The sequence below is a fragment of the Chiloscyllium punctatum genome, chromosome 6 (assembly GCF_047496795.1).
Source record: "Chiloscyllium punctatum isolate Juve2018m chromosome 6, sChiPun1.3, whole genome shotgun sequence".
Taxonomy (NCBI): Eukaryota; Metazoa; Chordata; class Chondrichthyes; order Orectolobiformes; family Hemiscylliidae; genus Chiloscyllium; species Chiloscyllium punctatum.
Genome location: NC_092744.1, coordinates 81991273 through 82113168, shown reverse-complemented (window position 1 = coordinate 82113168; position 121896 = coordinate 81991273). Strand labels below are relative to the sequence as shown.

At 40.8% G+C, this 121896-nt stretch overlaps 1 protein-coding gene across 1 annotated transcript; it reads right to left on the bottom strand.

Moving 5' to 3' along the window:
• Positions 1-1686: 1686 nt before the first annotated feature.
• Positions 1687-109291, bottom strand: wdr33 (WD repeat domain 33). Its single transcript, XM_072573089.1, has 21 exons — positions 109151-109291; positions 85457-85684; positions 67092-67160; positions 63922-64026; positions 62521-62616; positions 60522-60673; positions 57986-58083; positions 32054-32180; positions 29964-30118; positions 28438-28516; positions 27997-28107; positions 27400-27497; positions 26900-26986; positions 25944-26083; positions 25228-25380; positions 21037-21885; positions 15388-15475; positions 12321-12795; positions 4133-4302; positions 3345-3506; positions 1687-2237 (listed from the first exon to the last, which is right to left on the bottom strand). Exons 2-21 carry the CDS (start codon positions 85658-85660, stop codon positions 2014-2016), a joined length of 3642 nt encoding a protein of 1213 aa, XP_072429190.1. The 5' UTR covers positions 85661-85684; positions 109151-109291; the 3' UTR covers positions 1687-2013.
• Between the last annotated feature and the right edge of the window lie 12605 nt (positions 109292-121896).

Here is a 121896-nt window from a genome sequence, read left to right as displayed (position 1 = left end):
AATCACTGAGGGTTTCACCTTAAAGTTAAAAGGTACTTGTTTATAACTTGCTTTAGATCAGAAAACATGTAGATTGGAAAGGATTAGCAAGATGGAAGAGAAGCAATGGGGGGGGAACGGAAGGCGGGTTGACTTAGTTAGTGCTATTCTGTGTGAGGTTTGCCACAGTAGAAGGACTTGCACAGGCATCAGCTTTACTTTATTATGGAAAAGATCTTCCCTTGTGTCTCCTGTGTCAATAAAATTCAGGATTCCTGAGAGTAAAGGGTTATCAAAGAATGACTTGCCAAATTAACGAAGCAACAAATGTAATGTACACTGGATAGGTTCATGCAATGGTGTGGAGACGCTGGTCTTGGGTTGGGGTGGACAAAGTCAGAAGACGCATGACACCAGGTTATCGTCCAACAGATTTAGTTGAAACTGTAAGCTTTCGAAGGATTGCCCCTTTGTTAGGTGAAGACTGACGAAGGAGCAGTGCTCTGAAAGCTTCAAGTAAACCGGTGGAAAATAATCAAGCTCACGCAAAGCAGTCCATGATATCCAGTGCGACCTGTGTCAAGGTAGATTGAAAGGACAATTTTAATGGCTAGTTACTGGCTCAGAAACCACTACCATTCCATATAATTAACAAGCTGACACTAACGTGACCACTTCCTAAAACTCTCCTCGCACTACCAGTCAATACCTGCACTGTTCATACTGCTTGTATTTGTAAAGTTCAGCGAGCACCTAATTTGCAATGTTTCTACAAGACACATATGTTTTTTTTGTAATAACAAAAACTGCAGCTGCCTTTGCATCATCAATGAATTATATGCAGGTCAAATAATGTCTTTCTGCTACCATTGCATTGGCAGCTGCTATATATTACAAGCTGCTATATATTGCAGTCTCAAAATAAAACAAACAACTGCAAAGGCTGGAGATGTGAAGCAATGACAGAACTTGCTTGTGAAACTCAGCAGATCTGGCAGCATTTGTGGGTAGAAAGCAGATTAATGTTTTGAATCTGGTTACTCTTCATCAAAGTGCAGTTTCTGCTTTTGTTGGTACTATATTAGCACTATCCCACATCTGCATTTTTGCATTACTGGCATCCATCTCTCGCTGCATTTGTGACTTTGCAGCTCATACCTGGATGTGAGATGCCTTTACTTTTGCCTGTAACATATTTTGAATAATCTTTGCAATATTCCCAGTGTGTGTGGTAACGTGGCTCAGATGTTAGTACTCCAAGGATATGAGCACATAACCTAAGCTGACAATTCAATACAGAGGGAGTTCTGTATTGTCACAAATTTGTTCGATGACACTAAACCAAGGCTCTTTTGCCTGTTGAGGTGAGTGTGATCACAGCCATGGCACTCCCTGGAGGTTGCTACTCCAAAGTTCTCATCAATATTTGACCCTCAACCAATACCATAGAAACTCTGATCATTCATGCAGTGTTTCCAAGCTGCCTGTCAGTACTTGCTTTCTGTCTTTTAACATATTTATCCCCTTGGAGTCATCATCAAAACCCATTGACCACATGAGCTTGGCACTACTATGTTCAAACAGCATCTCGATCTGAATCTGTGGTTCAGACAGGGACCTCACAAGACAGTCAAGCAACGTGTGATGGTGGTGCCTGGGGTGGGTGAGAGGTGTAGCAAAATAAATAAATACAGGCCAGTTTCCATATTGTCTTTTGTCAAATTTTGCACAAATTATATTGTGTAGTCATACAAAATGACACTAGAGACAAACTGTACATGGAGTCAGAGCCGCTCTGTTCTGACACATATTCTCTGTGTGTGGCAAAGCTCCAGAGCCCACAACACTAAAACTGCTGGAGTTTAACAACAAACACTGCTGCTAACTGTACAAAAATGAAAAAAGGAACGACCGCTGCTTCTTCCGAGGCCAGACCTGCACACTGGCCGCACGCACAAGTTCCACTTGAGAGACTGTTTGGGTCATTGGGGGGTCTTCAGTCATACCGATTCTCTGCTGCTGCTGCTGCTTCACTCATCTCCCTCTGCTGCCTCTGGAGGAGCCTCGGCGTGGCCCAGGACCTGAGGCCTTGCCGCTCCTTCCCCAGTTGGGGCCACCCCTAGCTCCACCCCGAGGAGGGGGTCCTCCAGGGCCACTGAATCCGTCGTCTCGGTGAAAACCATCATGCCGGTCTCCCTCGTGCGAATTGCTACGGCCAGTCTTGGGCATGCGGGGCGATGAGGCTGGCCCACTCCGCCCTGTAAAACAATCCATTGCAAGGACATCCATTAAATGGCATCCTGTGCTTAGCATTTCATAACAAGCCCTTTCGCAAAGCCAACAGCAACAGTGTGGTGCTAACCTGATACTGGCAGCAGTGCACGGAACCCGCCTGAGAGGTTCCGATTCAAGTGAAACATGAGTGAACAAAGAATCCCTTGAAGAGGAAAAGCTTCAGTACTTTGTTCAAACACCAGTGACTTCCTCACATCATCAGCGAAGACCAAATCTTCCACTTTGCTTGCCTCAGCACCCCAATGACAACCTTGGCTGTGCTACTCTGTACACCTTTGTGTGGTAACAGGGAGGGTAACAATCCCTCACTGCTACTGGACTACTCCATTACTGGACAGCACAAATTAGCAGGAGCTTGGTTTCCACAGCATTCCCTTCTGCCGTAAACCCTAGAAGGGCAGAGGGTGCCCCAACACTGGCCTGCTGCTGGTGCAGTTTTGGATGGACACCCACCCAGACCGAAACTCACTATTCTCAACCAGGGGACCAGGTGCATCCTAATCCCTTTGATCAGGACTTCCTGCCCCATCATTTCACAGTCTCCTGCAGGGTGGAAGGGACACAACGTCTACGCTATGGAATGACGGGGGTCACTCCCTGTTGGCAGCCAGGAAGCGAGTGGTTCTGGTGAGGATCACTGGCACACTGTCACCTGGCCATGTGAAGGGCAACAAAATGAACTGAAGCTTCATAGTACAGGCCCTTTACATTAAATCACAAATTATATTCTGAGTAGGGACCTCTCAAATGTTAGATAACCAACGTGAAACAAATCTAAAAAAATTTGGCAATAACAATCAACATGTTTTAGTTCAAGGCAGCTTAAAATGCCACAACCAGGTTACTTGTTGCAAACTCAGTGAAAATTATAGCCCCACGAAATGAGAAACAGCTTTCAAACACAGTCACATGGACGTGTATATCTAGATATCCGTGTATACAATGGCTTAGACACAAAATGTGGAAGGTGCGCACACAACTGACCCTCTTGAGCCTACCACAGGGGCTCTGTTTAACTTTCCAAGGGCCAATGTTTAATTGTGGAAAGTTAAGGGTCCTCCAGAACAAACCTGGCTCTCTGTTGGCATCATGGATTTCCCCTCGATCTCCTCGCCCTCCCCAGCCGTCGCGGTGACCTCCTGGAGACAGCGGCCTTTTCTCCGATTTCCGGCCTCCCTCGAAGCGAGGGAATTCTTCATGGCCAGGTAGAGGAAGGAGGCCCCCCCGCCCACCTGGAACATCAACAATGAAACAAAGCATCAGCAGCAGAATCAATCCGGGGCGTCCTGTACCTCACTCTCATGCGGCAATCATGAGGTTAGAAAAGACAATTAAAGAGAAGATAGAAAGAAACGATTTCCTCTGGTAGGGCAAGTCTAGAACAAGAGGACGAAACCTTAGAACTAGAGCTTGGAGCTTTCAAACTGATACCTATAGATTAAGGTTGGGGGGGGTTTAAAATGAGGTGGGGCCTTGAGCGATAAAATGTATGAACTAAAAGAATCGCAGAGAAGGTATGAATGGGGACTCTTGTTCGTGTGTCCCAGTATACTTGTAGCAAATAGGGTCAGTGGGGAGTGGGCAGCCGAAAACAATAATCAATGAGTCAATGTTTTGAAAGCTTGTTCTGTAAATTTGTCAGCAATTGGATCTGTAATCCAACTTATTTTACTCACATCAGGAGTAGTCCTAAACCCCCAACAGCGTGAGATACAACACGGTTCACGTGTGACAGTTACGACTTTGTGCATTGGCAATGCTTTTTTAAATTGGCCACACTTTTATTATTTCTACAACAGCTCAACACAGGTCCAACGAACTGCTGAAGTGAGCAGATGAGACCCGTGCTCAGCTATACCTCGCATTGCTCCGCGGCCCCGTCCTCTTCCTCCGGGGTCACGGCCCCTTGCGCTCTCCTCCGCTTGCTCAAACTCCTCATCGCCCATGAACTCATCCATATTCATGAAAGCCTCTCTGCCTCGTGGAGCGCGACCGTCGTGACGAGATCCCCCTCGAACGGGCCGGAACCTGCACAGAGAAGATTTGGCGGTTCACCCACATCTCTAGCTGTCTCAGAGACCTGACCGACTGTAACATTCCAGCTCCCACCAAGAACGGTACCACAGCGAGTTCCAACGTTCTGCGCGGACAAGCTCTAAGCGTTAGCATATCAAATTAGCACCAATCCTACTCTCCCAGCATTACAACCCGTCGCTGAAATAGGCAGGATGAGTTCCTCCTCATGTCACTCTTCAGCTGAGGTACTGTGTCTCACCAGGTATGTTGGCCAACAAGGTCTAGATCAGAGCGGTGCTGGAAAAGCACAGCAGGTCAGGCAGCATCCGAGGAGCAGGAGAGTCGACGTTTTGGGCAAAAGCCCTTCATCAGGACTGAAGGCAGGGAGCCCATTTATCTCTCAGCCCTGGAGGCTCCCTGCCTTCAGTCCTGATGAAGGGCTTTTGCCCGAAACGTCGACTCTCCTGCTCCTCGGATGCTGCCTGACCTGCTGTGCTTTTCCAGCACCACTCTAGTCCAGACTCTGACTTCCAGTACCTGCAAGTCCTCACTTTTGCCCACAATGGCCAACAAAGTTGTTTTACTCTCCAAATCAATTGCTTCGATTGGTAAATACCCTTCATTTGATCATAACTACTGCGATAGTCTATTGATAAAGCAATCCTCTCCAAAGTGCAATGCCGGGTTGAATACCTATACCCATGATTCTCTGAGATAAAATTTACCAAGGTGCAATTTAAGATTGTCCTTAGGGGACCATTAATCAAAGCTTGCACAACAGCCTGAAGGTAATCTGAAATAACAGACCAGAAATAAAAGAAGTTGACACAGAAGTATAAGTTTGAATAGATCATATTCTGCACACAAGACAAGCGTTTTAGGTCACTGTTTCATGGCTGAGCATTGGCTGGTCTCCTTACTGATTGGTACTGTGGATCATTCAGGGGATCTCAAAAACAAGCTTAAAGAATGAATCCAGAATACAATGAGATGAGCGACCTTATGTCCTGGCAAATGCTGTCAAATCCTTCGAGATTAGTCAACAAATTAATTGTCCAGCTAATGAGGAAGGTGGTATGTAGGTTCACATACATAAGAAACAGACAAGCTAATTAATTTTAAACCTGCTGACAAGCCAAGGGTTTAACCCATTTACATGTCTTTGTTGCAGTTCCTCCATTTGGATGTAAGTCTATTGTATGAAGTCAAGGTTAAAAAGATACAGGAAAGCGTTTTATTTCAACCAGGTCGATTCCAGGTATGAAGGGTCTACCTTATGAGGAGAGGTTGAATAGATTGGGACTGCACTTGTTGGAAATTAGAAGGAGAGGTGACCTTACTGAGACATACAAGGTTCTTCGGGGGCTTGACAGGGGGGGTAGAGACAGAAAGGTTGTTTTCCCTTGAGGGAGACTCGAGGAGCAGAGGGCGTAAGACAAGGTTGTCCTTGTAAAATGATGAACAGGAATACATCTTCTCAGAGGATAGTAAATCTGTGGAATTCTTTACCACAGAAGGCTGTAGAGGCTGGATTGTTGAACATATTCAATGCTGAGAAAGACAGATTTTTTAATCAGTAAGGAAAGCTAGGGTTATGAGGCAAGACAGGAAAATGGAGTTGAGAATGATCAGATCAGCCATGAGCTCACTGAGTGGTGAAGCAGACTTAATGGGCTGAATGGCCTCCTTCTGCTCCTATGTCTTTTGGTCAGCATGTGTAAAAGATTTAACACTCATATGAAAATGAATTTAAAAGGCTAGCTTCTGCTTATTTTTGTTAACAAGTACCTGGCAAGGATAGCTGGCTAGTGAGCATTATATGGAAGACAGCTAACAACACTAACGACAAGTTAGAGAGAACACTGCTTGTTATGCACACATTTGTTCACTATACTGAGACACAGAACAGGAAATTAAAGTCATTGCTGTTCTCTCAACAACCCCTTCCAAACAGTGGTTGTGCAGTACAAACTCCCATAACAGAACAGAAGAGGTGAAGGTACCTATGCATAATTGTAAATGCAAACACTCTCATAGGATATCTACTGAACAAAGGCAATAGCACAATCTCACAAATGGCAAGAGCAGTACTGTGCACATCAGTGCTGGACACCAGCTACACAAAGATCATAGCACTGTATCTGCAGCGTTAGTCAATATGCCATGGAAATGTGAACAGGGAGTCTAGAAATGACATTACAGCTGTACAAAACTTTTGTACGGAGAGCAGTTCTGGATACCACACATTATGATGGATGTACTGGTTTTAAAGAGAGGGTAGGCTAAGTCTGAGATTGACAGATGCTTGCTAACTGAAGATATCAAGGGATATTGGGTGAAAGCAGGTATACGGAGTTAGATCACAGATCAACCAAGATCTGAATGAATGGCCGAGTATACTAGAGGGATTAGGTGTGTTAAAACTGCTCCAGTGTTTCTGACCTTCATCCACGCCTTGGTTACCTCTAGACTTGACTGCTCCAATACTCTCCTGGTCAGTCTCCCACCTTCCATTCCCCATAATCTTCTGCTCAGCTAAGCCTGGAGGATGCACGTTTTCCTCATGTTTACGTGGGTTTCTGCCGGATGTTCTGGTTTCTTTCCACAGTCCAAAGGTATGCAAGCTATGAATTGGTCATGATAAATTACCCATAGTGTTCAGGGATGTTTCAGTTCTGTCAATTAGCCATGGGAAATGCAGGGTTACAGGGATAGGGTAGGGGAAATGGATGTGGGTGGGATGATCTTTGGAGGGTCGGTAAGGACTTGTTGGGCTGAATGGTCTGTTTCCACACTAGAGGGATTCTTTGCCCATATCCTAACTCATAGTCCCATTCAACTCACATCAATGTACTTGCTGAACCACACTGACGTCCAAACCAGGAACAACTCAATTTAGAAAAATTCTCATCCATGTTTTGAAATCATTCCATGGACTTGCCTCTCACTAACGTGGTAATCTCCTCCAGCCTTTCGTCTCTCCAACACTGGTCTCCTGAACATCCCATGGAGTCATACAGCATGGAAACAAACTCTTCGGTCCAACCAGCCCACGCTGACCATGTTTCCAAACTAAACCAGTCCCCACCTGCCTGTGCTTGGCCCACATCCCTCCAAACCTTTCCTACTCATGTACTTATCCCAATGTCTTTTAAATGTTGTAACTGTACTGACATCCACCAATTCCTCTGGCAGTACATTCCACAAACTACTCTGTAAAATAAAAATTGCCTCTCCCATCCTTCTCCTCTCACCGTAAATCTATGCCCCCAATCTTGAAATCCTCCATCATTCAGAAACCACACCTGTCGATCACCTTGTCGATTCCTCTCATGATTTTAAAAATCTCTATATGGTCACCCCTCAACCTCCTATGCTCCAGTGATTAATTGATTAATTAATTAATTGACGTACTATAGCTGACTCTGTTTTCAGCTGCTTGGGCTGTAAATGCTGGTATTTCCTCTCTACACCTCTCTCTCTGTCTAATTTCTTTCTTCTTATTTTCCTTTTAAGACATTCCTTAAAAGCTTTTGTGCATCTGCCCTAATATCTAATGTGGCTTCGTGTCAAAGCATTTTTGAGTACAAGCTCTCTCTGTTTGGATACATTATAAGGCAATATTTTAAAAGGAGGATCAAATATTTAAAGATTCCTACTAAATAGCAAGGCAGCAACAACCAAAAAAAATTACTTGATATGAGAAAATAAATTCTTTACTGCAGAACATTTGTCTGCTTCTGTGGTCACTGTCTCTGAGATAAAAGAATGCTCCTTAGGGTCACAGCTGGTTAACTATTGATTTCCATTAGAAACAGCTTCCAGGAACTATTACTTTCCATTCTTGGATGTGCACTGTGTTATTAAGTGCCTCTGTGTTCACCCTTTAAACACAGACTCTCTCGCGCAGTTCAACGTCAGATATTAAATGACAAAGCTACAAGTTATTTCTTTAAGGTGGTGAATGGACAGATAGAAACCACTACTGGTTACTCTGTGCAGACAGATTTCTTAAGGTGCTCTGCATTTGGCTCATTGACATCATTGTGCATCAATTTCTGTACTGAATTCCTACAGTCTGACCCAGTTAACCAAAGCAGAGTTAACTGTTTAAGATTGAACAGCGTAACTTTAGAGTGGCTGAAATGTGGTACCGAGGTTTGTGTGTGGGTGGAACGACAGAGACTTGAACAGACAAAGGGGGATACCACCACAAACGCATCTTATCCCACAGCAAGAAACAAGTGCAGACAATCTCCAGGTAGTCCAACAATTCTTGCAGCTTTATGGCTCAACTAACAGCAATGTAGCAGTGGCCATTAGCAGACTGAACCCATAAGGTGAAACCAAATCCAAAAAGGTGGAAATATATTTATATAGCGGTACTTCTGCTGCATCCTGACTGTATCCAAGTGTTTGTAGTCCATAGGAGTTTATTAGACTTGGGTATTGGTGCTGATTGAGTCAGGTTAAGGAGTTTCGGTCAGATCATTTTGTCACTTACTCAAGTTATAAATCATATTGCCTTGGGAAATGGAATATTCAGCAAATGGACAGGATTGCTCATGGACCATCTGAGCAGTCCAAAACGTTGTGGCGTATTTCTACATGACAATTATGATACATATGGGAAAAACCCTTGGTCTTGGGATAAACAAGATCACGTCAACACCAATTTGTGGATAAAGTCTACATTAGAACACACAAAGATCTCATTGAAACGGATCTTCATGCTTTGGGGCAGAATTCATCCATCAATGAAGCAATGCATGTTTTCAAACCATCAAGCTCAGAAACCACAAGCAAGGTCAGTAAGTACAATACAACTGAGTTGCCTGGGTTTTGAGTGCTGGCCTTAGGAGCTGGCCTGTATGGTGTACATCCCACAGCTTTGGTAATCCTGACAAGCATCCTTAGTGTCAATATTCTGATGGTTAAACTGGTCGTGAACATATCAACAGAAATAATTACTGTCATTCAATCAGGTACATCTTGAGCTATAAAGGGTCAAGTGGAAACAGCTGAAATGTGGGGCTGTGCACATTAACCATCACAGGGCAGCATCACTTCATTTGTGTTTGTAGATTGAGATAGACAACATTACTCAAATAGACAATCCCCATCTCTCAGAGCAACTTCCAAAAACCAGGAATAATGGATGCTTATCCTGGAGGTGGGGAACAGAATGAAACATCACCGGTGACTCCTGAAATAGCAATTCAGTTTATTCCCTAAGGAATAGGTCTTCCAATTCTTTCTGAAAAGTGTTATGATCTCAAGAACTGGAAAGACGTTTTAAAAGTCTTTGGCTGATTTGTCTGCTTAACCTTTGTGAGTTGGCTCCACATTGTACACTTGAATTGATTCAAGGTGTTGCTCCTATTGCTGTTTCTGTGAATAAACCGGCTTACAGTTTACAATTGGCAGATGGTTTTCTTTCAAAGCAATCTAAGGCACAATGGAATCATTAATGCCATCCAGAGGCAACAAAGGAGCTCACTGTTCTCCTCAGAGAGGCCATCCCAAGAGCAGGGACAGATTTTATGTGTTGCATGAATGGAAAATGTCTGTATATAGAACGTGATTGCAACTCTGCATTTCTGAATTGGCTTGACTAAGTGGCTCCAGCTGTATGTGGACCTTTGCTTGGCTCTGTCCAGTTCACAGCAGTATGCGATGGATTATTGCCATTTCCAATTTTCAGGCAGAGTAGTTCCAGGGGTACTGGTTGATGCTTTAAGTCTAGACAATCAACACCTACAAATCTTCAACCCGATCACATGGATCAAAATCTAGTTCCTGTCAGCCTTGAGTTGGGCACTGCTGATCTCGACACCTCTGCTCAAATTCATTCCCACAATGGTCAACACTGTCCAAATCTACAGAAAGAATTTTTAAGACTTATTTGTTTATATGAAAGCTGCTCTGGATGACTGGAGACATTTGCTCAAATAAAGGATGAACAGACCATCTCTTGGCTCTTTTTATCTTTGGGCCTTCACATGGAAGCATTAAAGAAAGATACCATATTCACATAATCGTTCATGAGGCCATTACGTCACTCCACAATTATGATTCTCCAAATGTTCATTTCACTTAAATGCCATGTGCCTGCCTTCCAGATAAGTCAAATTCCCTTTTGAATGTCTCAAATAAACCTGCCTCCATCACATTCTCTTCAGCTCAATCCTGACCATAGCCACTGACTGTAAAAATGTTTGTCCTTGTTCTGCAAACTACTGAAAACCTGTGCACTGTCATTCTTGATATTTTCATGAGTGGGAAGTTTCTCCCTGTCTATTGTGTGTTATAGCAACAGCAGGCTGCAGGTTCAGACTCTCCAAAGCTCCAATAGTTGCGGTCGGAAGCATCTTTAACAGCATGTTTGCTGGGCCTAATGAAACTGTTGTTTTTTGCTCAATCCTAACTACACCCCTCAATTCCCAATATCCATCTTCTGTTGACAAGCCAATTCTTAATCCATGGAGAAAACCTAATCAATTTCTCAAGCTTCACAAGGACCATTGAAAACAAGTAAACTGCACGCTAACTATTCATTGAGTTATCCTAGGCCATGAATGCAACTGCCTCCTCAAGGAATTCTCAGAGATTTGGATGGCACATTCTGTCAGCTTTAACACCATACTGAACTACTCCACTTCATGATCCTGGTGCTACTTAGATATAATCCCTTCAATTTTTCTCAAAGTTGATTTCTAGGTTAGCGGGCCAGTGATTTGTACTGTATTCTTTTGTGAATATTTAGGCCAACACCAGACATCCTCCAGGCTTCATCAGCTGGAGTTATTTATGGAGATCTGAAAAAGGCTAAGCTATTGTTAATTGCTTTTTTTGATTCCTTGAGTCTTGTATTCCAGATGTGTGACATGAAGCCCAGGAACCTTCCAGTTTCTGATTAATACATGCTTTATTAACCTTATACATGCTACAAATTTTTGGCTTGCAGTTATGATGAATGGAATTGTTTACAATACTCTTTGGCTGTGGTAATGATGGCAAAAGTGTTGATTTCTGTCGTCATTCTCCATTGAAAATTGACAGCAGTTTGAGAGTTCCAACACGCACTGAATAACTCGACAGCTCAGAAGTCGCTATCTGAGATTCCAAGCTCTCCTGTTAGATGTAAAGAGATCTCTGCAAAGTGCAATCATGATGTGGTGAGAACTTTCATGAATTCTTTGCTGGAGTTGATGTGAAAACCCTTGAAGAACTAAAATCTGATAGATTGAGATGTTATTGGGGCTAACTGTATTAATTCTATTAACTCCCACATCCTTACTGGCCCTGGGAAGCTAATTTTGTGTGTTGAATATTACATTTCTCTGCAACAATAAAAACTTACATACTTTCTTAAAAGTAATTTTATTATTTTAAACTTTATCCATCTTTATTTTAGATTCTGTCTGAATATCATCAAACCTTTATTTCATTATCTGAAAATACGAATTAAAAGTGATAGATGTGTTTCACTTCTTGGTTTGCTGTGCGTGAACATTTCAATTTGATTGGTCGGCAACTGCTTGCACACATCATCGTTACTGGCCACCAAGAGATCTCCTTTACTCAGCAAGGGACTTAAAACAGCAATCTGGAAGGTCAAAGCAATGTCACATTGGCAGTTTCCTCTGAGGTCTGAGGTGAGCACTGCCGCCTCACCACTATCTACAAAAACTATGCCACTGTGTAGGAAAGATCTAAACTCCCATAACAGTTTGACTCAATTTTTCTTTTCCACAGATTCAATTGTTCTTTAACTCTCCTTCTGCTGGTGACATAATTGCCACACTCCTGCTAGCTGCTGGGTCTTGTTTGTTTGCACTATAAAGTCCAATAAATTGCACTTCCAGTTGAAAGAATGTTTCACCAATTGTAATCATTAGAGTGAGTCTAAAATCAGCTGACATCCAATTTCAAATCTAGTTCCATATATAGTAAGTCACAGTATTTTGGATAAATAAACCTGCATGTCAGGGATCCCTACTGAACGACCACTCCGAATTTATTCTCACCTGTCATCCCTCCGCCCACGAAATCGCATATCCTCAGGCTCCCTCATGAATCGTTCATCTACTGGTTTGCGTCCATCCCAACCTTGGGGTGGACCCCGGTTCGGGCCCCTGTGCTCAGGATCCCCAAAGTCCCTGTACTCCTGATCAGGAGGAAAATCCCGCTGAGGTCCAGGTCCCCGTCTCCAACCCTCATCAAGAGGTATCGGGCCCATACGGTTTTCAAACTCCCGCGGCCTGTGGCCATATCTCTCATCCTTCCGGTAATCATCGTGGTACTGATCTGGTCCTTCAAAGCGATCATGGTAGTCTTGGGGCGGGCCCCGCCTCTCGGCGGAGCCTCTGTTTTCTCGAGGATCACCCCAGTCGTGGGAACCCCTGAATGGAAGTCCACGTTCAGGTTCACGCTCTGAGCTCTGATCACGCCTCATTTCCTGTGGATGGCCCATGTGATGATTTGGAGGACCATGAGATTCACCTGACAAGACAAAATTAATTTGAAGCTGTTGTTAATGCAAACAGATGAACAACAAGGCACAAATTGGACAGCCATTCTCCTTGCGCATAGTGGTATTGATGTGAACAGATTGACTGTCCAGACAAATGTGCACAATCCATTAACTTGCCAACGCAAATATCTCTAGAAAAATAAAGAGGTCTGAAATCATACATCCAGAATGCTCAAAAAATTGGTGTTAACATTCTGGTGCTTTTTTTAAAACCTCTCATATACTTCATTTATTCACTGAAATATTTCATTTCCTAAAGATAGCTGCACACAAATAAGTCGTCATAGATGAAGAGGAACATAAGTCTGCTCTCTCATCAGACAGAGGGAGACTTGTGGTGAGTTTAACCTCACGGTCACCACACCTCAAGAGAAGGGCAAGGTTGAGAAGGCAAGACTTTCATGCTCAAGTATAGTCGTTGTTCCATCTAGACAGAACAGATCATTTATGCACAAGTAGTGACGTGTTTATGACTAGGTAACCTGTTTCGGTGATGTTGTTTAATGGAAAAATATTTGTCAGGAAAACAGAAAGATTCCTCCTGCTCTTCCTTGAAAGGCAATGGGATCTTTTACACCCATCTGAGTCGGCAAGTGCAGCCTCAGATTCAAGTCATCCTCCAACAGTGCAGCACTTTCTCAGTAATGTACTGAGTGTGCTGGTCTAGTTTGGTTTCCAGACTTTGGAGTGAGAACCTACTGAACCCAGAATGTACTGTCCCAGAGAAAAGACTGTTACCCACTGAACCATAGCTGACCTTGAAAAGAACAACTAGGCAATCCTCGAAATTAATCCACAAACCCATGATTCTGCATACTCTCAAACCTCGGAATGGATTAGTCTATGACCCCATAAATGGATCAATTTACATTCTGATGAAATAAATTACAAAAATACTTGTAGTGATGTGTACTGTATTAGGTTATTCTGATCACTGACTTGAGGTCTAGCATCAAAGGACAGTGGTATTTTACTGAGATCACCAATTACTGAAAGCTCTTTTTTGGCACTGTGTGAAAAGGGGGTCCCAGTCTATAGGCCACTTATAACAACATCAGATCTAGCTTCTGCCTCTGTCTGAGCTGTAATGACGACTTCAGGTATTTTCTTAAACTCACTCATTCTCTGAAATTAGGGACATCATAAATGGATTTTGTAGTTAATATTAGAGAACCCTACAAACTGAAAGCTAGAAAATACTTCAAGAACAAATGTCAGGCTAGCCTTTGAAGAAATGCTACTTAATGTGCAAAAGATGGACATGGCATCATTTTATATGATGCTTCATTCACTGTACAATATATTGCATTCTCTCTAGGCGAGGAACTTGAGTAAGTGCCCTACTGTCATTTTTTAAACCACATCGCTCCTTAGGTTTATAAATCTTTCATAAACAGGCCATTCAAATGCAAGAGTTCACTTAACTTTGCACCATGAGTGTTTATGGATCAATGAATGCCACTTCTCTATCTACTGCCAGAGGTGAAACTCCTGCTGGTTTGAGAAAGCCTCTTGCTGCAGTGAAGAAATTCACACACCTCGAGTAACAAACAGCCATCTGTCCAAAAACAGTTCACCAACTGAGTTTTGAGAGGATGACCCCAGGTATATTGAGCATTCAAATATCATCAGCTGTTTTGTGAATCAAACACTGACAAAAGCAGCTTAGGTGCTCACCAATCAATACTTTCTTAGAACTGGAACCACATACACTGATACAACGAGTAATAGATTGCACAAAGGTTACCAAGGCACAATGTATCAAGTTGTTGCAGGGTCAATAACATCTTATTTGCAATTGCAATTTGTTAACATGTCTTTCATTCTTCAAATTCTGGAGTATTCTGCATACAGAAATTGCTGTTGCTTCTTTCTTCTTGTCAGAAGTTTAAACACTATTGTACAAGGCAGTTCACATAATAATGAATCAGTGCACCTTCAACATAGAGTCATAGAGATGTACAACATGGAAATAGACACTTCGGTCTAACCCGTCCATGCCGACCAGATATCCCAACCCATTCTACTCTCACCTGCCAGCACCCGGCCCATATCCCTCTAAACCCTTCCTATTCATATACCCATCCAAATGTCTCTTAAATGTTGCAATTGTACCAGCCTCCACCACTTCCTCTGGCAGCTCATTCCATACACGTACCACCCTCTGTGTGAAAAAGTTGCCACGTAGGTCGCTTTTATATCTTTCCCCTCTCACCCTAAACCTATGCCCTCTAGCTCTGGACTCCTTGATGCCAGGGAAAAGACTTTACCTATTTATCCTATCCATGCCCCTCATAATTCTGTAAACCTCTATAAGGTCACCTCTCAGCCTCCGACTCTCCAGGGAAAACAGCCCCAGCCTGTTCAGCCTCTCCCTGTAGCTCAAATCCTCCAACCCTGGCAACGTCCTTATAAATCTTTACTGAACCCTTTCAAGTTTCACATGAGTGACCTTTATGCACAGGAAAAGTTCCGCAAGGCAGCATGTGAGGTTTGACTCTTTATGTCGCAGTTTGATTAAACCATTTATGTGCAGTTATGTGCAATGCTGCTCTTCTCACCTTTGCTTGGCCCAGGACCTGGAGGTCCCTGACTGGAAGCAGGTAATCGACCCGGACCCATCATCAATGGCGGCACTTGGTTTCCAGCCTTTCATAGGAAAAAAGTAACAAATGAGTCATCCATGAGATACAGACCAACTTAAAACAAAAAGAACACTTTGGTATTTCATAAAGCACATTGGACAGAAATCTGCCAGATGTTGCACAACCAGAAAAATACAGCCAACACCTCAGAATTTGATTTTAACATATCATTCTTTCCTCACTTTTAGTGTCCAATTTGGGCAGAACTGGGACATGCATCAAGGAGGCAAATTACTTAATATCAGTCCAATCGTTTTTTGAACATTTTCCTTGAAATGAGCCTTTTTATCATTTTCATCATATAATTCCTACAGTGTGGAAACAGGCCATTTGCCTAATGGGTCCACACCGACCCTCCAAAGAGGATCCCTTCCAGATCTATCCCCCTACCATACCCCTGCATTTCCCATGGCTTGCCTGCATATTCCTGAACACTATGGGCAATTTAGCATGGGCAATCCACCTAACTTTCACATCTTTGGACTATGGGAGGAAATTGGAGCACCTGGAGGAAACCCACACAGACACAGGGAGAACACGATGCCTCAGTGGTTGGCACTTCTGCCTCACAGTGCCAGGGAGCTGGGTTTGATTCCTGCCTCAGGCGACTGGCTGTGTACAGTTTGCACATTCTCCCCGCACCTGTATGGGTTTCCTCCGGATACTCTGGTTTCCTCCTACATTCCAAAGATGTGCAGGTCAGGTGAACTGGCCATGCTAAATTGTCCATAGCGTTAGGTGCATTAGTCAGGGATAAATATGGGGTAGGAGAATGGGTCTAGGTGGGTTACTCTTTGGAGGGTCAATGTGGATTTGTTGGGCCAAATGGCCTGTTTCCATACTGTAGGGAAGGTAATCTAAAAAAAAACGTGCAAACACCACACAGACGGTTGCCAAGGGTGGAATCAAATCCAGGTCTCTGGTGCTGAGAGGCAGTAGTGCTAACCACTGAGCCACCTTGCCACCCTACAGAACCGAAGGGCGAGTTCTGGAGCCTGGTAATGAGGAAGTATGAATATAAGTCATTAACAGCTTCATGGGACATGGGACCTTTGTCAGAACGTCAGAGCACTCCTAGACACTTAGTACTGAATGGCAATAGAGGAAGAAATTAGCAGGAACTGGATGATGAGTTATAGAACGTGGCTGAAGAGGTTAAGCGGGTTGGGCTGAAGAAGAGATTGTGGGTTTGTTCAGTGCACACATTATGGGTTGAATGGCCTCCTTTTGTGCAGTAACAATTCTATGATTCCCAAAAGGTAGATTTTGAAGCAGTGAATTTCAGACTGAAAGCTGGAACAGCAGAAGGGAGGGAAGGGGTCAAGAATGGAAATGGCGGAGGATTCACATTAATTCTTTAATGATTTCAATCCAATATATTCTAAGTAGTCAGAAAGGATAGGGAAATGGGTAACTTGTGTGAACATTAAAGAAGATTTTTTTTTCAAGTGGTGGGCTTACCATCTTGCATCCTCTCATTCCCCTCATGAATTATTAGATCTCATTGATATCAAAAAATTTCTTTCAAATTAAAAAATCATCACGTTTGTTTTGTAATAATTTCTTAAATAAGGGGAATAGGGTTTTATCCTATTCTTTGTTGAGATGTTACGATATCATATATTGCATAAATTCTGAAGTTTTGTAGTGATAGCAATCAACAAAATAAAAATAAATTAACTCGAAACTCCCTGAGACCTGTCAGATTCAGCAGTATTGTTCTGGATGTTTCTTTTGTTTGCATTACATAAAATGTAATCTTATCCAGAAAGAGACTGCTATCTCCCTGTGTGTAAGGGATCAGGCATTGGAAGGAACACAACTTTCAAACAAATCTGGACAAGTTATAAGTGTGATCAGCAAATGGATCCAATGTGAGTGAACAGAAGAAAAAAACACATTGATACAGTGAGACAAAACAGACAAATGTAGGTATATTCCCACAATGACAAATTGAATTTTTGTGCAATTATTAATAGATCATTCAGCATTTCTATGGTTCCACCACGCTTTATGAAACACCTTAGATATTTAGTCACTGTAACAATTTGAAAACATGGAGCCAATTTGATAGCGGTCAGACAATCTGCTTGTGATGTCTAACAAATGATAAATTGGTGAGGACACTCGGAATAGCTCCACTCCTACTCTATGAAATAGTACCATTGAATAGATGGGTGTCAGTTTAACATCTCTTCTGAAAGACAATATCTCAGACAATGCAACTCTCCATCAGCATTGTACTGGTGTACCAACATGAGGCAATTAAGAAAAAACCTCCTCTTGAATTAAGATGCATTTCAAAACTGAAGTCATTCACAAGAATAAGCTGAACCTTCCTAAAGGTTTGAGCACACAATAATGCGGAAGGTAAGAATGACTGACTACCAATACTCTGTGACTTGCATCACTTGCGGACAGAAACTAAATAGCCCTCATTTGAAGTGAGAGTCAGATATGGTTCAAGTCCTTAGAATGCTGGAAAGTGAATTAATGAAGAGCCAAACAGAATATTTCACTTTATCCACGACTGTCTTTTCAATGTGGAACAACATTAACTGATTTATTAGGCTACACAAAAAAAAATGAGGAATTGATCCTCTCAAGAGCATTTAGATTGGGCAATAAATGCTTGCCAGAGAAGTCCATGTCCCATGAATTATTTTTAAAATTTTCTATTAATCTTGAGGTCCACAGAGATAAAAACAGACATTGCCAATCAAAGTTTGATGCAGTTATACGGCTCTACTTTTATTCTTCTCCATTATGAAATAAATTTACATTTAAAAAGGAGTTTTATCCTATCTCCAACATATATCCCAAATAATCAATCTGAAGGGCAGTAGGCACCATTATAAAGTATCGTGACTGCTATTCTACATATAATCTGTCACAAACACCAATATTTTTAATTTTTTGGGTTCAGAAAGGAACATTGAATGTTGAGGAGCACAGAATGTTCTGCTCCTATGCAAATAGCAGCATGACATCCAGAAGATATACCTGAGCTAAGCAAAACAGACCTCTCGATTGATCTGAAAAGTAGGACCGCAGTTTTGCCGTGGACGATCAACTGAGATTATCTGCTCACATCCTGATAAAGGCCTTGAACACTTTAACTGTGACATCCAAAGGTAAAAATGCAATCAACTGAGCCAATGGTCATAACATCCACGTGTACTGTAAGAAACAGGAGTGTGTCCCTGTACGCAGCAACGTAAAGCTACACAATGGAAGATGGATGTAGTTGTAGGAGGTTAATCAGATCAGTCTCAGAACATACCCCAAGTGTAGATATTTTCTAATCAATCATTTCGGAGGCATTATTACACATCGCTGCAGCAACACTGCTATTCCATCACAAGAGCCTTCAGTTCCTCAGTGTAGTCTCAACCATCTTCACCTGCTTCATCAACAAACTCCCTCCATCATAAGATCAGAAGTGGGGATGTTTACTGAAGATTGCACATGTTCAGCACCATTTGCAACTCCTCAGGTATTAAAACAGCCAGTGCTGATATGCAGCATGACCTGGATAACATCCAGGCTTGGGCTGACGAATGGCAAGTAACACACACCGTGCAAATGCCAGTTAATGACAATCTCAAACAAGAGAAATTTAACTATTTCCCCTTGACATTCAATGGTATTGTTTTTTTTGGGAGGGTGAGCTTTGCTGGCTGGGTCAGTATTTATTACCAATTCCTAATTGTTCACGAGGTAATGGTGGTGAACCACCTTTTTGAATCACTGCAGTCTTACTTGGTGTAGATGTTTTTAGGGAGGGAGTAACAGGAATTTTGAGCCAGTGATTGTGAAGGGACGATGATATATTTCCATGTCAGGAAGGTTGACTGATTTGGAGAAGAACTTGTGGATGGTGGTGTGCCCATGTACCTGCTGGCTTTGCCCTCTAGACAGTAGCGATTGTAGGATTTGGAAGGCGCTATCTAAGGAGCCTTATAAATGTTCGCATTTTACGCATGATACATACTGCTGCGGCTGAGTATTGGTGGGAGTCTGCTTGTGGATGTAGTGCCAATCAATGGAGCGCTTTGACCTGGATAGTGTCAAGCTTCTTGAGTATTGTTGGAGTTGCACTCATCCAGGCAGGTGTGGAGAATTTAAAGTCACACTCCTAACTTTTTAAGATTAGATTCCCTACAGTATGGTAACAGGCCCTTCAGCCCAAAAGGTCACAACGACCCTCCAAAGAGTAACCCACTCAGACTCATTCCTCCATCCTATATTTACCCCGACTTGGCTATTTAACATGGCCCATTCACCTGCACATCTTTTGGATTGTGGGAGGAAACCCACACAGACACAGGAGAATGAGCTAACTCCACACAGATTCCCGAGGTGGGAATCGAATCCGGGTCCCTGGCACTGTGAGGCAGCAATGCTAACCACTGTGCTGCTTCATATGCCTTGTAGATGATAGACAGGCTTTGTAGAGTCAGGAGGGGAGTTATCCACTGCAGGATTCCCAATTCCAATCTGTTCTTCCAGCCATAGCATTTCTGAGCGTAGTTTAGTTTAGTTTCTGATTTTTTGTAACCCCCAGGATGTTGACAGTGGGGGATTCAGTGATGGCAATGGATATGTGGGGCAATGGATAGACTTTCTCTCGTTGAGAATGGCCAGTGTCTGGCACATGTGCAGCATTAATGTGAGTCGCCGCTTGTCAGCCCAACCCTAGATACTGTCCAGGTCTTGCTGCATTTGGCCATGGTACTATTGCATCTGAAGAATGATGAATGGTGCTAAAACATTGAGGATTGCTCAATGGCCATCCCCACTTCTGATCCGATGATAAAAGGAGAGTTATTGTGGGTGGATGGAGGGCGGTATCCTGAGGAACTTGTGCAGTAATGCTCTGGAGGCGAGAGGATTGACCTCAATTAACATTGATAGCAGTTTTCAATGCAAGTTCATGCAGGTGAAACACTTTGAGATGATTTTTGTTCAGGCATGTGCACTATAAATGTTTTATTCTTTAGATACAAAGTGACATTAGAACACTTCAAAATAATAACAAGCAAAACAACCTAGAATATTTCTTGGACCTAATGTCAGTATCCTAATTCTAAGGTGTTTAGCAGGCAGCCATATGGTAAACTCATTCTGTGTAGCGCAAATAAATACATGGGTGTAAAGCATTACGTGTGAACCATTTTAATTTTTACTATTGGTTTGATTGCCTCAATGACGCAGGTTCTTCTGTGTAGTAAGCACTCCAGCATTAGGTTGAACGTCCCTTTTCTCCCTTTGATTTTCCAACTTCAGGTGTTAACATGCCTAAATGTTACTAGTGGAAAACTTGTAAAACACACAAAATTGCTGGCTCAGAACATTAACAACTCCCAGTTGTCAGTAATACTCAGACCGATTTAAGTTTCAATGAAACCTGCATGAATATCTACTGAATCAGGACCAGTTTTCAAATATTCATTTGTATCCAAGAAGACTTGGCTTTCTTGTATTTTCAATTACATTGCTCTGTATGTTCATATAGTTTGTGTAATATTTGGTGTAGAATCTAATAAACACAGGGCGCCTCACCTGGTTGAATGGCATTCTGGGTCCATCACCCAACAGCGATGGCTTGGTTGGTTGCTGAAAGGAAGGGGCTTGATGAGGTGGTCCTTGTGCATTTGAAGTGCCCTGCTGAGGATGTGCAGGCCCTCCTGATGGACCCTGAGGCCCGCCTGATGCACCCTGGGGTCCCTGAGGTCCTGATGGTCCTTGCATGCCCTGGGGGGGTCCTTGTACTCCCTGGGGACCCTGCATTCCCTGGGGTTGTCCCTGCATTGGAGCTCCTTGCATCCCTCTTGGACCTGACGGCCCCTGCATTCCCTGTGATCCAGGATGGCCTTGGGATCCGGGATGTCCTTGGGAGCTTGGGTGCCCTTGCGAGCCTGAATGAACCTGGGGACCTAAACCTTGTTGCACATGAGGTCCTTGCTGTCCTTGTGGTCCAGGATGGTTCTGGGGGCCTGGAAACCCTTGTGCTGCATGTGGTCCTGGATGTCCTTGAGGTCCCTGAGGTCCAGGAGGACCTCCTGGACCATGAATTCCTTGTGGCCCTGCATGTCCTTGGGGACCCATTAATGCCTGTGATACTGCAGGACCCTGCATGAGTGGAGCGACCTGAAGACCCATTTGTCCTGGAGGAGCTGGTGGTCTGAAATTGCCTTGCGGTCCTGAATGTCCAAGGGGCATATTCATCTGCATCTGCTGAGATGCATGTGCCTGTTGAAATGCTTGTGCAGGTTGAGAGATAAATCCTTGTCCTTGGAAGGCCTGTTGTGTTAAAGAAGGACCTTGCTGCTGCTGTGGTTGTTGTTGTTGCTGCTGTTGCTGCTGTGCTTGTTCTGCCTGCTTCTGTGCCATCCTTTCAATCTTGAGTTGCTTTTTGGAAGAAAGAAAACACAGAAAACGTAAATAACCTTTTCTGTCCCAAACTGTAAACTTATTACAAATTATTGAAGAAATTGGGGTAGACATTAACACTGTCAAGGCTATCTGTAAAGGGAATATATAACTAATGCCCTTGAACACCAATACACAGAAACAGCAGAGTGTACCATCTACAAGATTCACTGCAGCAACTCATCAAGGGTCCTTCCAAACCTGTGACTTCAAATACCTAGAAGAAAAAAGGCAGCAAATACATGTGACAAATTTCCCTCTGTAAGGGGAAACAGACAGTATAGCAAATGTGAGGACCTGACAGGGGGAAAAATAAACAATTACGGGTTTTCTGTTATCACAAAGTACATATGCAACAGTTCAAGATATAAACGTGCAATTGGATGATTGGATAATATAATCTTGTGGATCTATTTGAACATGATTGGATGATACAATCACGTGCACAAACTTACAACGTGAACTATGATTGGGTAGAAATGGGGTGAGTAAAGCATAACCTTTTGATCGGAAATGATTATTTGTAGGAATAGTCAATTGGAAGCTTGTTATCAGTAAGATTAATACAAAGCCTTTCTTCTGGCAAATAAAAATTTGACTTGTACATTATTTTGAAAATGTATATCCCCCATGTATGAATGAATAAATGTTTAAACAAAGAAATCTCTTTAGGAGACATTATGGCATTGATAGAAGGTTTGATTCCAGCCTCGAGCAACTATCTGTGTGATGTTGGCACATTCTCACCGTGTCTGCGTGGGTTTCCTCTGAGTGCTCTGGTTTCGTCCATAATTCAAAGATGTGCAGGTTAGATAGATTGGCCATGCTAACTTGCCCATAAAGTTAAGGGATGTGCAGGCTAGGTGGATTAGCCTGGGGAAATGCTGGATTACAGGAATGGGGGTGTCTGGGTGGGCTACTCTTCGGAGGGTCGGTGTGAACTCGATGGGCCGAATGGTCCACACTGTAGGGATTCTGTGATTCTAAATGTTCCAGGTAATGCTAATTTTCTGTTCCTCATTCCCAACCATATTTTTATTCACTCATGGGATGTGGGCGTCACTGGCTGGGCCAACATTTATTGTCCATCCCTAGTTGTGCTTCAGGTGGTGGTGGTGAGCTCCCTCCCTTGATTGATTGGCATCACGTCCACAAGCATCCACATGTTGTTGGTTAACCTACAATGTCCTTAGGGAGGGAATTCTAGGATCTTGACCCAGTGATAGTGAAGGAACAGGGATATATTTCCAAGTCAGAATGATGAGTGGCTCATGGGGGAACTTGCAGGGTGTGGTGTTCCCAGGTTTCTGCTCCCTTGTCTTTTTAGATGAAGTGGTCATGTGTTTGGAAGGTGCTCATCTGAGAGTATTTGGTGACTTTCTGCAGCGCATCTTGTAAATACAACACATTGCTGCTGACTGTCAGTGTTGGAGGAAGTGGATGCTTGTGGACGTGGTGCCAATCAAGCTGACTGCTTTGTCCTGGATGATGTCAAGCTTCTTGAGTACTGTTGGAGCTGCACCCATCCAGGCAAATGCAGAGCATTCCTACCCTCTGGCCTGCACTTGTTGTTACTGTATTTGTATAGCTAGTCCAGTTGAGTTTCTGGTCAATGGTAAATCCAAGGATGTTGATTGTCAGGGATTCAGTAACACCATTGAATGTCAAGGGGCAGTGATCAAATTGTCTCTTTTTGGAGATGGTCATTGACTGACATTGGTGTGGTGTAAATACTTCCATTTCTCAGCCCAAGCCTGAATAATGTCCAAAACTTGTTGCATTTGAACATGAAATGCTTCAGTATCTGAGTCGTCATGAATGGTACTGAACATTGTGCAATTATCAGCAAATATCCCCACTTCTTAACTTACGATGGAGGGAAGGTCACTGATAAAGCAGCTGAAGATGGTTGGGCCATGGCCATTGCCTTGAGGACCTCTGGCACAGATATCCTGGAGCTATGATGACAGACCTTCAGCAAACACAAACATCTTCCTACGTGCCAGGTATGACTCTAACCAGTGGAGAGTTTGCCCCAATTCCCAATGATTCCAGTTTTGCTAGAGCTCTTTGATGCTACACTCATTCAAATGCAGCTTTGGTGTCAAGGGCTGTCACTCTCACCTCACCTCTGGAATTCAGCTCTTTTGTCCATGTTTGAAAGAAGGCTGTAACGAAGTCAGGAGCAGAGTGGCCCTGGCAGAAACCCAAACTGGGTATCACTGAGCAGGTGCTGTTAATAGCATTGTTGATGACGCCTTCCATCACTTTACTGAAGATCAAGAGTAGACTAATGGGGCATTAATTGGTCAGGTTGGATTTGTCCTGCTTTGTGTGTACAGGGCATACCTGGGCAATTAGCCACCTTGTTGGGTAGATGCCAGTATTGTAACTGTACTCGTATAACTTAGCTAAGGGAGCAGCATGTTCTGTAGCACAAGTCTTCAGTACTATTGCCATTATTACTATTGTACTATTATTACTATTAAGCACTATTTTGACCACTACAGGTGTTAAGGTGGATACAATGCAAGCATCAATGACATATGTAATCATGCGGCTCTATAACAGTACAGTGGGATTTGGTGAATGAGCTGAGAGATTTGGACAACCAAATCCTGTTCATTTGCTGCCTCCACTGAGTTGACTAATCTCAACAGAGGCAGTGAGATGAGAGAAACAACTGACCTCAAAACCACTATGATCACACTGCAGAAACTATCATGATAGCTATCCAATGATTCAGAAATGTTGATCTGTGTGAAGAGACTAGAGGTCTACTCTGATGACCCTACCTAATGGTCACATTGGTTGTCAATGTAGGAAATTCTTGCATTAAACATCCAATGGCTGAGGCCACATCTTCACAAATTTTCACTTGTAGCTCGGGACTAAAGAAAATTAGGTAGAGTTGAAGTCATGAGGCAGAGGAATCCCACTATGTACAAAAAGCAGTTTGTGCTACTGGGAACTACACAAGTTATCCAGTGCAATATTTCCTTTGACTTACAAATGCGGTGTCTGTATGTTTTGACTATCAACCGCATGGCATCAGTGTGCATCTTCATAATTCCACATCTGACCTGCATCTGAGGCCTTTTTCATGTGACACCTTCACGGGTCACCCATCACTTTTACTTTGTCCTTTGGGTCTGGGACCATCCATTGACTTCAAAGATTCAAAACAACCAACAATCACCAACAACTTAGTTTGCATTTCCCTTAATGGTTACAAAAATGTCTGAACACTCAAGTAAGGCTCTTTAGTCACTGAAAAAAATTGAAGTGTTCAGATTCGAAGAAATGAAGGTCTTCTCTAACCTCTAATAGCAGAGGATTAGTATACTGTAGAGCGGCCATCTCCTGTTCAATTTCTGCTTGAGATTTCTTCTTTTCATCCTGTTTTTTCTCTTCTGCTCTCTCAATCTTTGGCTCTTCAACAGGCACAGTGAGAACTTTATTCTGAGACCACGCCTGTAGACATAAAGGTAGAGATTATATAACATTCAAATCATTCTCTGCTTTCAAAACCATTCCATGTTTCTCTCATTTCAAATTCCTAACAGTTTACTGTTTGTTTCAGTCACTGAGATACGTTTACTGTAGCTGGTGAGGTTTTGTTTGCTGTTGTATATAACGGGGGTGGGGAGGGTTATTTTATTTTCTGTAAGGCAGGAATATGTTCTGTAGTTGATGCAAATTGGTTTATTTAATATTTGTACCCTGTATATTCACCATCCTACCTGGTTAACCTCTTTCTCTAGCTCTCAAAGGATAAGGCTCTGCAAGCAGTGGCAGCATCTTATTTATCCCCTTCAACAAGCCTTATGCAAGAATTTACACAATGTACAGTACTGGGCTACTCGTACAGAAGACCATACCATTGCTGATGAAAGATTGTCAAAATGAAATGTTATCGCTATTTCACAGAGCTTTCTGTTTCAAAGTGCATCATGTGTTAAGGATTTCCTGCATTCAAAACAGATCAATCTTATAATGGTGTCATACAGATGTGAATCATACAGAGTCTAACTGACCTGTTGAAACTGTACAGGAATTGGCTTTGCATAGGGGACTTTCTTCTGTATTACTTTTTTCTGATCCTTGAGCATCATCTCATCCATGCCCCAGTCCAATCCTGGGATCGCCATCTCCACCTCGTTCACCTCTTCTTTGTCTGTGAAAAATCACGCTTTAGAAGGCTATGAAACTAAGCAGCACATTTTTGACATACTTTTAGTTTGACTCATTTTTACATACCGTAGGAGCAGCCAAAGCCTTTTTAAATGAAAGAAGTGCTGGAATGCTAAGCCTTAGCAATACCAAATAAAGGATTTTGTTTTGGTGGTATCTTTAGCAAACTATATAAACATGTGCTATGGTGCTGTACTATTTAAACTGTGGAACTTCCCTGCTAAGTTTTAAGTTTTCAGTGCTTTAGTAATATCTTATTTTAAACATTTTTTTTTCTGGCTCACATGCCAATTCTTTTACCTTTCCTCTTCTTAAAGGACTAATCTCCTGTTCAGATACGGCTCAATCGGAACTGGCTTTTCAAATATTGATCCAAAAGACACTCTCTTTACGTGACAGTCGAGCCAGCGATTATTCAGCTTAGAAGGCTACCGTTACTGTCAAATTGCAACAGACTGGGCACATGTCGAGAGTGTGTTGCTGGAAAAGCACAGCAGGTCAGGCAGCATCCGAGCAGGAGAATCTACGCTTCGGGCCGGAGACCTTCAAAAGGAAATTTTCCTGATGAAGGGCTCCGGCCCAAAACACGATTATTCTGCTCCTTGGATGCTGCTTGACCTGCTGTGCTTTTCCTGCAACACACACACAACTCTGATCTCCAGCATTTGCAGACCTCACTTCCTCCTGACTGGGCACATGGCTGTCCAGATGACTCAATTGGTCAAAACACTCAAAAGATGCATGCAGTGCAAGTTCAGTTTACTTCGTGACAACTTTAAATTTCTTGTGATGTACTTACTGGCCTGTTCCAGCTCTAAGGCCTGCTTCAGTTGCTCAGGAATGCCCATCCCAGGAATACTCGATAAACTGTTTGGCTCAATGTCATCTGCAGAATTCCAAACGTAAATAGAAGTTCAGGGCGTGTACAGGGAGTTGCATCTTTATGAAATGCTGTGCTTAAATGTTCACTTCCCTTTCCAGGAAGTGTGAGAGGCAGTAAATAGTTCCTGTGCTGGTCAAATGCCAGGTCAATAAGTAAGTGGCTCACATTTACTCACATGGAACTATTTATTGTGAAAGATATCGCTGATAAATTATTGTAATTAAACTTTGCATTAACAAGACGTGCAATCTTATTGCAGGTCGTGGTCATTCATTGTATAATGCTTTTTGTTGGTGCACATCTTAGCCGAAAAGTATTTAACTAATGCAATGAACAGTATAGCTCAGCCTCTCTCGCTACTTACTGTACTGTGGATTAGTATATAATATATCCTGATATTCTTATTCTATCCTTACCATACTCTCCTACTGCTTCATCTGACATCCCTGGAAGCAGGTTGAGATTGTAGCGATCCCTCATTTTATCACCAGGCCTGTTTCTTGTCCAGAATTTGCTGCCAATGACAAGTTGTATGTAATTTAAGTTTTTAGTTAAATTCTCTTTAGAACATTAAGAACATGTACTGAGGAATGGTTATTCTTATTTTTCGAATATAGGTTGACCTCCACCTTCAAGAATTGGTCAAAGTAAGACATGACAATCCGAGAAACAGCTCTATTAACATTAGATGCTTACTTTACATCAGCTCCTACGCCAAACCCCCACCATAAACCTTTATCACTAATGATTTCCAAGATTGCAATCGGTTCATGTATGTGATGTTTGAATAAACAAATGAGAAATGGCTATAAAGAATTAAACATCTGGTAGGCATATGTGGCTGTACAGACCTACAGCAGCTGCTAAAGATTGTTTGATGATGACTTAAGGAAAGGAGTCAAATAGAAGCAGAACTCCAGATCTGAAGACAAGGTGCATTACTTGGTCACATGATCCATTTAGTTCCCTTAGTACTTCTAAAATTTCCTTTCATTTGTCAATTAAGGTCATACCTGGTGTGGTCATTGGATCCTGAACAAAGTATGTGCCCCAGGGGGTGCCAAGCCAAGCTCCAGATCATTCCTTCATGAGCCATTTCCATGCCTCCAACCTCCTTCTCCACACTGCAATCAGATAGGTACATAAAGACAATTTGCCCACATTTGTTTAAAATACAATATGAAAGTATGGATTACATCAGGACAACGTTACAAATAAAAACCGCGGTTTCATCAAATCTAGCGCACAATGTGGATGGAAGACATTTTGCTAATAAGTTGCCTTATTTTTGCTGACATGCAATTAGTTACAGTGTATGAAGACCAGTCTGGGAAAACTATACAGAGACTCTAGCTTTTAAGGCGTAAAGTCAAAAGAACAGGAAAACAATCAAAAGTACAATTGTTTGACATGATATTTGTTACATGTAGAACATATTTCCATATTTTACTTACCCCACGTGCCAGAACAGCAAAGAGCCATCTGATCCCCCACTAGCAAACAGCCCTTCATGGACTGGGTGCCAGGCCACCGCTGTAAACAGAGTGAAGTACGATTTGAAGTAAGGACACAAACTGAAATCATATCACACTGCAATGTAGCTGTTCTATGACACTTAACAATTTGGGGGATATTGTTTTGTTTACCACTTTAAATCATAAGGTTAAATGTGAAATAAAAATTGGCTCAGATGGTTCAATCTTTAAAGTGTTTCCCTGTCAGGCCCAAGAATAAAACTCAACAGATCCATCTCCACTTTGATGAGAGCCAGCTGGTGTCACAGCCAGTTTTCAAATTAATTGAGTCATATTTTTCTTGCTGGTTTCTCTTTGAAATGCTCATATATGGAGTCAAGAGATTGAGGTGAACAAATTCATCATTCCAAGTATTAGGAAGATTGGGGAGGCAATGGCTGAGTGGTGTTATAGATTGTTAAACCAAAGACCCGGGTAATATTTTTGGTTATAATTTTTTTCAGAAGTCCAAGGTAAATTCTCAATTGTCAAAAAACTTATCTGTTTCACTAATATCCTTTGAGGAAGGAAACCTGACTCCAGACCTAGCCAGCAACACCCTCACCCCATGAATGAATAAAAAAATTGAAAATAGGAGTAGGCCAATTGGCTCCTGAAGCTTGTTCCATCATTCAACAAGATTTATGAAAAGATCATGGCTGATTATCTACCTTAATCCAATTTTCCTGCATTACCCCCACCCCATTCCTTGAACACTTTAACATATAGAAATATACTGATTGTCGTTTTGAGTATACTCAATGACTGAGCTGCCACAGCATCTAAGGTAGAGAATTCCAAACATTCACCAAACTGCAGGTGATGAAATTGTTGCTCATTTCAGTCTTATAGTAAGTGACTTATGACCCCTGTTTCTAGACTCTGCAGCTAGATGGTCCTTCTTGTCCCCACTCTATTGCTCCTGGGAGGGTTTAAGCTTTATATATAGGGAGCAATAAGGTCTATATCTGGGGGTCAAGAATATGTATTTATGCAAGGGCAGAGAATGAAGCTTATAAAGCACTTATGGCGTAAGATTTATTAAAAGAATGAGAAAAACACATAGGGACAGGAATTAGGTTTACTTTGGGAGCTGAGGATCAGGCATTTGGGATTATGGTTTATAAATAAGGACAGAAAATAGGGATTATATATGGGGACATGAAATCAGTTTTATTTATGGGGTGGAGAATAAGAAAAAAGATGTAAATAATTTGGCTCTGGCCTTTCTGATAACAGCTTATTAACTCAAATGGGAAGGTGAACATAAGAATAATATATTTTACCACCTTACAATGCAGAGACTTAGTTTAAGTTGCTATATATTTGGGTCTTGTACAACTTCCATATATTTGTATGTTCTTTAATTCAGCTTAGCAGGATGGCAGAGCAAGTGAAAGTTCGGATTTCTGCTCAGCTGCAAGCTGTTCATTTACTGAAATGTTGGCAAAGGAAAGATTACTAACCCGTAGCCTCTTTTTTGTGGCCTCTGAAAACTTGAAGTTCCTCCTTCAAGTTACGGATGTCAAACATTTTGCAGAGGTGATCACGAGATGCTGTGAGAAGCCAGTTCCCATTCTGATTCCACTTGACCTCCATCACTGTGTTTTTGTGGGCATGACTGAGGAGAGGTGTCACAATCACCAAAGTATGAATTACTGGCACTTGAAAGAAGATTTAGCGCTGCAAAGTATACTGAATTTAAACATCTTTCCAAATTACTGGCTATCATGCTGGCATAGGGATATAAACTTAAAGATTTTTAATAGCTGTAACCACCTCTTTAATGAAGAGGGAAACATGTACAGCACAACAGGAGGCCAATTAACCATCTTATCTGTGCTAGCTTTGTACTGGAATCTTCTCAAGTGCCCTTGTTCTTCCAATGCTTCAAGTATTTATTTAAGTTCTTTGATAGATATATTGGTCTCAGCTTCAGGTCTTCCAATCTCCTGCAATCTGCATTATATAGAAATTTCTCCTGTGATCTCTCCTCATTACAAAAAATGTTAAATTGATATCCCCTTAACTACGATCCACGTTCTTGAATTCCTTTTGTAATTAAAAGAAAATCCACAAAACCTTCTTTTGGCCTTTGCTGCTCTTGCCAGATACAGCTGCAACATCTCAAACCTCTAACTGTGATGAAAGCTTCCCATCATTGGAAATCTGTTCATTGGATCTTCTTTATCTCATCATAATTAGAAGCAGTTTCAGAATCCAGCTTCGTCTCTCAGGGGAACTTATCTTCTTTGTGTAGTGCAGTATTCCCCATTCCGCCCTTTTTAAGGTATTTAATCCTAAGACCTTGCCTTCTATTATATTTTTCCCTCTCGGTAATAGAGATCTGTCAGATCTTCTTGTTGGCCCCACTAGCAGCACATGGTTTGCCAGATTCCTCAGATTCAATAACAGGCTTTATGTTTTCTATATTTCTGTTCTTTCCTTTCCCAGATCTAGTATTTTCTGTAAAGGGTTGCCCTTTCTCTCTGGCATCGTGCAGTCTACAAAATGCCTGTTCCTACAAAATGCGGCACGGTGGCACAGTGGTTAGCACTGTTGCCTCACAGCGCCGGAGACCCGGGTTCAATTCCCGCCTCAGGTGACTGACTGTGTGGAGTTTGCACATTCTCCCCGTGTCTGCGTGGGTTTCCTCCGGGTGCTCCGGTTTCCTCCCACAGTCCAAAGATGTGCAGGTCAGGTGAATTGGCCATCCTAAATTGTCCGAAGTGTAGGTAAGGGGTAGAAGTAGGGGTATGGGTGGGTTGTGCTTCGGCGGGGCAGTGTGGACTTGTTGGGCCGAAGGGCCTGTTTCCACACTGTAAGTAATCTAATCTAATCTAATCTAATCTAATCCACTGCTTCAGGGCCCTCGCCTCTGCTCTTGCATCAAGTGCTGTACCTCATCGCCTCCACAAAGCATGTTCCTCAGAGCTCTTTTACACACCCCAATCAATGAAGTCATCAGCACTACAGAGAAGGGATGTAAGAAAAGAGGAAGCTTGCTGTTTTGGAACATTTTTGAGGTTTCTCAAGGGGAAAAGCCAAGATCATATATATGAGAAAAATTATAACTCAGCAACAGTGTGAGTGGACAGATTTTCATGAGTTATTGAGTACTCCTCAGAGCCTAGCATACATGAATTAACTTTAAGTTATTTTTTCTTGGATTAAGATACAGCAAAACTTAATCAATAAAACTGACTCCAATGGTGTAGAGTTAAACAACATAAAACACAAGTAGAATGAACTAATTTTTCAAATAAAATTAAACAAAAAACTCTGGATGCTGGAGATCTGAAACAAATAAAAACAGATTTCTGCTTTTGTTTGTGATGATTTTATCAGTCTGGATCTCATTTTGCGGGCTATAACTGCAGAAAAATTAGATCTTGAAATTTCGGTTGAACCTTGATAAAAACCACTTCCTTCTTGCTTACATTTTAATGAAACTGATCCTATCTTCCGACTGGACCAGAAACCATTCTGACATTATAATTATTATCTAGACCATAAGACATAGGAGCGTATTAACATTAAAGCCATCATCACTTACAGTGTTGCAAGACTCTGACCCGTCTTAGGATCCCAGAATTTGATTGGTTGTTGGCTGTCTTTACTTCCTGACACAACCAATCCCTTGGTAGGATGCCAGTCTACACACTTCACATCAGCACCATGTCCTAGTGGAGGCACAAACACAACTGAACATTATTCAAAGCAAACTGCACTACGCTCTTGCTATCGTTAAATTGTGCTTTTCAACCCACATGTGCATTTTATCAGAAATCAGCTAACTGCTGGGTTACTTAGCAACCACCTTTACTAACATCAATTCAGCAATTGGTATCCCCTCTATGCAAGCAATGAATTGAGCAAAAAAACCCACAGCTCAGTATATCTTGTCCACCTACTTGGGTCAGCAAGTAATGCTATTTGTCAATGTAGCAATGCAGACAACTGCTCTACAAGCAGTGCACACATTCAGCTACAACCACACTCCCAGCAGATAACTCTACTCCAACACACACACACACACACTTTGGCAACGAACATCACCAGTCAACATTATACATCCCTCAAGCCGGCTCAGAAATTCATAATTCCAATTTACCATTCTGTAGCAAACACACATTTGATCACACAACACAGAGTTAACACTACTACTGCACAATCACAGAAGTTACAGTGCAGGCCATTTGGTCCATCATGCCTGTACCAGCTCTTCAAACAAGCATTATTACATTTACTCCACACCCTTGGAAACTATTTCAATCCAAATAATAATGTTATGCCCTCTATGAATGTCTCAAATGAACCTGTCTCCACAACATTTCCAGGCAATGTATTCCATGCCCTAACTACTACTATATGAAAATGTTTTTTTCTCATATCGCCCTTGCTTATTTATGCACATCATTTTAAACCTATGCCCTCTCATTGTTGTTCCTTTTATGAGTTGGAATAAGTTCTCCCTATGTACTCTATCCAGCTGCTTATAATTTTGAAAACCTTTATCAAAATCCCCTCTCAGCACTTTTCTCTCCAAGGAGTACCATCCCAACGTCTTCAATTTATCCTCATCACTGAAGTTTGTCATTCCTGGAACTATTCTTGTAAATTGTTTTTGGACTCTCTCCAATGCACTCACAATTTCCCTGTAATAAAGTGCCCAGCTGAGGTCTCAAGTGTCCTACACAATTTCAAAATTAGCTCTTATACTCTACATCCCTATTAATAAAGCCAAGGACACGCTTTGTTTTATTAACTGCTCATTCCAATTGTCCTGCATTCAAAGATCTGTGCACATATACACCCAGGTCCCTCTGCTTCTATGCCCCTTTAAAATTGTACCGCCTAATTTACATCATCTTCCAATGCTCTTCCTATCAAAGTGCATCATCTCACATTTCACTGCTACTTATACACCCATTCCACCAACGTGCCATTTGGAATGCTACACTGTCTTCCTCAGTTTAGAATCCTTCTATGTTATCTGCAAACTTTGAAATTGTCCTTCTCACATCAAGATCCAGATCATTAATACAAGTGAGGAAAATTAAGGCTTCCAATACAGACCCCGTGGGAGCTCCATTACAAACCAGACCAAAAAACATACATTGACCATTACTCTCCGTTTCCTATCACTCAGCCAATTTTGTACCTATATTGCGACTGATCCTTTTATACCATGACATATCATTTTCCTTGGACGTCTGTTGTGTAAAACTATATTAAACACTTTCTGGAAATCCGTGTGGACCAAATAGCTGCATAACCACATCAAAACGTTGTTACCCCTTCAAAACACTCCAACAAATTAGTTAAACACCGTTTCCCCTTTCAAAATTCATGCTGACCCTTTTCCACACAACTACCAATTCTACCCCAAATAACTGTTCCTAGAAGCGTTCCCACCACTAAGGTTAAACTGACAAGAAGGACAGAGGGCTTGCTCCTGTTGTTCTGGAAATGGCACTATTTTTTGCTTTCTATCCCCCTAATCCAAATGCACATAGATTAAATCTTTTACCACTCATCCAACACAGGCTCAGGATTTCTATACTCAGTGATGAATTTCACTGACAAATTAAGGTAATCCAAAGGCAGTCTTGACCCACCACCTGACACTTACTTAAAGCATGGAATATAACTAAGGAGAAATAATGCAAATCTTCTAACTTAATAGATCATGACTGAAGTCTGTAAGTGCATGATTGGTTGGCTACATGCTGGAATGGGAAATTGAGCTTGCTCCCTTGTCATCAGTAACTTGCAGACATCAAAGGGGATCACCACCTGGCGAAAGCCCAGCACCCACAGAGATTTGAAGCTGGACTCAGTCCTCCAGCCATTAAACCTTTATGCTCACACCATGATCCTTTGAATCTCACCTCTTCAACTTACTTAAGTTTTTATTTTTACATTTGCACCCTTTTCTCTTCCCCAACTAGACTACTGCTCATTCCTGGACTCTCCACATTTGACAACTGGTGATAGAGCCTTCAGCCATTAATCCTTGGCCCCATGTGGATCTCCCCAACTCCCCCCCAACATATACAAGCCACCTCTTCATTCTCCTTTTTTCGAACACATTCCCAGCCATCCTTCCAAACTATTCAATGAAAGAGAAATGAAAAATGAAGAAAGAATTACAATTTTATATTGCCCTTCCCAATCTCAGGCTACCCTCAAAGTACTGAATTTGTTTTGATGTGTAGTTACTTTTATAATGTAGGAAAGCCACCAAATTATTCAAGCAGAGCAAACTTCCTTGAATAACAGCTGATATTATGCTTTACTGGTGTTGACTGAGCATCAACTATCGTTCAGAACATTGGGGAGGACTCCCCATCTTCTTTGAATTGTGCTATGGAATTTCTTATATCCATCTCAGAGGGGAGATATGGCTTAAAATCTTCTCTGAAAGAGATCACTACCTCAGTAGTGCAATGGAATGACAGCTGAGATGTGTGCTCAAGTCCTGGAGTCAATCTTGATCACACCATTTGATTCAGAGGCAAGTAAGTCCCAGTGTGGATTTGTGAAGTGAGTTGCAATATTTTGTTGTGATAGCTGTCAGCTGCTCTTAGTATGTAAGACAAATCATGAAGCTTTCAATTTTCTTTGGCTTCTCATCCAGTTTCAGATCGGAACTTTCAGCTTGCATTGCTGTAACACTTCTTTATGAAATATAAAACTTGCTGAAAGTATAGCACACTCAGAAGTCACTGAAAGCAGGGAGGGAGATTTGTATGACAGATATTTAAGAGCACATTCTGCGAATCAGTGCATAACAATTAAAAACAGTTCTAGATGGCATCATGGAAGCAGGAACTAAATCATTAACTGAGGGATGGAAGACATGTCTAGCGATTTACAACTGAGAGCACAGTATCATATAAAAAGGCTATATGTTGACTTGTTCTCAGTTCCTCTTTCAATAAGGGTCTATTCTCTCTTCATCATTAAACCTACTAACTTCTCAATAACGGCACATGCTGGAATAATGAGGAAAGATAAAGGTGTAGTATGGGGTCAGTGAGTAGTAGATATCACTGTGGCTTTATCAAAGACATAATATTGCTGAAAGGGCTGGAGTCAGTGGATTTTGTGGAGAAGTGGCACAGTTCCAAGGTAATAGTTTGTTGAAATCATTCCCTCGCTCACAGACATAGGTCTAAGAAATTAAAACATGAACCTTTTCTAATAGTCAACACTTATTTTAAATTTCATTATTTGTGAGAAAATGTAAGTAGTCACCTTTCTTCACTGTCCTAATTTTTAAAAAAAGTTGGCAGTAACATTTACTTCAACAAAGCTTCTGAAATGGGTCTTCAACTTCTCCTGAAATAATTTTGAAAATGGGACCTGACCATAAACTGTTTGGATATGAAGAAATATATTCCATCAGTACTGCTGAAAGATACAATGACACAATCAGAGTATATGTATGACACACATTCCCAATTATGTTGGCGCCATGAAAATGGAAGGCATATTCTGTAATAAAGCAGTTACAGTTATCTTCCCTCACTGACTAATTGAGTTTGACTGGCACCCTATTTCCCACTACCACCACCAATGAACAGTGTTAGCAGAGTGTACCATCTACAAACTGCACTGCAGCATCAACCCTACCATCACAAAGGATGCATGGGAGCACCACAATTTGTAATTTTCCCTCTCAGTCACACATAATCCTGAATTGGAAGTATATTTCAATTCCTTCATCGTCACGGTGTCAAAACCTTGGAAGTCCTTTCCTAACTCCCATGGACGTCAGCAGTTCAAGGCAGCAGTTCACCACCTTCTCAAGATCAACTGTGCATGGGCAATAAATGCCAAGGCAGTAATGCCCACATCCCACAAATAAAATTTTAAATAAATGTTTATCCAATGAGGAACTGAGTATTGGATGAGTAAGATCCTCTGGTCAACTCTTGATGAGTACTTCTAGCCTCAAAGAATTGGTGATACTTTATAAAAGTGCAAGCTAGCAGCTTCTATATTAATTCATCTCACTCTTGACACATAAAAATGTGGACATGTTAATGTAGTACTTCTGATTTAGTAATACCCTAGAAGTCACAGCTTCAAATTAAACTGTGGCAAATTCAGAAATTTGTTCATTTGTCATAGTCAGTCCCAGAAATGCTTCAGGTATCATTACGGATATCCCACAAGTTCACCAATGTCTGTCACAACTATGTGAAATGCACCTTGTTGATTTTTAATGCCCTCTGAATTGGTGTAGCAAACCAGTCAAATATAATATGATCAATATGAGAAACAAATTAAGAGAAATTGAAGTGCATAAGGTGTTGCCAGATCACAGTATGCCATACCATGGCATAGAACCAACATAGTTAGAGTGGAAAATTGGCAAGTAAACAGAAATATGCTGTACAATAATTTCCAAGTGCTGAGATTTATAACAATACGCAACATTAACTGCTGGGCCTTCTATTGAGGATTTGAGAGCTGTAGATAAAGTGGGTTGCATAATATTTTTAGCTGAGCAACTAGCCATAGCTGATAATGACATAATCGTTTCTCAAACAAATGCTTGTGATAAAGCCATTAGAATTGAAGGAAACTGCATTAGAGAAACAGGAAATTGTTATTACCATGGTTTCGTCTGGGAATCCAAGATGATATGGGCCATTATTAGGACTTTATGCTATTTGCCTAATGGTGAATTCAAACTTTGGCCAGGGAACTACAACCTTAATGTACATGAGACACTCTCTGACAAGGCACTGATTTACAGCAAATGATTAGTCCACCTTTATGTTCAATGAAAGGGAATTCCAAGCTTTTCCCTCTTATTCCATTTGACATTAATGCATTAACACAGATAACCTGTCAAATGCAAATATGAATAGAGAGAATATTAAAGGTTAATACCCTTCTGTCAAATGGATATGCGACTGTCTCTTTAACCACGTGGCATCATAAATAACCATACTGACCTGGCTGCCTTGTTTTCTACTGTAACTAAATTTTTAATTCTCAGAAACCTTGATCATATCTTAAGCACACTGTTGTCCTTATCGAGAGCCTTTGGTTTCCCTTTCCCGATGTCTTCATCCCTCTGTTCAAATTCTTTTATGATATTACTCTCTTGACACATGCCCACATTTCAGCTCCTCCTCAACTTCTGTAATCTTATTCAACTTTACATACCAACAGGCAACCATTACTACTCTCCTAATTCTGGAGTCAATGGAATATATTGTTTCACAAAGGACATTATGGACAATATGGCCTGCAGCTTTATTCCTAAACAAAGCAAGCAATCATATTTTTCCTAAAAACTACTGTGGTGCTGCGACTACCAAAGCAAATGTTTCAATGGAAGAGGCATGCAAAGTCGGATATACAGTGCTACTTAATATTAGGAGAAATGAAATTCAAAGGCAACATTTACAGGTGTGATTATATTTATACTATTTATGTACAAAACAGGGTAAGACAATTAAGCAATCCCTGCAAAATGAAGTGCGAGAAGTGTGAAACAACAAGTGTAAATGGATCAAAATATACTGGTGCAGAGGTTAAGGGTGAACTAACATGTTTGTCTTCTAATATTCTAAGATTTTAAACATTCCACTGCTATCAGGGACTCAAAAAATGATACTTGCCAGATCCTCAGCAGGAAATGGGATATCAATTTGCACTCAGCAGACATTAATAAACTGGCCTAGTAACCTACGTGTCTACTTTAATAAGCCAGTTGAAATTCTAAAATGGCAAATGTAGATTTGAATTTAGTACATTAAATACACCTAGAATTTAAAAGCTAGTATTGGTAAAGGCTATCTGATTTTTATAAAAGCCCACTTGTTCACCAATGTCCTTTGGGGGAAAAAACCTGGGCCCTGACCTGGTCTGGCCAGAAAGCCGTAGGTCTGAAGTCAATTAAATTTACTCTCAATTGCCCTCAAACAGCCTAGCAAGTTACTCAGTTGTATCAGATTACCATTTTAAAAAAATGATTCAAAAAGGTGGCTCAACATCACATTCGCAGGGACAATTAGGGATGTGCACCAATTCTGGCTTCATTTGCAACAGTCATAAAGAATAAAGAATAGGGAAATATCTCACCAGTGTGATCTTTTTAAAGAACACAGCTGTAAGTAAACTAGAAAAGCTGGAATTCATAACTTGTAAAAATTGTCAGCTTGTTGCTGACAATATAGAAACCATCTCTGCTGTCTATCTTTTTAAGGTGATAGTTTTCAGCAGGAAGATGACCAGTCTGCCTTGCTGGAGGAAGACATTTGACTCTTTCAGTCTGTCTCAAGTGCCACATTGAGAATCTGAGAAGCTCCACGTCACATTCAATTTCCCCTGCTGTGGCAATAGATGCTGCCTATAAGTGGATGTCTAGAAATGTTCAGAGGGAAAAAAAATGCTGCAACTGCATTATCCTCTCATGTTATAAATGCTGGCCAAGAGGGGAAACAGAAGCCAGACAAGCAAATACATTCATCTTCTATCCTCTCTTCTTTTCAGAACATAGGCCTAGTTCTACAGCACTATTACTCCAATGGCTACAGTAAAATCTAAGAAACAGCACATGCTGGACTGTGGCCATGAGATATGGTTAATCTGTAGACTAGGCAAATGTATCAGCTGAAAATTATCTTAACCATCAACATCGCTAAGTCCATGTTTGAAAGGGAGACTTTTCCCACTGAGGACATCTGCACTCTAAAAGAGGGTTGGAAGATCCCAATAATAGCTTCTCCAAAATGACAAGGATGCTCCTATAAGATTATCGTGGAGAGGGGACCTACAGGTTACCATCAATTCAATACAGACCTGTTCATTAAGTATACAGAAGCTACCTAACGGTCTCAAGAACTGAGCAGATTAATGTGCTAAAATTATTTTGTACAAGCTCCTAAAAATACAAACTCCAGGAAAGGAAATCAACAACAATGAAGAGTGGAGGGCATGGTGGTGGGCAAGTATTTAGTTACATTCTAATTAATTAGTTATCTCACAGCATCTTCAATGGTTCAATGAACATGGTGCAAAGAACAGTGCAGGAGGGCAGGCAAAATGCATCACCAGACTAATCTAAAAATAAGATGCCAACCTGGTGAAGCTGTAAGACAGGACTACATGACAAACAGCAGAAGCTGCATGTGATAGAGATAGAACCAAATCCTCCCACAACCAACTAATCAAATCTAAGCTCTGCAGTCCTATCACATTAGCTGTGAATGGTGGCAGACAATTAAACACCTAATAGTAATGGAAGTGAGGGGAAGAGGGGGTTGGTCCCAAAAAGATCCCCATCATCAATAAAGAGAGAGCCCAGCTCATCAGTGCAAAATACAAGTCTGGAGCCTTTGCAAATATCTTCATACAGAAATGCATCGAATTACAGAACCAACCATCTCAATGTTCTCCTAGGGTCCACAGCACCACAGATGCCAGTCTTTTTTTTTGATGCACTCCACATAGAGTCATAGAGATGTACAGCATGGAAACAGACCCTTCAATCTAACCTGTCCATGCTGACCAGATATCCCAACCCAATCTAGTCCCACCTGAAGGCACCCGGCCCATATCCCTCCAAACCCTTCCTATTCCAAATGCCTCTTAAATGTTGCAATTGTACCAGCCTCCACCACTTCCTCTGGCAGCTCATTCCATACACGTACCACCCTCTGCATGAAAAGGTTGCCCCTTAGGCCTCTTTTATATCTTTCCCCTCTCACCCTAAACCTACGCCCTCTTGTTCTGGACTCCCCGATCCTAGGGAAAATACTGTATTTATCCTATCCATGCCCCTCATAATTTTGTAAACCTCTATCAGGTCACCCCATGATCAATAAAATGGCTGAAGGTGCTGACAAACATTCTAGCAATAGGACTGAAGACTTGTCCTCCCAAATTGGTTGTTCCCCTGGCCAAGCACAACAGTAGCAGAGTCATCTGCCTTTCCTTGACCCTTTTTTCCCTTCATTCTTTTGTGACATATGTGCATTGCTGCCAAGGCCAGAATTTGTTGTCCACCTCAAACTGAGGCAGTTAAGAGTCAACCACATCACTCTGGGTCTCGTGTGACATGTAAGCAAAACGTGGGAAGGATAATAGATTTCCTTCCCTAAAGGACATTAGTAAACCAACTAGGCTTTTACAATTTACGATAGTTGTAATGATCACCATCACTGAGGCAAGCTTTCAATGCCAGACTAATTAAATGAATTTAAATTCCATTAGCCTCCATGGTGGGAATTGGACCAATATCCCCAGATTAATAGTTTGGTCTTGGAATCACTAATCCAATGATATTACCACTAGGTCACCATCTCCCCCAGAGATGTGGAAAATTGACCAGCTATTTCCTGTTCACAAAATACAAGACAAATCTAGTTGGTCAATTTCTGCCCCACCAAACTATTCTTGATCATTCGCAAAGTACCAGACTGAGTCATTAAAAGTCTTATCAAATGACACTTACTTAGCAATAACCTCTTCAATGCGTAGTTTGGGAATTTTTTCGGCCCACTCTGCTTCAGCCTTGGGCTCAACATTCACGAAAGAGCTAAACTCCGGATGGGAGAACATGACAAAACTCAACACCAAGGCAGCTTTTGGTCAAGTAGGGCAACAAAGAGCCCTAACAAAAATCGAATCGATCAGAGTCAGAGGAATACTCTCCAGAAGTTGGAGTCAAGCCTTGTGCAAAGCAAGCTGGCTGTAGTTGTGACTGGGTAATCAGTCCCAGGATATCGCTGCAGGAATTCTTCAAGACATGTTCTCATCAGTCTGTGCAAAGATATCATTACACATCTCCAGAACAGGTGGGACTTGAACACAGGCTTTTTGGCCCAAGAGTAGGCCCATAGTTTTTCAGGGTAGTATCCAAGGCTCAATCATCTTCAGTGCTTCATCAATGACATTCCCTCTATAAGTCAGAGTAGGGATATTTGATGAGGACTGAAAAATGTTCAGCACCATTCACAACTCATGTACTGACGTAGTCCATATATGTAGACGTCAATAACAGCCAGGCAGGTGGCAAGAATATTTGAACCATACAGATGGCAGGCTGTGGACACCTCCAACTAAAGAGTATTTAACCATCTCACCACGACATTCGATGGCATTACCATTGCTGAAACCCCCAGCATCAACATCATTTACAAGGCAAGAGTGTGATAGAATACTTTTGGTTTGTCCGGATGAGTGCAGCTCCAACAACACTCAATATGCTCAACGCTGCCCAGCAACTCTCTTTACTGGCTTTATCCACCACCTTCCACAGTCACTCCCTCCACCACTGACACACAGTGGCAACAATGTACAAGATACACTGCAACAACTCAACAAGGATCATTCAATAGCCCCTTTTAAACCTACATTTTTCACCTAGACAAACAAAGGCAGCAGGGCATGTGAGAACCCACCATCTGCAAGTTCCTTCCAAGCCATTCCCTGGACTTGTGCTCCTGAGGGCCAGGTTAATAATCTGGGAATATGTTAGATGGTAAAGTTTAAATTCAATTAATGAATCAGGAATTGAAATCTAGCCTTAATGATGTGACCATTACAACTATTATCAACCGTAAAAACCCAACTAGTTCATGAGTGCCCTTTAGAGAAGGAAATCTATTGTCCTTTCTTAGTCTGGCCTACATGTGAATCCAGACCCATAGCAAGGGGATAACGAGATCTAGATTGCTGTTCCTGCACAGTCGGCTGGCTCAAAATTCTGGAGTTCTGTTCCTAACAGGACTGGAGATACACCCACCCTTCATGGACTACAGCAGTTCAAGAAAGTGGCTCAACAATAACTCGCAGGCAATCAGGGCTGGCCAACAAATGTCAGCCAAGCCAGCAGTGTCCACATCCCATGAATGAATTTTAAAAATGTTCTTGGTTGATCTATGTTCCAAGAAGGTTTCAAGACGAAAGCATATAGTAAGTTAAGTGGTAGCTTGCATCTGGTAACGTTAAAATGTCGCAGTGAAATTTTGTCCACTGCCAGGACAACAATGTATTTACATCAGAGTGCAGAGAGGATGATTAGGTCATGTGATCAATGATAATCAACAAAGGGGCTTGGAAAACAAAGCAAATGATAATAAATGGGAAAGGCTCTGACAGTAATAACACCGACCCAAAGAGGCCTACAGCGATTTTCTCTGCATTGAATTTTGCATAAGTGATATGAAGACTATTTCCAATATATTTCAACAAGTATGGAGATTGCCAAATACTCATTGTACCAATGTCCTGATGAAATCATGGACAGGGAAAAATCAGGGTCATCAACCATAAAAGGGGAGGCAATGCTCCATGTAATATCAGTAATTGCGAATTTTCCTCATTTTTTTTCTTTCTGGAAGGATAGGGATTTGAGGAGTTGGGTAGGAGAAACATTGTCAGATGTGCCTTGTGGTTGCGTGGAGTTTATGAAGAAGTAAGGTTTCAGTGGTCTGTAGCCCAAGTATGAATGTTGATCAAACGGCTTTTTTTCACTTCATGCTCACTCTATATGTCTTAGCATTATGGACTAATATTTTGTTGGAATCTGGGTGTGAAATGGTTCTATTATCATTAAAACAACCACCTTTCCTCTGAAGTGCGGGCAACTGATCAACCATTTCAGGAAAGTTCAGCTCGCCTCCATGCGTGTTTGGCAAATCTCCCTGCTGCATTTCTATTTGCTTCATCAGATTTCCACCCTCATAAGAAACACATTCTTAAAAGGGCTACTGAACTCTACATACATGACTGCTATTGAAACCTTGTTTAGAGAATCACACTTAGACTAAAGTCTATGTCTTGTTGAGTGTAGCTATTACAAAAGTGCTACAACATGAGGAGTCACCTCAGTTAGTTAAACGCGGTGTGTCAATGGAAGAAAGTAATCCCATTAAGTTTGTAAATTTCCATGGATATTTTGGGTAAAAGAAATGTTTATAACATGCTGAGAAACTTAACAGAAGAAACTTACACTGCAACTGATCTTTAACACAAAGCAACTATGAAAGAAACTCTCGAAAACTTTGAATGTGCTGCCACAAATTGTGTTCCTGACAAACAGTACTCAGGTTAGGTACCAGGACAAGGTAGGAACGGTCAAAACCAGCTGCTATGGCATGGTTTTATTAAAAAGGTGTCTCAAATTCTTCTCCCTATTTGGTTAATAGACAACAATTTTGAAGTGGAGATGGAAAAAGTAAGCAATAAAATTATGTGCACAGAGGTCAGCAACACACGGGTTGCACAGGTCAAAACTCCCAGCCTGAGTACATACCATGAGGCACAGTTACATTTTTTACTTGATTGTTCATCCAGTTTAAGCTGTAAGCTGTACAGGACCTTGGTAAGGCCACATTTGGAGTAGTGTGTGCAGTTCTGGTCGCCTCACTTTAGGAAAGATGTGGAAGCTTTGGAGAGGGTGCAGAGGAGATTTGCCAGGATGTTGCCTGGAATGGAGAATAGGTCGTACAAGGATAGGTTGAGTGTGCTAGGCCTTTTCTCATTGGAACGGCGAAGGATGAGGGGTGACTTGATAGAGGTTTATAAGATGATATGGGGAATAGATAGAGTAGACAGTCAGAGACTTTTTCCCCGGGTACAACAAGGGGACATAAATTTAAGGTGAAGGGTGGAAGGTATAGGGGGGGATGTCAGGGGTAGGTTCTTTACCCAGAGAGTGGTGGGGGCATGGAATGCACTGCCTGTGGGAGTGGCAGAGTCAGAATTATTGGTGACCTTCAAGCGGCAATTGGATGGGTACATGGATGGGTCTTAAGCTAGGACAAATGTTCGGCACAACATTGTGGGCCGAAGGGCCTGTTCTGTGCTGTATTGTTCTATGTTCTATGGTAGTTGAACCAAGCTGCAAAGCTTTGACAAATACAAAGAAGCAGAAATGAAATGTTACTGTTCTGGTCTTGGTTGAAGAAAGAGCAATCACAAGAAAACACATTCCTTCACTCACAATTAAAAGATCAGTGTGGGTTACTTCATAAAGAAAAGTGAAGTCCATTGTTTGATGGGAAACAGTTTTCATGGGCTATTGATTTCAAATTAACATTAGCCAAGGTACAATTGGTAGCACTGTAGGCTGAGTCAGAACATTATGGGTTCACTCCCCACACAAACTTGAACATAACATAGGCCAGCATTTTAATGCAGCACTGACAGTGTTGCATCATTGGGCATGCCACATTTTGGATGAGTTATTAAACCAGGACCACATCTATTCAGATCCCATAGCACTATTTGAAGAGCAAGGGAGTTATTAGTGTGTCCTGGCCAATATTAATCTATTAAACAATACCTAAGTACAATCAGAATCATACAGTATAGTAGCTCCATTATTTCTGAGCTGACTCTTAATTAGTCCTATGTTGATGCTATTGCCCATAGCCCTGTAAATGTTCCCTTTACATGTGTATATCCAAGTTACAACTAAAGTTGTTTTCACTGCCCTTTCAAGCATAACAGCTCATTGTATAATATAGAATTCTCATTCCATTCTGGTTCTTTTGCCAACTCTCTCAAATCTTTGGACTCTGCTTCCAAATTATTCTCACAACAAAACAAAAATCTCACTGTACCCTTTACTGTTACAGCAAATTAAATATTACATTTTGTCATGTCAAATTAAGTTCTTCCTCTTTGGTAAAATCCATTTGCACCACTGTGAGGGTCTTGATATTCACCCGAAACTGTGGTGTGTAGAAATGGGCTGAGCCAAGGTTCAGCCAGTGTTTCACACTCTGCCTCTAACTTAGAAGTATATGAGATCATTGCCTTTAAAAAAAATCCAGTGATTTACAGAAAAGTTCCAGAGAGTAAGTCCTTAAGTTATGAAGGTAAGACTGGAGTAAGTTAGAATTGAGGCCCTAGGAGAAAAGAAGGCTGAGAGGAAATGGTCTGGATAGCGTAGATGTGGAGAAACTATTCCCACTGTGAAAAAAATGGAGAATGAGTGGGCACAGATTTAATAGGTAAAAGAAGCAAAAGGAACAGGAGGAAAAACATTTTCATACATTGAGTAGGTAGGATCTGGATTGCAATGCCCAAATGCATGGTAGAGGCCAGTTCAATTGCAGCAAAGTAGAATTAGAATGTTGTTTAAAAGGAACAATGTGCACGGTTACAGGGAGAAGATGCGAAATATTCATTTGGTACAATTTAATCGGCTGTATCGATTCTGAGATTAATTTGCTGCTCTTTGCAAAATCCTATGTGCAAAATGTCTGCCATTTCCCCTCTATGATAATTCTGACTACATTTCAAAAGTACTTGATTGGCAGTATAACTTCGTGAGGCAGTGAGGGCTGTTCTCCAAATGTGGGTGCTTATCCTAACGGAATGAAAAGCTCTGTGTTTTATCAACCCTAAGTACAGTGAATGTGGACAATCCTGAAATCCAATTTCTAGTCAATGCAAATTGCATAGCTCCCACTTTGATTCTGTGCTACCAGAGTAGATCGTGCAGAGAACATATCCATCACTGATGTACCAGAATGCTCTTCTGTAATTACAGTTAAAAAGAATACTTAGCTCGACTACATTTCCATGTGTAACCCTGTAAATGCTTGAACCAAGAAAACAGGACTTTTTAAATTCCCATGGTAATACTTCACTTTGATGAGCATGAAACTTATTTTATAATCAAAGCTGCCCAAAAAAGGAATAGATCTTGAATTAAAACACCAATAAGCTTCTCTCCCAACCTCTACACACATTGACTTATTTATGTATCTGTGAAAGACATTGTACAGTTAAAATTTTGTCATTATCTAAAATCTACAATATTACAATATGATTCCCAGAAAGAAGTTCTATTTCAAGGTAATTCTTCATGGCAGGCATATTTGATCCAGATAGTTGCAACATTGGTGTGCTATAATTTTAGTCACGTGTGAATATTGACTACTCTTTGCAGTACACAAGTAATTGGAGATGGGTCCTAAACAGAATACTTGTAAGCATATGCAAAAAGGTAGGAAGTCCAAATAAAAATGGCAAGTTAAAATCTGATTACATTGATTGAGAAGAAAGTTCTGCACAAAATAGTCAACTTAATAATTTACTTGGATTCCATCCAAAGAAAACAGGAAACATTTAAAATGTTTATCAAATCATTAAGTTTGGTAGCTAATGTCAGGGAATGTATTCTCTGTTGCTGTGTGAAGCATATCAGAATGTGAAACGCCAGAGAATACGTACACACTCCTAAGATCTGACGTAAATGTTAAGAAATCGGTTTGGGCCTTCTACAGTTATAAAAATGTTAGGTCGGTATTTAACATCACTTTTCCCAAATTACACTTCACCTCACATACAGTTGTATTTTAGTTTATTTTCTCATCAGCAATATATATTGTGCTGTTAATTTATCATGGTCCGAAGTTCCAAAGGTCTACAGCATAATACTGGCACAGATTATTTGTGCTGTGAATACAATTGTATCATTCCTGAGAAGGGATGTCCAAAACTGTTCTTATCTCTAGTTGCAATCAATCCAAAATCTGAAGTTGCTTTCAAACATTTTGGTATGCTTTCCTTTATTGGTCAGAGTATTGAGTACAGGAGTTGGGAGGTATGTTGCGGCTGTACAGGACATTGGTTAGGCCACTGTTGGAATATTGCGTGCAATTCTGGTCTCATTCCTATCAGAAAGATGTTGTGAAACTTGAAAGGATTCATAAAAGATTTACAAGGATGTTGCCAGGGTTGGAGGATCTGAGCTATAGGGAGAGGCTGAACAGGCTGGGGCTGTTTTCCCCTGGAGCGTCGGAGGCTGAGGGGTGACATTATAGAGGTTTACAAAATCATGAGGGGCATGGATAGGGTAAACAGGCAAAGTCTTTTCCCTGGAGTCGGGGAGTCCAGAACTAGAAGGCATAGGTTTAGGGTGAGAGGGGAAAGATATAAAGGAGACCTAAGGGGCAACTTTTTCACGCAGAGGGTAGTATGTGTATGGAATGAGCTGCCAGAGGAAGCGGTTGATGCTGGTACAATTGCAACATTTAAGAGGCATCTGGATGGGTATATGTGTAGGAAGGGTTTGGAGGGATATGGGCCGGGTGCTGGCAGGTGGGACTAGATTGGGTTGGGATATCTGGTCGGCATGGATGAGTTAGATCGAAGGGTCTGTTTCCATGCTGTACATCTCTATGACTCTATATCAGCGTTGAGAGTTAGATTTTTCTCAGAAAGTGTAGAATTTAATTTCTTTAAAAATGTAGGCATGAGCTCTGAAATTATAGAAAAGAACTCTAATGTAATCTCAATTTTCTGTCATTGCACAGGTGAGTGAGGAAAGGGGGATAATGTTTTTCTTCCAACTAGGACATATACAACCTGTAAGCACAAAGTTTGACACATGAATACTGAGATATACTGAGAATATGGAGTATTAGGTGGAATCCAGTCTTGTCACTATGAATGTTGGGGAGTGTATATTGTCACCAAAGGAAGGCTTCATCACCGAGGATGTTAAAAGTCTATAAAAGCAGTGAGGAAAATCCAGTAACTCAGGGCTAAATCCACAACATTGCTCATGAAAGAGGGTGGCAGAGGGTGGTAATAACCATTGCTATATATTTTAAAAATTGGCTGAATCTGGAAGCAATGAAAGAAAGGCACAGTAAAAATAACATGGTGACTAACATTCACCTTTTCAAGGTGGTGAGGAATTACTTCCACACTGAAATGATTGTTCTTTTGCTGTGTTGTGACTAATCTGTCACTACTGAAACAGGAACAGGCATCGGAAATTCTGAAAAATCAAAGCTCAGAATCATCGTTTTAAAAAAAAAGACACTGTGACTAAGTCATAAGACCTGAACTAATTGGAAACAGACTAGTCAATACCATCCAAGGATTGCAAACTATTGCCAAGAGGAGTAAACCAGCAAGGAAACTTGCTTTATACTATCAGTAAATGTAAGTGGTACACAGTCAATAAAACTATTGTCTGTTATTATTTTACAGTCTGCTTAGGAAGAAAAGCATTAGGAATGTTCTAGGTTTAAAGTGTACAAGTGCTTTTAAGACAAGATATAAAAGGAGGCCCTTCAGCCCATCCAATCACTCTGCCATTCAATGAGATCATGGCTGATCTGATAATCCTCAACTCTACTTCCTGCCTTTGTCCTATAGCCACTAATTCCCTTAACGAATAGAAATCTACCTCAGCCTTGATTATACTTATTCACAAGCATCAATAACTCTCTGTAGTGAAGAGTTCCACAGATTCATTACCTCAGAGAAGAAACCCCTCCTTCTCTCCATTTTACATATGCAACCCATTATTCTGAGATTACGCCCTAGATTCTCTCTACACCCACCCTGTTAAATCTCCACAAGAATGAGGCAGTGGTGGCATAATGGTAATTACACTGGACTGTAATCCAGACGGTCAAGCTAATGTGTGAGCACATAGATTCAAATCCTACTTGACGGATGGTGAAATTTGAATTTCAACAAAATCTGAAGTTAGAAGAGAGCTTTATGGCCACCACGCATCTACTGTGATTGTTTATTCTACGTTATTCAGAACTGGTTTCCTGAACAGAATTGCGTTAAATCCAGCCCGACCACAGGAAGGCACTGTAGAGTGCTGGCCAGGTAGGCAGGAATTTATTCTAATTAATTCCCAGCTGACAGGCTTTGCCTGGGGGAAACGAACAAGGCTCAGAGTCAAGAATCACAAAGTTTCAAAATCTTGGAAAGATTATGGATTCATTAAAAATCTAGTAGGCAGCAATGCAAAACTGGATATGCAGAAAGCAGCTGGGTCACTGCAACCCATGGATCATTTTCATTTCAGTCAGAAAGGCAATAAGAGAAATTTCACTATTACTTACACTGGATATAAAAAGTTCCTGAATACATAGAAAGGCAGTTAACATGAATGTACAGTTAACATGAATGGTCAAAATAACAGGTCAGTTGAAAAAACAGCTCCAAAATTAAAGTAATGCTGCCCCCTAGTGCCAATCTTCATTCATTACTAAAATTGAATGTTGTTTTCTGCTAATACTGTCATCCTGAAGATGACAAAGCCTTGGTGAGACACAGTTCATAAGTTCTCTGGTAACTTGGTTGCCCTCACATAAGAATTGCAAAAAGACTAACCAGTCAAGGAGAGAATCACAATGGAGCTTAAATAACATCCACATAACCAACCACAGTGATTAAGAACAAACTTGATTTGCTTTTTCACAGACAAAGGGGATAGGCCAATTATAGACCCCATCTTCCACAAGGATCAGATTAGCTAATTCAACATGGTTTGGGACCTGAATCTAGGAACTTTACCAATCTGAACTTCAGATACTCATTGAATAAACTCACTAAACAATCTCATTTTATGTTGTCACCAAATATTATCTGAATATTTTGAAGTCAATGCTTCAAATAATGAACTAGCAAAACTAATAATAGCCCAGTTAAATTGAATCCCCATGTCCCCATAGTTAGCTACAGCAATATAAACTCATTATTCAAAAGTAGCATCTCACTGAATCACAACTGTGCTCTTCCTTCCAAATTATCTGGTCACACTAATATTACACAAAATGAAAGCTGGGGGTCTTCCACATGGTGACAGCTGAACCCAGCTATGCTGACCATAGTGTAAGATGCATGTTTTCAATAGTGTGCAAAAAGCAGCAAGTAGCTAGAGTTCAACAAAGACATCAGCAGCAACAATGCCACACTGCCCTCAGTAAGCTGCATAAAGAGTTATAAAGGACAAGCTGCAGTGATCTGGTAGGTACTACACATAGGAAAAGCACTTCCGTGATGGTTAAATGGGTAAATGTATCAACAGCATGAAACAAAGTCATACAGACTACCAAGGTTACAGGTTGTAAACCCAAATCAGGAAGGAATGTAGAAATGTCATTGGAGGAGAAGGAAAAATCTGTAACTCATCATTATTCAGTATTTGCCCCATCCTGGAAAGTACAAGTGCAAATAAATCAGACAAGGATATCAAAGAGGGTAGCTCTAACTTAACCAGATTTGAATGCCCTTCCAGTTCTTATTTGCTCATGCGAAAACTGGTCACACACTGCAGATGTTCATGGAACTAATATTCTAATGGAAATCACAATCTTCTGAATACAAGGAGAACATTTGCGAGATGTACAAATATCATTCGTTACCATGTTGATAAAAGTACATGTATAATAGAGATATTCAGCACATGGCTTCAGCTACAATCACAAGTGAAACTGAATAAATAACTCAAACAGGATATGAAAGAATTAATCAAATATCACTCCTTGATCATAGTGTTTTCGAATTCCAATCACAATATATCTCAGTTGGAAATCTTAAGAGTTTCTGAACTTGGACTGTAAATTCCAACGAACTTTTGTCTTTACTATCAATGTCCTTCTGATCAGCTCAATGGTTAACTATTTGTCTCTCCACAAACTGCTATTATATGTTACACTCTTATTCAACATTTGTAAATAATTGGTGGGCTCATCAACTGATTAAGCATTAAATCTAATTGGTATACAGATCGTTTGATTAGTAATATGGGTACAAGCATAAATATTAACTGTAGATACTGAAAGTGAACAAATGTACTAGAAATGTGAAGCTAGGATTTAGTTATTTTATTGTGCTTAGCAGCATCAGTTGTCAGTGTTTGATATTCTTCTTCGCTCAGCAACTGTCATGGTGGTGGCTACGGAGGGATAAGGCTTATGTTTACAGGCCAGTTTCAATCTTATTCTTTTGCACATTCATCAGTGTCAGTAAGGTTGTACCATGAAATTTGAAATTTTTAGAATACATGCAGTAGAACTGAAAGATTCTCATGGAGTAAACCATGCTTAAGTTCATTTGTGTACATGTTACAGGCTACACACCATTTCCAACATTTGTCTTCACAAAAATGGACTGGTAGCTGCTCTTAAACATGTAATCATCTGTGTATTATATTTTGCTTTGTTTATGTTGTTAAACAGAAGAACTAACATTGGATTCCAGGCCACGATACAGAGTTTAAAGAATAGGCATCTATGAAGGGGATGTTAAAGTGATGTCACAATAATATGATGCTGACATTCAGGATAACGTTAACATGGGGTTTCCCTTCAATCACCACTAACTGTCCCCTCCTTCTTGTACCTTTGTATGTTTTGAAAGCCTTCCCTTCACTTGTGCTAGTCTGTATATTTCTGCAAGTGACATGGACGGATATAAACAGCTGCACAAAGCAGGTCTTTCATCTTCCTTCTCTCAGCACACATGCTTGAAGAACTTGAGAGCTTTTCAATTTTTGTCACATTGTAGCAGAAAAAGTCATAAAAAAGCACAAACTAAAAAACAAGAACCAAAAGCATCAGACTTCGTGAACAGGGAATGTAAAAAGCCATACATACTATAACTGTACTGAATGACCTCCTCTGAACTGCAACAATTCTGTTAACAAAATTTTTTTATAAACAGTTGGTCTCAGTTCCCTGTGTAAGGAACGCTATAAGGAGTGGTTGGAAAATTGATATAATTCATTCCATTCAGTTGTTGGGTAAAGGCAAGAGGGAGAAGGTCTGTGCAGCAGAGAGAGAAAGAAAGAGAGAGAGAGAGATGTAATGTGGTTATAATTAGATCAAATTTGCATTACATTCAACCCAAACTATCTTCTGGACGAAGAGTTCCTTCTGACTTGCCAAGTCCATGATCGAATATCATTGTCAACACCATAGTTGAAATATATTCACTTCCAAATCTGTGGTTCCTTCTTTTATAGTCTACAATCTTTCACATATTGGATTCAGACTAAACAATCTAAGTTCACCCCATTAAGAAATAGTTGCTGTGACTCAGTAAAAATTGTACTCTGAGCAGAATACGGATTACAAGCAACTGAATGTGAAATTTATCTTAGTCATTTCAGCAATCTTTATTTTAATAGGTTAGAGATCTTTGTAAAGCACAAAAATCTCTGGTGGAAAAACTGAAGCACAGTTGTATTTCATAAGAAATTGAGAGAAGATAGATGGAGCTCAAGACAATCACTATCTAAAATCGGTTTTGTACCAAAAATGTACGATTTGTAGAATATGTTTATCCTTCATTTCAAATGTAATCAGTGGTAACAGCCCAAATGTTGTGGTCACTCTTTTTTCTGACATAGCAATTCACCAGTGACCTCAAAGAGCACTTTCTACTAAGATTCAAAAATGTGTAACATTTCAAGGGTTTTTACAATAACATAGGGACAGAAGTTCTCAAATGATTTTCCATCGACTGTAGTCTGAGATTGCCTCTATAGAAAGGGACAAAACTGAATTTTGGTTCCTTAATGCATACTAACGCATTTCAACACCACCCTTTGACTTCGAGAACTGGATTTAAATTTTGCTAAGATTTGTTCCCTGGTGAGTCCACAATATAAGCTTACTTTTAGGATTCTGATCGTTCATGACAGAGGTCTAGAGATGAGTTTAGATATATACCAGAATAGCCCAATTAAGTTGCTGCGACTGACTCAGACATTACCATTGGAAACAAAGGGGAAAATTAAACATCCTGGCCTGCAGCCTTGTAGGTGAGGTACAGTGAATATGGAGAGACTTGAGCACAATTATTTTCACTGATCAGCAAATGACAAACTGGAATAAGATAAATTTGTAAATACAACCTGCATGGTCATGGTAGAAGTCAGGTCACATCCTAAATACTGAAAAACTATGGAAAAAAACACTTGGGACAGAGTTTTATCACAGTTGAAGATGTTTAGACCAACTAGCTTCATGAGACTGAAGTAGAGGCTTTATTTTAAGTAATAAGCTTTGAATCATATACAACTGGCTAACTGTCCTACACTATATACAGAACAGGTCAGACAAAATTCAGAATATGCATTCAAAAAAACAGGGACTACTGTTCTCAAAAACTTGCTGTGCTTGTTCTGCTATCAGTCATTCACGAAATGAAGCAAAGAAAATCTTTATTCTGTATGCTTTTAAAAATAACTGTGAGAAATAACTTCAAATCTATTTTACATCCCGATAGTATTCCATTTTAGTCGAAGTTGTAGCAGTTTAATATCAGTACAAAAGTTGGTACAAGGTGAAATGTTTCCATCAGCACTATTGAGAGCACACTGACAATATGTGGCACATCAAGCCACATATTGAAGTGCATCTGTGACTCTGTCACAAGAATTTGCTTTAATTCCAAGCTTAGACATTGTCAGTTAACACAGGATCATGCTGTGGGCCTTTATCCACTGGTTACCTGGATGAAGACAACCTAGCTGCTAATGCATCAGTGTGGGGTTGATATGGGCTTAAGCTCACCATCAACCAGATACCTTCATAACACTTCAACCCCATTACATTACTGAAAAAAGTTTTTAAAACATAAACAAAAATATAGCACTGTCAAAACCACTGAAGTTTCATTTTCAGAACTTTACAACTTAAAATGTGCACAGCAGAAACTCCCAAGCTGTGCTACTTGAACCCCTTGGGCATCTGGAAGGTGGGTTGGGTACAGCACAGAAACTCTACTAGTGGATTCTATTTAATAATTTTATTTGTGAAAACACAAACATAAGAAGACAATGATGCACAAAGCCCTCTAGCTCTAATGGCAGTACAATACAATGTGGTGTCATGTATTGAGAAACTACCCAGGACCCCTGAGCCCAGAACGATATCAGCTGGGGTGCACGGTGAAAAGTGAAGCTGACCAAAAGTAGGTAGTGTGAAGAAGAGAACATAAAGGAGTGATGACTCAAACTATCTTCTCATTAGTTTCAGAATTTGGTTCTCCCTTGGGGAATTCACAAATATCATAATAAATAATCTCATAATAAATAATCTCATCTGCCATATTAATAGTGAATAGGTATAAACTGCTATTCTTCATATTGTATATGGGTGTTATAATTTGTACATTGTTTGAGCATTGAAACAGTGAACATATTAACCCTGCTTGTGAGTAGGGGGTTACACAAGCAGCTGGCAGTTCTGGGACAGGGTACATTATAAGTACATGCTTGGGAAGTTTGGTTGTACAAGATGGAAAGCTGAACATTTCTCCCCAAACAAATGTACTGCATGGTGTGATGTAAAGCCATAATCCAGGCTCAGAGCTAATTGATAAAAATACAGGGTAACACATTAATAATATTCCTGGGATTATTCTGAATGAGATGGGGACAGAACTTTCATATTAGCTCTCTTTAATTCATAATACTCTTGCCTCTGCATTAAATGATTGTGGATTTCAGCTCTGCATCAAGGTTTTACAGCATGATCTAACATCGAGAATATTACATTACTTGAGGTGCTGTTGTTTAATTAGGTTATAGAAAGGTGCTACATTAATGCAAGCATCAATTCAGTCAGGGGTGTGATTTCAGCTCGCTATCCAGTCAATGCCTGCCTCACCATCACCATATCCCAAATCCAGAAATGTACAATGCAATATCTGGGAAAGAACAAAAGGAGGCTCAGCTTACTGATATTCAACAGGACTGATCATTCTACTATTCAGCGAGAAGGTCAACATGGGTAGATATGGTGAACTTCAACATAACGCTGCTTTCATGAGAAAGGTATCTTCAGAAACAGAATCATGCTGGTAAACATTACTCCTATCAAGGAGGTTGAGTTAGATATACATATAACTGCAGTCTTTGAATCCTTCCCTAAAATCTGCCAGACACCAATCAATTGACAATAGATTTCTCAGTTTACAAAAGACTTAGTGATGGCTAAAGCAGACCACACCATCACTTATTAAACCTGAATACATTCCAACTTTGTACTGTTTACTTTCTGATTCATGATATATGCATTGAAAATTTTAAATACGGCATTCAATGGATCAAAGCCTTTACTTCGAACAAAAAAACATTCAGAAAATGATATTTTAAATGTTTACTTCTTTCTGTAAACACCCTCACTGAGCACTCTTGGCATACAAGTAATACAGACTAACAATGAAATAATATTGAAGGCAACCAGCCCTGTGCCACATACGCACTCCCATTTGATACAGGACATAGCCAACCCATAAAATGACCTCCCATCTGTTCAGACATGGACACAAGTGGTTAAATGCCAGCTGTGATTTAGTGTTAGCACTCTTATCCAAGTCAGAAGGTTGTGGGTTCAGGTCCCATTCAGAGTACAAGCATGGTGTCCAGACTAGAACTCGAGTGCAACATTAAGAGAATGCTGCATTGTTGAAGATGTCGTTTGCAGATCAGATGGTAAACCAACATTCCCATCTTCCCTTTCAGGTGAATGTAACAGGTATATTAAGATTCCACAGAAGGGGAACGCAGTGCTTCCCACATCCTGCCAACATTTATCCCTCAAACAACTAAAAACAGATGACCTGATTATTATCACACTCCCAATTTGTGGGAGCTTGCTGTACATAAATTGACTGCTGAGTTTTCCACCTGTCAACAGTGGCCATACTTCAAGAACTTTGAAGTACTAAACAAAATAAAAATGAAAGAACTGCGGATGCTGGACAGCAGAAATAAAAGCAGAAATTTATGGAGAAACTCAGCAGGTCTGGCACCTATGGAGAGAAAACAAAGTTAAGATTTCGGGTCCAGTGACCCTTGTTCAGCCTGGATTCAAAATGTTACCTCTGTTATCATGCCACAGATGCTGCCAGACCTGCTGAGCTTCTCCACCAATTTCTGTTTTTGTTACTTTAAAGTGATGTGTGATATTCTGAAAGGTGCTGTAGAAATGCAAGTCTTTATTTGAAGTCTCAGATTATTGAATCAAACTTGGTACAGAAGTAAAACACACCGACAGTTATCAGCAGATGTTCACATTAAAACTTCCAGATTGCAGACTATATTTTATAGAACTCTGGCATTTCTTACAACTAAGTAGTTGGAACTGTTCAGGAAATTGCAAATTGCATGTACATAAGGTGCCATGTGCATGTAATGATAAAATCATAGAGACGTACAGCACGGAATCAGATCCTTCAGTCCTACTCATTCATGCCAACCAGATATCCTAACCTAATCTAGTCCCAGTTGCCAGCATTTGGCCCATATCCCTCCAAACCTTCCTATTCATATGCCCATCCAGACGTCTTTTAAATGTTGTAATTGTACCAGCCTCCACCATTTCCTCTGGCAGCTCATTCCATACACGCACCACCCTCTGCGTGAAAAGGTTGCCTCTTAGGTCCCTTTCATATCTTTCCCCTCTCACCCTAAACCTATGCCCTCGAGTTCTGTACTCCCCCTACTCTGGGGAAAAGACTTTGTTTATTTATCCTATCCATGCCCCTCATGATTTTATAAACCTCTATGAAGTCACCCCTCAGCCTTCAAAGCTCCAGGGAAAACAGTCCCAGCCTATTCAGCCTCTCCCCATAGTTCAAATCCTCCAACCCTGGCAACATTCTTGTAAATCTTTTCTGAATCCTTTCAAGTTTCACAACAAGAATTGCACGCAATATTCCAAAATGGCCTAACCAACATCATGTACAGCCGCAACATGACCTCCCAGCTCCTGTACTCAATGCGCTGACCAATAAAGGAAAGCATACCAAACGCCTTCTTCACCATCCTATTACCTGCGACTCTACGTTCAAGGAGCTATGAACCTGCACTTAGCAATACTCCCTAGGACCTTACCGTTAAATGTGCAAGTCCTGCTAAGATTTGTTTTACCAAAATGCAGCACCTCACATCTATCTAAATTAAACTTCATTTGCCAGTCCTCAGCCCACTGGCCCATCTGATCAAGATCCCATTGTAATCTGAGGTAACCTTCTTCGCTGTTCACTACGCCTCCAATTTTGGTGTCATTTACAAACTTACTGCTTCTATGTTCATATCCAAATCATTCATATAAATGATGAAAAGTAGTGGACCCAGTATGGATCTCTGTGGCACTCCACTGGTCACAGACCTCCAGTCTGAAAAACAACCCACTATCACCACCCTCTGTCTTCTAACTTCGAGCCTGTTCTGTATCCAAATGGCTAGTTCACGTATTCCATGTGATGTTGTATCGCCACGTATATTGTACCTGCACTTAAGTAGGAAGACTTAGTCATTTTGGGAGAGTTTTTAGGAGCAGGCTGATAGGCATTTTAAATGGTGATCTCCAAAACTACAAAACCATCTTAGTCACGCAGTTCACCGCTTGCAACACACACTACAAGAATGTAATCATCTCAATACCTCAAATGAGAGAACACATGATATGAGAGACAGGAGGAAGTGGCACTGAAGAGGTTTTGCAGAGTTAAGAATGAGTAATGTGTGAGGGATGTATTAACAGTACACATGTCTTTGTACATATCTCCTGGCAGGAGGGGGGGGAAATGGGGTTTTAAACAGAAAGTTGACTAATTTTCTCAGCCTATTTAGTAAGTGTTGTGCTGGATCTTTGACAATGTTGGCTGTACATACTCATTTAAATTGCTAGACCCAGTACACAGCATAGTTTTCTTTACATACCTCGAAGAATGCGTTCCTCGTGACATCGAAGAAAGTCCCAGATTCGAACTGTGCCGTCGTCAGAACATGTGGCAAATTTATTATCCGTAGGTGAGAAACTGTTACATGAAGACACACAGTAGGGGAAAAGAGGTCAGCATTTAACAGGAGCCGAATGGAGCCCAATCTGGAGCACCCTCACATAAGCGTTCTGTACAAATGGACTCCAGAAGTTAACTAGAACCACAATGCTTTATGTTGGAATCTCAATTATCTGCCAAAAGTGGAATAGGATACACCCCCACAGGAAATAAGAAATTGGCAGACAATTGCAAGTTCCTGTATACTTGGCTTGATGTCAAGTTTCAGCTATCTTTAATCAACCTGATAAGAAGTGTTATAATACACCTCTGGAGCAGGTGGGACTTGAACCAGACATTTGGGCTCAGAAGGATAGGGGACACTATCACTGCATCACAAGGGCCCATGACACCAAGTTTTAAACTTGCACTGGATTTATTTAGATTAATCAAAATTAATTGCGTGCACGGACAGACCCAAAACTTGGTACTTAAACCCAAGTACCATGAAATAAACACCTCAACTCCAGCTGAGCTCCTAGATCCAATGGCCTGACCCTAATGGGATCCCAGACACAAAGTGCTGAACCTCCCTGAGCTCCAGACACAAAGTTGCAACTCACATTGTGCCTACAGAGCTCAAAGTACATTGTTAGAATAACATGTTCTAACCAGTACCAGTCTTACAGTACCCACTTAAGTCTTTTGGATCCAGAAGTTGTGAAAACTCCATTTGAGAGCATTTTACGATGTCATCACCACGAAATGGTACATTACTACATTAGGACTCCCATGAAATTATAAATGGGTATAAATGAGTGTCTTATATGGGTATACCTGTAATTGAGGTTCCACTGTACTAAATAGAGAAGACTTAAGTGCTGACCGTCTGTACCACCAATGAAAGTGCATACACTGATGTTATTAAAGAGATGAAGAAACTACGCCTGTGTCACAGAAAGGATGGCATGGCAGCATAGTACATACTCCTTGGAGTCCATGTGCAAACGCTATTCTGAATGGTAGTAATGTTAAATAGCTCCATGTATTTTTTCTATTTAACATTTCCTACAAGCACTTTATACAAAACATTAACCTCAAGTTATATCATTCACATAAGCAGGGAAAAAGAGGGAATTTATAAACTAATATTATACGCTGGATTGCAGAAATGGCATTGGGGAACAAGATGGGCAAAGGGAAAGTGACCACCTGATTTCACTGTCCAAATTTATCTGTAAAATAATGTGATATGTCCTTCAAAAATTCAGTAGCTACAGTAGCCTGGTTTAAACAATGCTTTTTTTTTTGACCTGAGAAGTAAAAGATATCTGCAAATGCGAAATCTAAAGGTGCAAGTGTCACATTGCAAGTATTTGACATTCAAATGGTGTAGCTCATTTAACCACACTTGGTGCAAACACTTCAAGTGTTGCACGTGTACTCTAAAACGTCTTTTGACATCTTAAGTAACTGTGATGTATGCTGCTGCTGGTTTACTGATATCTTTGCTGGCTATTTAATCTCATTTGCTGTCTCAGGTCTGCTGTGCCAAACACCACAGCCCAATGAGCAGAGTTTTGGGCAAAGAATGGCATTAACCTGACACTACAGACATTAAAAGAACAGTTTGAAACAGAACCCGTTTCTAGGAGCAATGGGAAACACCTCCCTTCTGCTAAGTGGATTATTTTCGTTCCATTTTCAAAATGGAAAGGCTTTAGAATGATCTAATACTACAATGTAGTCAGTCATAATAATGGGGAAAAAAAAGTGACATCGTTTTCTTGATGTAATAGAAACCCAGATGAAATGGGATAAATTTAAATTTTTTTTGTACGGTTCTCCTTGCAAATGAATTCAAAGAACGCGATAAGCAAACTTACAATCTGCAAAACCCACCACTTTATTTTACAATTTTGATGTTGGAAGTATTAAAATGGTTTTAAAATTTAATTTCTTTTGAAGTTCTTCAATCTTGTTTGCCACTGGATGTAGCTGAATGTCGGTGATCTAGTATTTATTTTTAGTGCCTGCACAGATCACCACCATTGGGATTTCGCTGACCATTTTACTTCGCTGTTGAAACTGGCTTTATTTCTGAAGTTTTAAGCTTTATTCAGTTTTAGGAGAAAAAAGGAAATACTTTATTTAAAAATGTAAAATCTTGCTTTACAAAGAACTCATAAAAGGAATACTTGTATACATCAGCACTGCAGCAAAACTCTGAGCAGTACAGCATACGGTCAACATCCACATTTCTCAAAATTGGCAATGTATCAATACCACACCATAGATCTAGAGCAGACAATGTGGCACTTTGTGTAAAAGAGAAAACAAATGAAAATATTGAGCATAAAACGTGAAGCATATCTCCCAGGGTCTCATATAAACCATGCACAACTGCACCTAGAATACACTGAAATGACAATATAATTATACCAATCCCTATGGAAAACTGCATAGCATTAATCCACCTGGCCTCTCTAATCGCCTCCTTGTGAGCTTGGAACATCTTCACATTGTTCATGTTGGACTGCCAATACTTCACATATCCACCATGGTCAGCTGTCAGCATCCACATGTCATTATGAGACCAGGTCATGGCTCTAACTGGACTGTCATGAGCCTGTTAAGGTAAAAACAAATTCTCAGTTACTCCAGGTGTATTTTCACTTCACATGAATATATCATCCACAAAGTTTGTTTTTTTCAAAAATGCTATTAGGTCAGATGTTTGTGTTTGGGAATATTTGTGTAGGCCTAGCACCTATTATTCCAGGAAAATGAACTCACAATGGTTGCAGAACACAATGAAGTTGACATATGTTAAATCCCTCAGTTGCCTCCCAAAGATTTTGCACATGACCCATCTCAGCAAATACTTAAACTGGAGGGGTTAATCAGGCTGCTGCTCCTGATGGAAAGGACACCTCCATCCAGTGTCAAAAGCCATCATGGTAGAACTGGCTAATCAAACATCAGCAGTAGCAAAGGTGCAACAGCACATTGTGAGAATGCCAATACCTTATGCAGTCACTACATGTTAAGAGAAACGAATCATAGCATCAATGACATAAAATCCTAATAACAGTTTGGGAATCTCTAAGCTTCTGACTTTATACATTGCAGACGTATGTTCACTTAAGTTCACTTAACATATGAAATGGACAAACTGAACATCACCATGAAAAGTCGACCAACTGAGGCTGAGTCTCTGAAAACTACATGAAGAATCTTAAAAGTGGTATATGAAACATGAGAGACTTAAACTAAAGGAATCAAGGTGGAGTAGTGCTGGAAAAAAAAGGAGGCAAGAAAGATAATCAATCACTGTTGAAAAGCTTTGCTGATTTAACAGTGTTGAGATAATCCTACACATATAGGTAGTCCGGGACAGTTTATTAGTTTTTCTCTGATCTGATGTTTTATAAAGCATTTACACATCTGAAGACAAAGATATGGTGAAGGAGCAGTTAAATGGTGAGGCAGAATTGATGCTGAAGATAGTCAATGTGATATTCATTAATTGGTGACAGGAACAAGACGAGATGAGATTGTACAATTAAATGAATCTCAAAAGAGAATTGAGACAGAAACCCTAACAACTCTGTTTTAAATCAAAATTTTGACTAACATGTGGCCCAAGAGGTAAAATACATTGAAATAAAACAGGAAAAGATAAAACATTACTATAGAACACTTCCAGAACTCAACATGTAGCATTACATATTGTGGAGCTGTTTGCAAGTCAACTGAGTAGAAGAATACAACAAGACTCATGGATCTCCCTTTGGGACTGTGAGACTAAGTCCCAGTTGACTGTGATCACTGTAGCCCATAAGAACTGCTTGTAATTATTACTATAGGAGCAGGAAATGTTTGAAGAGTACACCCAGTCAACCGTGTAAACCTACAAGAAAAATGCACTTCTCAAGATAAAGTGTATGGCTCCAGGCAGCAGGCACTCAACCTCAGCTTGAACCATCCAGGATGCAGCAAGATATTCAAAGAGCTGCAGGGAAATTTGAAATGAGGCCTCCCTGTCTTGCTTGCATAAATGGTTTGGAACTGAATTTGGTGGTCTTCACAAAAGATTTGACTTAAGTTACTTAACCAAGTGGTCAGGAAACATGACAAGCTTGAGATCAATGTGGACAGAAACTTCAGAAAATGCAAAAAAATTACAATGCCCATGTCAGCACTGTACCAAGAGAAATGTTTCTGTTGTTATTGTGTTGTTGAACAAAACAGCTCAAATGTCCAATTGTATAGCATCAGTGGATTTCTCCTGAAGCAAGAAAATGCTACCTTGATAACATCAGTTTTGCTGTTAGAAATGTATCACTAGAACATGAACACTGAGCTCTACGACACTGTTCTCCATTGCTGGAGCAAGCTAAAGTACATTCTCTCTACTTGACACTCCTCTACCCTGTCCCACCTCATATGGCACCGAGTTGGAAACTCTCATACCTGCAAAATAGTTTCAAAATTAAATGTGAGCCCATTCCAGAGAGTAAATTCACCACTCGAAGCTCCAGTGACTAACCGCCTTCCTTCAGGAGTCCACTAAACACAAAATGAAAGCATTTATTCATATATTCAGAAAGTAACACTGTTTATGCAACACTGCAACAAATATATCTTACTGTCTTCTCTCTAATGCATTGCATTAACTGGAGCAGGCACTGCAGTTCAAGGAAAACAAACATATTTTGTACATGTAACTTTTAATAAGGCTAAGTATTACTTTTGGTAATATGTACATATGTTTGAGATTGAGTTGTACAGAAAGGAAATCTTGTGTCATTACACAACTCTTTAAATTTATGAAGCATCCTCATGACGACAAAAGGTGCTTCAACTCAAACACTAAAATCAATCCCTTGAGTAAAGCAAACCTATCAGAAAAGGGCTTTACACAGCTACTGCATTTTTGTGGTGGTTTGAATTGAAAACGGCAGCTAACCAGCCAGGTTGAAAGTGCAGTTTTTTTGCTCATGTTATTGAAATCAGAATGCAAAGAACTCCGACGACAGTACATTCTGGAACTTGAAATGGAATAGAATTCCCGCTGTTAAAACTTCAATTATTTTGAAGAACCTTTCATGAATTAGAACTAGGACAAGAGCAGTTCTGAAGATGGGTCACTGGACCTGAAATGTTAATACTGCTTTCTCTCACAAGTACTGCCAGGCCTGTTGAGTTTTTCTAGCAATTTCTGTTTTTGCTTCAGATTTCCAGCACCTGCAGTTCTTTGGGGGTTTTATTTGGTGGTTTTGAGGTAAACTTTGGGGTAATGAGAAGTGATAAAAGGATTTTAATTAAAATCCTTTTATGTTAGAGGGAAAACTGAATGGAATAGAGTTTACTCCATCATACTTCACATTGCCAATATTGTGTACCAGCTCCATTGCAATATTTTTAAATCAGTGTATATAAACTAGTTTAATTAAAAGTCTACAATCCCTTCATTACACAGTAACAACAGGACTTTGATCAACAAATGTTTCCTAGTACCAAATAGTGAGGATTGCAATTGGTGAAGTTGCCTTAGTTCTTAGAACCATGGAGCTGTCTCTCCTAAGACAGAGGTCACTGATGGTGAGTTTAAACCAAAGGTCACCATGCTACAAGTGAGGTTGAGATGTTCATGGTAACCTCAGCTGGTATGGAAACTGAACCCACACTTGGCATCACTTTCCATTGCAAGTCAGCCACCCAGCCAACTAAGCTAACCTACCCTCTGATTACAGTTGATGGGTTCTTAATAGCTGTTTAATTCCAGCTTATTAAAACAGTTCATCAAAATCTAAAAGGGTTCACAATATATTACCTACTTAAACTCTAATCCAAATTATTGTGCGTACTTACCCTGACAACAAACACGGGACATTTCACTTTATTGGTTGACGTTCTTACAAATTTTGTTGTCACAGCATTCATAGGATTCTGCAGCATTCCCATTGGTGGGACCAACTGGAAAACATCAGAAAAAGTAAAACTATCACTGCCTGTGTAACTAAACTAAACAAAACCAGCAACTAGCAGAGACAACATTAGAACCACACAATAGTAAAAACAAACCCACAAGAAAGCCAAGTTGTTCAGATTCAAGACGGCTCAAACAGTGTTTTATTTAGTTCAATGTTTTAAAAAGTTCTATGTTTGATTCCTCGGTGATTGTAAACTATGGGAAGCTGTTCATGCTGAGAAACTCTTTCACGTTAGATTAGTCCCTGAAGGGATCACAGAACTTCTCTAATTTTCTCTTCACGCGCCTTTCTAAGAAAATGATGATTGCATCTCATTTGTTTGCTCCCTAGATAATCAGAAGCCAAGTATAGCTTTCCTTCTGAACTCTCAGATACATCCAGAGACTCTACTTTTCTTCAGTCTTTTCCTTGTAATTTAGAGGATGGGGAAAGTACCTACAAGGCCAGCATTCATTTATACATCCTTAAAGTGGTCATGGTGCACCATTTTCTTGAATCACTGTAGTACTTGGGGTGTAAGTACATGCAAAATGCCACTAGCAACAGAGCTCTAGGATTTTGATCCAGCAAAAATAAAGGGACCATAACATATTTTCAAGTCAGGATGGTGTCAGACCTAGACAGGAACTTGCAAGTGGCGGTGCTCCCATGTGCATGCCGTCCTCCTTCTTAGTGCTAAAGCTTGCAGGTTTGACAAGTACTATTGAAGAAGTCTTAGCCAATTGCAGCATTGTATTAGTTCACATTGCAACCAGAGTACACCAGTGGCAGGAGTGAATGTTCAAAGTAGTGGATGGGGTGCCAATCAGCAGGCTGAATTGCATCAAGCTTTTCCAGTATCATTCAAGCTACACTCATCCAAGCAAATTGACATACCATCATACTCCCAATTACTTGGGCATGGTGGACAGCTTTCAGGGAATCAGAAGGCAAATCACTCGCTGTAGACTATCTAACTTCTGACCTTCTGTTAGTGTGTGGATGGATCAGTGAAGACATTGGTTGATGGTGGGAGAGTCGACAATGCCACTGCCACTGGATTTCAAGGGGAGGTGGCAAGACTCTCATCAGCAGGCATTATGTGACACGAATTCTATTTGCCACTTATTAGTCTATTTCTGAGTAGTATCTTGGTCTTGCAAAGTTATTTGACGAGTTACAAATAGAACTAAAAACCATCCAAACATTGGGCGAACATCTCCATTTCTGACCTAGTGATGGTGGGAAGCACCTAAAAATCATTAAATCTAGAACACTTCTTTGAAGGAGTCTTGTACCAATGTCCGACACTGAGATGACAGACCTGAAACCTGTATCTTCCACCATATTAGGTATAACCTCAGCTAGAGGACAGCTCCTCATTTCATGCAACATTCCAACCCAAATATCTTGACTTGAATTGTACTTCCACTCCTTGATGCCACAGAAAGTCAGTCACACCTTTAGTTCTGGAATTTAATTTCCTTGTCCAAGCTTGGACCAAACTGTCATGATCTTTGCAGCATTTGGCTCCTGGCCAAATCCAAATCAAATTTTGTTATGCAGCTCGTCGGTGAGCAAGAAATAGCACTGTCAATGGCCATTCCATTAATGGAAATTGGCTGGTAGGATGTGTCCTGCATTTTTATGGGTAGGTGATAACCAGTGTTCCCTGTAAGCTATGCAGCCACACAGCTGCTCCAAGGTTCCAAGTATACCAATTGGTATGCCAAAGCATTAACTTTTGGTTTCAGAAGTCACCAGGCCTTAGAGGTCAGCACAGAAGAAAGGAAAATCAAAGGAAACATAGGTCATAACTGGACAGTTTCCCACTTTATCAGACGGATATACTTAAACAGTGTGGCTATAGGCATGGCAGGTTTTGGAGAAAAATTCTTCCAACTCAATAGCAGTAACAAGTTAGAAGCTGAGAGCCTTTGCTTTGCCAACATTCTCTTCCAGCTTTTGATACTGCAGAGGGAATTGAAGCAATCTAAAGCCACAGGTGGTGGCCAAGGTGCTCAATGGGATTTAATGGCTGAAGGTGGTTGTAAATGCTTCAGCTTTGCCTTTGCACTCCAATACTGGAGGATGGGGTCATTCCTTGTTGTCCACCACAAACAGAAATTGGGTCTGGCAGTGCTGCTGTTTTAATTTGATCAGTTGATCATGCCAAATAATCTTCACTACTTAGAATACATGTGTTGCAGTTTCATAGATTGACACCACATTGTCAGGTACATATGATACTGCTCCAGAGTTGCCCTACTATACTCGATATTGAATAAACCAAGGCAACAAGTGATATACCAGGGCATAGGGGTTACAAGTTGCAGCAGAATTCCATTCTGCTGACTGCCCACATTACATAGTTGCCAAGTGTTAAACTGCTAGATCTGTTTTGAGTCTATTCCATTGAGTGCAGTGGTCATGCTCCACAACGTCATAGAGGATGCCCTCACTGCAAAGACAGTCCTTTGTTTTCCACAAGGACAGTGGTCACACCTACAAACACCATCATGGACAGGTGCACTTACAATGGACAGGTTGGTGAAGGTGAAGTCAAAGAGGTAATTTCTTCACAAATGGATCCCCCATCACCTGGCTGAGGCCTAGTCTGGTACCAAGTCCCTCAGATTCAGCCAGCAGTGATGCTGTGGCACCTTGTCAGTGGACAATGAAGCTTGTTTTGATTTAACGTATGACCTGATGCATGTCTGTCTGCCTGACGTACTTTTAATCTGAGCTCATTCTTTCTTGGAGTTACTCACTTTGAGTAAACTTGGAGTGCCTTTGCATTCATTTGCCATCAGGCTAATTTTTGCAACATAATTTATTTAATTTAAATACACAAGCAGAGCTGTAGTCATGAAATAAAAGTTCATTACAAATGGATGCAGCAGTTCTGTCATCTAATATACAAAAGAAATGTGTAAATATCTTTGCCACTAAAATGGAACCAAATTAAAGTAACAAACAGGATCAAAACCGCAAAACCAAGTCACAAAACGAGAGCAGCACATTGAAATAGTCCAGAGCATTTACTAAGGCTTGCTGTGAGAAGCTTACATCATTATAATAAGCAGAATCAGGCTGGATCGCTCGAAGGTCTCGGTGATCCCTCTGCCAAACTCGATTCTAAAATTGAAAAGAAAAAAATCAGCAAGTAAAGAACCAGGAAAGGAAAATAATTCACACTCATTAGACTTGTTAAAAGGCAAAAGCATACTCAGTTACCGTTCTTACACATAATACTGTGCTTTAATCCATCGTCATCACATTCAGTATGAATGATCCATTAGCTGCACTACAGATAAATCAGCTTTCTTGAATTTTTATTCTTAACTGCAGTCTATCAATGACCCTTGTTCTATATTTACCTATTGTTGCCAACACTTTCATTTGTCCTGTAGACTATTATTAATTATCAATACTGCCAGACTACCTAAGCCCTTTCTTTGTTAAATTTACAACCAGCATTCATTCCAATTTAAGAGCTTTCAAAGATTATAATGTTCTGACAGATCAGAGGAACATATAACCTCCAAAGTAATGTTCCAGAGAGCATAGTACTTCTGAACTTGCTTTGAACAAGACGATGTGAATGGCCAACTCAGTTACTTTTTCCTAAATTTCACTATTCCACACCTCATTCTTCTTGCTGGAATCAAATGATTTCCCTGGGTTCTGCAGCAAATATCAGTGTGGGAAATATCTCAACCCAGAGCGTTCACTATTAAGTTAATCCAGAATGAGAAGGCAGATTCTGGTAAAAAGAAACACAGGTGAGAAAGACTTGACTCAATATTTTTGCGCAAGCAACAAAAAGTGATGATGTAAGTAGCAATTTCAAAACATACGATATCCAAACTTTCAATTCCTTTTATGTCAAATGAATATTAAAACAAATAGGTTTGGTACTTCTCAGTCGAAGGAAACATTCAGTGGAAATTCTACTTTTTCTTCTTTGAGCTAGCTGATCTCAAGGCAGCATTAGAACTGCTTCATTGCTTCTGGGTTTGGCGAAGGGAATACAGATAAGAGTAAGGGGACTAAAAAGAAACTTAAAAGGTCTTGAGGAACTTTGTTAAGGTCTTGGTAGAGGAGATGTTTGTCTTCCTTGATTTAATGGACATTCCAGAGGGTTATGGCACTTAGCATAAAGACAGAAGAAGTGTGCAATATCAAAGCAGCCAGGGTGTTGGATACAACTTCAGGGTTCCAATAATAGACAGCATTACAGTGTTCGGTTGGATTTCAGTAGGTCAAGTACAAATACTTCTGGTTTATCCCAATGCACAGTACTCTACTCAGGTAGAGGGTCCACAAAGAATATTAATGATGTTCAAAGCACCGATGGAGATGTTCTCCAGTTACGTGCTTGGCAATATCGAGGCCAGCTTGACCAGAGTCTTATTTTGGGTGGCGAGGTTCTTCAGGTGTTCAGAGAGCGTGCATTCTATAATTTCTATGTTGTTCACAGGGAAAACCAAAACCCATAAAGAATGAATATACAAGTGCCATTAACAACAACAAAGATTTCTAGCTGCCATTCTCCAGATGATGAGTTCTGGACATGCAATGTTAAAGTCAGGAAGTCAACAAAGTTAATTACAAGAGGGCAAAAAATGGAAAAGCACAGCAACTATTCTATTCTAGGCCAAAATTTGGAAACATTTTGCTTACCTACTCTTTAACTGTAGATAGCAAGAAAAGAAAATATATTGGATAGACAAAGGAAATGACATGCATTGAAAAGTGCAGCTGCCTTCAAAACGATCCATTTTCTGTTAGTGGAATGTCCAAACATGGCTTGTGGTCTTAAACCTTTTGAGAAAAATGTCTAAAGTTGCCAGAATTATTTGGATTGGTCCTCTGGGAGAAGTACAGTGTCTTTTGAGACTGGTAAGAGTAGACATGTGCTTAAAAAGTGGATCAACTCATTGGAACCATCAATCTTCAACGCTATTACATTTTATTGAAACGGACAAATTTGCCATTTTCAACAAAAGAAAATCAGAGCCTGTCATTTCACTAGATCTGTTTATATCCACCTGAGGGCTACCACTGAGATGAATGCATCATGACTGAGTGCACAGTCTTTCGTTATCAGTGAGGTGGCTGTCAGCTCACAGCTCCAAGTATTTTAATGTTATTTGATATAGGGCTATGAACATAAATGAGGTGGGGGCAGGGTGCTTAAGGACATTTTTGAAACTGTGTGTTTTACAAGTCTCTGAATTCAAGGCCTTCCTTTCATACATTCAATGGCTGCCTTTGAAGTAGTTCAGGATGCAGTGAGCCCGGTTTGTTAACTTCCATTTCCCTGGAATGAAAATATGATCAGCCAAACCACTTTCTCCCAAGTCCAGCTTCCAGAGTCAGGAATTTTCTGAACTTTGCTCTCCTGACCCAAGACTGAAAATCATAGCTTCTGTCTACTCTGTCTCAAATATACCACAATTTGAGGAAGACCGTACTAAAAAAGATAGAAGACTATGATCTATAACACTGGACATCATCTTTTGTACATCTGATTGACTGAGCATCAATCTAATTCCATTTAGAAAATTATTATGAACCTGCTTCATGCTGTGCATTCTAAATCACATCACGTTATGGTGTATACATTTTTCAAAACGTCTCTCCTTGTTTTGCCAATCATCTTAAATATAAGTTGACTAGTTACATAGGTGCATACAAATGTAAGAAAGAGAGAGGGTACTTATCACTTTTGGGTCAGGAGAGCAAAGATCAGAAAATTCTTTGACAAATTTGTTAGAATTCTATGAAGATGTAACTAGTAGATTTGACAAGAGGGAGCCAATCAATGTGGCACATTTGGACTTTCAGAAAACATTTGACAAAGTCCCCACATAAGAGATTATTATGAAAGACTAAAGTGCACTCGATTGGGAAATGTATTGAGATGGATAGAAAACTGGTTGGCAGAGAGGAAACAAAGTAGGAATTAATGGGTCTTTTCAAATTGGCAGACAGCAATTAGGGGGTCCCACAGGGAACTGTGCTGAGATCCCAGCTATTCACAATATATATTCATAATTTGGATTTTGAACTTTGAAGAGGATGCAGAGATCCTTCAGCATGATCTGTACAAGTTGGGTGAGTGGGCAAATCAATGGTAGATGAAGTATAGGCTGGATGAATGTGAGGTTATGCACTTTGGAAGCAAAAACAAGGCGGCAGATTACCACCTGAATGACTATAAATTGGAAGAGGTGAGGGTCCTGGGTCACTGAAGGTGAGCATACAGGTGCAGCAGTCAGTAAAGGCGGCAAATGGTATGTTGGCCGTCAATGCAATAAGTTTCGACTACAGGAGCAGGAATGCCATGGTGAAGCCACACCTAGAATACTGTGTGCTGTTTTGGTTCCCTTTCCTGAGAAAGGATGCTGATGAGGGAGTGCGAAGAGGTTTACCAGGCTGATTCCAGGGATGGTGGGGCTGATGTATGAGAGATTGAGTTGGTTAAGATTGCTTTTGCTGGGGTTCAGATGAATTGGGGGGGGGGTGCGAAATTGCTTCAAGATTTATAAAATTCCAACATGATTAGATAGATAAATGGAGGGACGGTGTGCCCAATGATGGATTTTACAGCACCTGGGGTCACCATCTGAGGATTCAGGATATACCATTCAGGATTGAGATAAGGAGACATTTCTTCATCCAAAGAGTAAAGAGCCTGTGCAAGTCATTACCACAGGAAGTTGTTGCTTCCAAAACACTGAATGTACTCAAGAGGGAGCTAGATATAGCACTTGGGGTGAATGGGATCAAAGGTTATGGGGAGGTAGTAGGATTATGCTACTGAATGGGACAACCAGCCATGACCGGGATGAACTGCAGAGCAGGCTTGAAGGGCAATATGGCCTCCTCCTATCTTCTACGTTTCTTGAGCCACCCCATTGATAATATTCTAAACAGCTGTGGCTTCAAATTATTGTTCCTGCCTGTCCTCCACGCCCTTTTTACTCCTTGGTTTATCAAGAATCTCTCTCTGTGATCAAATATAAATTTAAAATATTCAGTGAGCCTGACCCATCGCTCTCAGGGATAGTGTGTTCTGTAGGCTCTCAACCATAAGGAAACAGTTCTCTTAATCCTAATCTTAAATGAGAGACACCTTATTTTTAAAACTGCGTTGCCTCTCTAACAGGGTGAGTGACAAAGGGATACTTTCTTACAGCATCCACTGTCAACTTGCTTCAGGATTTTATGTTTCAATAAAACCTTTTCATTTTTCTATACTCCAATGGATTCTGGTACAATCTGTCATAATGTCCTTATCCAGGAATCAGTTGAGTGAAGTTTTTCTGAACTGCTTCTAATGCAACTATGTTCTTTTTTACATAAAGTAACTGCACGTGGTAGTCTAGGTTCTAATAATTGTGCCACTGGAAACACTTTCTACTTAATTGTTTCAAAATTCTTCCTACTTTTGTACATCTGTTAAATCTCCCCTTAATCTTCTCTGTTTTAGTCAATGCTAACACTTCAATGCAATACTTAAGGAATGCTGTGGTGCTGGAGTTTCCACCCAAGATTACCTATTTCTTCTTCTACAGCATCACTTCTGCAAAGCCTTTTTGACATTCAATTGCTGTGAAAAGTTCTACAAGCTTTTTAAGGAAAACTTGACAAATATTTTAGTCTCTGCATATTCACTCAAGTCCTAAATTCTGGTACCATTTTAGATCTCTTTTGCCTTCTTTATAGAGTGAATGGCAGCCGAGTTCTGCACGTAGCTATACCGCGAAACTGGGACAAGATAGAGTCATACAACACATTTGTGCTTTATGCTTTGGCATCTCTTCAGCATGGGTTTGAAACAAACCCAACTCAGGCAAGTGTCTGTGTGGAGTTTGCACATTCTCCCCGTGTCTGCGTGGGTTTCCTCCTGGTGCTCCACTTTCCTCCCACAGTCCAAAAGTGTGCAGGTTAGGCGAATTGGCCAAGCTAAATTGCCCATAGTGTTAGGTGAAGGGGTAAAGGTCTGGGTGGGTTGCTCTTTGGAGGGTCGGTGTGGACTTGCTGGGCCGAAGGGCCTGTTTCCACACTGTGAGTAATCTAATCTAATCAAATCCACAGTTACTTGATGGATTTAACCAATCCACTAGCCATAAGAATGTAAGTAAAAAGGGGCTGAGGTATTCTTAATTAAATTTTTGCATTGATGGCATTGTTAAGTGAGTGAAAGCAAAGTGAATTTTAATGTATATTTATCTCATGCTTATTTAAAGTGAATGCGAATCAGTGCACCCTGAATCTAATGCTCTCTGCACCAGAGCTAAGTTTCTGACAATTGCTCACAGTGTTTCACAGTGAAACTGTTCCGTTTCCTAGTAGAGAGTAATCACAAAGTACATTATATGGGAATGTGACAGATAAAGAGTGAAGTACAAACTCAAGTCTACCTCAGTTATATGGAAATAAATGCTCTTGCTATTCTTACCACTGGAGAAAGATACGTCGTTAAGAAAAATATTAGGGTGATTATTGGTCACTGAAAGACATCAGATTGTTTGCAATATGGGCCTCTTCATTTTCAGAATTATCATGAGTGTTGTATGGCAATATTGAAAACCGAACACGAGTATTACCAGTGGGAGGAAATAGCCTACACTCTCACCTTTTAAAAAGGTACAAAATTAGAGTTAAAACTGTATATTCGAATAGAGACAGCTGTTTCTACATATAACATTGTTGATATAGGAAATTAAAAAAAAACACAATATGCATTTCAGTTATATTTCAGATAGGATACAATTTCAAAGTCAGGTCCCAGACAAACTCCACCAAATCCCTGATATAGTCGGATGGCAGCATTCGTGGAAGAAATATCTTTCCTCTTTTTATTGTGCATCAGTGTCCAAATACAGCGCAAACTGGAAATTGAGTATTGACCCTATCCCGGAATGTGCAGCATCCACAATACAATTCAAAATCTTCATTTCCGACTGAAGTCCACAGAACAGAAGCAACTCAAATGTAAAATTATCTGCACAATGTCCTATATTAACAGCGTTATTTGTCTGACAAAATTATGAAAGCCAAACCAATAGCTCAGACATTTGCCATTAGATTCAACCATTAGACATCAACATTTGCAAAGAAATTGGATATGGCATCATTGTATGTAAAGATATACATCAGGAACACATAAATGGAACAGAAATGGATAGACTACAAGTCAGAACAAATGCACAAGCTAGAAATCACAGTCATGCTGCACATTAGAGAATTCAGAGGCAAAGTGGGCTAGTACAGAGTGATCTTCACTCTATTCCATCTTAACTGAAGGAGACTGGCTTCAGTGTTCCCATGATTAGGAAAGGGTACTCTTTCATGGCTTACCATGAAAAAACCCTAAAGCAGCTCATGTAGTAGAACTCCAAATAAGCAGACTGAAAATCAAGGATAATCTCTCCAGGACACATCATCATCTTGTGAGGTGGAAATGGTTATACAAACAATACAACACAGGTACAAGTACAGATTGGACAGGAGAATGTAGGGAGAAACATTCAACCTAACATTGATAACAGAGAAAATTCTTCAGAATTAGTATCAGAGGACATGATTTTAACCTCCCAACAGAAGCAGAGTCAGTGTGGCTAAAAGAATGACTATTAAATATCCACAAGAGGTAACCCAGTCTCCTTGAACCTACATATATTTAGTCTTAGCAGAAGTTGGGCAACTTTTAGGAGGCAGGTCAATGAAATTTTAAACTGTCTGCATGTTTTCATTCTAATAATGGTTCAACTATCTTTCCAGACTTCTGTGAAAAACACACCCATCCCGCTTCCAACAATCATTGATCATCTTCAACCCTTACCTCTCTCCACATCAATCCCACTCTCCATCCCAAACCATTAAAGCCAACCACTCCTGTGCTGCAACATTGTCCCATTAACAGACAGCAATGTCTGGCAATAAAGTTGGCTTTCAACTAGAATCATTATTATTTTTAAAAATCAAGTGTTAAACTCCACAGCATTTTTGGAAACAGAATTTTAGACTTCCTGACCATAACTCCACCCTACAAAAGACCAGGGTAAAGGACTCTTAAAGCACAAGAGGCAGTCATTAAACCCATTTCACGATACACACAACACTTTTGGGGATTCAGTATGAACAGATTTCAAAAACAGGACAAATTATTTTCCACATTAAGATCATAAAATAGAGATTCTGCACCTTTCAAGATAATCAGTTATCAGATTGTCAATGTAACTGATCTCTTCAGAAAAATTAAGTTTCCTTTCCAGACTCCAAAAAGAAACAAGTTTCTGTATTGCCAGGAAATGTAACAGTTCGTTGTCAGTTGGAGTAATTGGCCAAATTTGAACTGCAAGATTCTATGACGTTACAAAGTAAATGCTATACCTACAAAATACCATGAGTGGCAAAAACTGTTCATTTCAAAGAATGGCATTTTGAAAGCCAAGACACTATTATATCGGCAAACACCGTTAACCAATTTCCACGGGTGGGTTCCCAGAAATTGCAAATGAGATAAATAACTGGCTACAAAACTAAAATACTGGGAAGTTGAAATAAATTAGAAAATACTGTAAATACTTAGGTCAGGTAGCAGTTATGGAGAAACTAAGTTAATATTTCAACAATGTTTCCTACCATAATCCAAAATTGGGTGGATTAGCCATGGGAAATGCATAGTTACATGAATAAGATGGGAGACTGGGTCTGGGCGGTTTTTTCTGCCGAGGGTTGGTGTAACACGATGGGGTGAATGACTAGCTTTCACAGTGGAGGGATTTTGTGATTCTATGAACTTGTTTATCACCCTAATGCAAGAGAAAGGAAACATAATTCAATTTCAAAACATGAGATATTAGGAAACTCTTGGACAGAGGTAAGTTCGAAGAACCATCCGAGGTGGGGGGAGCAGTGGGTGGTCAGAGGGTGGGGGAAGAGAGAGAGAGAGAGAGAGAGAGGGTGGGGGGAGAGAGAGAGAGAGAGAGAGAGAGAGAGAGAGAGTGTGTGTGTGTGTGGGGGGGGGGGGGGGGGGGGGGGAGAGGGGGAGGGGGGTTGCGAGGGTGGGAGAGAAGCGGGGAGGGGGACAGAGAGAGGGAGGCATAGAAATTCTAAGACTTACGGCCCAGTCAGCTGAAGGCATAGCAACCAGCAGTGGGGTAATTAAATTTTATGATACACAACAATCCATGATCAAATTACAAAGTTGTGCCTGAAAAGATTGGAAGTAGAGACAGCCAAGGGAAGAGGGATTTGAAAACAAGGTTGAGAATTTTAAAATCAGACTTCAGCTGACCAGCAGGCATATTGATGATGGTTGCACGAGACCCAGTGCCAGTTAAGATATGGATGGCAATTTGAATTAGCTCAAGTTTACAGAGGGGAGGTAGATGGAAGGAAAGCAATAGAATCTAGATGTACCAAAGATTTGGATGAAAGCTTCAGCAGCAGAAGGATTGAGTCAGCGGCGAAGCCTGATGATATTGCAGAGATGGAAGTAGGCAGTCGTAATGGTGCAGCATTGGTGGAAGCTCAATTTGGGGTCAAAGAGATGCTAGAATTGCAAACAATCCAACTGATGACGTTAGCGAATGACCAGTCTGAGGATTGGAGCAATGCTAACTAAGGAACAGAGATGCAAGTAAAGATCAAGGACAATGATTTCTGTTCTGCCTGATAAGTAGCTGGGAGGATACTTCTGCTCATTGGAAGTTTATACTGGACCAGCTGTATGACAAATTAGAAATAACTTGGAGATGTAATGAAACAGAATAGCATCATCAGCATACATGTGCAATTAGACATCCTTTATTTTCCCAGATGATATCAGTTCTGGCAGCATGTAGATGAGAAACAGCAGGGGCCAAAGATAAGTGTTCTAGAAGATCCCAAGTGCCAATGATTTTGTCAGAATTGGAATAATTGAAAGTATAGAAGCAATGAGAGGTCAGGCAAAGAAAGAGTAGTGTGGGTGATCTGTAAAAAGGTGGAAAGCAGGAATAATTAAATGACAAAATGAGATGATGCAAGACAAAGGGAAAAGCACAGAAACAAATGAGAGTCTAGAGGAGTTGTAAATCTCAGAATCAATAACTGCAGCTGAAGCTACAAAAGTAGGAATATTGATAGAAAGTTAAGGAAATTAGTGTTAAATATGGTAGGCTGTAAAGTTCATCAAATGTTTTCATTGAGCTTTACTAGAACACATAGGAAGGAGCGGACAGAAGAATCTTGTATTCATACAGTGTTTTTCACAACCATAAGGTGTCTCTCAGCATCTTATAGGCAAAGTACTTTTTAAGTGTAATCGCTGCATAATATAGGAAATGTGGCAAGCAATTTGCACACAGCAAATTCCCACAAACATCAAAGTGCTAAATGACAGGTAATCTGCTTTTGTGATGTTAATAAATATTTGCCAGGACACCAGCAAATATTTATCAAAATAGAACCATGGGATTTTTTATCTTGAAGGATAGACAGGGTCTTATCAATGCTTCATTCAAAGGTGACAGCACCAAGCATTCACATGACTTTTGTGCCAAAGTGCGAAAGTGGGTCTTGAACTCTCAAACTCAGAAGTGATCATATTTCCAACTATTTCCATTCCTGATGAAGGGCTTATGACCAAAACGGCGATTCTCCTACTCCTCGGATGCTGCTTGACCTGCTGTGCTTTTTCAGCACTATACTCTAGACTCTGATCTCCAGCATATGCAGTCCTCACTTTCTCCTGTATTTCCAACTAGGTAATGAGTGACATTGAAAAGTGAGAGTAGGAACAGGATTTAAATTGCATTTAAATTGGGAAAAACTATAAACTCTATTTCATCCTTGACAGCTGATGGAGATGCTTCCTAAGACAATTACCCAAGCTGCACTGGGATACCCAATGTAGAAAAGACTACATTATAACCATAAATAATGAACTGAAATGAACACAAATGAATTACTGTTCCACGTGGATGATATGTTTGGGGTGCCAGAACAAGAAAAGCAGTGAGAGGGGAATTGTTGCGCTCCTGTGCTTCCACAGGAAGACCCATGGAAGAACAGGAGTGCTGTGCATCATGGAAGAGTGAACCAGAATGTTATAGAAGGTACAGTTTCTTCAGAACGATGGAAGGGACAAAGATGGAAAAAATAGCTAGACTATGGCATGATGCTGGAGGCCACAGACAATATCCCTTGAATATGGACACAAATAGAGTGCAAGAAAAGGTCATGGGATACCCACACAAGGTTCTATTAGGTTGATGGAAGATGCGAGCCCTGCAAACAATAGTGGAGGGGATTTCTTGGCTGAGGAGAAACATTATAGAAAGTGGCACTGAGTATACATGCAATGAAAACTCAACAGAATGGCATTGAATCCTAGAAAACAGATAGAAATCAAAACAGCTGTGCAGGATTGAGAGTTCATAGTAGAGAGTAACGGTCTATTTCTCCCGGCAGGGAAGAATTAGAAATGGATCATCTGAAGGCAAGGGAAGGATAAATATCATGTACAATTGGTAACACTTTTCAGCACCAAAATAATTCATGCACCAGATAAAGTGCGAAGGAGCAAACCAGAATAGGACTAAAACAAAGGATGTTTTATGCATACCATGAGAAACAGGCATAGGTAGAATTCATACAAATTTTCATTGCAACACTTATTTCGAAGAAGTGAATTTTGTCAAAGCAGAGGTTAATCAATGAAAATAGTTGCACACCCAGGCAGAGGAGGGCAGATGGGAGCTGAGCGGACCTCCACTCTGAGGGCCCACACAGGATGAGGACCACAGGGTGGATGTCCATGATGCTAGACAGACTGTAAGGGCCCGGAAGCTGGAAACTAGTGTAAGGTATTGCAAGAATAAGAGATGCAGATCAGAAGTCAATGCACAAGAAAGAAAAAGAATGGAAATAAAAATCTGAGTCAGTTATGATACAGAAGGACCAATTCTTTGTCAATAAAAACAGAAATTGCTGAAAAGGTTCAGTACATTTTGCAGCATCCATGGAGGAAAACCATTTCTTTCTGGTAGGAACTGACTGTCATGGGTCTATCACAACAGTTCATTTGTGCGCCACTGGATAGAGACTGAACCTGGCCGTAGTCATCTGAACTCCACACAAAATCAGAGATTAAGTGAAAAGCTCCAGAAGAGAGGTCATTGAATGTCTAGAAATTATTGGTTAATGTATGGTGGCAGCACAAGGGGAATTCACTTTCCACGCGTGTGGCAATGTCACCCTTGTCATAAAGCTTAATGATGTCAGCTTTGGACCTGAGAGAATGGAACAGTGCAAAGTTCAGAAGAATAATTTAAAGTGAGCAAGAGAAACGAAAAATTCAAATAGTTATTAGCGTGTGGTAGTTAGCAGTGAGATCTGAGAGAGTATAGGTGGTGAGAGGTGAAAAGCAAATTCTGAAGGAAGATGCAATTGACGAAGAAACTGGTGTATAGGGAAAGAATGAAACATTCACTTTTGTGTCAAATTTGAAGTTAATTAAGATCTGGGTTAGAGGGAATGAAGAGGAGGCCTTGTCTAAGAACCGATTGGTGCCAAAGACAGCAGCAAAGATAAAGCAAAACATGAGCATGGAAGGAAAGGTGGGGGTCAGTGGGAAAATCAAGCAGAGAAATGATCCAGTCTTTGGTATCTAACAGCAGTCAAAGGTAAAGTAAAAACAATCTTTCTGCTAGAGGATGAGAAAAAAAAATGAAGAAAGAATGGAACTGTGGATAACAACTCAAACAGACAATCAGTGCTGTTCAAGAGGAAGGTTAAAGCAAGTGGTCATGTGTGAATTGGTGAAAATAATGAGTTAGAGAATGCTAAATCTGTTTTGTTGAGGGAGAATGTTGAGTTAAGGTTAAGGACAATGAGAGAAGTTCTCTACGCCATATCTGAATAGTCATTGTACATTGGAATTTTTGCACTTCGAAAATATCCTTGCAGCTCCAATTTAACAAATGGTTTGATTCACCATATGAAATAAATTTGCATTAACATCATGATATTCATAAACATATGATGGCCCAAAGCATTTTATAGCCAGAGTCTCAGGGGATTGAGCTCTGTGCACTTTTCCAGATGCACGCATTTAGGCATCTTAACGTGGAGTTAGGCATTGTAACGTGGAGTTGTTGAACTGCGGTGGACAAGGTCAGAAATCACATGATACCAGGCGACGGTTCAACAGGTTTATTTGAAAACACAAGCTTTCGGAGTGCTGCTCCTTTGTCAGCCACTTCACTTGTGATTTCAAATAAAACTATTGGACTGTAACCTGGTGTTGTGTGACCTCTGACAGATTGTGGGATCATTTTAACAACCCAAACAGCCAAATACAGGTCTCCCAGTGGCAGTTACATTATTTTTAAATACAAATTTTCATTTGTGACTTGGTAAAGTATCACATACTTCTGGAATTCCCCAACTATCACAGACTTTTATTTATCCATATTGTTACAACTCAACTAAATTTCCTAGCTGTCTCCAACCAGCTCCATCATATGTATAAGGTTCGTCCTTAAAATCTTTTGCATTTACATATTTAATATATATTAAAAGAATTTTTAAAATCATAGTATTTTTTCTTCTATAACCTCTTATGCTCATTCAATTAGCTTCTTAAAGATTAGAGATTTAACAATGAATACAAATGAGCGCATACATACTCAAGTCACAATACTGAAAATAACTAGAAAACCTTACACGTTTACAGGTATACAAGACGCTTAACTTGACTACAAAGGATGAGCCTAAAACACAAATGATAATGTAACTGTCACTGAGACACCTGTATTTTGCTGTGCAGATTGTTAAAATGAATTGATGCCACAATTTTAGGCTCACCTTTGTAATCAAGTTTAGCATCTTGTACACCTGTAAACGTGTAAGACAGGTGCACAGCACATTTAAGTTTTTCTTTCAAAGGTGTTAGCCTCTCGCTTGTTGCTATTCCCACATGTTCTTGAGATGGTGACGACATGCCTGCTTCAGCCCATGAAGGTATACACACAGTTACATTCGAAAGGGAATTCCAGGACTTTAACCTAGAAAAGAGACAGCAATATATTTCCAACTCAGGAGTGTGCAAGACTTGCAGGCAATGGTGTTTCAAGAACCAGCTGTCCTTGCCCTTCTCAGTGAGTGAGGTTGTTAAGTTGAGAGGTACTATTGAAGCAGCCTGGGAAAGTTGCTGCAATGCATCTTGTGGATGGTGTATACTGGAGGTTAGGTTCAAAGGTGATTGAAGCAATGAATGTTTAAGTTGGTGAATAATGTACCAATCAAAGAAGCTGTTTTTTATTTTATTGGGTCAGCCTTCTGAAGTGCAATTGCAGACAAGTGCCATGTATTCAATTACATATCCAGTTTCTACCTTGTAGATGTAAATTGGGAAAGGCTTTGGAGTCACTGCTGAATACTTAACTCTTTCCCTGCTTTTGTAGCTAGTCCAATTAAATAACACCTTCCCCCAGGATGTCATTGATGGGGGATTCTACAATTCACCACCCATTGAGTGACAAGCAGAGAGTAGTTAAAATCTTACTTTCTTGGAGATGGTCAATGCCTGCCACTTGGTGATGTGACTATCACTTGCCATTTAACAATCCAAGTCCGAATGCTATCCAAAACTTTCCAGTGACAGATTGTTTCAGTTGTTGGATGGGTTAATTCGACAGAACACTACAATCAATGCACATCCTCATTTCTCAATTCATGGTGGAGGGAGGATCACTGATGAAGTGAGTGAGTTTAGAACTCCAGGAACACCACCAATGATTCTCTGGGACTGAGATAATTGGTCTAGAACAATTATGACAATTTTCCATTCTGCTAGCTATGATTACTGGCACGAGTGAGCTTCTCCCACACCCACTGATCCCCAAAGACTTGAATATATTACAGTTCCTTGGTGTTGCAGTTATTCAAATGCTATATTAATGTCAACCAAGGGCTGTCAACCTTGGCCTTCCTCTGGGGATTTTGCTGTATCGCCCATGTTTGAATTAAGGCCACAATGAGGCATGCAGCAGTCATCTGTCCCTGATGAACCCAAATTGAGCAGAATATTAGTGAATAAATATCACTTTGTCGAATTGTCCATAATCCCATCATTTTGCTGATTAAGTTCATTGATAGGGCATTAATTGGCCTGATTGGTTTAGTACTGTTTTGAGTAGACAGGTAATAACTGGGTAATGTTCACTTTGTCAGCCTTCGTTACTATATTGGAATAGCTTGAATCGGGGCACAGAGTTCTGGAGAATAAGGTTTCATTCTCATAACTGAGATCTCATAACGGAGATATTGCCCAATCTCAGTCTTTGCTGTATCCAAATCAATCACGTATCTATTGAGACCATGCGGAGAAAAATAAATTGGCTGTCGACTAGTACATGAGACAGGAGGCCTTCAGAAGGTGATAGAGATGGATCATCCTCTTGGCACTTCTCATTGAAGGTGGTTGCATCCACCAGACATATTCGTTGCACTCACTCCTCTGCCGTTGCCGAGTATGGAGATGTTCGGGGGCCTCCTCCTCCCAGTTATTCAGTTGTCCACTATCATTCATGACTGGCTGTGAAAGGACTGACCAGCTTTGATTTGATTGTTCCTCTTTATTTTCAGCAGTTAAATAGATGTAACTGCTAGAAAGGGTGATTTAAAGCCATGAAACCAATAACCAGAAACTGCAGTATGAAAATGGTTGAAGTGGTTTTTTTTAAGGATGAGATTAAATGGTCTAAAATGACATTGTTCAGCCAAATTTACCCTTAAGCATTTTTCTCCTCCACCAGCATTAATGTATTTGCTGTTTAACTCAGAATATAATGCACATTTAAATTAGGAAATCAGACAAAACACTGAAAATAAAAGAACCAAGCATCTCTTCTGCACTTTTCATGTTTCATTGCAATTCAGATTGTATCTGATTGAGTTTAAAATGGGGTCCTTAGTTCTGAGTTTAGAGATTTTAGATTGCAAATGATACAGCAGCAACCTGGGATGGATGCTGTTGAAATTGTTAACTTCTTATAGCACCCCAAGCCTGAAAATGGAGACGCTGTACAATTCTCTTAGTAAAAATTAATATTCATTGGAGATGGTGCATGTTTTACCTTTGTCTTGTTTTTAAGTGTTCGTGATTGCAGTGGGTAGTTGTTGTTACATATTTTAACTATGTCCTTTTGTTAGTTTGACTGAACAAAAATAACTTGGGTCAGGAACAGAAAACATTCAAAAGACAACTTCTTTCAAAATTCCAGCACACGGTCATGAATCCTTGGCTCCAATGCCCCATTGAACTTTGTGCAGAATTCAAATTCGTTGCCAGCTCTGAAAGTGTTATGAGAGCACAAAAAAGTTGCCAAAGACACACCAAATTAACTGCATAAAATTTACTGCATCTCCATGAACATTTTCAATGCTTTAGCTACATTACATTACCGCCGATAAAATTCTGTTTTATTTTGTTTTGTGAAAATATCATTTCATCGTAATTATCACATAAGTTCCAAAATTAACTTTTTGGTTTGAGTACTATCAGTTATAGAACCATGCAGTGCAGGAGACAGCCTTTAGGCCATCACACTTAAACCAGCTCTTTGTAAGATTTACCCATAATTTCCACTTCCCTTTTGCGTGCCCTCAGCTCTGCAGGTGCTCAGGTCTTTTATGTGGGTAGACCAATGCAAAGTGAAGAATGCAGAGAAAAGGCTTCAAGTTTAGAAACAGCAATATTAGCATCCTATCAGAATGACGCACTGTGAACCCAGTAATGTCAGCCTTCCTTCAAAAAGTGCTGCTCAATTAATGGATGGGTGGCAACCTTAACTTTCATTGCTAAAGCTCTTCTGTGCACATGGCTTGCAAAGTGAACTGTTGAATCTGACAATTGCAGTTTGACAGCCGAGTGAACTTTTTCATTTTGTTAAGAGCTCTTGAATGCCTAGGAATTCATGCCCAAGTTTCTAGGAGAGAGACCACCAACAAAAACCTGTTTTCAGGCACATAAGTACATATATTTTTACATTTGAATGTCCCTATCATTTGTTTTATAAATCAGAAACTTTTCTTCAGTCACAAATTCTCAATGAGCATGATTTAGTAGGGAAGAATTTCTCAATACATCAACAGTTTTATTAGTTCATTCTTCTGAAGTGGTAGATGTTTGCTGACCAACAATTCTTCACTGAGCAGTTGTTTTTAAATCTGCTTACTACTTCATTAATACAGTGAGTGTTTGGGCAGACGTGGTTTGTTATTTCACAGTTTTTACAAAAATTATTTGCACAGGATACTTGCAAGTTGGTTAACATTTGAGATGACCAATGCTTGATATACTCTTGAAAAATGATGTCTGCTTCATTTTTATTTTTTTTTTAAAAACTGCATTTATACAGTGCCTAATATCAATCACAACATCTCAAACCACATCATGTAATGAATGATATTTTTAACAGTGAGGAACTCTGAGCAAATATAGTGATAACTCCACACTGTAGCATCTCAGCAAACCCTGATTGATGACGTGTTAATATGTTTGTTTCTTTCCAACACTGGTTGGATGATGGGAGGAATGTTGATCAGGTCACCATGAATTCCCAGGTCTTCTTTCAACTATGTCACTGCATTTTGACACCGATGATACTTCAAATTAACATCTTATCCAAATGTCAGCTCCTTGCACAGTGCAGCACTTCAGAATACCACTCTTGAGAATAAACTCAGATTCAGCACTCCTAGGGTTGAACTCAAAACAATAGTGGAGCCGCAGACACAATGTTACAAGTGTAACTAACCCAGCAGTCTACTAATTAACTGCTGTGATTGTGAAATTGTGCATGGATTTCAGTTAAAATAATTCATAACCTTTAGGAAAACGCCTGGTTATTCTTAAAGAAAATAGGACTTCCAGATTGTAATGGATAAGGTTTGCTTATAGGAGATGCTAGAAATCTGTCAAGGAAGAAAATCATTGTCAAAATTGCAACAAGTGGCAGCAGTGTGATGTCCAAACTGATTCGAGGAAACTGAAACCAAAAACAATATTGGCAGGGCATAAAATGCTGTTTTGAGCAAATTGATCAGGAACAAAAAATGAAACTGGTGCAAAACTGCTTTCATTGGCAAAGGAACTTAAACAAAATTTTCGGCCTGTTTGTGTTAAACATACGTGGGCTTGCTACTCATATCCCACATTTTGTCAGTCGCAGTTCTTTCTTCCTGTTTCAACTTCGAAAATGTATTTATCCTCTAGTTCCTCTGTTGCTGATCTACAGCTGTATGGTTTTTTTTTATATTTACTGTGTTGCTACCACTACATTACCTCATACCAATCTTGGTTGCTGACAGGATACGGAAGAAACACAAATTAAAGCTGAATGCTAATACTAATTCCCTTGTGGTTTTTTGTTTGCAGTATAAAAACAGCAACAACTAACTGCCTGGGTTTGTTGTTTGAGATGAAAATCATTTCTTGACAGAATGCTGAAGCTTTCCAGATGAAATTTTACAATTAGAACTTGTTTTCCAAATACTGTAATTGAAGCAGATCTAAGAAGGAAGAACTGTTAACACGTATTAGAGAAAATGACCAAAAAGGAACTTTCTCTCGTTATTTCCATAGCTACCTCCCAACTATTCACTGTAGCTATCAAAGTAACCAGGACACAGATTCTTTCTGAAACACCACCAGATTTCAGATGCTGCAGTGCTTGGGAACCGTCATAATCCGGTGTCAAATATTTCAAAATTTATTTCCAGATAGGCTGGGCACAAGACCACAATTCCCCAATGCAATGACTGGGTAATTTTGCGTAATGCTGCGTGACTTCACATTACTGATCAAGCAGAAGGTAAGGAATGCTTAGAGTTAAAACTTATGTCTGACAGATTGACAAAACCTGGTGTCAATCCATGAATAGGGAAATATTGTTACTCCTTTTTATGCTGTGTTAACCATACATCTATATAGTTCATTCTGCAACTACAAGAGATCCAGTTTCCCATCATATTAGTAAATTATTGTACTGTACATATAGCAAAATTAAACAGGGTTGACAGTTGATTATGTTGTTGATCTCAAAAGCGCTGTCGAGAATGAATAATGAAATACTGTTTTCAATCAAGTATCCCCAGATGCAAAATATACTCAATAGTATTAGTTTATTAGGCCATTTACTGAGTGGTATGATATCATTTATAAAAGTTGTGTATCTGTCATCTTAAAGACAGAGATTGCAAGAGTGGAAGAGTGACATGAGACATTTCTCAGTGCACTTCATACTATGTCAGAAATTAGAATAAAGAATCAATGAAATGGTTCCAAAATGTCAGTCACCATGGAGTGCAGCACACTTCAATACAAGCCCATTCTTAATCAGTCTCCCTGTTTCTCATCTCACCTCTAAGAACTTAATAACAGACGGATTATAATCGATCGTCTTCCGATTCACAGCCTTTCTCATTCGTTTACCATCAAAGGTTAGCTGCTGCATGGCTTGCTGTTGAGCAAAATCTGGCCGCTTGTAAAAGGTGTGCCTTGGTCCCTGGTGCTGAAACCTCGGCATATGAAAAAACCGAGGTGGCGAGGTTATTTCCAAAGCCATGATGATAAAACTCTTGTAAGAAACCTGTAAAATAAATCCATATGAAAAGTTCAGTTGAAATTATTGACTGAGTACAAACCTCTTTGCACAATTTCTACCATGATAATTTCCCTTCTTAATCCAGCAACTACCATAACCTGGTGCCTTCTGGGGATACCTTTCCATTTCATACGGATACATGCGGTCAGACAACAAAATTGTCTGATGCCACACACAAAACCAACTGCACAACTCAAATCAAACATTGTAGCCAGCAGAAATAGTAACTAAACAACATGAGATTCAGAATGGACCTCCAGTGCTTTTACTCAGTAGTCAATGGGAGTAGAGATTTGCAAACAAAAAGCTTCAATACCTATTTAGAATTTGCTTTCAATACTCAGCATTAACCTTCGACACCATGCCAAAAGAGAAATTCAGTCCTGTGACAAATATTGCTGTTTTTAAGTCATATCTTTCTAACCCTATAGTGTGGTCATGGTTTTGATATGCATATTTATCAGGGTCAGTTAAAATTTCACAATAATGTCACCAAGATATCAGGCTCCAATTGGACCAGTACTACAAATTTAAAACATCTCCCATAACACCCACTTGTATTGAAAATTGCCAATGAAAACTTGTCAAGTCATTCCTACATTCAAAAAAAAAGTGCTTGGAAATTTCAAGCACTTTAAATATACTCCTCAAATATAGGATTGTGAAATAGGACGAATGGAATCTGTATTTCTTGATCTAATTACCCTCAGTTTTGGACTTGACTTCACCTGAAGACTATACTGTCTTGGCAACCCAGGTGGAAACTTGAGTGAAAACCACAGAAACAGACCATAATTATTTTACACACTTAGAACTGGGTTCTGTGCATATTAATTTTTTTTGCACCAGTTTTACAAATTAACCCTATTCAAGCTACTTGAAGACAACATTCAAAATGCCAAATTACATAGCAACCAGAAATACAGCCAGGAAAAAAAAAGCAAAATTGAATGGTTCTATAATATTTCAAACAGCACTCATCAAGTCATACAAGCAAGGTATTTAGCCTCATGGTAGGTATCCTACAAATCTGAGGTTCACCCATTCGAATGAAATCCAACAAATCAATGAGCTCAAAACAGTCAGACATTCCTGCACATATTGGCCTCTTAGGCAATTGCTTCATTTTGTAGTTAGTGCTGTCAAAGTACTTCACACACAGAAAATCAATTAATTCTTGCTGGACTGATGGCTTTTCAGTAGCTTCAAATGCCATTGAAACTCACGGTTATGCAGGTTGTGGGCAGAACTGAGATAACTTTTGGAATCCTCTAATTTAAAGAATGAAAAGTATTGCATGTTCCATCAGGTGCATAACAGGCTCTGAATTCCAGCACCCGTGAACAACCAACCTCCTCCACCAGTACAAACCTTTACACACTTGTGGACAGCTACAAACAATGCTACTGATCAAAGAAAGCATCCTCTACAGATTTAGTAGGGAGTAATCACCTTAAACTCAGTAAATGATAAGACAATTGCTCAGTCTTGAAGATTTGTTTTCACTAAATAAGCAAGCAAACCAATGCTCATGCCTTGTAATTCTACATGTGCGTAACTATAAGAGATAGCCAAAATCCACAATTCTATTACAGCCTGCATTATAACTGGGCTAAAAATAAACTACATCAGAGATGGCCTTACCCAAACTGAAAACATAAATGGGAACTGCACATTGTTAAAGGTTTACTTAATTTTTTGCTATCACCAAACATGCTGCTGTTTTACTGAATCACATATTCATTAGCTGAAATGTTGAAATTCTGCCTGTACTTTTCATCTGGCCTTCTCCAGTGTAATATTGAGTGAGCTATACTGTTAAAGATGCCTCTTTTCAGATAAGGCCATGGCCCAATATCAAAAGACAACAGAGACCTTCAATGGAGATCAAATCTGTCCAATTGGATAACCTGATAAGTTTTTCTCATTACTGTTTGTGCTGTGTTCAAAGTGGCTGCAATATTTCTCGACATTACACCCGCAATTACAACTGAAAAACACTTTATTGGCTGTAATACGTTTTGAGGTGTCGTGAGGTTGTAAAAGGTACTTTACAAATGTAATACCTTCTTTTTCTTCAAAATAGCATTCCCTGAAAAATTCCCAAGACAGAACAACCATTCAACCATTTCTCAAGCCACAATGTGAACCCCAGGTTTAAATAATGCAAAACAATCTTTTTCAGCTTCGAAGTCTTAGATAAAAGCCACAATATTTTGTCATTGATCCTTTGCTAAGATTAGACATTCACAAGCCACACAATGTATGCATTTTTAATATTTAGTCTAAGCCAGGTTCAAATAGCTACTACAATACTTGAGCATGAAATCTAAGAGGTTGGGCATGCCATGTTTTCAAACAAATGCTGCTCTTTGGAGTTCTGTGTTCAATGAAGTGTCCCTATCTCTGGGACAGAAAGTTCAGGCTCAAGTACCTGTGCCAAAGGAGTGTCATAATATGTCTGAAATGATTAAAAGTATAAATAATCTTAACCATGTAAGACTGCCAAAACAGCCATCTTTCAAGCAGCACATCAAACCTAAGACCCACTGCCTGCTCAGATCGAGTCAAAACATTCCTTGGAACCACTCAGAGAAGCACAACTGAGTAATCCAGTGCTTTGGATGGCATTCACCCCACATCCAATATCACAAAACAAGATACTTCACTGGCTGTTTGGACAGACTGTACAGTGTACAAATTGGCTTACAATTGTTCTTATTTAACATTTCAAAAGTTAGAACTGCTGCAAAACATTTTGAGGAATCTTAACAACATGAAAGTACATAAATGCAACTTTCATTCAATTATGAAACAATCTTCCAGACAGATTTTCATAATGTGTGTCACATTTGCAGACTTGGCAGCTTTCCAGAGTTGAGTAAAGTCCTGCTGTTTGCAAAAACTTACATAGTAATTATCTTGCAGATAAGTGAATTTTGCAAAGGACGGGCATGTGAACACTGGAACTTTCCCATACACCGTACTTGGATATGTTGTCAATTATCCTGGAACTATATTGGAACATTTAAATTTACCTTCATAGAAAATTAAGTAAATTTGTTTTGTCTAATGGAATAACAGCCAAAATGTTTTACAAATGATTGCAATTCTACCGTGTTATTGGTCACAATGATTATACTATAGCGTATAAAAGGTTTAAATTACTCAAGATTACTTCAAAACTGCAGTGAGAAAGCAGGAATCAAAATAACCAAAATTAAGGACCACGCATCTCATACACAATGTATCTGTCAGTCAAGCATCAGGCACATTGGTGCATATAGTCTCCCATGCAACTGGTATCATTTGGGTGATGGAAGGTTAAAATGGAGTACACTATCTAGGCAAAGAATGAAAAGACAAAAGCTTACGTCCGCTTTGATGTGCATTGCTGAAAAATGAAATACAAATGAATGTTCCTCCAACAGCATCTTCCAAGCATTCAAACTTTACCACCTGAAATGACTAGCACAGCAGGTGTGAAGGAACTTCACCACCTACACAAAACCCTCCAAGGCGCACACCATCCTGAGTCGCAAAAACACTGCCCTTCCTTCACTGTCATTGGGTCAAAATCCTGGAACTCCCTCTCGTAAGTAATAAGCAATCTGTTTGTGCACACTAATGACAATGTCCTGTTATGTCTATCACAAGACAGATGATTGCTTGCTAACAAATATGCAAATGTCCAAATATGTGTGATACAAAGGTGACAGCTAAACAATTTTCTTCTGTTATATAGTCATAGTGAAGTATGATAAGAATTGGGTAAAAACAATGACTGCAGATGCTGAAAACCAAATATTGGATTAGTGGTGCTGGAAGAGCACAGCAGTTCAGGCAGCATCCAATGCTCGTTGGATGATAAGAATTGGCCCTACATACAAGATAATGATGTTACATAAAAAATAACATTTCTTCACTACTCATTATCACTACTGGGACCTGGAACTAAATTCAAAGGTTGAACACACCTAACAATCTTGTTCCTCCTTCCATCCATAAAAACCTAACAGCAGAAAGCTTGGTCTCTGACAACCTTGCTATTAGAAAGATGAAAAGACTATCATACAGATCAATTTTCAAAAGCAACAGCATATAATAAACTCTCTACACCTAATATAGATTCCAACTTATCACACCTATTTCTTGTATCTCCCCACACAGCTCAGTGGTTAAAATCAGGAATATATAGTATATATAAATTAACAAATAACAGTTTAGATTAATGTTAAAACATTTTGTCCCGAAAACACTATCAAAAATCTGACTTGCTCGGTCACTATAAATCAGAAGGTGCCTGCATTTTTGCATTGATTGTATACCAACAGCAAACAATGTACCTTCCTGTAATCCAACTGAAGACTGTATAACTGCTTTAGTATTTTCAGCAAAAGGGAAGCAGAATGATAGTCAGTGTACATGTGTGGTGTGGCTGAATGTTCTCCCACCAATGGAATAGTGATGCAGCACACTGTGACCACAATTATACGAGGAGTGTTATCATTTGGAGTCAGCGTCCTATAGCACGGAGACAGGCCCTTTGGCCCAAACTGGTCCATGTCGACTAAAATGTCCATCCAAACTAACCCCATTTCCCTGCACTTGGCCCATATCCTTCTGAACCTTTCCTATCCATGTATTTGTCCAAATGTCTTTTAAATGTTGTTAATGTACCCGCATCAACCACTTTCACTGGCAGATCATTCCATATGCATACCAGCCTCTGTGTAAAAATGTTGCCCCTCAGATTCCCTTTTGTTCTTTCCCCTCTAAGCTTAAATTGATGTCCTCTCGTCCTTGATTCCCCAATCCTGGGAAAAGGACTGACTACAATCACCCTATCCATGCCTCTCATGATCTTATACACTTCTATCAGATCATCCCTTCAGTCTTCTACACTCCACAGAAAGAAGTCCTTGCTTGTCCAACCTCTCCCTACAAGTCAAACCATTCAGTCCAGGCAATATCCTTTAAATTGCTTCTGCACTCTTTCCAGTTTAATAACATCCTTCCTATAGCAAGGTGACCAAAGCTGAACACAATACTCAAGGGCAGCCTCAACCAAACCTTGTACAACTGCAACATAACTTCCCAACTTCTATACTCAATGCCCTGAATGATAAAGTCCAGTGCGCCAAAAGCCTTCTTCACGGTGACTCGACTTTCAGAGACCTGTACACTTGAACGCCAAAGTCCCTCTGTTTCATTACATTCCTTAAGGCCCAACCATTCAGCATGAAACTCCTACCTTGATTTGACTTTCTAAAATGCAAGACCTCACACATCTATATTGAACTCCAGTTGCTATTTCTTGGCCCACTTCCCCAGCTGATGAAAGTACTGCTGCAATTTCTGAGAACCTTCCTCACTATCCGCAATACCACCTATTTTAGTGCCATCAGCAAGCTTACTAATGATACCTTGTACATTCTCGTCCAAATCACTGATATAGATAACAAACAGCAATGTGCCCAGCACCGACCTAAGACACTTCGCTAATCACAGGCCTCCAGTCCGACAAGCATCCTTCCACTAATACCCATTGCTTCCTACCATCAAGCCAATTGTATATCCAATTTGCCAGTTCCCCTTGGGTTTCATGCAATCTTACCTTCCAGAGGAGCCTACTGTTATGACAAAGAGACAAACCCCTCTGCTAATTAAACACGCAGAAAAGCTCACCTCGAAATCTGTTAAAATATCAGTGACAGAGAACTCTCAAATTCCATTATTTAAAGAAAATAACATCAATTTATTTTATAACACTAAAAGTGGACATTAAACAAAATCTGTTCACAAACCTAAGCCCCCCTTTCTCTTAACTGCTTACTGTCTGCCTCCAACTCTGTAACAATAGGATGTTCCAATAAGACACTTTTAAAATTTCAAATTTAAATTCAAGACCACACAGTGTCTGTCTTCTTCTGTGTCTTCACTTTTCCGGCTGCTGATCTCCCTGGGTCGTCATCATTCTTTTTACTGCAAGTATGTTTCACACGAAAAGGTACCTTTGATAGAAAGGGTTTTCTAATTTTTTTGAGAACAAGATGTGAGATGGGTAATTAGCTTTCTAGGAGTTTCTCAGTCTGCAGCAGTTGTTCTCTGACCAATTTTCAAAATATCCACTTTCTTATACCCCTACCCCCAACATCAGATCGTCTCATTGGTTTAATATTGGCAAAACAGCAAATTCAAACACAATTGGGTTTTAGTATCCTGGGGCATAATTTAAACTGATTTGTTTAATTTGAATTGATGTCAAAACAGCAATCAAAATTCAGGTATCCATTTCAAAGAGAAATATTACATATTTTCAATGTTCCAGTACACTCTGGGACTGCCATGTAATCATATACTAAGGTGCTTTTAAGCTCTCAGTTCAGAACAGCATTCTTTCTCTCTCAAAGGTACAGCACATGCATTCAACTTCATAACACTACCACATGGAACTTTATCAAAGGCCCTTGCTCAAATCTATACAGACAACACCTACTGCCCTGCCCTCATCAGCCTTCCTGGTCATTTCACCAAAGAACGCTAATAGATTTGTGAGATATGATCTCCCATGCACAAAGTCATGCCAACTATTTCAAATCAAACTGCGTCTTTCCAAATGCATATCTTATCTCTCAGAATCTTCCCAAGTACCTTACCTGCCACAGATGTTAGGCTTACTGATCTAGAATTCCCAGTTTTTCTTTGCAGCTCTGCTTGAATAAGGGCACGACATTTTCTGTCCAGGACCTCACCCATGGCCAACGATGATACAAAAATATCAGCCAGGGTCCCCTCAATTTCTTCTCTAGTCCCTTGCAGTATTTTTGATACATCTGGTCAGGACCAGGTGATTCATCCACCTTCAGACATTCTAATACATCCAACATCTCCTCTATTGTGAAATGGCCTGTCCCCAAGATGTCACCATTAACTTCCCCAAGTTCCCAAGTCTATGTGTCTTTTTCCACAGTAAAGGCAGAGAAGAAATATTCATTGAGGACTTCACCCATCTCCTGCAGTTCTACACATGCATGTCCACTTTGGTCCTTGAGTCATCCTATCAAGTCCGATCCAACATTTAATTGGGTAATGTTGATCTGACTATAGTTTCAAATCCACTTTCCTCCCTACTCCCAATATCTTTTGACTCCCTTGTTGTCAAGAATCTGTTTACCTCTACCTTAAAGATGTTCAATGAGTATGGCTCCATTCCTTGCTGAGGAAAAGAATTCCACAGACTAACAACCCTAAGAAGAAAGAAAAAATGCAGCTGATTCCTTAATTGATGAAGTTTTTTGAACAGACTTTGTTCCCTAATTCTATTCTCCTCAAAGGGAAACATGCAGTTGGCATCTATCTGCAAAGTAACTCAGGATTTCATATGTTTCAATAAGATCACTTCTCATTCTTCTAAACAGCAGTGAACACAACCTCAATCCCTCCGGTCTTTCCGCTTAAGGCAATCTTTCATCTCAGGAATAAACTGCATGAACTTTCTCTGAATGTTTTGAATATAATGATGTCTATTCTTACTAAGACCACCAATACTGTACTCTAGATGTGTTCTTCGAGGAGAAAGTGAGGACTGCAAATGCTGGAGATCAGAGCTGAAAATGTGTTGCTGGAAAAGCGCAGCAGGTCAGGCAGCATCCAAGGAACAGGAGAATCAACGTTTCGGGCATCAGCCCTTCTTCAGGAATGAGGAAAGTGTGTCCAGCAGGCTAAGATAAAAGGTAGGGAGGAGGAACTTGGGGGAGGGGCATTGGGAATGCGATAGGTGGAGGGAGGTCAAGGTGAGGGTGATAGGCCGGAGTGGGGTGGGAGCGGAGAGGTCAGGAAGAAGATTGCAGGTTAAGAAGGCGGTGCTGAGTTCGAGGGATTTGACTGAGACAAGGTGGGGGGGGGGGGGGGATGAGGAAACTGGAGAAATCTGAAATCTGAGTTCATCCCTTGTGGTTGGAGTGTTCCCAGGCAGAAGTTGAGGCGCTCTTCCTCCAACCGTCGTGTTGCCATGGTCTGGCGATGGAGGAGTCCAAGGACCTGCATGTCCTTGGTGGAGTGGGAGGGGGAGTTGAAGTGTTGGGCTACGGGGTGGTTGGGTTGGTTGGTCCGGGTGTCCCAGAGGTGTTCTCTGAAACGTTCCGCAAGTAGGCGGCCTGTCTCCCCAATATAGAGGAGGCCACATCGGGTGCAGCGGATGCAATAGATGATGTGTGTGGAGGTGCAGGTGAATTTGTGGTGGATATGGAAGTGTCCCTTGGGGCCTTGGAGGGAGGTAAGGGGGGAGGTTTGGGCGCAAGCTTTGCATTTCTTGCAGTTGCAGGGTAAGATGCCGGGAGTGGAGCATGGGTAGGTGGGGGGCGTGCACCTGTATATAGAGGAGTCCACATCGGGTCTAGATGCGGTCTCACAATGCCTGCAGGATACTCACAGGGATCATGTTTGAAAAGATAAGAACATTAGTGCTAGTCTTCTGGTCTCAGCCTACTCCTTCCTTTTGCAGATGTATTGTCAGCCTCATCCAGTTACTTCTCATCCAATGCTGGGATTCCTGCTTCCAGTATATCAGCCTGCTATCCTTCAGTCTGAGTGTGAAGGAGACCTCAGAGCCTCTAAATCCTTCCAAATGAACAAACGGCATTGACAAGATAGAGTCTTCTGTTAAATGTGAAGCAACAGTTTTGCTACATTGGCTTGCTCGTTTCACCATACTGAAATCAGGACAGACAGCTCCATCCATCCTGATATAGACTCCCCCCCACCAGGTTCCCATTAGTCCCTAAGCACTAACAGTAAACAGAACACTGGTGACAGCACCAATATTAAGAGAAGAAATGCGAAGTTTTCCACTTTGGTGGTGAGCCCCATTAGTCCTTATACATTTCAATCGTCATGGGAATCTTTCAGCAGCCAGGCTTTTTTTTTAATTTGGTCATGAGAGTGAGTGGACTAGCATTTAGTGTTCATTCTTAATTGCTCTGGAGGTGATGGTGTGCTGCCTTCTTAAACCACTGCAGTCCATGTGGTTCAGGGACACTGATGATGCTGTTGGGAAGGAAGTTCCAGGATTATTTGTGGCTTAAAAGGGAACATGCAAGCATGACATTCCCACATTTCTGCTACCCTTGCCCTTCTGGGTGCTAGCGGTTCAGAGTTTGAAAGTTATTGTTGGAGAAGCCTAAATGGCTAACATCATCCCTGACAACAGTAGGAAAATTTCAGGTTCAGGGAGGAAAGGAGAACTACAGAAAAAGTTACATTTTCTAGCACACATCAGAACAAAGCTATACCAGTAAAACAAGCAGATTTGTAAAACATGCAACAGGTTGTTCTTCAGCTGTGATCATCATTTCCAATAAGTGGTCACAGAATTTCTCTATGGTAAATCATGAACACAATTACCTAAACCTACTTTTATAGCAATTAACCAGCTCCCCCCGACTCTTTTCTCATGTATGGCTCACAGTATTTCTAAGAGGTTCTGAAAGTCAATTAAAAGCTCAAGCAAAATCTATCCTAACACATCCATGATTATCGTGATACAAGGTTACCCAATAGCACACATTTGTATGTGTGCGTCAGAATATCTTAATGAAGTTATCTACAGTACTCGGGTGCCAGTTAGTATTGGAAGGGTTCTGGTTACTGAAGAGCACATTTGGTATCAACAGGATTTGAGTTGACAGTTGGTGGATCATTCCAATTTGAGGTATACCAGATAAGGCAAGGTTTACTATATTTACAATGCTCTCATCATATATTTTTCTGAATTTCAAATCATATGTTGCCAACTCTCTAATCCTAAGATTGGAGTTGTTTTCATATCCACAAGATGTGCAGGATGCGATACGCAAAAAGGATTGCACATACACAATAAGAAAGTGACATGTGCAGGGAGAATGAGAGAATGACAATCATGAATAAAAGAACAGACAGAAGGAAAGGAGCACATGAAGCATATTTCTACCTCACAACAATGCCTCTAGTGTACCATGCTGCTTGTCTGGAGTGTATCTGAGCAGAAACTTATGGCGGTAACAAACTTAATGAACTCTTTACTCAAAAATGTATTTGAAAAACTCTAGAATCCAATCTAAAATCTAAAAATATAATAGTCACCACAGATTTCAAAAGGAAAGATGAGACTTGAGCAATCTTGTTTTTTTGAAGAATCATAGTGTAGGTAAGAGTAGATATAAGGTGGATATATATACATTTTCAAAGACTTCCTGCAAACGCTCTGCAAAGCAGACTCATGGCTGAGGTTAGCACGTGGATAAATGTTACAGCAGACTGGATGACAAATCAGTTGCAAAATAGAACAGCATAGCAAGTAAAATAAATGCAAAGGGCAAAAGAATGGAAATGATATTTCACAAGGAGCTGCACCAAGGTCACTGTTGTCTTTTGGTCTTATATTTCAGTCCAATCAGATGTAATGTTGAGAGGAGGAGTTAACACTAACAAAGACTACATGATGACTTCATTAATATGTAAAATGGTCTTGTATATAAAAATTAATCAAGGGGAGGGAGTAAATTGTGGAATACTCCCATGTGGAATGTTTAATTTGAATAGTATGATGCATATAAGGCATAGCCAGAAAAAGAATAAAGTCTAAAGACTATGCTGAATTTGTGGGTAATGCCACTACTAGGCAGAACACTGCACAACATGCACAAAATCAGTGATATTTGATGATCTGAAAATGTTAATAATGTCATCATTATTTCCACAGCTTAATGACAACATTAGCTAACCAGCTCTTTCACTGAGTGCACAAAACTTTGCAGCTACAGCAACTACATACGAAGCTATCCTCTACTAATATTTTCCAACATATCGATTTTTCCTTTCCCACTAACACTGCAATACCATAGGTGCAAATGTGCACATACAGAATGATCAGTTACCACTTTTGGGGAAACATTATGCTTGCTATTAGGGAATGATGAAATAGTGTGGCAAGAGGCTCAAGTACAGCACAAACATCATTATAGTAGTACAACACTCTAGCCTGATTCCATGTTGTAAATTATCCAGAGAATGCAAATACTGAGTGGACATCTTTTCTCTCCCCTTAGCATAGTAGCTTCCTCAGCTACAATGCCTACCAGTCTATTTGCTTTTATTCATTCATGGGATACGAGTTCAACTGGATAGACGACTCTGCGCTAAACTTGCTACTTACCACTCCAAACATGGATATTGGCCAAATCTTGCTGCATCTGAACATGGCCTTGTTCAGCATCTAAGGAGTTGCAAACGATAAACATTGCACAATCAGCAGCAAGCATCCCCATTTTTGAACTCATGAGTAAAAGATCTAGATAAAGCTGAAGATAATTGGGACTAGAACACAAGAAGTAACTACTGGACTATGTACAACAAATTAGCACATGCTATAGATGTCAAGTACAGGATAAACAATGATGTGGTGCAGTATCCAATATGATTCTCATCAGTGCAGAATGAGAAGGGAGGTACATTGCAGTGAACATTATGTTCATGGGATGCACAATAGGGTGAAGAAAATTCTACCATAGGCTGAGGTTGTTAAAAGTAATTGATATTAATGTAGCAACTTTAATATATTAGAACATGCCACAGCATTTCACAAATGTGTTACAAAGCAATAGGCAATGAGTCACAGGAGATCTGAAGGCACATGGCAAAGGTTCCTTTCAAATCTTTTCTGTCTTAAAAGACAGAGAGAGGTAGAAGTCAGGGACAGAATTAAAATAGGGAATGAGCAGGTAGTTAAGGGTATGCAGATATTGAGGAGTCATGCATCTGGGGGAAGTTATAGAGCTTGGTAGGGTAAGTGAAGTGATTAGAAAATAAGAATGCATGTGGAGTGCCAAATCAAGGCATTGACCAACCAGAATCCAAATCTGGTCAGCAAGCATTTTGATTTTTTTTTGAGGGGTTGAGGTTTGGTAGTGGCACCTGCAGATGGGAGATTGATATTCAGCAGCAAGCATTACATGCCCCATGTTGGTGCTTAGGTGTTTTGCATCTGCTGATACAGAAGTATGCCCAGAGTTATGATTCATGTCAGTTATGGCACAGTTTTAGTGGTGTTGAACACTGTGTGACCCCAGTGTTGGGATGGTAGGCGATCATGAACACATCAAGTCAGTGAAACTAGACATGTGCCACAGAATTTGTAGCAGTCTATCAATAAATGAAACCTTCCAGTAGCGATTCAAAAGTTAGCTATGTTCCTGCAGAAGCCAATGTACTTCCTTCCATGAGAGAGCATTTGTTTCAAAAGCATTTGCTAAATGGTAATTTGAGAATTCAACTAACAATATTAGTAGAAGGAAACCAGATTAAAACCAAATTTTAAGATTAGGAAAAAAGCCTGAAAATTATGCTACATACAAAGCATCTCTGAATTTCAGAAAGAGATGAGGGAACCTGACAAAATACTCAGGCAACATCACAGAGATCAATCTTTAGCCAATTCACTCCACATGACAAAGAAAACGGCAGAAGACACTGGTTACAGCAAAGGTTACGGGCCCTGACAATATTCTGGCAAAAATACTGAAGACTTGTGTTCCTCAAGGAGCTGTACTCGTAACCAGGTGGAAGTGAGGACTGCAGATGAAGATTAGAAACAAGGGCGTGGTGCTGGAAAAGCACAGCAGGTCAAGCAGCATCCAAGAAGCAGGAGAATTGACGTTGCGGGCAAAAGCCCTTCATCCCAACCATCTTCAGCTGCTGCTTCCATGATCTTCCTTCCAGCAAATGATCAGAAAGGGGGATTTTAACTGAGGAATGCACAATCAGCAGCACCATTTGCTGCTACTCAGATACTAAAGCAGCCCATATCCAAATTCAGCAAGATCTGGATAATATCTAGGCTTGGGTTGATTAGTAGCTCATAACATTTACACAGGTGCTGAGCAATGAAGATCTCCAATAAGAGATAATCTAACCATCACCTTTCATTATTTAATTACATTACCACCTCCAAATTCCTCACTATCAACATCTTGCGGTTCGCATTGACCAGAAACAGAACTGGACCAGCCACATAAACTCTGTTGCCATAACAGGCTAAGAATTCTGTGGTATGCAATTTACCTTCTGACTCCCGAAAGCCTGTCCACTACATACATGACACAAGTAAGGAGTGTGATAGAATATTCTCCGCTTTTATCTTTTTGACGACATTCAAAAAGCTTGGTACCTCTGGGACAGAGCGGCCCATTTGATTAACACAGCATCCACTAATTTAAATATTTACTCCCTTCACCAGCTATGCAGTGGGCAATAGTGTACACAACCTACAAATAGCATTGCAGGAACTCACCAAAATTCCTTTAAGAGAACCTTTGAAACCTATGGTCTCTACCACTTAGAAAGACAAGTGTTGCAGATGCATGGGAAGGTCTTCACCTGCAAGTTCCTCTCAAGTCACATACCACACTGACCTGGAACTGTATTGCTGTTCCTTCAGTGTTGCTGGGGCAAAATCTTACACATTGCTCCCTAACAGCTCTGTGAATGTCCCTGGTAGCACCTCAGCACAGCAATCACCTGGCCAATCAGGGACAGGCAATAGCTGTGAATATGGTCGCAAGCTGGAAAATTGATTTGCAGACATTTCATCCCCTGTCTAGGTGACATCTTCAGTGCTTTGGAGCCTCTTCTGAAGCGCTGCTGTACTGTCTTCTGGAAATTATTTGGTCCCATTCCTGCATCCAGTTGTTTGTTGTAGTGGTCAGTATAATGGGTCTATGTCTGTGTGCTTGTTGATGGAGTCTGTTGATGAGTGCCATGCTTCTAGAAATTCTCTGGCTGTCCTCTGCTTGGCTTGTTCTATGACTGTTGTGTTGTCCCAAATGAATTTGTGGTCCTTATCATCTGTATATGTGGCTACCTGGGACAGCTGGTCGTGGCGTTTAGTGGCGAGCTGGCGTTCATGGATGTGGATTGCTAGTTGCCTGCCTGTTTGTCCTATATATTGTTTTGGGCAGTCTTTGCATGGAACCTTGTAAATTGCATTTGTCTTGCACATGATGGGTACAGGGCCTTTCGTCTTGGTGAGCTGTGGTCTGAGCGTGGCCAGTTTATGGGCTGTAATGAATCCCAGTGGTCGGAGAAGTCTGGCGGTCAGTTCCAAGATGTTTTTTATGTATGGTAGCTAGTGAGTTAGGTCATGGCACGTCCTCGTCACATTGTTTGTCTGTTGGGCATCTGCGAATGAAGTTGTGGCGATATTTGTTCTTGGCGAATATAGACTAGCAGTAATTGGTTTTAGATTTTTTGGGGGAAATAAACAAACTTTTGAAGCAGATGTTAAGAACTTCTAAAAAGTAAACCCTAGAAATCATTTAATTCCCAGCAGCTTTCAAGGCTCAAGTGGGGCATTCGACAGGGACACAAAAAATGGAGGATCTTGGGAATTCCTGAGTCTGTAACTGTCTTTTTTTTTGTCTGATGTTCAATCAGGGGAACTCATGGCAGCTATCATACTCTTCATATTTTCAGCAATTAAGATCTGCTTTATTTTATTAAGAAACTTCTTGAAACTTACAAAGCTTTGTGTTAATTTACAACTGAAAACAAGGACAACTGTGAGCAAGAAATAAATGACAAATGTTAGTATAATGCTAAATTCATCACATCTTACCGTGGCATTTGAAGTGGAAAGATATCTATGAGATATGTAAGACAATTGTGCAGCTTCTCTTCCACTTAAAAATGCAAATATGTGCATTGTCCAATGCTCATTTGTAATGTATGCTGAATATCTGCAGTACAAACATGTGAAATCAGTGGTACCTGCACCATTTCAGTCTACTTATCTAAATCAGCCAGTACACCAACAGTTTGCTTGGCCAGAGCCATCTATGTAGCCCCAGACAAACAAGAAAACACATTCCCACGTACACACTTGGTTTTGCTTTTATCCACAACCAGCTACTTGCTATCACTTTACATAAGATGAGCTGAATATTTATGAGAGATCAGAAATACAGAATCTAATATTTTTCAAGGGAAAAAAAATTCCACTTTGCCATCAACTCCATCGCCTTCTCTGGCTACTGACTCTAGCCTGAGTCAGTCTGTGTGTAGAATCAGCATTCTGTCCATCCCCAGAGCACAGCTTCAATTGCCAAACCTAATCTAGGACCTTTAAAGCAACACAATCTCTTTGTGCTTTCCAGTTTGCTGTCACTGAAATGTGTGCACATTCTCATTAGCACTAGACTTATTCATCAAGCGCCATTCTTCTGAGCATCCATTTTCCATCAAATTCAAATTATCCCCAAAGAATCCTTCCATATCCAGCAGAAATCTTCCTGCACATCCAAACACCTCATCCATGTGTCGGTTGCTCTCGATGTGGTCTCTTCAACATTGGGGACACAGGACACCAACTTGCAGAACATTTCAGAGAACAACTCCTGGACACATGCACCAAACAACCCCAACACCCTATGGCCAACCACTTCAACTGTAATATTAAAAGATTAAATAGTACTCTCTCTGGTTATTAAAGTGATGTTATAGGGTTAACCTGTACTGCCTTTCCCAGAAGCTGATCATTCTGGAAGTGAGTGGGGGCAACATTCATGCAGGAGTGTGGATGACTCACACTTCATTTGGTCAGCCATTTACTACTATACTACTGCTATTATCAAATTAAACTCTCGTTCAGTCCCTTTTATTCAAAAATGCATTCATAGCCATCTCCCAACCAATCAAATTCATTTGCGTGATCATTCCCAGATACTGAAGTATATCACACCTACACTGTCTTGGGGAATGATGGAGTTAGGAAATCGTTTGCATAACGATTCCTCAGGATTAGGGTATTTACATTACCTCATCTTACCAATATACCTGGGATAACATGGGGGAAGAGTGGCCTATGAGCATTACAACTGACCTGTATAAAGGGGATGTGTTTCCTTTGTTTGGGGCCTCTTTTGACTTGACTTCGCACACCTGTGAAGAGGGTCAAAGGGGATCATCTAACTTGAACAGGCTTTAATAAACTTCAACTATCTGCAGAAGTTGGTGTGAGTAAATTGCATCTAGTGTGTGAAACCTCGGGAAAAGAGCCTAACACAACTCCCCCAAACCACTCCACCAAGGACATAAAAGTCCTGGGCCTCCTCCACCGCTAAATCCGAGCCGCCCGGCAGCTGGAGGAAGAATGCTTCATTTTCCACCTGGGGACTCTCCAATGACACAGCATCAATGTTGATTTTGCCAGTTTCCACATCTGCACTTCCCCCACCTTATCCCAGATCCAACCCTCCAACTCAGCACCACTTTCTTGAACTTCTCCCACCTGTCCATCTTCCTTCCCACTTATCTACGCCGACCTGCATCCACCTATTGCCTTCTTAACTACCTTCCCACCCACTTCCTATTTATCTCTCAGCCCCCTTACGTTCCTGTTGAAGGGCTTAACAAAGACTCTCCTGCTCCTCAAATGCTGTCTGACTTGCTGTGCTTTTCCAGTGCCGCACTTTTTGACTCTGAATAGGTTGATTAAAAAATATAAAAACAACAATCTTGACCAGACATTCACCTACAACTTTCCATCCAAGAGCGAATTCAAAATTCCTATCACCCACTATCCGAGGCAGCTTAAGAGTAATACAACATGGAAACAGACCTTCAATCCAACTAGTCCATGCCAACCATGTTTCCAAACTAAGCTAGCCCCAATGGCTTGTGTTTGGTCTATATCCCTCTAAACCTTTCTTATTCGTGTACGTATCCAAAATTTTGAACATTCTAACTGCACCTGCGTCACTTCCTCTGGCAGCTCATTCCACACATGAACCACATCTGTAACTTTAAACATCTAGTTCAATAATCTTCTGAGATCTCAACAATCCTCCAAATATGGCTTTACGAGTTACCATTGGTGACAGGATCAAGACCATTAGTTATAACATTTGCTTCATAAAACCAAGACGCTCCATAAAACCTAGACCAAGCTAGTGATAATCTATTGCAATGGTTCCTTATGCGGATCAGTCCTAAATTTTGTTTGTTAATATTCCAGTACAAGTACTTGGGTTTTTAATGTTAAAAGATGCTTTATTAGATACAAGTCCGACACAAGCTTAGCCTAGTCTGTTTAACAATTCAATTCCAATACAGTAATGAACACCCTCGTTTCTGTTCACCTTTTCATGACCTTGATGATACACATTGCTTTTTTAATAGAAGCAAAATAGTACAGATACTGGAAATCTGAAGTGTGGTAGCTTGGAGAACAAGAATAATTTTCCAGCATGGCTGCCTTCATATTCAAAGGATCAACCTCTGTTACTTCAAGTATGCTACCAATAAACATTTGTTGCTTTTTCATTCAGCATTTAAAAAGGACTGTTCCATTTGCAACATCTTGGTCTCACCTATCATTCCTAACAACTCACTTTCCTTCTGGTATCTTCTCATGCAATCACAGGGTTTAACAAAAAGTGTTCCAGTTTGAACAGCAATTCCATTATACTAATGGTTTCCCTCTCCCCACACACGGCCATTCCTGCTGAGTTTCTCCTGTATATTATTTTTATTTCAGATTTCCAGTATCTGCTGTATTTTGCTTTTATCGCAGTGTTTAATAACACCTGTCCTTTTACCTCCTCCCTTCCAAGGTGCGAAGCCCTCTTTCCAAGTGAAGCAGTGTTTTACTTGAAATCTCAATTCAGTTTACCGTATTTTCAACAATGTAGTCGCCTCTATTTTGGATAGACCAAATGCAGATTGAGTGACTGCTTTGCAGAAGATTTCCACCCACTACACAAGCATGATCCCAATGTTCTAGTTAACTGTCATTTCAATTCATCACCTTGCTCTCTCCCACACATTCCTGATCGCTACTAGTAAAGCTCACTGTAAGCTGCAGGAACAGCACTTCATATTCCAATCAGGAACTAGGCACTTTCCAAAATGATACCAGGAATGAGGGATTTTAGATACAAGGAAAGATTAGAGAAATTAGGCTTATTGTCCTTGGAACATAGAAATTAAGAGATGTTCAAAATTATGAATAAATTTGACAGGGTAAAGAAGGATATTGTGTTTCCACTGGTTGGTATGTCACAACTAGGGATCACAATTTCAAGACTCTCATCAGAGCTAGGAGTGAGATGAGAAGAAGCTTCCTTACTCAGAAGTGTTAGGATTTGGAATGCACTGCCTGGCAGATTGGTGGAAGTGCGAGAAAAGCTAAAAAGTCTTAAAATCGATAAATCTCCTGGCCCCGATGGGATATATCCTAGAGTTCTGAGAGAGGTGGCTGAGGAAATAGCAGAGGCATTGGTTGAGATCTTTCAAGAGTCACTGGAGTCAGGGAAAATCCCGGATGATTGGAAGATCGCTGTTGTAACCCCATTGTTCAAGACAGGATCAAGACAAAAGATGGAAAATTATAGGCCAATTAGCCTAACCTCGGTTGTTGGTAAAATTCTAGAATCCATCATTAAGGATGAGGTTTCTAAATTCTTAGAAGAGCAGAGTCTGATTAGAACAAGTCAACATGGATTTAGTAAGGGGAGGTCATGCCTGACAAACCTGTTGGTATTCTTTGAAGAGGTGACAAGTAGGTTAGACCAGGGAAATCCAGTGGATGTGGTCTATCTAGACTTCCAAAAAGCCTTTGATAAGGTGCCACACGGGAGGCTGCTGAGCAAGGTGAGGGCCCATGGTGTTCGAGGTGAGCTACTGGGATGGATTGAGGATTGGCTGTCTGACAGAAGGCAGAGAGTTGGGATAAAAGGTTCTTTTTCAGAATGGCAGCCGGTGACGAGCGGTGTCCCGCAGGGTTCAGTGTTGGGGCCACAGCTGTTCGCATTATATATTAATGATCTGGATGAAGGGACTGGGGGCATTCTAGCGAAGTTTGCAGATGATACGAAGTTATGTGGACAGTCAGTACTGAGGAAGTGGGGGAGGCTGCAGAAGGATCTAGACAGTTTGGGAGAGTGGTCCAGGAAATGGCTGATGGAATTCAACGTGAACAAATGCGAGGTCTTGCACTTTGGCAAAAAGAATAAAAGCACAGACTACTTTCTAAACGGTGAGAAAATTCGTAAAGCCAAAGTACAAAGGGATCTGGGAGTGCTAGTCGAGGATTCTCTAAAGGTCAACATGCAGGTTGAGTTTGTGATTAAGAAAGCGAATGCAATGTTGTCACTTATCTCAAGAGGGTTGGAATATAAAAGCACCGTTGTGCTACTGAGACTTTATAAAGCTCTGGTTAGGCCCCATTTGGAGTACTGTGTCCAGTTTTGGTCCCCACACCTCAGGAAGGACATACTGGCACTGGAGCGTGTCCAGCGGAGATTCACACGGATGATTCCTGGAATGGTAGGTCCCTGGAATATGAGGAACGGCTGAGGATCCTGGGATTGTATTCATTGGAGTTTAGAAGATTAAGGGGAGACTTAATAGAGACATACAAGATAATACATGGCTTGGAAAGGGTGGACGCGAGGAAATTGTTTCCGTTAGGTGAGGAGACTAGGACCCGTGGACACAGCCTTAGAATTAGAGGGGGTAAATTCAGAACAGAAATGCGGAGACATTTCTTCAGCGAGAGAGTGGTGGGCCTGTGGAATTCATTGCCGCAGAGTGCAGTGGAGGCCGGGACGCTAAATGTTTTCAAGGCAGAGATTGATAGATTCTTGTTGTCTCGAGGAATTAAGGGCTACGGGGAGAATGCGGTTAAGTGGAGTTGAAATGGCCATCAGCCATGATTGAATGGTGGAGTGGCCTCGATGGGCCGAATGGCCTTACTTCCACTCCTATGTCTTATGGTCTTATATGAGATTTCAAAGAAGAGCTGGGAATACACGAAATTAATAAAATTTAGAGGGCTACAGAGGTAAGGCCGGAGAACAAGACTAGTTGGGTAATTCTTTTGGGAGCCAGAACAGAAAAATGGGCCAAATAGCCTCCTTTTGTACTGTAAAATTCTATGATTGTATTTGCAGCTTTCCAAACTCAACAGAGTTCAACAAGTTCAAGCCACTTGTCCGTCCTCCAATTGTTTTAAACAAATGCCAATCAGTATCATTTATTGTGTTTTTGCATGCAGATAGAACTCTTAACCAATATTTTGTTTCCTTAAAAAAGGCCATTCCCTTTGTTTTTATTCCCCACATAATATCTCCTGTCCTGTAACCACAGAATCGCCCTTTTGTTCATTCCCTCCCGTTCCCCTTTTCAACAACACAAAACCCATGGTATTCCCACCTTTCATTCCAAAGACTATCTCTGTAGATGCAGCAAGGCCCAAAGATTATTTCAGTTCTTGATTTATACTGTTACTTGTAATGATTGAAGAGTTTGTGTCCCTAAATTCTTTTACTTCATATATAATTTATTTAACTAAATGGCATTGTTTTTGTGGTGAATTAAACATATTTTATCATATTCTCACAAAAATAAGTGACAATAAATTTCTATCTATTTGAACACCATCAAGTATTTTTGTGTGGTAGCAGGTTCCACGACAATCAATATTCCTGAATTTAATGGACTTATTAGTAACAATCAGATTTATCTCATTGTTTGGTACTCCCACATGCAGAAGCATCTCAGGTGCAACTTTCAAATCCTCTTAATTATGAAGACCTCTATCAGGTTATAGGTAAATTCTGTTGTGTTCTATCCCATCGAGACGCAAATTTTCCAAAGCATCCAAGTGTCATCACACCCATTCCAAATGTTATGCCATAATATGGTGCAGATATCCTGATAAATTGATGTCCACAAGTATAAAATTTAATTATAGTTCTGCACCCCAGAAGATTACATAGTGAAGAGCAGCCTCAGAAGTAAACCTTGTGGAATACATCTTCCCAACTTTAAATTTCACAATAATTACCATTAACCTCTGTTCTGCGCTGTTTTGAGCAATTTTTCTATCAGTCAGAATTTTAGAGCACAGAAACAGACCCTTCAGTGCAAATCGTCCGTGCTGCCCAGAAATCCCAAACTAACAGATTACCCTCTGCCAGCATTTGGTCCATATCCCTCTAAAAATTCATGAACCTATTCATGAACCCATGTTAAATGTTGTAACTGTACCTGCCTCCACCACTTCTTCTGACAGCTCATTCCATACATGCACCATTCTCTGCATGAAAAAGTTACTCCTCGGGTCCACTTTAAACGTTCCCCTCTCAACTCAGCTTATGCCCTCTTGGACTCCCCCATCCCAGGAAAAGATCTTTGGCTATTCACCTTATCCACACCCCTCATGACTTTATAAACCACTGAAAGGTCACTCCTATATTTTTATACACTAAAGCTGTTATCCACAGGACTTATATTTCACTAGAAATAACCAAAACTTTCACTTCTCTGCCAAAAGATATGCAGCCCACCAAGACATCATAACCATTTCATTCAAATTAGTTTTAGTATTCATTATAAATCCTCAAGTTTGTCCCTGGTCAATTAATAAATTGAAATATTCATGTATAAAATTGTGACAAAAGGCTAGAATTTTGAAGGTGATCTCATTGAAAACTACAAAATATTTAAAGTAACTGTGTAGATGTATGTAAACTGTTTCCTCTGTTTGAGGAGCCTGGAATTGAGGATATAATGTAAAATTACAGGTGAATGTCATTCGGGACCAAGATGAGGAGAATTTCCTTTCTACAGAGGATGGTGAATCTTTGGAATTTTCTATCCCAGAGGGCTGTGGAAGCAGTGTTTGAGTATGTTTAAGGTAGTATTTGGAAAATATCTTATTATCAATAGTGCAATGGGTTTTGAGAATATCATGATAATGTATGATCTTCAAGTATTTGATCAGCCATCAGCATTAAGTTAGAGACAAAAAAACTGCAGCTGCTGGAATCCAAGATAGACAAACGGGAGGGTGGAAGAACACAGCAAACCAGACAGCATAAGGAGGTGGAGAAGCCAACTTTTCAGATGTAACCCTTCTTCAGGACTGGGGGCCAGTGTAAGGGGAGCTGCAGATAAGGGGGAGTTTGGGGAGGATTTAGGGTGAGAAGAGGGACAGAGTGGTGTGGTTGGGATAGGTCAACACAGGTAGAGGGTACAACCTGTTTGGTTGATGGGAGGAATGAATCCAGTTGGTAGCTGCAAGGGTTGGTCAGAGGAATGGAAGGGATGGGGAGGGGCTGGAACAGGAGTCGAGGGATGTTAAAGGAGGTTATTTGAAATTGAAGAACTCAATGTTGAGTGCTCTGGGCTGTAGGCCATCCAGACGAAAGATGAGGTGCTAGCTACCTGATGAAGGAGTAGCACTCCAAAAGCTTGCACTTCCAAATAAACCTGTTGCACTATAACCTGGTGTTGTGATTTTTAAACTTTGGGACACCTCCACATTTTTGATCAAAAGTTTTGCATATTTGATGTCATATTCTTATATGGCTTGATATCCTATATTTTATAACGCTTTGGTGAAACATCTTGGGATATTCATGGATCTATAAGGGTTGTTGCAGCACTATTTAACCTTTTGAACATATCAGATCCACTAAATTCCCCATGCAAAATTCTCAAAAAGAATGCTAAAGTAAGATTTCGCCCTGTAGAAATCCATGCTATAATAATTTTGGTCACTAAACTTTTTTTATATTACAACTTTCACTCATTTAAAAAAAATTCTCTCTAACTACCCAAATTTCTGCTCATCAGTTTAGGAGACTATGGAAGCAGATGGGGAAATAATAAAAAAATTGAATCCAGCATTTTTTATATTGATTGCACCAAGGTAGATGAGAACGGAAAATGATGTCTAAGGATACGCCACCACACTGCAATGGCATGATCATTCCTTCTTTATCTGCCAAAATTAATTTACATTCCCAACTTTAACCCAAAATACAACTGGACAAACCTTCCCAGCTGCCAATTTCACATGAATCAGGGCTGCAATTTGCGCCACATCCAAACGAATCAACGTATGCAGAGCAGATTAAAGAGGCGATAAAATGTGACTGGCCAACGTGTATTACCTCCTTATTTCCCCCCCCCCCGCCACCTTCTCAAATACCAGGCCTTTCCCAAAGTGCAAAGACTCTCACTTCCTGCGCACTAGGCCGGAGATTTCAACATTCACAGGCTCTACCAGCGTCATCAGGAGTCAGCTCCCCACACCAGCGGCCTTTCCGCCCTCCTACCTCAGGCCTGTCCACGCTCCTCTCCCAGGGACATTTCCCCACTCCCCGTCTCCGTCCCGCAGGGTCCCCACTCCCTCTCTCTCCCCACCCCAGTGCCCCGTTACTACCTCCTCCCCTCCCCCCGGTGCCCCGCTCCCTCGCTCTCTCTCACCCCCCTCGAGCCTAACTCTTTGCCCGGTTCCGTGCGCAAAATGGCGGCCGCTCGGCCTGAGTTGGTCCGCTCCGTGCGGAGGTACGAGCCGTTGTGGTGGGGGCAAGCCGGGCACCGCGAGCTGGGGCTCCCAACACTTACCGAGGGCGGCCTGGCTCGGTCTGATCCCCGCCCCGGCGCCGCTTCAGCGGTGTGCTCTCGATGCCGTCAGGCCGCAACTCCCCTCGATGCCGCCATCTTCCACTCCCATCCCTGACTGCCAGCCTGCGCCGGAAGTGACGCCGGCACGTAGCGGCGTGCGCGGGCCCGCCATCACCGGCGTGTTCCCGCACGCCCGCGGATCCCACTGCGCAGGTGCACAGCTCCCCTTCCCTTCAGCTGGGATACTGAAGTGCCATTGTCATGGGGTATGGGCAGGATAGCTGTACCTTGGTTATTGTGTAAGACAATGGTTCTGAAAGTGCAGACTGCATTAGGCTCTACCCAATCTGATGATTGTTGTGGGTGGGGGAAAAGGTGTGTTGAGTTTGGGATCCCAATGGAGTCGAAAGTGACCTTCCTGACTCCTGATATCCCTCTAAGTAATTATGCTGAAGAAGCCAATGCACCTTGTTCTTCCTGCTATCATGAAATGAACAATATGTGATCAAGGCCTCTTGTTAAGCCTCACTTCATTCTCAGACCGCCGTTATCCACACAGATCCTTAGACCCAGTACAGAGGGGGCTGTTGTGGTGCAGTGGTACCATGCCTACCTCGGAGGTCTGATTTCAACGCCCACCTGCTCGTAAGGTGTGTAATGGCATCTCTGAACAAGTTGATTAGAAAATATCCAGATCTAGTACAAAAAGGAGATAGACAGAAAAAAAAAGATGGGTTCTGTTCCAGGCCTTGCCAAAGTGGGCATTTGCAGGCAGCAGACAATGGAGGAAATTGATGCATAGAACATAGTACATTACAGCGCAGTACAGGCCCTTCGGCCCGCGATGTTGCGCCGACCTGTGAGACCAATCTGAAGCCCATCTATCTTACATTATTCCATTTTCATCCATATGTTTATCCAATGACCATTTAAATGCCCTTAATCTGGTCGAGTCCACTACTGTTGCAGGCAGTGTGTTCCAAGCCCCTACTACTCTCTGAGTAAAGAAACTACCTCTGGCATCTATCCTATATCTTTCACCCCTCAATTTAAAGCTATGTCCCCTTGTGCTAGCCATCACCATCCAATGAAAAAGGCTGTCAATATCCACCCGATCTAACTCTCTGATTATCTTATATGTCTCAATTAAGTCACCTCTCAACCTTCTCTCTAACAAAAACAGCCTCAAGTCCTTCAGCCCTTCCTCATAAGACCTTCCTTCCATACCAGGCAACATCCTAGTAAATGTCCTCTGAACCCTTATCAAAGCCTCCACATCCTTCCTATAATGCAGTGACCAGAACTATATGCAGTACTCCAAGTGCGGCTGCATCACTGTTTTGTACAGTTGCAGCATGACCTCTACCAATAAAAGCTAACATACCGTATGCCTTCTTAACAACCTGGGTGGTAACTTTCAGGGATCTATGTACATGGACACTGAGATCTCTCTCGGAGAAAGTGAGGACTGCAGATGCTGGAGATCAGAGCTGAAAATGTGTTGCTGAAGATTCCTGAAAAAGGGCTCATGCCCGAAACGTCGATTCTCCTGCTCCTTGGATGCTGCCTGACATGCTGCACTTTTCCAGCAACACATTTTCAGCACTGAGATCTCTCTGCCCATTTACACTACCAAAAATCTTACTCTTACTGTACTCTTTATTCCTGTTACTCCTTCCAAAGTGAATCACCTCACTTTTCTGCATTAAACTCCATTTGCCACCTCTCAGCCCAACTCTGCAGCTAATCTCTGTCCCTCTGTAACCTGTAACATCCTTCAGCACTATCCACAACTCCATCAACCTTAGTGTCATCCGCAAATTTATTAACCCATCCTACTACACCCTTATCTAGGTCATTTATATAAATGACAAATATCCATTTTGGCCCCAAAGAGAACACAAAATGTCCCTGTATGTTGCCTTCATCAATCTCACCAAGACATTCGACCTGGTCAACAGAAACAGCCTTTTCAAGGTTCTCCTGAAGATGTCCACCGAAACTGCTGAGCATGATCGAATCCTTCCACAGTAACATGAAGGGGACAGTGCAGTTCAACGGCAGCACTTCAGAGCCCTTCGACACCCTCAGCGGGGTCAAACAAGGCTGCGTCCTCACACCCACACAGTCTAGGAATTTTTTTGCCGTGCTCCTGAAACATGCCTTTGACACTGCAACAGAGGGGACTTACCTACGCACTAGATCAGACGGCAGGCTCTTCAACCTAGCCCGCCTTAGAGCCAAGACAAAATTACATGCGGCTCTCAGCAGGAACATGCTGTTTGCTGATGATGCTGCAGTTGCAACACACCCATCAGAAATCCCAGTTACTAATAAACTGTTTCTCTCACACTTGCAAGGATTTCAGGCTGACTATCAGCTTGAAGAAGACGAGCGTCCTGGGACAGGACACAGAGGCACCACAGGTCATCACCATCATCCATTGCGAACTCAGTGTCATCTATCAGTTTACGTACCTTGGCTCTACCATCACTGACAACCCCTCCTTGGACACATGGATCGACAAGAGGATCAGGAAAGCAGCCTCAACTGTTGCTCGCTTCATGACTCAAGTATGGACAAATCCCAAGCTGACAGTGAAGGCAGTGAAACGTAGACTACATATACCAGACAGGAGAGAAGACCGAACACCTTCCACTTGAGGAGTATCCGCTATATCCTGGGCATATCATGGCAAGACAGAGTGTCCAATGCAGTAGTCCTATCTTGCGCTGGCCTTCCCAGGATCTACACTCAGCTCAGGCAGTGCTAGCTCGGCCACATCCACTGCATGGAGGATGGCTGCATCCCAAAGGACGCACTCTATGGAGAGCTTGCATCCGAGAAGAGACCCACTGGGCGTCACCGCCTACTCCTTCACCGCCGCTCCCTCACCACCAGACGCCTGGAGGAAGAACGCCTCATCTTCCGCCTTGGAACACTTCAACCCCAGGACAGCAATGTGGACTTCAACAGTTTCCTCATTTCCCCTTCCCCCACCTCACCCTAGTTCCAAACTTCCAGCTCAGCACTGTCCCCATGACTTGTCCGGACTTGTCCTACCTGCCTATCTCCTTTTCCACCTATCCACTCCACCCTCTCCTCCCTGACCTATCACCTTCATCCCCTCCCCCACTCACCCATTGTACTCTATGCTAATTTCTCCCCACCCCCACCCTCCTCTAGCTTATCTCTCCACGCTTCAGGCTCACTGCCTTTATTCCTGATGAAGGGCTTTTGCCCGAAACGTCGATTTCGAAGCTCCTTGGATGCTGCCTGAACTGCTGTGCTCTTCCAGCACCACTCATCCAGAATCTTGTTTCCAGCATCTGCAGTCATTGTTTTTACCTTCTTCAGACCTGACAGGGATTAGAAATTGGTGGATTTTATATTTTTTTTGGCTTTTTTATATAATATATTTTTATTAAGAAAAAATAGATTTTTAAATATTACAACAAATACAAAACAATGCAATTCAAAACAGTACAAAAATAGTACAAAACTAAACCCAAACAATAAAAAAAATTCCCCAACCCACCCTTCTATATGAATGTATAAACACATATAGAGAAGTATAAAATTAAAAAAAAACCTAAACTAGCTATTTAACTAACTAAATAAATACCTAACAACAAACAAATAAATAATAATAACTCAACCCAGCCAAACAAAACACTCATACATTCACAGCTCCTCCTCCCTGGATATTGGACTCATGAAACACAATCATTACAGCTATATAAAAGTCCTTGTTAGTGTAGCAGATAAATCTGTGTCCAGGTATTTCAAAAAGGGTAGCCATGTCTTGTAAAAATTCTCAGTTTTGTGGTGTACCATATTTGTGAGAAAATCCAGGGGAATATGCTCCATAACAATCTTCTGCCAACCCGACAGACCTGGGGGGGTTTTCTGATATCCAACCTAGCAAGATATTCTTCCTTGCACAGAATGTAAGAATATTGAAACATTTTTCCTTATGCGAGTCTGCAGGAAATACAATGGGTAGGCCCAAAAGGAGCGAAATAGGATCCTTCTCCAACCCGACACCTAAAATCCTCACCATTGCACCCACCACAGTACTCCAATATGTTTGAAGCCTGTCACAAGACCAAAGACAATGGGTAAGAGTACCCGTACAGACCTTGCACTTGGAGCATGCTGAAGATACCCCTGGTTTAAATTTTGACAAACAGGTCTGGGGCTAAGTGGACCCTGTAGAGAATCTTCAATCGTAAAGCATGGGTCCTATTGCAAATTGATATCTTCCTTGCATTCTCCCAAATATCCGCCCATGCCTCTGAAGAAACTTCAACACCCAGCTCTCTTTCCCACATCTTGCAAAGTCAATCAGATTCATCTGAGGTGGCACTCCCCAATAGAGTACTGACAGAGAGTGTACTCTTAGCCCTTAGTACCCCTCTTTCTATGTCAGATTTGTAGGGATCAGTCAAAAGTGAGGTCCTTTTTTGAATAAAATCCCTAACTTGAAAAAAACGAAAGAGGTCTCTATTAGGTAACTCGTACTTCCGTACTAACTGATCGAAGGACATCATTACATCTCCCGCAAATAAATCACCCATGCAAGATATACCCCTAGCTGCCCAACGTTTAAATCGTGAGTCTATCATACTTGGCTGAAAACTCGGTATACCCACTCAAGGTGTAAACAAAGATGTTTTGCCAATATTACCTTCCCTCTGCCGAATTGCCCTCCATGCTTTAACAGTATTGAGGACTATTGGGTTATGGCAATATTCCCTAACTGTCCTCACCTTGTCCAAAAACAGCAAACTGGTAAGGGGGCACCTTGCCTGGGAGACTTCGATATCTAGCCATGTTGAAAGAGGGTCCCCACAAACCCAATCACTTCCATAGGTCAAAAGTGAGCTTAATTGGTAATTTTTAATGTCTGGAATGTCTACTCCCCCCAATCTGTGAGGCAACTGCAGTTTGGCTAATTTAATGAGGGGCCGTTTACGGTGCCAGATAAAGGAGCTGAACCAACCGTATAGTCTCCTGAGTGTTTGTTTATTGAAAATCAGGGGGAGCACCCATATAGGGTATAGCAAATGAGGGAGAATATTCATCTTAATAAGCGCTATCTGACCCAACCATGAGACTGGAAGTGCCTCCCAACTTTGGAGATCTTGTTTAATTTTTTCAAATAATTGAGTAAAATTGGCTTTGAACAGCCAATCCAGAACTGGAGTAATGAATATGCCCAAATACACAAAACCCCCCTGTGACCACCTAAATGGGAATCTATATTTGCCCTCAAGAGCTAGCTCCTGCATAAGACCACCCATAGGCATAGCCTCTGATTTAGCATAATTAATCTTATAACCCGAAAAAGCACCAAACACATGAATGCATTGTATCAGGCAAGGCACTGAGACTGCTGGATTTGTCAAGAAAATTATAACATCATCTGCATACAGCGAGATCTTATGTAATTTTGACCCCACTTCTGGAGCTGATATATTGAGATCCCCACGAATGGCCTCTGCCAACGGTTCAATCACTAACGTAAAAAGTAATGGTGAAAGGGGACAGCCCTGCCAGCTGGCCCTAGAAATATTAAAATTGCTTGATCGTACCCCATTGGTAATGACCACCGCGAGAGGTACACTGTAGAGAACCTTTACCCATCTTATGAAAGCTTCGCCCAGACCAAACCGGTCTAGAGTATAGAAAAGGTACGGCCGCTCAACTCGGTCAAATGCCTTCTCTGCATCTAAAGAAATCACCAATCCCTGTATTGACTGCTGTTGGCATGCTTGAATTACATTAAGCAGCCTCCTAACGTTATTGGAGGATCTGCGACCTTTTATAAAGCCCGTCTGATCCTCTTTAATAATAGAAGGTAACACAGTCTCCAGCCTTAACACAAGAGCCTTAGAGAGGATCTTAAAGTCCACATTTAAGAGCGAGGTGGGCCCGTATGAAGCACAGTCTTCCAGATCCTTCCCTTTTTTAAGGATAAGTGAAATATTGGCCTCTCTCAGAGATGGTGGGAGACAAACATGACTGTATGAATCATTAAACATATTCAGCATCGGGCCTGACAGTATACTTATAAATATCCTTATAGAATTCACTGGGAAGTCCATCAGGACCGGGCGCCTTTCCACTCTGAAGCTGCCTCACAGCTTCCTGCACTTCTTGCTCTGATAATGGGGCATTGAGAAAGGGCTGTTGTTCGGGAGTCACACCCGGGAGCTTCAGATCTCTAAAAAAGGATTCCATTTTGGCCTGCCCCTCCTCACAATTCTCAGACTGATATAACTTAGAGTAGAATCTCTAACGCCACATTAATCTTTTTAGAATCACATGTTAGGTTCCCAGACCCTTCCCTAATCGCTGTAATGGTTTGTGGGGCACTTCTCTTTCTGGCAAGTTTTGCTAAGTATTTGCCTGGCTTGTCACCATGCTCGTATAACCTTTGCTTTGCAAAAGCCAGCTCCTTATTTGCCGTCTACGTGAGCATGGTGTTTAGTGCTGACCGCAGTGCCGTAATCCTCTGTAGTTTGACCAACGAGGGTCTGTCAAAATAGGCCTTCTCGGCTGCCTTCAACTGTGCTTCAAGGAGACATTTCTGCTCACCCTTCTGCCACTTCCTACTTATGGAATATGAAATAACTAACTCTCTGGCATAAGCTTTGGCAGTTTCCCAGAGAACAGATGACCTATCAACCGAGCCTATGTTGATGTCGAGGAATGCCCGAAATTCCCTAAAGAAATACTCCACAAACTTGCTGTCCATGAGAATAAAGGGGTCCATTCACCAGTGCCTTGAATCCACTGTAACATCCTTAATTTTAACCATGAGGTACACTGGAGCATAATCAGAAATGGCAATATTACCAATCGTACAGGATGCCACCAGATCCAGGGTTACCACAGGGGTCGGAAAAAAATCAATCCTCGTGTGACATCTATGCAGATTGGAGAAAAACGTGAAATCCCTACCTGTAGGGTGGAGACACCTCCAGACGTCCACCAATCCTAATTCCCCACACAAACCCAATAACTGTTTAGTTTGTGCAGAGGGTATTGAGGGACCTTTAGGCAACCTGTCTACTGTGGGGTCCATGAAGCAGTTAAAATCTCCCCCTATAATGATGTGCCGAGACTTGAGACTTATCAGTTTAGAAAAAGCATCTACCAAGAATTTAAGAGTATGAGCTGGGGGACAATAAACATTTAAAATGCCATATTCTTCCTCATTTATCAAGGTTTTAAGAATTACAAACCTCCCATATGTGTCTTTAACGCATTCCAACAATTTAAATGAGAGATTTTTCCTTACCAATATAGCCACTCCCCTACTTCTGGTATTAAATGATGAAAAATAAACTCAGTCAAAGCCATTCTGCTGTAATTTCAGATGCTCCTTGTCATCCAAATGTGTCTCCTGTAACAAAGCAATATCCACCTTCTCCTTTCTAAGACTCAAGAGTATCTTCTTCCTCTTAATTGGTGAGTGACTTCCCTTGATATTCCAGGTACACCATTTAATCAAATCATTATCCATAATCTTCTACAATTACATTTAAATTCCAGAGAGGACGAACCTGAACCACAAACTGCTGAGCCTTAGTGTCATATGGTCCACCAAATATAAAAACTACATAAACTAAAACCACTACATTTAACAAACATACAAAATTATTAAAACTAAAAAACAACAAAAACCAGAAAACAAACCAACTTATAAAGCGCCAATCGCGCTGAGTAGGGGAACTCACCCCCTGTCCGGAGGGGGCAACTACCTGTCCTGAACTGCCCATAAATAGGCATCTAACCATCTCAACCACCTTCACTTCTCCCAGCTAGAGCCGCATCGCAAGCACAAGCTAAAAAGAATAAACACCCCATAGAATATCAATATGAATAAAAATATTCTTTTATTAAAACAAAAGGAGAATAAATACCCCACCCATCCTTAGGTATGTCCTAACTTAGAAATTTAAAATGTACATCTTAACCACCGCCAGACATAGGTTGAACCAAATTATTATCAATAGAGGAAAAAAAGGGGAAAAACAAAGCTCCAACTGGATTTCCTCCATTTCTTTTACAGAATGATAAACGCATACTCAAGCAACAATATTTATACATACTACAATTGTTTAAATTAGGTTAGTTTGTCCACAACATCTCTTGCCTTCTCCGATGTGTCAAAGAGGTGCATGGATCCATCTAAGGTGATCCGAAGCACTGCTGGATATCTCCGGGAGTACTGAATCCCAAGCTCCTTCAATCTTCTCTTGACACCATCATACGATTTTCATTTCTGGATCACCGCCACTGAAAAGTCTTGAAAAAACATGATCTTAGACCCCTCGTAAATAAGGGCCTTTAGATCCTTCCCCTGGAGTCTGGAAGCCTCCATGACTCTCTCCTTATCCCGGTAATGATGGACTGCACCAGGAAAGGACGAGGGCGTTGACCCAGACCCGATCTCTGTGCTGCAACCCGATGAGCCCTCTCTATCTTCAATCTTCTCATGCCAGTCTCCAAGTCAAGGAATTTTGGAAGCCAATCTTCAACAAATTCCACAGGTCGCTCACCTTCCTTACCCTCAGGCAGACCAATGATCCGAATGTTTTTTCTCCTGCCTCTGTTTTCAAGATCATCCACTTGGTCAGGCAAATTACGAACCTGCGTCTTCAGGGCTTGGATCTCTTCCTTGAATGAACTGGCATCAGCTTCCACCACTGTGACCCTGTGCTCCACCTCATCCGTCCTCTTCTCCAGGTCTCCCAGCTGCTGCTCATGCTTCTGCAGCATGAGAGAGACTGGAGCCAGCTTCTCTTCAATCTGTTTCCCCAACATCTCGCAAGATTTCGAGAGCTGGTTCACCAGGTCCTGGAGAGTAATCTGCTCTGAGGCTGCTGCAGGCTGAGCTGCAGGCCCGGCTTCAGATGCTCCTCCTTTTTTTGGCATTTCTGGACAGCTGAAAATACAGGTAAGTCAATTTTTAAATGTTTCTTGGGGCCCCACAATCTTTCCAACGCCCCAAGAAATCCTGATGACCTGGGTTGGGTGGGTTAAAGGACCATCCTGCTCCTGCTGCGATGCGAAGCTCTGCAGTGTGATCTTCTCAGATCACTGCCATTTTAGATCCCCCGGATTTTATATTTTTGACAGAGGCAGAGGCAGAGGCAGGGTCATTGGTTATAATCTTCCAAATAGTCCTAGATTCTGGAAAGCTCCCAGCAGATCGGAAAACTGCAAATGTAACATCTTCAGTCAAAAGAAGTGAGTAGACAAAAAGCAGGAAACCAAAAGCCTGTTAGTCTGTCATCTGCCATCGGGAAAATGCAGGAATTTATTGTTATGGATGGTATCATGGAACACTCAGAATGTCATAGCACAATCATCAGGGCCAACAAGGGTTTGTGAAAGGAAAAGTCCATTTGACAAATTGTTTGGACTTCTTTGAGGATCTAGCAAACAGGATGGAAAAGCCAGAACATTTGAAATTTGAATTTGCATTCAATAAGGTGCCATATAGAGTCATACACAGTAAGAGTTCATGGTGTTTGGAGGTAATATAGCAGCATAGACAGAGGAATGGTGAACCAACAGGAAACAGAGTTGGGGTAAACTGTTTATTTTCAGGATTGCATACCGTAACAAAGGGAGTGCCTTAGGGATCAATACTCATTGTACTCATTAAAACCTTATTGACTATGAGATCCTTGATTTGGATTGTTAACCTGGGCCAATCAGGGAGCCCTGGGTGATGGATACAAACAGGGATCGAGTCCCTACCCTCCCCTTCACTGTTTTGATCACACAGCATTGCCCTTTGATGAGAAGGGCAGTGCTTGTCACTGGCCACTCGGGTGTTTTTCCTATCTTCCTGGTGGTGGAAATTGAATAAAGATTTGTGCACTTTGTGTCTTTTCACTGTGTCTCACACCTGCACACACACACCATGGGTGCTGGGGAAAAAATAAGCACTACCGCACTTCGGCGGTAGTGTGGGGGTTTAAAAAAAAAACTAAAAAAAAAAGAAAAAAAAACACACAGGGATCGAGTCCCTACCCTCCCCTTCACTGTTTTGATCACACAGCATTGCCCTTTGATGTGAAGGGCAGTGCTTGTCACTGGCCACTCGGGTGTTTTTCCTATCTTCCTGGTGGTGGAAATTGAATAAAGATTTGTGCACTTTGTGTCCTTCACTGTGTTTTACACCTGCACACACACACACACCATGGGTGCTGGAGAAAAAATAAGCACTACCGCACTTAGGCGGTAGTGTGGGGGTTAAAGAAAAAAAAAGAGAGAAAAAAATGAAAAAAAAAGAAAAAAAAACAACCAGGAGTGTTATCCCTCCCCTTCCCTCCACTGTGTGATCACACAGCATTGCCCTGTAATAAGGGCACTGCTTGTCACTGGCCACTTGGGTGTTTCTTTTCTTCCTGGTGGTGGAAATAGAATAAAGATTTGTACACGTTGGGTCTTTCACTGTATCCCACACCTGCACACACACAATACGGGTGCTAGGGAAAATATAAGCACTACCGCAGTTAGGTGATAGTGTGGGGGTAATGAAAAATGAAGAAGAAAAAAAGGAACAAGAAAAAAAAGAAACAAATAGGAGCATTATCCCTACCCTCCCCTTCACTGTTTGATTATGCAGCATTGCCCTCTAAGAAGGGCACTGCTTGTCACTGGCCACTTGGGTGTTTTCTTTCTTCCTGGTGGTAGAAACTGAATAATGATTTGTACATCTTGTGTCTTTCACTGTGTCTCACACCTAAAATAAAAAAATAGAAAAAATAAACAGGAGTGTCCAAGTTTCTGTTCACTTTGAGAGCTGGCTCTGAAGGATTTGGATCAATGTCAAGGACTCTCCGCGTTAAATAAAGAGTGACTTGGTGACAGGATACCGGCCTCTATGGAGTTATTTCACTGGTGATGATGGGCTTTCCATCGTCATGGCTTTATTGCTTGTGAGATCCCTTGAGGTTGAGGAATGACAAATAGCAAAAAAAAAAGAAAAAAAGAAAAGGAAAAAGAAAAAAAAAGAAAAGAAAAAAAAGAAGAAAAAAACAGGGATCGAGTCCCTACCCTCCCCTTCACTGTTTTGATCACACAGCATTGCCCTTTGATGTGAAGGGCAGTGCTTGTCACTGGCCACTCGGGTGTTTTTCCTATCTTCCTGGTGGTGGAAATTGAATAAAGATTGGTGCACTTTGTGTCTTTCACTGTGTCTCATATCTACACACACACACACACCATGGGTGCTGGGGAAAAAATAAGCACTACCGCACTTAGGCGGTAGTGTGGGGGTTAAACTAAAAGAAATTAAAACAAACAAACAGGGATCAGGAAAGCTGAGTGGTGCAGTGAGAGTGTGCTCGGCCCATAACCCAGAAATCTATAGATCAAACCTATTCTTTAAAAAAAGGGATTCAGAATCTCCTCATTTCAGGGGAAGCTGAGTCAGCTGGCCACAGCCAGTGTACTGTGCACATGTAAAATAAAGGTTGACTTGGTGATGGGATACTAGTCTCAGTGCAGTTATTTCAGGCAATACAAATTGCTAATTTGGGTGAAGTGATCAACTGTTTTGGAGCCAAACATACTGATGATACAAAGACAGGTAGGAAAATAAATTGTGAGGAGGGCACAAAGAGTGTGCGAAGGGGTTTCGATAGATTAAGTGAATGTACAAAACTTTGACAAAATGGAGTATCATTTGGGAATGTGTTAACTTGTCGACTTTGGAAGTAAGGATGTAAAAGCTGTACATTATTTAAATCGAGTGTAGAGAGATCCACATGAATCACTAAATGTTACCATGTAGAGACAATATAATCCAGCAGCCTTGGGAGGAGAGCTTTGCCAGACCATGAGAGATCACTTATCAGGGCATTTTAAATATGTGTACAAGCGATATACCACACAAAATGAGATGATCAATAGTAATTTTGGAGTATATAGATAATCGTTTTTTATCTCATAAAGTCATAGAGTCATACAGCACAGAAACAGATCCTTTGATCCAACTCGTCCATGCCAACTAAGTTTTCCAAAGTAAGCTAGTCCTATTGGCCTGCATTTGGCCCATATCCCTCTAAACCTTTCCTCTTAGAGTCATAGAGATGTACAGCATGGAAACAGACCCTTCGGTCCAAAGTGTCCACGCCGACCAGATATCCCAACCCAATCTAGTCCCATCTGACAGCACTCGGCCCATATCCCTGCAAACCCTTCCTATTCATATACCCAAAAAAAAACCCTTTTAAATGTTGCAATTGTACCAGCCTCCACCACATCCTCTGGCAGCTCATTCCATACACATACCATCCTCTGCGTGAAAAAGTTGCCCCTTAGGTCTCTTTTATATCTTTCCCCTCTTACCCTAAACCTATGCCCTCTAGTTCTGGACTCCCCGATCCCAGGGAAAAGACTTTGTCTATTTATCCTATCCATGCCCCTCATAATTTTGTAAACCTCTATAAGGTCACCCCTCAGCCTCCGACGGTCCTGGGAAAATAGCCCCAGCCTGTTCAGCCTCTCCCTATAGCTCAAGTCCTCCAACCCCGGCAACATCCTTGTAAATCTTTTCTGAACCCTTTGAAGTTTCACAACATCTTTCCGATAGGAAAGAGACCAGAATTGCACGCAATATTCCAACAGTGGCCTAACCAATGTCCTGTATAGCTGCAACATGACCTCCAAACTCCTGTACTCAATACTCTGACCAATAAAGGAAAGCATACCAA

Bases quoted from the DNA above. Each gene is read 5' to 3' on its own strand.
- wdr33 (XM_072573089.1), bottom strand. From the start codon at position 85,660: ATGGCTTTGGAAATAACCTCGCCACCTCGGTTTTTTCATATGCCGAGG. The intron at 64,027-67,091 runs GTAAGCTTCTCA...GATGTTTTCCAG, and splicing joins ATTCTGCTTATTATAATGAT to TTGGTCCCACCAATGGGAAT. The intron at 58,084-60,521 runs GTGGATTAATGC...TTCATGTAACAG, and splicing joins GAGGCGATTAGAGAGGCCAG to TTTCTCACCTACGGATAATA.